This window comes from Diospyros lotus, chromosome 9 (assembly GCF_014633365.1).
Source record: "Diospyros lotus cultivar Yz01 chromosome 9, ASM1463336v1, whole genome shotgun sequence".
Classification (NCBI taxonomy): domain Eukaryota; kingdom Viridiplantae; phylum Streptophyta; class Magnoliopsida; order Ericales; family Ebenaceae; genus Diospyros; species Diospyros lotus.
The window spans coordinates 34,156,634-34,300,812 of NC_068346.1; the positions used below are offsets into that span (position 1 = coordinate 34,156,634).

General features: G+C 35.5%; 6 protein-coding genes across 7 annotated transcripts; 2 read left to right on the forward strand and 4 right to left on the reverse strand.

The window, feature by feature from the left end:
• Window positions 1–21,608: 21,608 nt before the first annotated feature.
• LOC127809433 (glycerol-3-phosphate acyltransferase 7-like) lies at window positions 21,609–23,581 on the reverse strand. Its single transcript, XM_052348211.1, has 2 exons — window positions 22,819–23,581; window positions 21,609–22,717 (listed from the first exon to the last, which is right to left on the reverse strand). The coding sequence occupies exons 1-2, from the start codon at window positions 23,380–23,382 to the stop codon at window positions 21,794–21,796; spliced, it is 1,488 nt and encodes a 495-aa protein (XP_052204171.1). The 5' UTR covers window positions 23,383–23,581; the 3' UTR covers window positions 21,609–21,793.
• Window positions 23,582–36,101: 12,520 nt separating this feature from the next.
• Window positions 36,102–46,886, forward strand: LOC127810296 (uncharacterized). Its single transcript, XM_052349684.1, has 2 exons — window positions 36,102–36,363; window positions 45,843–46,886. Exons 1-2 carry the CDS (start codon window positions 36,294–36,296, stop codon window positions 46,607–46,609), a joined length of 837 nt encoding a protein of 278 aa, XP_052205644.1. The 5' UTR covers window positions 36,102–36,293; the 3' UTR covers window positions 46,610–46,886.
• A 7,336-nt stretch (window positions 46,887–54,222) lies between these two features.
• On the forward strand, window positions 54,223–55,685 carry LOC127809745 (nicotianamine synthase-like). Its single transcript, XM_052348775.1, has one exon. The coding sequence runs from the start codon at window positions 54,424–54,426 to the stop codon at window positions 55,387–55,389; it is 966 nt and encodes a 321-aa protein (XP_052204735.1). The 5' UTR covers window positions 54,223–54,423; the 3' UTR covers window positions 55,390–55,685.
• A 2,060-nt stretch (window positions 55,686–57,745) lies between these two features.
• On the reverse strand, window positions 57,746–75,549 carry LOC127809746 (homeobox protein knotted-1-like 1). The gene is made up of 5 exons (XM_052348776.1): window positions 74,787–75,549; window positions 74,572–74,682; window positions 74,322–74,484; window positions 60,102–60,352; window positions 57,746–58,239 (listed from the first exon to the last, which is right to left on the reverse strand). The coding sequence occupies exons 1-5, from the start codon at window positions 75,021–75,023 to the stop codon at window positions 58,042–58,044; spliced, it is 960 nt and encodes a 319-aa protein (XP_052204736.1). The 5' UTR covers window positions 75,024–75,549; the 3' UTR covers window positions 57,746–58,041.
• A 2,319-nt stretch (window positions 75,550–77,868) lies between these two features.
• Window positions 77,869–85,847, reverse strand: LOC127810101 (ATP-dependent Clp protease proteolytic subunit 5, chloroplastic-like). Its single transcript, XM_052349355.1, has 9 exons — window positions 85,615–85,847; window positions 85,384–85,503; window positions 84,443–84,560; window positions 84,241–84,333; window positions 80,965–81,010; window positions 80,767–80,839; window positions 78,954–78,988; window positions 78,757–78,845; window positions 77,869–78,361 (listed from the first exon to the last, which is right to left on the reverse strand). Exons 1-9 carry the CDS (start codon window positions 85,749–85,751, stop codon window positions 78,155–78,157), a joined length of 918 nt encoding a protein of 305 aa, XP_052205315.1. The 5' UTR covers window positions 85,752–85,847; the 3' UTR covers window positions 77,869–78,154.
• An 820-nt stretch (window positions 85,848–86,667) lies between these two features.
• Window positions 86,668–109,136, reverse strand: LOC127809958 (protein SEMI-ROLLED LEAF 2). Of its 2 annotated transcripts, none has more exons than XM_052349158.1 (20): window positions 108,897–109,136; window positions 108,194–108,332; window positions 107,111–107,185; window positions 106,905–107,020; window positions 106,100–106,220; window positions 104,938–105,066; window positions 104,691–104,738; window positions 99,668–99,873; window positions 99,358–99,554; window positions 91,264–91,547; window positions 91,018–91,167; window positions 89,890–90,276; window positions 89,546–89,695; window positions 89,369–89,447; window positions 89,149–89,273; window positions 88,502–88,693; window positions 88,228–88,359; window positions 87,805–87,942; window positions 87,337–87,540; window positions 86,668–87,001 (listed from the first exon to the last, which is right to left on the reverse strand). In XM_052349158.1, exons 2-20 carry the CDS (start codon window positions 108,326–108,328, stop codon window positions 86,885–86,887), a joined length of 2,985 nt encoding a protein of 994 aa, XP_052205118.1. In that variant the 5' UTR covers window positions 108,329–108,332; window positions 108,897–109,136; the 3' UTR covers window positions 86,668–86,884. The 2 variants fall into 2 exon arrangements, with proteins under 2 accessions (XP_052205118.1, XP_052205119.1); XM_052349159.1 differs by having other exon boundaries at window positions 89,893–90,276; window positions 108,897–109,133.
• Window positions 109,137–144,179: the final 35,043 nt, after the last annotated feature.

Genomic DNA, 144,179 nt, shown 5'->3' on the forward strand with positions numbered 1-144,179 from the left:
TAATACATTGAATCTACAAAAAAGAAAACAATCAAAGAGTGTGCGGAAGTCTTCGCGTAAATACTCCAATACTTAAATCAGACACTAAAAATAATAAAGGCTGTATTAAAATCAATATCAGAAACGTATATTTTAAGGAATGAATGTTTGCATATTTATAGAGGGATATTGAGTAATTTTAATTAATTTGATATTAAGATTTTTTATAGATAATGCTTATCTTTATTTTTTTCTATTCTTTGTTAGAATTAGAATTTTTTATGAATGATTAGTTATTTTTTCTTGAAACTAGTGGTGAACCCGTGTATCACACGGGAGAGTTTAATTTAAAAATTAAAAAAAAAACTTGTTATTTTAAATAATTTTAATAGAATTAATAATTATAATTTTTTAAATTTTTAATCATTTATCAAAATTTAAGTTTAATTAATTATTCACTATTTAATATGGTAATGGATAACACTTTTAATTCAATGTACTGACATTTAATATGTTAAAGAATAATTAACACATTAAGTAGGTCACTTGACAAAATACTTATAAATTTTTTTATTTATTATATTATATTTATTTATTTATAAATAAATATTATAAAATCTATAATATATATACTTAAAGACGTTCGTTATTTTCTATTTATTATATTATAATTATAAATATAAATTAAAACTCTTAAATATGAGTAAGAATAAATTTTTTCAATAATAACAAAATTTTAAAAATATGAATTTTGATTTCTTCCATAGTCTTAAAAATGTGATACCTTAAATATTAATTAGCATTGAAAAACTCTAGCATTTTTTATGAATTTTCAAGACTATAATATAATTATTAAGGTAATTAATAATTAATTAATCACTACCTTTGATTTAATGCAAGTTTTTGAGGAAAAAAATTCACCATTGATTGACACTTGGTAAAATACTTTGTTTGACTATCATATTTTAATATTATATAAATATATATAGAATAAGGATATAAAGATAATATTTTAAATAACTGGACAATTTGCTATGACTTAATTAATAGTTTAAGTTGTATATTAATATTTTTCATAAAACCCATGCAAATTTAATTCAAATTTTAGAGGCCAAAAAAATAGTTTGGTAGATTTTTGGAGGAAACAAAATGTGCAAACTATTTTACTTTAATATAATATATTATATATTATTATATTATACAAAGATAAGATTTTATTTAATGGATAATTTTTTGTGACTTAGTTAATACTAGTGGATCACCCATGCGATGCATGGATATCGTAAAAAAAAAAAATCGTTAAATCGAAAATTGTATAATTTAGTAGTTACAATAAATAAAAATCACAATAAAGAAGTAAAAAATAAACAAAATAATCGTGTTACAATCATGAGAATACAACAAAAGAATTACAAATTTTGAAAGATTTCCTTATATACATTCAAGGGTAGATGAACAATAAAAAGCACATAACTCTACCCCAAAACCATGTAAAAAATAAACCTAAATTAACATGTAATACAATAAGTAATGTGTAAAAAAATAAAAAAATTACACGATAACAGAAAAAAAAAAAAAAAAGAATAAACGATAATCAACCTCTTCATTCTAAAATATGCATTCAAGGGTAGACTTTTTTTTTTAAAAATTTCACGTGTATTTGTCTAATATGTGCGTACCACACGAACTCTCAAGGCCTAATTTTTCCTAGTTGCATTCATATCACTCACTTGACAGAATAGTGGTGCTATGTTACATCAAAAGACCAAACTGGATAAAAAAATACGGTTAAAATTTACTAAATAAAAGTAAAGAAAAAGAGAAAATTTAAGAAGAAGAATTGAGAAAGAAGAAGAGATGAAATGGAAGTGTTGAACGGGAATGAAGAGGAAGAACAGAGAGATATTTGTTTTCTTTTATTAATTTTTCTTCCTTCAAATTCTCTAATTTCTCTCAATTTATCAAATCACATATCACCATTAAGTTTTCTTTTTTTTCCCACACAATCCGAATCTTACTTAACATAATTTTCAAAACACAAATTTAATTTGTATTTAATTTCCTCAAGTCCAACATATAGCACATCTTCGGAGTAGACCAATGGGAAAAAGGAGAATTAAATAAATGACAATAATCAATTAAGTTGAAAAATAAAATTATGACATTTAAAATTATAAAAAATAAATTTAAATTAATTAAATTGTATGTAAAATAAAGATAATTTAAATAATCAATTAATTATATAAATAATAATAATCAAATTTTCAAAATTAATTATCCATACATGACTTTATATATTTCTCCGAATAATTAATTACCACATTTAAGATAGGTCAAATTTTTAAAGAAGTAAAAAAAAAGTTAAAAAATAAAATTAACATTTAAGTTATATTTAAAAATATAAAAAATAAATTTAAATTAATTAAACTATATATAAAATAAAGATAATTTAAATAATCAATTAATTATATAAATGGTAATAATCAAATTTTCAAAATTGATTATTCATGATTTTACATGTTTCCCTTGACAATCAATTACCACATTTAAGACAGGTCAAATTCTAAAAAAGAAATAAAAAATAAAGTTAAAAAGTAAAATTATAATATTTAAAAAAATAAAATATTAATTTAAATTAATTAAACTATATATAAAATAAGAATAATTTAAATAATTAATTAATTATATAAATGATAATAATCAAAATTTCAAATTTGATTATCCATATATGACTTTACATATTTCTCAAGACAATCAATTATCACATTTAAGACAAATCAAATTTTTAAGAAAGTAACAAAAAAATAAAGTTAAAAAATAAAATTATAATATTTAAGTTATATATAAAATTATAACATTTAAAATTATAAGAAAATAAATTTAAATTAATTAAACTATATAAAATAAAGATAATTTAAATAATTAATTAATTATATAAATGATAATATTCAAATTTTCAAAATTAATTATACATACATGACTTTACATATTTCTCCTGTCAATCAATTACCACATTTAAGACATGTCACATTTTTAAGAAAACAACAAATAAAAATAAAGTTAAAAAATAAAATTATAACATTTAAGTTATATATAAAAGTATAACATTTAAAAATATAAAAACTTTTAAAATAATTAAACTATATATAAAATAAGAATAATTTAAATAATCAATTAATTATATAAATAAAAATAATCAAATTTTCAAAATTGATTATCCATATATGACTTTACATATTTTTCTTGACAATCAATTACCACATTTAAGACAGATCAAATTTTTAAGAAAGCAACAAAAAAAATAAAGTTAAAAAATAAAATTATAATATTTAAGTTATATATAAAATTATAATATTTAAAATTACAAGAAAATAAATTTAAATTAATTAAACTATATAAAATAAAGATAATTTAAATAATTAATTAATTATATAAATGATAATAATCAAATTTTCAAAATTAATTATACATACATGACTTTACATATTTCTCCTACCAATCAATTACCACATTTAAGACTCACATTTTTAAGAAAACAACAAATAAAAATAAAGTTAAAAAATAAAATTATAACATTTAAGTTATATATAAAATTATAAAAAAATAAATTTAAAATAATTAAACTATATATAAAATAAAGATAATTTAAATAATCAATTAATTATATAAATAATAATAATCAAAATTCTAAAATTAATTATCCATACATGACTTTACATATTCCCTCTAACAATCAATTATCATATTTAATATATGTCACATTTTTAAGAAAGCAATAAAAAAAATAAAGTTAAAAAATAAAATTATAACATTTAAAATTATAAAAAAATAAATTTAAATTAATTAAAACTATATATAAAATAAAAAATTTACTTGGCAGTCGGTATTCGACGGTATTACCAGATATCTCAAGATTTCTCCCGATTTAAAAAGTCCCATTTTTTGTAATTTATTTCAATTAAAATTTTATGTTAATATTTAAAAATTAATAATATGGATTAGATTTTGTCTCTTCATATACCAACATGTTTACACATTCTCCAAATACTATTCAACCATAAAAAAACCATTTACGTGTTTCAAGAACTACATGTTTTTCACAAATTTAGACTTAATTAATAACTTATAAAAATTTCATTTCGGGTAAAAAAAAAATTTAAAAATATAATAAAATATCAAAATAGTAATTGAAAATGGGCGGGAAAAATTTTGACGGCTGTTTTGTTATAATATATATATATAGATATAGATTTTAAGTGTCTATTCATATTTCTCATAAATAGTATTTGTTTTTGATTCATTGACGGATTAATTGATGAGAAGATATAACATAAAATATTTATTTTTGATTAATTAATAGTATTGAAAAATTCATGCAAGTTTAATACAAATTTTAAATGTAAAAAATAGTTTGGCAGATTTTTGGAGAAAAGAAATATTTGCATACTATTCTACTATATATTATATATAATATTTATATTATATTATATAAAGATAAAATTTTATATAAATGAACAATTTTCTGTTACTTAATTAATAGTTTAAGTGTTTATTCATATTTCTCATAAATAGTATTTATTTTTAATTGATTGACGAATTAATTAAATATTTAATATTCACATAATAATGTATTGGAAAACCCATGATTAGCATTAAAAAAACTCGTGTATTTAAAATTTATTATTAATTTTACAATAATTAGTACATATTATTTCAAAATAATTGAAAGATTTAAATTATTAATGTAAATTATAAGATGTAAATTATTAATGCAATAAGTACTAAATGCAAATCATTAATACAAGTTTTGGAGGAAAATTTTATTACTACTTATTATTTTAAAGCAAATGAAATATTTAAATTATTAATGCAAATTACAAAATGTCTATTATTAATGCAATAAGTATTAATTGCAAATTATTAATGCAAGTTTTGGGAGGAAATTTCTTTTCTTAAGATTATCCTACTTTTATATATATAAAGATAAAGATATTAGGAAGAATTTTTGAATATCGGAGTTATCAAATTTACGTGTTTGTGTGGGACCTCCCGCGCAAGAAAAATATACGCCTTTTAGTCCAAAAAATTATTTTAAGATTTTAAACTTTTAATGAGCTTTTGCCTATGATATAACAATTGTAGTTATATGGTATTGTGTGTAAAGTGTATCTATATATATATTATAACAAAACAGTGGCCAAATCATTTTCCTACCCATTTTCAGTTTCTATTTTGATATTTTATTATGTTTTGTTTATTTTTTTTCTTACCCGAAATAGAATTTTTGTAAATCATTAATTAAGCATAGATTTGTGAAAAATATGTAGTTCTTGGAATCTGTAGATAATGTTTTTTAGCTAAAAAATACTTGAAGAGTGTGTAAGCATGGTATATGAAAAGACAAGATATAATCTATATTATTAATTCTTAAATATTAATATAAAATTTTAATTAAAATAAATTATAGAAAAATAAAACTTTTTTAAATCGAGAGAAATTTTGAGATATCAAGTATTATCATCGAATACTGACTACCAAGTAAATTTTTTTTAAAATAAATTTAATTTTTTATTTTATTTTTCATAATTTATCTCTTATTCTCTCTCAATAAAGCCACCACTACTTACTCTAAAACCCTTAATTAGTTTCAATCTTATATATGTTTATGTTATTACTTAATTTTAAAAAATAATTAGTTGGTAGGTAATGTTAAATTAGTTATTTAGGTAAATTTTAATTATTTTAAATAAGTTATTTAAGTTATTTTGACAAAATTAATATTTTTTATAGGCTATTTATATTTGTCATATTTCTTTTAAAATATTTATTATGTTTTATATTTTTATTATTCAAAGCAGAAATATGTGAAGTCATGGATTATTAATTTTGAAATTTTGATTATTATCATTTATATAATTAATTGATTATTTAAATTATTTTTATTTTTTATATATAGTTTAATTAATTTATTTTTTTATAATTTTAAATTTTATAATTTTATATATAACTTAAATATTATAATTTTATTTTTTAACTTTATTTTTTTATTACTTTCTTAAAAATTTGACATGTCTTGAATGTGGTAATTGATTGTCAAGAGGAATATGTAAAGTATGTATGGATAATCAATTTTAAAAATTTATTATTGTCATTTATACAATTAATTAATTATTTAAATTATTTTTATTTTATATATAGTTTAATTAACTTAAATTTATTTTTTAAAATTTTAAATGTTATAATTTTATTTTTTTAACTTTATTTTTTTATTACTTTCTTACAAATTTGACCGTCTTAAATGTGGTAATTGATTGACAGGAGAAATTTGTGAAGTCATGTATGGATAATCAATTTCAAAAATTTGATTATTATAATTTATATAATTAATTAATTATTTAAATTATCCTTATTTTATATATAGTTTAATTAATTTGAATTTATTTTATTATAATTTTAAATGTTATAGTTTTATATAATTTTATAGTTTAATTAATTTAATTTAATTTTTTTAAATTTTAAATGTTATAATTTTATATATAACTTAATTGATTATTATCATTTATTTAATTAGTTTAATCGTGCTTTTGGTTTTCAATCAATTAATTTTAATCGTATTTCTAGTTTGTTGTGAACAGGTTTTGTGTAAAAACTTAATTTTTTGAAAATCGTCCTAACATTAAGTTTTTCAGTTAATAATTATTTTTTAACTTTATTTTTTTTGTTACTTTCAAAAAATTTTGACCTATCTTAAATGTGGTAATTAATTGTGAGGGAGAAGATGTGAAATCATGTATAGATAATCAATTTTGAAAATTTGATTATTATAATTTATATAATTAATTAATTATTTAAATTACTTTTACTTTATATATATCATTTAATTAATTTAAATTTATTTTTTTAAATAAGTTGTTTAAGTTATTTTGACAAAATTAATATTTTGTATAGGCTATTTATATTTATCATATGTTCTCATATTTTTTTAAAAAAAATTATTATGTTTTATATTTTTATTATCGGCAGGAGAAATATGTGAAGTCATATATGGATAATTAATTTTAAAAATTTAATTATTATCATTTATATAATTAATTGATTATTTAAATTATCTTTATTTTTATTTATATAATTGAATTAATTTAAATTTATTTTGTCTATAATTTTAAATGTTATAATTTTATATATAGCTTAAATATTAAAATTTTATTTTTTAACTTTTTTTTTTTTACTTTCTTAAAAATTTGACCTGTCTTGAATGCGATAATTGATTGCCAGCATGTATAGATAATCAATATGTAAAGTCATGTCAATGTGAACAGATTTTGTCTAACAACTTAATTTTTTAGAAGTCGTCCTAACATTAAGTTTTTCAATTAATAGTTATTTTTTAACCTTTTTTTTATTGCTTTCTAAAATTTTTGACTTATTTTGAATGTGGTAATTAATTGTTAGGAAGAAAATGTGAAATCATGTATAGATAATTAATTTTGAAAATTTGATTATTATAATTTATATAATTAATTGATTATTTAAATTATCTTTATTATATATATAATTTAATTAATTTATTTTTTTTTATAATTTTATATATAACTTAAATGTTATAATTTTATTTTTTAACTTTTTTTTGTTGATTTTTTAAAATTTGACATGTTTTGAATGTGATAATCAATTTTGAAAATTTGATTATTATCATTTATGTAATTAATTAATTATTTAAATTATCTTTATTTTTTATATAGCTTAATTAATTTAAATTAAATGTTATAATTTTATTTTTTAACATTATTTTTTTTATTACTTTCTTAAAATTTTGACCTATCTTGAATGTGATAATTGATTGACATGAGAAATATGTGAAGTCGTATATGGATAATCAACTTTGAAAATTTGATTATTATCATTTATATAATTAATTGATTATTTAAATTATTTTTATTTTTTATATAGCTTAATTAATTTAAATTTATTTTTTATAATTTTAAATATTATAATTTTATATATAACTTAAATGTTATAATTTTATTTTTTAACTTTATTTGCAAACGTAGTGAAGTTTTTAGTGTGATGAAGTTGGTAATTAATCATAATTTGATCTCTAAGTGCACGTGTATGCTAGAAGCAAGTCAAGTTAGTATATTGTTTAAGATTTGCAATGTGTTAAGAATGACTATGTGCTAAAACATGTTCTAACGTGTTATGCCCATCTTTCTCAACAGCAAGAGTCTGATTTTTATTGAAATATTAAAAATACCAAAATTGAGGAGAAAAATGCACTTCATCAATTTTCATAATTTAATGTTTATATTTGTAAAATAAGTTTGGAGGTTCCTAATATGTATGATGTAAGTACTAATTAATGATATTATATTCTAGATTTCTTCATCTAATGATGAGGTTACTACGTCGTTAAAGTCGGATTGTGAGTTATAGATACATTGAAAAACTATGAAAGGTGTTTTACCAAAAAGGCTCTCATTGGCAATTTGTTGACTAATGCAACAAAGAAGATTCAATCGATGATCAAGAAGGAGAATAACTGAAAAAAGTTTATTTGATTGGTTTCGGATTACAATCTTTTTTTTGTATTATAACCTATTCCTATAAAACTTTTGAGATTGTTTTGTTAATTGCTACTAAATTTTATTTATTGACTTTTGTTATAATTTCTTATGCAAGGTAAACTTGGTTTGCTGATTTTTTATTTCTAAATATTTTGGTTGTTGCTGGATTTATATCTAGGCAATTTGTTTGATCTACATATTTTTTGTTTTCTTTTATTATTTAGTTTTTTTCTTCTTTTTTTTTTTTACTGATTCACACTTATGTATTTGCTCATTTTTTATGTTCTTTCACTTCTATTTATTTGTATATTTTTTTTAGTCCACTAATTTATAGTGGGTGTCTAATATTCCTAAGTACATTCTTACCTGCATTTTTTTTTCACTGCACAAATTATTCTTTTCAATGTATTGCTCAAGAATTTATCATAATTTAGTTATAGTTTAATAACATGCATACTATTGAAATAATAATGAACAAAAAACATCTTCAATCAAATAATTAATAAAATGGATCGAGAAATCATCATTTATACTGAGTAATCAACTACCTTATTATTGAGAATTCAGAATAAGACACGCCACATTTTTAGTGTTTCATGCATCAAAGTGAAAATATTGTGTTAGAAATGGTAGACGTTAATCTCACTCTAACGAGTTACGAATACTATAGACGTTGGATACAATCTTTTGTTAAATACACACATATGTGTTAGTAGAAAGACCATAATAAAAGTATAAAAAAGTCAAAAAATAAAAAAAGGTTAGACAAAAAAGGGCATGCATATTCCAGAATAATTGAATAACTAATTTTGTTGTATGTTTGTTCATTTCTCACGATTATAACATGATTATTTTGTTTATTTTCTACTTCTTTATTATGATTTTTATTTATTATAACTACTGAATTATGTAACTTCTGCTTTAACGATTATATTTTTTCTTGCAATATTCGTGCATCGCACGGGTGATGCACTAGTTGTTATAATAACATAACAATCCATATTGTTGTATATTGCTACATAACATATTGTTGTATAAATATAGCAATAAAGATGGTTGTAATATTGTTAAGTAAAGTTATGCAGTGTTGGTTCCTGAACCGTCCCGGCCTAATCTCAACCTATTTTTCATGGCCCAATCTCGGTTTGTTCCTGACTCTACACCAGCTTGCAATAATATCATTAATTACAGCCCCCATATTGGGTATCCGCACGCTTGCCCAAATCTCATCCTCATTTATAGCAGATCTCATTCACATTAACGGCGGATCTCATCCACATTAATAAGAGTCTCGTCCACACTATGCTACCACATGAGAACCTCTACCGTCGCCAAATACTCGGTCCCTTCACCTGCAAATGCAAAACACATGCATGTAGAAGACTTCCTTCTACATGAAGCCGCTCTTTTCAAAGTCAAGATATATTTTTCTCCCTAATTCACTAATATTTTGCCACTTCCTACTTCTTTATTTACTCGAGCGTCGGAGTGCTTGTAGATACCAATCACCCTCGTCGGACTGATCGTCGGGACCCATCTCTCACAGTTGCAGGCTCGCCTCTAACCGTCTTTTTTGTCAGAAAGGAACAGTTCCAAAATTGAGATTAGACTGAAAATTGATATTTTAAAGTTTTTAAACCGAAAGCAAACCGAAGACCAAAATTTGGATACTCTAATTTTCAATTGAGAAAAGTTACTTTTATGTTTAGATATATAAACAAAGCCATGGGTTGTTGGGGGATTCGTATCAGACACCCATTTATTGACCAAACAAACAACACTCCAACCCAACCGGTCTCCTTCCAGCATCAGCATCAGCATCAGCATGGTGGCATCCACATAATGTGTTTTGGGGTAATCTTTCTTTTGAATTATTGAAGTCACGCTCACATTGTACTATCGTACTATATATAACACTCTTCAAATTGAGTCATTTTTTTATATATTTTTTTAAGGGTAAATTAATTAGGAGAGACATATAGGTCGCTAAATTCTAATTAATTTGTTATATTACTAATGAGATTAGGCTCTCATGATGCGAGGTGGGTTTTTTAAAACAATTTATAACAATTATTCAACAATATTGTAAAAGATCAAGTGATGCTGCTCCTTTTAAGAGCCTTTATTTTGGTTAAGTTTAGAGGCCTTTAGTTGGGTCTCATTGGATCTTGTTTTAGGCTAGCTAGGATGGATGGGTTTCGTTGAGCCCTACACTATTGTTGGGTCTTAATGGAGCCCACCAGGCACCACCTCCTAAATCTGTCTCTCTCTCTCCCTCTCCTCTAGGATTTGGGTTTGAACGAAGAACCCAAATTTTAGGAACAAAAAAGGTTTAGAAAGCCTTTTCCTTGATTCCCCGTTACCAAATCGATTTAGGTTTTTCAACACAAAAGAAAAGATTCAACTTTTGGGTTCAAATAATCTAAATTATTTCTTCGAAGATTTTTTGAACCCAACCACTCCTCTTTGCCTCTTTTTCTTTTTTAAGATTTGTTAACTTAATCGGCCTACGAAGTCCAGTCGAAGGAGATGTAAGAGACGTTAGAAGGAAGGGGGATGCAGTCAAAGAAAGAGATAGAGTTGTGGAGATATTGAAAAACTGCTATGTCAATCTGCATGAACATCACTAACTAGTTAGGTGTTTAAATAAATTATTTTACACAGTTTAGTGATGCATTTAGAATCACAAAAAATTCAGAGATGTAAATATGCTTTTGGTATATGTTTAGAATACATTTGAAATCACAAAAAATTTAGAGTTTGATAGGAAAGAAAACGCAAAAGTTAAGGGCATAAAATCAGTGATACCATCCTCATCATTTTAGATTTGATTATAGTCGCCTCCACTATTGCACAAGATTTGTTTGTCGATCCAGATGTGTTAGCAAATCTATACATGTTTGTTGATCCATATCTATCTATATATGTTTGTTGATCCATATCTATTTGTCGTCCATCCTTGTTTATTGTCACTGTGACTCCAATTCTTAGCATTTCATGGAAACTTCAGTTTGTCTGCGCTAGATTTGACCACTGCTTTTCATAGACATCCATTTAGAAAAAAAAAAAAAAACTATTAAATAGATGTTTCGATAGTTAACCAAAGTAAATTCGATCTTTTGAATAAGTTGCTACTATTGAACTAAAATTATTTTTAGTAGAGCATGTCAATGGTCTCTACTAATATTATTTTTATTGGAGATCAAAGTTAGTCTTTACTAATATAAATTTTAGTACAGGTCAGAACTAATTTTCACTAATATTATTCTTATTAGAGATTAGGACTGGGCTCCACTAATATGAGTTTTAGTGCAGGTCTCAAATGACATTCACTTATATCGTTTTTAGTACAGACTATTTAGGGTCTCGACAAATATGAATTTTAGTGAAGACTACACTTGGCCTCTATTAATGTAATTGTTTTATTTGAGGCTTGAGTTGATTGTCAATTAGGTGATTCTAGTAATATTTATTTTAGCTAGGACTATCTTTGAACTCTACTAATATTATATCTTTAATGATAAGGAAAATCTTGAGCACCACTAATTGAATTTATGATAATTTCTATAGTGACACTCTATCCAATACAGCTGACTCCCCTTAAAACAATTAGTGGGAGTGCTTGCCACCTTTAGTAGGGGTTGCGACCTCTACTAAAAGTATTCCATCTCGTAGTGATTAAAAATTTTGATACTATAGGGATTATCGAGAACTCCTTAAAACCTTTGAGTGTTAACCTTTAAGGGATTTGAGGTGTTAGTGTACTTACTAAAATGTAACATGTAAAAAGTAAAAAATTATGTATATTTTTTTTATTTATGTGTACATATAAATTTCACAAATATTATTATTATATGATATCTTAATTTTATATGTTAGATAAAATTATACCCAATTAAAGTAATTTGAATCTAATTATCAAAATTAAAAGAATTAAATAAAATAAATAATTTACAAAAAAATAAATTATTTTTGTAATTAACCCTTAATAATATTATTAAAGAAGTCTTTGCGAGATCTTATCGAAGTAGCTTTAAGTTTGATAATAATTAATGATGGGGTATAAGACCAAGACAAATGAAAATTAATAAATAATAATAACAAAGTAAAAATATAATCACATCCAACAACCCTATGGATTTCGAAAGTCCACAGTGAAGAACAATGAAGTCAAAACATTTTTGAGTGGTCTAACTTAGTCTTTGTCACAATTTTAGAGTTATTTGGTAAAAAAATTCAAATCTCGTTAACCACAAGTGAAAATCATTTTTTGACAAGATTTTTTTTTTTTTTTGAGGGGGGGGGGGTGGGGAAGGGGGCACAGCTCCCAAAATGCGTGGTAGTGTATTGTGAATTTATACGTCACATATGATTGATGCAATTCTCTACCTATCACGTTTGTAATGGGGTTTATTCAATTATTGTGTGTCTTTTATGACCATTACGAGATTCTGACTACGACATAATAGAGCTTTTCTTAGCTCATGTAGATGAGATGGATTATATTGAGTTATAGAAATTAATCGAATTGAAAGTTTGGATACATCATCATGTTAAAATAAAAATAAATAATGGACAATTAAGTTGCAGCAAAACGATCTAGAGCTCATGGAAGATGGGAACTGTTAAAGCTTGAATAATAAACTAGGCTGGAAACAAAATAGGGATATGGATAGAATATATTGAAAACAAACAATCTATACCAATACGTGGTTTAATATGTAGAAGGGTGTCGTTATGTTGCCTGTGTTACCCAACACAGGCTTGCAGGGGTGTGGGTGTGTGGGTCCCACTCACTCCCCATGGGGCCTATGCCCCCTTTAATTTGTTCGCATCAGTCAAATTTTATATTATTTGATGTGGGTAACAAAAAATTCTTTTAGGTAAAAGAGACAAGGTTGGAGCTTTAGATTCTTCAATTCCAAGTCAACAAAACATTGTAATTTTTGGAAATATTAATTTGACGTTGAGTGACACATGGTATAACACGTTTATATTGATATATTATATATTTATGTTAATTAAACATACAATATAATGCATCAATACAAGAGTATTATATCAAGTCACTCATGAATCCCTAAATAACATTTATGTTATCTATTAGTGTTCAAGATTTTACAATTTTCATTCCATATTTTTTTTCCTCATATGTCTTTTCTTTTTTAATTTCACAATTCAACTTCCACTCGACTTCGTTGTCCCCATTACTCTTGTTGTGCTAATTAACCACAATTGTCGTTTGAAATTTTGATACTCATAGAACCCAACCTATTGTTCTTTTTTTTTTTTTAATTAATGTTGAGATAAATATAACAACAAACTAATATTATGTTATGTTTGTGGACTAATTTGTAATAATTTACTTTGCATTATGTATATAAGGTTTATGGACGCATATACTTTTTAGAATAATATTCAATTTTCTTATTTCTTTGAATTAGTTTTATGTAAATATTGTTAGTAGTGAACTTTCAGCTAATTTTACAATTAGGGTTATTAATCGGCCCTAGATTGGATTGAATCAATTGAATTCAAAATTAGTAAAAATTTTGCACCGAAGATTGGACTGTTCATTCTGCTACAAACAATATATTGTATTTACAACAATGTAGTATTTTTTATTATTGTTATCGTCCTTAAACCATTTGAATCTGTAAAAAAGAAAACAATCAAAGAGTGTGGGGAGATTTCCGCGTAAACACTCTAATACTTAAATCAAACACTGAAAATAATGAAGGCTATATTAAAATCAGTATCAGAGACGTACATTTTCAAGAATAAATGTCTGCTTATTTATAGAGGAATATTGAGTAATTTTAATTAATTTGAAATTAAGATTTTTATAGATAATGCTTATCTTTATTTTTTTCTAATCTTTGTTAGAATTAGATTTCCTTATGAATAATTAGTTATTTTTTCTTGAAATATTAGAAGAAATTTTTGAATATCGAAGTTATCTAATTTATGTATTTGTGTGGGACTCCCAAAATATACGCCTTTTAGTACAACAAATTATTTTAAGATTTTAACTATGATATAACAATTGTAGTTATATGGTATTGTGTGTAAAGTGTATTGTTATAATAACACAACAATCCCTATCGTTGTATATTGCTACATAACATATTATTGTATAAATATAGCAATAAATACAATTGCAATATTGTTGAGTAAAGTTATGCGATGTTGGTTCCTGGATCGTCTCGGTCCAATCTCGGCCCATCTCTCATGGTTTAATCTTGGCCCATCTTTCATGGCCCAATCTCGGCCTGCTCCTGGCTCTACACTAGCCTGCAACAGCATCATTACAACCCCCATACTAGGTATCCGTGAGCTCGCTCAAATCACATTCTCATTAATGACGGATCTCATTCACATCAATGAGAGTCTCGTCCACACTATGCTACCACATGAAAACTTTCATTGGTGCCAAATACTCGGTCCATTCACCTACAAATGCAAAACACATGCATGTAGAAGACCTCTTTCTACATGAACCCGCTCTCTTTAGAGCCAAGATATGTTTTTCTCCCTGACTCACTAATATTCTGTTATTTCATATTTCTTTACTCACTCAAGCGTCGGAGTGCTTATAAATATCAACCACTCTCGTCGGATTAATCACTGGGATCCATCTCTCGCCGTTGCAAACTCGCCTTTAACCGTCCATTTTGTCAGAAAGAAATAGTTCCAAAATTGAGATTAGACTTGAAAATTGATATTTTAAAGTTTTTAAACCGAAAGCAAACCGAAGACCAAAATTTGGATACTATTTATTTTGAGAAAAGTTACTTTTATATATAAACAAAGCCATGGGTTGTTGGGGGGATTCGTATCAGACACCCATTTATTGACCAAACAAACAACACTCCAACCCAACCGGTCCCCTTCCAGCATCAGCATCAGCATGGTGGCATCCACATAATGTGTTTTGGGGTAATCTTTCTTTTGAATTATTGAAGTCAAGCTCACATGGTACTATCGTACTATCTAAAACACTCTCTTCAAATTGAGTCATTTTTTTAAATATTTTCTTTAAGGGTAAATTAATTAGGAGAGACATATAGGCCGCTAAATTCTAATTAATTTGTTATATTACTAATGAGATTAGGCTCTAATGATGCGAGGTGGGTTTTTTAAAACAATTTATAATAATTATTCAACAATATTGTAAAGGATCAAGTGATGCTGCTCCTTTTAAGAGCCTTTATTTTCGTTAAGTTTAGAGGCCTTTAGTTGGGTCTCATTGGATCTTGTTTTGGGCTAGCTAGGATGGATGGGTTTCGTTGAGCCCTACACTATTGTTGGGTCTCAATGGAGCCCACCAGCCACCAGCTCCTACATCTGTCTCTCTCTCCCTCTCTTCTAGGATTTGGGTTTGAATTTAGGAACAAAAAGGGTTTAGAAAGCCTTTTCCTTGATTCCCGGTTACCAAATCGATTTAGGTTTTTCAACACAAAAGATTCAAGGTTCAAATAATTCAACTTTTGACCCATATCTATCTATATATGTTTGTTGATCCATATCTATTTGTGGTCCATCTTTGTTTATTGGCACTGTGACTCCAATTCTTAGCATTGGATAGAACTGTGACTCCAATTCTTAGATTTGACCACTGCTTTTCTCATACATCCATTTAGAAAAAAAAAAAAAACTTTTAAATAGATGTTTCGATAGTTCACGAAAGTAAATTCTTTTGAATAAGTTGTCATTATTGAACTAAAATTATTTTTAGCAAAGCATGCCAATGGTCTCCATTTAATATCATTTTTTTTTACTGGAGATCAAAATTAATCTCTACTAATATGAGTTTTAGTAGATGTCAGAACTGGTATCCATTAATATTATTTTTATTAGAGATTGATATTGTTTTCTACTAATATGAGTTTTAGTGGAGGTCTCAAATAACATCCATTTATATCGTTTTTAGTAGAGGCTATTCAGGATCTCAACGAATATGAGTTTTAGTGAAGGCTACACTTGGCCTCCATTAATATAATTATTTTTATTAGAGACCTAAGTTGACTGTCAGTAAGGTGAATTTTAATAAAGACCTTAATAGGGTTCCACTAATATTGTTTTTAGTAGGGGCTATTTAAACTCTACTAATATTATATCTTTAGTGATAAGGATAATTTTGCCTGCCACTAATTAAATTTATGACAAGTTCTATAGTGACACTCTGTCCAGCACATACTAACTTTCATTAAAACAATTAGTGTGAGTGTTTGTCACCTTTAATGGGGTTGCGACGTTCACTAAAAGTCTCCAATCTCATAGTGATTGAAATTTTTGATACTATAGGGATTGTCAAAAACTCCTTAAAACCTTTGAGTTTTAACCTTTAAGAGATTTGAGGTGTTAGTGTAATTACTAAAATTCTATAGTATCTTTGGAAAATTAATTTTTGAAAAAAAAAATGTTCAAAATGGGATTGTTCAAAATTTTAAAATATCAATGTGATTATTCAAAATTTGTAATATTTGAGTGGTTTGAAAACATAATTCTTATTACAAATAATTTTTAGAATTAGAATTATTTTCTAAGTATATAATTCTCAAATATCTTTAAAATTATCGAAAGGATAGGCAAAACAATCCAGTCCAAATAACATGGATCAAAATCCATGGGAGGGCGTTATTCCAAATAGTTTCACATGCCCACAATGGGGTTCAAAATGACCTGCAAAAAGGTAATTAGATTCTCTAACAGAGCCTAATGCTACATTAAGTAATGATAAAAATTGTTTTTATTCGTCACCTTTAAAACATTACTTAAGTGGTAAAACTCTCAAAATTTTTTAAGAATGATGGAGGATAATCTCTTAGTGAAGATAAAAATACTCTATTTAGTGGGGACTAATCGCATATCCGTTTGACAGGGTATAAATTTACGACTGCATCTAATTTACTCGAATGCCGAGTTAAGGGGAAAGATTGGTCTCCTCTAAGCCTAGGCAGGCGAAGTCCAAAGACTTGGGTCATTCAAAAGAAAATTATTGTTAGTCAATGAAAAGGGACAGGAATGAAAGAAATGAGTGTTACGGGTAAGAGAAAAATGGCCATGGATGTTCAAATCACTCCTTGAAGCTGTAATTCCAGTGTATAGCAGTCATACCCTGATTAGAGTGAGAGGACCACCTCGAGTGGAGGTTTATCCCAAGATCCCAGGACCAAGATACTAGATCTAGGCCAATGCTACCCAAGAACAAAGCAATAGACAATATGGGAAACGTGGCGTGAGCAAGAAAAAGCATAAAAAAGGCGGAGCCTCTGCAACCTGATGAACAGGCAAGAAAAAATGGTTGCTGGGCCGGGACGGTTATGGTTTTTGGAGAACAGGGCGGGCGTGTGATACTGCGGCTGCGGGGAGATGCGCGAGGGCGTCTGTTGGGGTTGCAGATCTCGATTCATTTGGGCATGTGGACGTCGTGAGGAAGGATGTAAGGCACCGGAAAATATGGAAAAGGATCAGACGTTGTTGACGGGGGAGATGGGGTGCGGTGCTTGAAGATGGAGGATGAAGACGACCATGGCTGCGAGACTACGACCATGACCATGGAAGGACATCCGACGCTGGGCAAAGCCTTGGCGAGGATGGGACGCAAGCTGCAGGTGACCAACGGACGGCAGGGTGGTTGTGTTTTGCTTTGCTAGTAGCTTTGGGCTGCCATGGTATAATTGCTATTTGCTAGTGACATTTTACTCAAAAACAAATTGATGTTTAAATTAAAAAAACCCTAATTAATTAATTAGAAAGAATCAAAATATAATCAAACCTTAAAAAAAAAAGAAAAAGAAAAGAAAAGTTGCAAGCTCCACCTTTGTACAAGACAAGGCGATAATTAACAATATCTTAATTATTTGTATGAATTTAGAATCGAAAATAAAATGTGATTAAATTATTAAACACATAAAAGTTTTATGTGAAAAACCTAATAAATTGAGAAAAATCATGGGTAATAAGAATAAAACATCACTATAATGATATTGATATAATAATTTCAGTGTATTGAACACCTATTTAATTATAAAATTAACACTTATCAACAGACGTATACAAAAGAGAATTTAAATAAATTCATAGTCTAATCAGAAGATGAATCACAAAGAAGATAAATCTTCAATTGTAAGTATATTTCAATTATAGTCAAATTTGAATTTTAGACTACAATTATCACAAATTCAACATTGACACGAAATTCAAATATGAAATTATTCATAATTATTCTCTCTTCCAACAAAATCATGAAAAACTAATCTCCTTACCATGGTCAATGACATTCTAAACTTCCACCATTGTTGTTGATTGTCCCTGCCCAAATCCAGCCAAGACTACCCATATCTATCTTGATATATTCGACTATTCAAATAAGATTTAACGAGATCTCATCCATTCAAGACCAAATCTGACTTGCCAAATATGTCCAACCCAAATCCAACATATCTATATCTATTTCTCCTATACTTGATATTCGGGTTTGATTTTTGTTGGGCTTTTTTTTTTATCTTTTAATATGACATTTTATTTGAGATATTATTGATCATGGTGATATTATTATGAAAAAAATCAACACTCACAATAATTCTACATATATGTTAAACAAGCCACTGTCTATTACAAAGTTTGAGCATTGTGTGGACTTGATTGGTATTCATGAGAGAGATTAGATCTAGAAGAGAGAATAATTATGAATAATTTTATATTTGAATTTCATGTCAAGATGGAGTTTGGTATAATTGTTACTCGAAATTCAAATTTGAATATGATTGAGACACATCTACAATTGAAAATTTATCTTTTTCATAACTCCTCTTTTAATTAGACTATGAATTTATATAAATGAAAATGTTATATTGTTCGCATCGGGTAAATTGAGAAGGAGACGTGGGCCCCTTGGGGGGTGGGACCCATACACACCGCTTGCAAGCCCGCGTCAGACAACATAACACTCCTTGTTTATATAAATCATTTTTTGTATAAATTTATAGATAAATATTATGTCTATAAATATGTATCCAATATACTAGAATTATTATACAAATATCATTTCTCTTTACCCATAGTTTCTTTAAATTTGGAATTTTCAAATAAAATTATTGTATTCTTTTGTGTGTTTGATGGTTTGATCATAGTTTATTTTTCGTAGCAAGAGGCGAACAAGTGGCCGACAGTAGCAAGAAACCCTAGGTGAAGAAGAAGATGAAGGGTTGCAAATCTGACAATTGAGATTGAAAAATGTTTCACTACAAAAAAAAAAAAAAAAACACATTTTAGGGACGAATTTAGCGAAGAAATATTTCGTCACTAAATAATTTTTAATAATTTTTATTAATTTTTTTAATTTAGCTACGAAATATTTTGTCGCTAAATAATTAAAATTAAAATGATTTACAGACGGAATATTCCCATAAAATTATTTAGCGACAGAATATTCTGTCTCTAAATAATTAAAAAATTAAATTAAAATAAAAATTATTTAGCTACGAAATATTCTCATCACTAAAAAATTAAAATTATTTAGTGACGGAATATTACGTAGCTAAATAATTAAAAAAATTAAATAAAATTAAATTTATTTAGCGACGGGAATATTTCGTAGCTAAATAATTTAAAAAAAATTAAAATTATTTAGCTATGGAATATCTTCGTCTCTAAATAATTTTAAAAAATTAATTTAAATTAAAATTATTTAGCTATAGAATATTGCATTGTTAAATAATTAAATTAAATTAAATTTATTTAAGTTAAATAATTTTAAAATTTTAATTTTATAATTAAAATTAAAAGTTTAAATTTAGTGACGGGCTCCTGCCTGTCGCTAAATCCTCCCGCCACTAAACAACAACGGGCAGACCTGTCACTAACACCCCACGGACCTCCCTTTTCTCGGTTGTGCCCTCTTTTTAAATTTTCTCGTCTCATCCCCCTCCAAGTCTCTAAATTCCCCCTATAAATCCCCACTTCTCTTTTCCCTGTCTTCTCCCATCTGCACTACTAACTTCAGTTTAAAAATTCTATTTAATTTTTTTTGTAGAGTCTTTATTTAAAAAATACAAGCATCACCAAAATTTATAAGGTATTTTTTTTCTCTGTGTATTATATTCTTAGTATATTGTTATTTTAACTTTTAAATACTTCTTTGAATATTTTTTTAGATGAAAAATATCCATGTTATTCGTATTTATTACACGTATATTATTATTTATTTTACATTTATATAGTTGCATATTATGTATATATTATTGTGTATTGTGTTTATATTATTAATTATTTAAACAAGATAAAAAAAATTAGAAATAAAAAATTATTATGTCAATTTTTTTCAATAAAATATTAATTATACATAAAAAAATAAAATGAATATACAATTTATTTGTAAAAATTGTTAATTATCATAAATTTTATTTATATAATTTTTATTTTTAATATATATTAATTATTTAAGTTCAAAAATTTTATTTTTTATTTTTTAATTTATTTATTAAAAAATATTATTCATTACTATATTAAAAATAAATAATATATTTATTTTATTTATATATTTTTTAAATAATTTATTTTTAAATTTTTAATTTTTTATTTTTTATTTAGCGACGGGGTTATACCCATCATTGATTAGTGATGGGAGACCTCGTCGCAGATCAACGACAAGAGGCGACGGGGTCTCCCGTCGCTGATTCTGTCACTAAATACTCTCATCACTAAAATTCGTGACTAAATTTTAGCGACGCCAATTTTAGTAACGGATTTTTTCCGTCACTAAATTTTTTAGCAATGGATTTTTTTGTTTTAGTGATGGATTCTCCCGCCACTAAATTATCAATTTTTTGTAGTGTTTGATGGTTTGATCCAATGACTGTTATACCAATTTGTATGAATTTAGGATCGAAACAAAACCATTATCAAACTATTAAACACACAAAAGAACACAAAGTTTTACGTGAAGAGCTTAAGTTGGAAAAAATTCATGGCAAAAAGAACAAAATATCATTATGATGATATTGAGACAATAATTCTAATGTATTTGGTACATATTTATAAATCTAACACTCATCTATAAATGTATATAAAAAAAGATTTATATAAATCCATAGTTTGATCGGAAGAAAAGTCACAAAAAAAATAAATCTTCAATTGTAGATATGTTCTCCAATTTGTAGTAAAATTTAAATTCCGAATCACAATTATGACATTATTCTTGAACAAACATGAAGCATAATGATAAAATACCAATAACTAGCTGCTTATATTAGTGAACTAATGAATGGCTTGAAGGCGCCTGCCAAATTCTTAATCTGATCATAGCTCGAAGAACAAGCCACAATTCCATCGTTCCCGGCAAGAATCCGGTACTTGTCCTTCCTGGTAAAGTTGGTGCACTCAAACCCTAGAGTTGCGGCCAAGATCCTCTGAACATAGTTGGCAACATCATGTGGACTTTTCCCAGAAGAACACGTAGCTTCATGAGGCAATTGGTTAAGGAAAGTAACCTCGTAGATCGGCCTAGGGTTCATCAAGAAGAAGATGGGGTCCAAGCATTTCCAGCCTCTGGCTGTGGTTGCATGGAAGAAGCCAACCCTATAGTTCATGGCCACTGGCACGATTCTATCTGTGAGCTCGGCGAAAAGGGCACTGAATCTCAAGAGGAATGGCTCTCTACAAGTTGTTCCTTCAGGGCAAACCACGAGATCTCCACTTGTCAATTGTCTTTTGATCATCTCAGAATCGACTTGCCGGATTCTTGTCAATCGAATGGTGGGAATCGGCGATAGGATCTCAGAGAGTCGGGAGATAGAGTATGTCACTGCCGGGACTCGGCGTTGGAGGACAAAGGAAAGGACAACTGGGTCCATTAGGGTTCGATGGGTGCAAACGAAGAGGACACCGGAGTTAGAGGAGGAGGCGGCGGAAGGGGGCTTTCCTTTGACAATGATCTTGCCGCCCAACAAGCCGCTGATGTAAGGGATAGCCCACACGGGGAGGATTAGGCCGACGGCGATTCGGATTACCGCGAGGGTGATGCCGAGCGGGAGCCATAGGAGGATCAGTAGAGCTGTTGATGGGGTGGGGCGCTTGACGAGGCGACCGTCGTGGAAGATCACCGGCAGCGGTCGGAGGAGTTGGTTGTTGCTCTTTTGGCCGTTGACGAATGGACCGTGGCATTGTTTCTGTGTTGTTTAAAGACCTTGTTAGTTATTTAATTAAACTTTGGGCATGCAAACACCCATCAGAGTTCAGAAGAAATACCATCTTTCTAATAATTAATTACCTTACAAAGGGACAAAAATGAATCAGACCGAGTCTTCCTTCCAAGCCCCATGCTGGGTTGATCATCATCTCCAAACAACGCAGCTACCCGATCCGAAACCGAACCAACATCATCATTACCCCTAATGGAACCGGTAGCAAACCCGAACCGGTTCACAACAAGCTCATTCCCAACAACATCATCGGCTCTCAGATGCTCCTTCACAAACCTCTCCACCATGATCCTGGGCATCTTGGTCACCACAACGCGCTTCTCGTAGCAACTGAACGCCCCCCAGGCCTCCATGTCAACCCCATCCATGTAGAACTTGGGCAGCACCGCCCTCGCCACCGATTCAATCTCCGACTCTCGAACCCCGGCGGTGGCAACAAACACGGTTAGTTTTAGCCCCGCATTCTCCAGCCCGAATAGCTCGAGAAGCTGAATGAATGGCCAGAGCATGAGCAACAAGGCGAACCGCAGTAAGCCCGACGCTTCGAAAGCCACTAACATGAAGTAGGGGAAGGGGTTTGGTTCGCTTAGAAGAGTCCCTTCCAGCTCCGACACCACAGACTGCTCCTCCATTAGGGTGGTTTTTCTTTGTTAATTTGCTTAATTCTTTGCGGCCACCGAATGGCTAAGGAATGGGAAATGGGTTAGCTAGCGACGATATATATATATAAAATTAGGTTGGAAGATGAAGGTAGATTGACTGTTGTCTAATGTGGGAATAAGGCAGTTCATCAGCCTGCAACTACCTATAGCTACATAGCTCTTTGCTATATATGCTAGCTAGCTCGTGACATATTTATACACAGGAAATTTCGTATATATAACATTTTTCCTATATATATTTGTACTGTCACATCTCTCTCTCTCTCTCTCAAGTTTTTCTCTGTACGTACGCCAACTTTAATTAGCTTGCATGGATTGATTACTTGAGCGCAAGAATGTTGTCAAGTTGAACTACTAGCTAGTCTCAATTATTTTAGGGGGTCCATTTTGTGCGGCTAAACGCAAGTCCACCGCCACCATGTTTAGGTTACTTAACTCATGAGAGTTACTCAGACGTACGTGTGTGTGTATTTATATATATATACACATATATATTTGGGTTAAGTAATGTTAATATGTCAACTCATCACATAAACACTATTCTATATATCCATATAATGCAGAGAATATGTATGATTAATATTTAAGGGTAATATAATTTTTATGTTTAATGTTTTATTAATTAATTTTAAACTAGTATATATAGGGTGAATTGACATTCATTTGATGAACCTAATTTATTTTATTGGGGTAGTCAATTGATTTTACGGTTTACCAAAACACAAAATACCAAACTAAATCATTTTGGGTGATTTTTAAAATTGTCAAACGATAATAGATCAATAATTTTGTAAAATTACAATTTAGTTTGATCCATTTAAGTGGTTTAATTTTTTCTTGCCTGCCATCTCAACATTTTTAATTTAGGTGGGAGTCTCTTAGTCTAACTTTCCATTTCACATTAGCATTTAATATATAGTTTTTATTAACGAAAAAAAAATGATAGTTTAAAATTGAAATAAAATTATAGCTAAATATTATTATTGACTATTGTTATTGTCAAAAATACAACAATTGAGATTTGTGATATGGGAATATTGGAGTCACGATAGAGTGAGGTGAACAGCTGACAAGTATCTGCTTGTGAAAATATGCGTTGGGGTAGTTTCGATAGTGAATTAATTCATTCTAGAGTAGCCTCATGTGCATTCGGTGCATAACTGCGCTCACAAGAATAACTTAGAAGGCACGAGGGAATTCCTCACCCACGTATGCCTTTTGATGCTTAAGTGGTGTAGGCCTTACGGCGAGTTGTCAAAGCAGGTTATTGGCCTCTTAAGGGCTTGCCTAGGTGATATTTCGAGTTGTTGAGAGATGTTTCCCAATGCAGTATATTATTCTTGAAGAAATGAGTCTGTGAAAAAAGAAGTCTCCTTTAAGAGAAAAGGGTCGGCAACACCAAGACTTTCTGGAAGGTCACTCATCCTAGAATTACTTTCACCCAAGCATGCTTAACTTTAGAATTCTGGTGGGATCTAATACATTAGTATTAGTATGATCGCTTAACTTCCATAAAGAAATAAATCTCCCTAAAAAAATTGCATGAAGAGTCTCCCTAAAGAATTTTTTTGAAGAAATATCTTAAAGAAAAATCTTCCCAAAAGGATTCTTCCCTAAAGAAATGTCTTTCCGAAAGGATCATTCCCTAAAAGATTTTCCTAAAGAAATGTCTTCTCGAGAAGATTCTTCCCTGAAAAAAATGTCTTTTTGAAAAGATTCTTCCCTAAAGAATTCCCCTAAAAAAATGTCTTCCCAAAAAGATTCTTCTCTAAAATTTTTTTCTAAAGAAATGTCTTCATGAAATGATTATTCCTTGAAGAAATGTCTTCCCAAAAAGAAATTCTAACCTCGGAATTCCCTCCCCGCTAAAAAAAGTCCTCCACTGTTCATTCTACTGCTCGTTTATAGGAAAATGTGCCAAATTTTTTTCTTACACCATTTTATCTTCAAAATCATAAATATTTACATTATAAGTATTATTAATTATTTCCTTACTATTTATTCATGATTTATTTTTGAAAAAAATATTCACTTAAAATTACTCATTAAAATATGTTCACTTAGATTTATTAATTAAAAATACCTCCAAGTGAACGTTAGAGAAATCTATGAGGCAACAATTATAAGACAATATTATCAATTCTTTCTTTACCTTAAATGTTATTTAAATATGATGAATAATAAATCAAATCATACCTAATTTGTGTGTTTATACATATATATTATTTAACATAATAAGGTAAATTACATTTATACCCCTTAATCGTTTATGGAGACGCTTGTGTCTTTCTATCTATTTATTTATTTATTTATTTTTCTTAAACACCTCACCCAAGAAAGGACTTTATCACTCACCTTTTCATCCCTTAAAACTTGATAGATAATGGAACTCCAAGAGGAGACAACACTAAGATTTAAGAAAGTCCGAACATAAAAGACCTTTTAGTCATCGACAACACTTCCAAGGGCAAGACCACAAGGTGGTAGGCAGGCATTACAGAAATCTTCCCAAAATGAGAAGAAAGGTGGCAGTGCTCCCACGCTAATAGAGAGGCCAATTCAGCAACACATAATTTGGCACATTAATGGGCAAAAGCAACAAAGGCTCAAGCTGATTTACCCCAGGGACGTCTTCCCCATCAATTGAAGAAATATGCTTGTTAGATCTATCCACTCGTAGCAGTTCAAACCAGTCCAATATTTCTGGTAGGATATGGCTCCATCAATGGTTGTATCCCTTGTGATCCTCATTATGTGGCCTCTCTTGAAGGGGCTCTTTGTGGTGATGTTTATTTAGTGAAAAAAAGAAAAAGAAAAGGTGTTCGAACAAAAAATACTGTAGAGAGATCCGGAGACAATTTTAACTCATTTATATTGATCTATTATATATGATAAGATGAACTCTCTAAAATGTGTTAAAATTGTAAAAATTAATATCAACATCATATCATATTATTAGACAGCACTTCTCTATCTAGGGTTTACCCTAACTAGAGGGTTTGAAAATTTGTCTTGTTGGGTTGGTTTCTCCTAGTCCCCCCCTTACCCTCACATCACTCTCCTTTATCGTCTCTCTTCTTCATATTAATTATAGACTATGAATCGAACCTTTATATGGCTTCATCAAGTACTAACACCCTCTCCATTATTGTCATTGGCCTCCCTTAGCCATCTCCCTTCATCCATTCCTCTTCGAAAATAAAATATTTACACTAAAATTGTTTTAAATGTCATTTTATTTCCATAGAATAAAACAAGGTCGAAGAAAATGAAACATTAATTGACCCGAACCTCAAAACCTAACTTTGACATGACATCAATATATATTGATTGACATGAACCAAATATAATTGACATGTACTCCAAGTCATTGCATCAATTATGAATCACCCAATTATGCATTGTTTATGACTCAATGCATATGCACCGACTCTGTATGGGCCACTGCATGGGCAACTGCCAGCTGAACATATCTTTTGTTCAAAATCTTCTAGTCAATTGGTAGGTTAGTGAGTCCTATTTTTACTATTCGTATTTGGTTCGTACGTGTTCCAAGCTAATGTTAATTATATATCTCTTTACGAGTTTGTTTATCATTATAAACAAACAAACAAATCAGAAGCAGTTTACATACTAATTTCAAGGAATAGAAATAAAGAAATTATGTATGGAAGACTATGTTTCTTGGCAAAATCAAACACGATTAGTCAAGGATTATCCATGAAGCAATCAACAGATGATCAGATGAGCAAACAAGGACAGCAAACCAACAAGCACAGAGAAGTACTCAAACTAATTAACCCCATTAGAATTGTTTCTTTTCCTTTATAAAAGGCCAAGACTCCATTTAGTGTTTAGGGCTGGCATTGGCATTGTTGCTTTACATATAAGATTATTTAGGTGGTTATCGATGCATATATATAAGTCTTATATATGTAAGTTTTAAAAGTAAAAAGGGCTAATAATATTGTCATTAATTAATGGCTTAATAAGTATCCTTGTTTTTGTCTAGATAGTAATGAATTATCAAACTAAATCTGAGTGCAAAACCCAACCTCTCATAAGAAAAGAGTTATCAAACTAACACTATATTCATATATATATAATGCAATAAACACCATATTAATACTTATATTTAAATAATTAATTACTCACTTATTCTTTCTATATATATATATATATACTGCATGAATTTATTTTATATTAATAAATTTTACAAATTTTATTGAATTTATTTAAACTTTACAATTTCCTTTGAACAGAAAAAAAGTAAAGGAAAAGAAAGTACACTCAATAAATGAATTTATTTGGAAGTATAATATTTCAAAAATTCTATTCATTATATGTTCCTTCTAGTAATGAAAAATAAGAAAATAAAATAAAACTCATAAATGACTTTTTTTACATTAATAAATTTTACAAATCTATTGAAATCATTTAAATGTTAAAATTTCTTTTTAATGAATAAAATAAAAAAATGAAAAATACCCATTAAATGGATTTACTTACAACGAAATAACACTCATTAAATAAATTTATTCATATTAATAAATTTTACAAATCCTATTGAATTTCTTTAAACTTTTCAATTTCCTTTCACTAACAAAAATAAAAGTACAATCATTAAATAAATTTATTTGAGTTAATTTTTTACAAATTTCGTTGAATTTATTTAAACTTTACAATTTTCTTTCAATGTAAAACAATAAAAAATGAAAAGACAATCAATAATTGAATTTATTTAGAAGCATAAAAGACAAATTCTATAGTTTAAATCAATATTTTTTAAAATTTATTTAATAAATCACTTTAAATACATGAAACTGATCGAGTAGATGGGTTAGTCCAACTGAAAAGAAAGAAAAAAATGAGCTTAAAATATTTTCTCGAGAAATCCTACGAGATTCTCCATTGATTCTTTCTCAACCAACGAAAAACACACAAATAGTTAGAACCCTATAACACATTAAAAAAACACACAAATAGTTAGAACCCTATAACACATTAAAAAAACACACAAATAGTTAAAAACCCTATAACACACCTAATTTGAACAATTTTTCACAAGGGTGGGATCCATCATTCCACACATCCACTAATCAAATAATTGTCCAGACGATTTCTCTTTAAAAGGAAATAAGACACAATAAGGAGCAAGATGGAGGGTTGCTTCTCAAGCACGGAAGCTATGCAAGGGCGGTCATCCTAAGGTGGAGGGTTGTCCCTTCTCCTAATGGCATAAAGGGCTTCGCCAAATCTTTCAGTTGCTCATCTAAATATTAAAGTATCACTTTAAATATCAAAATTAAATTTTTAAAGAGTAATCTGATAATAATAAAAAAAAAGAAAAATATGCTTTGTTGATAGCTTGGTAAACTCATTATAAGATGCTTGTCGGATAAAATCTCTTCCACTAAAGATTTCAACACAATATTAATTAATTGCCGACAGCCACACAATTATTATATGTATATAATACATCCCATCCTAATTAATTAATTATATGATCTTCTCATTCATGTCTTCTTTTCTCTATCTTTAGGTGAAATTATTTCGTGCCTCTGTCAACATTACATTTTGGTAAGTCAATCAATGATTTGTTACCATGTGCTGATAATAAGAGTAAATTTGTGAACACATCTACGATATCACCATCAACTAACATGTCACAATGAATCATTGAGTTTTTTAATCCTAATTTTATAACTAAAGATATTGTGACATTTTATATTTAAAAATGGTAGCACTCAGTTTTGGAAAATTTAAAAAAATCAAAGAAGGTGTTTCATTCCTTATTCACAATATAAAGTTGAAAAATTAAAAAATTAAACTTTTTTTTTTTAATGAGAGATTTCAAGGTATTATTTGGGGGAATAGTTGGGTAGTTTCATTACAAATGTCGACATTTGTGTGACTCGACTGTACCTTATAATGCTTAGAGATGTAAATAATTGACAATTGCATGAAATATTCGTGCTCCCTCTAAATATTTTTGGATGACTAAATAGATGTCTTCATTACAAATATCGACATTCGTGTTAAAAGTCTCAAAATGTTAAGAAAGGTAAGACATTTAAACATTGGAAATCCAAATATCAAAATGAAGTCTCTAAAAAATACTCTTTTGCATATATTCTATTTATGTTAAGAGAAATGTATATATATTGGTAGAATTATTCTCTTTTAGTTTTCATGGTAAGATTGGAGGTATGCCTTAGCATAAAACTATAGACGTTTCGAGGTTTCGATTAATGAAATTCTTACCTACAAAAAATTATTTAATAGAAAATTAGACCTGAAAAACAAAAAATATTTTCTCTAAATGAAGATCCTAAGTTGTTTGTTTTTTAATTAGAAATTTAATCATTCAATAAAAAAATTAGAGTTAGAAAATTAAAAAATATTTTTCATAAGCAAGTCCTAAGATTTGTTGCTAACGTGGTACCTATGAGGTACAAAATAATTTCTCCTTCTTTTAATTGGTACATGATAAACAAATATAAATATTTTTTTCTATAAATACAAATTTTATTAAATAAAATCTCAAACTGTCTATAGATTTTTGTTAGGGCATACCTCGGTCTTCACACCCCGAAAAAAAAAATGAAAAATGAATCTAAACTACCATTATATATTTACATTTTTCATAACATAGAGAATATATATACGAATGTCAGAAAAAACCTTCAATCAGGTTTACCTTTTGAAATCATTAATTCATTCTCTTCCCTAAATAGAGAATATAAATGTTTACATATGGGAGATGGGAAAGTGTGGAGCTACAACCACCACATGATAACAAATCATTAACTTTGGGACACCAAGATTTCTTACTTGAGGTGGTACTAGGAGACAAAAATAATTTTCTTAAGTAGTGTTTGTTAATCAAGATATAAGACACAAAAGATCATATATAGAAAATATTTTAGATGTTTGTCTTATTTAGTGACCATTGAAAAAGAAATCACTTGACTTCTTATCTTGATTTTTTCAAATATGCTTATCTCTTTTCTTCTCTCAATATAAGCATATCTTAATCCTTACAGATAAAAATAATAATAATAAAAACGCTTGTGTCTTCTAGTGCATTTCAAAAAATTTAACAAATAGTTTGATAAAAATTTTAAAATGCTTCTCAACCTTATTTTGACCATTCCATATCTTGGTCCAGAAAATATCCAAATCTTATTTAATATCCACTTATCTTACTCATTTTAACAAACGCTATCTTAGTTTTATCTTTTGGATACATGAAAAATAATTATAATGTCTACATTTGTCTACATTAAGTAGCGTGAAAGATTCAAATCGAATATTTTCATAATTATTATAAAATATTAATCACCACATGAACCATTCTTTAAGAACTAATTTCGGCTACTCTAATATAATAATATATATATATATGTGTGATCAGGTCACGCTATATATGTTAATTCTTCTTCATCAATATGGGGTCTACAAAAAAGATAGATAGATATAATAGTGGAGGCTGGTTGGTAGAAACTTGCAAGAAGAATGAAAGTAGGTTGGATTTGCATGGCACCCGGCCGGCTGTGGTTGCTCAACCTCTTTAGTTTCCTTTTTGTCAACCCTTTGAATCAAAACATCTTTCTTTAATTTATTACTGCCCCTATGCTTCTTCTTTTTCATATATATGTAGACAAGTTTGGTCACCGATGTGATGGAATGAAAGTAGGTTGTGTGTGCGCTTGGCGTCGAAAAAAATAGGCATGAGCAAAGTCGAAATAATTAAATTGAATTGACTAAAATTATCGATTCGAATCGATTCAGTTCAAGTTAAAGGTCAATTTAGTTGAATTTTTAAATTTGATAATTTCAACTATTTCAGTTCGATTTTTGTATTGAAAAAAAAAATAGAAATAACTGAATCGACTGAAATATCATTTTTACTTAACTAATAAATATTTTTAATCAAGTAATATTTTTGAACTGAAATGTGTTCATAAAGATTAATCGAGTAATTTTTTTTTATTCAAATAACACTTATTCTTAAAATTACATTTGTATATTTGACAAAATTGACCTTACTAGTTTTTGAAAATTGAAATCTATCATCGAATTAATTACATTTTATCTTTTTATTAGAAGGGTATAATTGTTATTTATTATTTAATATTTTTTATGTCACATCTATTTCCGTTAATATCATAAATACGAAAATATTTTATATTATTCTCTATCTTGTTTTCTTGTAAATGTTTTCAGAAGTAGGCCAGACATCGAATCAAAAAAGAGATTGATTCACAGTTTAAGGGTTGGACCAGAATTGAATTGGGGTTGGAGTTTTTTTATTTTTTATTAAATAAATAAATTCATAAAAATACATATTTAATGATAATATGTTATATATCATATAGTTACTTACCTAAGAGGTGAGCAGTGAGTTGGAGATGAACACAGAAGAAGAAGAAGAAGAAGAAGAAGAAGAACGCCCCAACAACTCAAAGCCTTAGAGGTAATTAATTTCTTGGGCCTTACTTTTAAGCCCAATTTCTAAGACCATTACCATCTGCAATCTGAGCCCAACCATAACCCATTTCCTCGCAATTGAGCCCATAACCTCCAGGCCCCAAAATTCCACAAATTTAAGGCCTACAAGCAGCCTATGGCAGAGCCATACAAGATGAAATTTAAAGGACTGCTATTTTTTTTTCTTTTTTATTTTTATTAAATAATTAAATCTCTTATTAAAAAATTAAAAAAAAAAACTCTTTTAATTTTACAACGTTACACTACAAGTTGTATTTAAGAAAGTGGATCGATCCGGGGATCTCTTGCCTTTGAGAGATTCTCCCAAGTCTAAAAATATATCAACTAACCTTCGAGATCTTATCTAGAGATCCGTAACAGATAATCTGGAAAGACTCAGGAGCCCTTCTATCTAATAATCTTAATCTCTATAAATAAACAAGGAATAATTTCTCCAATCAATGTATGTTCAGGACTCCACTTAGATTATATTTCTATTACTTCTATATACTTTTTTGAAGACTAAATTAAGTATCGAAATGTCCGAACAGAAGACACTCCGCTCCATTGTTGTTAAAATCCCGATTTTATGCGTACGATTTTACGATTTTACGATTCGAAGACCCCCCAAACGATTCAAATCCCATGTAAAATCCAATTTGGGATAAAATCCTATAAAATCTCGATTTTACATGTACGATTTTACGCTTCAGAGATCACCAAATGATTTTACGATTCAAAGACCTCCATTGATTTAAGTTGTAATTTAGATGATGCTTCCAACGTCTCAATGTCACATAGCATCTAACATTGGAACTTATGCAATGAATTGTTATATTTTGCCTCTAAATTGGAACTTGATTTAACATTGATTGCATAAGTTCCAATGTCACATAGCATCTAACATTAATTGCATAAGTTCCAATTTACTTGATTTAAATTATAATTTTTACTTGATTTAACATTGATTGCATAAGTAAATCAAGACAAACAAGTAATTAATTAATGGACCACCCAACTCCAAATCGGGATATTACTCGATTTAATCAATATTAAATCAAGAAAAAATTGCAATCTAAATCTAATGGAAGACGTTGGAAGCATCCTCTAAAGAATTTTAAGCTATATTTTACCTTTAAATTACCTATATTTTGCCTTTAAATTGCCTATACCAACCTGCTAGTTTTTTAGCTATATTTTGGAAATATCATCTTTTGAATTATAATAAGAAATAATTAGGTTATTAAATGATATTAATTCATTTTCTACAAAATTATGTTATTATAAACATATATTTACAAAAATTAAAGGGTATTTTTAATTATCTCTAAAATCTTACGATTTTACGATACGATTTTATGGACCCTTTGTCGATCCCACTTAAAATCCCGATTTTAACAACCTTGCTCCGCGCCCTTAACTGTTTTCGATTTGGCAAGTTTGCTAAAAACTAGAACCTTGAGACAGATACTCTCTCACATCTACAAACTTATTGTTATATCTAGCCAACGACACTATGAATTAATAAAACATCATTTTTTATATTTTTAAATTTTAAAAAATTAATTTTATGACTTTTTGAAGCACAAAATGTTAAAATATTTTTTTATAATAAAATTAAAAATTAAAAAAAATATTTTCTAAAATTGAATAAATTTTCAATCCATTTTTATTCTTTGAAAACCTTCCCTAGCATTAGGGGGCTATCTTTGGGACCTATTATGGACTAAATTAACACCACTTTACAGCACATTATGGCAATCAACCCCTAAACCAATCACCTCAAGTCCTAAAATCATCCCCTTTTTTTTATACTCAGGACACTGTCGAAACTGAATACAAATCACGTAAAAAAGAAGAGATAAATTCAATATTTTATACTTCTTGTTATGGGTGTTATACCTTTTTTATATCACCTTTTAAGACATTTCTTATCCCACATTTTGGGGCTAATTATACCTTAAACTAGCCCCTAAATTATAGCCCACATTTCCCTCATATATGAACCAGCTTGGCTTTATGATGAATCTTTGGGTGTCATATTTGAATCCTTTATATATTCACCTTGTAGTGGATAAGCCAAAACCCAAACTTCCTTGTAACTTATTAAATACTCTTCCTATTCTTTTGTTTTTGTTTTTCTTCTTCCACTTTCATCCAAAAACCATTCTATTATGTCTGCTACCAAGAATATGCATATATCCTCCAATGTATTCTAAAAAATTTAAATGAGGGAGAAATAAATATATATAAAAAATGTTAGATAAAAAGTCATTTGTCTTTTTTTTCAAAAGTCGCCAGATAAGTTTAACAAACACATTAAAAATGATAAAAATTTGGAATATTTTTTATATCTTATCTTTTTCGGTCTATATTTTGGTTAACAAACACTACCCTAGTGTATTGTGCCAAGGGTTTTAGTTGTTAATTTTGTCATTCCATGATTTATTTGGCAATTCGTTGATTAGGGTTTTTCTTATTATTACCTTTATTCTACTTGTTTATTACCTTTACGAACTTGTTCGGTCATGAATAATACGAGTAATACATGTATAGCTGCCAATATACAATAATAAATTTATTCGACTAAAAAACGTCGTCATTAAGCCGCCTAAGTTTACAAAGAAGAAAATTGTCAAAGGGCGCAAGACGATCCCTGCGCAAACATTTTGATACTTAATGATAAAAGCCCAAGAGTAGTATTTATACTAGTATTAGAAATGTATTTCTTCTAGAATGAGTGTCTGCCTATTTATAGATAAATATGAAGTGATCCAAAATATACCAAAATTATGATTCTTGTAGATAACAATTATCTTTATTAATCATAATCTGATTAGAATTAAGATTGTTGCAGATAATATCTATCTTTTATAGATAATGCTTATCTTATCATTTTACAAATAGAATTTCTTGTGAATAATTGTTTATCTTCTTTCTAGAAGGATTTCTATAAATCAGAATTATCAAGTTCACATATTATGTGGAGTCCTCTCTTATTTGAAAAAATACTATGACGGTGCATCGAATCATTTCTCGTGCACTTTGAGCAAAAAAAATGAGCAAATAGCTAATAGCCAACCCTAAATCATTCAAAAGTAAATTATAGAATATCATGTCTCTGAGCTAATGCTTGAAAATTTTGCCACGTAAGGAACAAGAACAAGAAATGGCATAATTTGTATCCTTATCACATATTCTTATTCCAAATACAACAATAGCATATATATATATATTGGTTTTACATAAGCACATTACATGTATATATACACATATATCTACTTCTTAATATTTTTCTTCCATTAATCTTAATCTCAAATTAAGGACGTAAGAGAATTTATGGACATGACTTGATAAAATTAAAAAATGCGCACCCACTTTGGTCTATCCCTTTATTCGATTAATTTTACTTTTAGTCTTTTCAATTAAAAACTTGAACTGCTATAGCGATGTTAATTTATTTGATTTTTTTAAATTATTTAAGATAAGATGAATTAAATGACAACAAGGTGGAGATGGCGGTGGGAGAGTCTTATTCCCAAAACTCGAGTTCTATATCTTTACAAGACACTAAAATCGAACCCAACCCGCTCCCAACAAGGACTAAGCAAGGATGGGGATTCTTATTCTTATAAAAAAAAAAAAAAGTCAAACCCAAATTAGCAACAATAATAATCATTCATAGTGATGACCATTAAAAAATTATCTACTTTTCTCTTTTTACTCTTATCTTATTCCTCCTCCTTGTCCCTTTTTCTCTCGTTTCCTTAATTGTAACCCGTCATTATCTTAATAAATTTTTATTTTTTTTCTCTTTTTGTATAGTGTGTTCAAGTTTAACAAAATTTAGACGATTTGAGATCAAATTCAGTGATTGACAACAATAATAGTCATTGATTGGTGACGATTTACTATCATTGGTTTTTTTTTTTAACTTTTTTAAAAATTAGAGAAAAGATAAGAGTGAGAAAAATAAAATGTAAGAGAAAAGTACGGGCGAGTATTATTAATTATATTTTTAATTAAAATTAAATATTAATTATATATTTTTAAATTTGCATTATTCACATCCTTAATTATTATTATTGTATTATGACTATGATTTTTTAATAATTTCTTACGATCTCTTCCATTTTGATTTTTGACTAGGAACATTCTACTAGAAGGCAATTAATGGCTTATACCACATCGAGGTACAACTCCGATATGGCGAAACAGTAGTACGCACACCCTGGCAATAGCCTCGGCGGCTCGGCCTCCCCCTCCCAATTTCTTTCATTTCTCTGTATCTCTCTTTGACTTCGAAAAGTAGATGATTCGACGTTCGTTGATCTGATCTCAGAAGCATAAATTACAGAGCAGGGTTAGGGTTAGGGTTTACAGATTCGATGGATGTCCAGAAGAAACGAGTTCAACTTCTGATCTTTGCCATTGGCGTCGCCGCTCTCAGTATCGCAGGTATTATACATTTTATATTCAAACCTTTGCATAATTGTTAGTTGTGCATTTACTGTTGTGTGTTTCGATTGGTGGTGTTCTGTATTTAAAAGCTTCTCAAATGAACTTGCGTGGAATGGGGGAGGCTAATTGTACGGGCGATGAAACGATCGAATGTATACTGTTTCAGTGCTGCTATATTTGGTATTCTTCTTGGGTTGATTTTACGGAGATTTTACAGGATTAGGGTCTAGAATTTTGAATCCACTTATGCTATGTTAATTGATTCCCGAGAATGTAGAACCCGCATACAGTCCGTGATGTTAATCTAATACCTAAGGTCCTCGGTTATGCACTTGATACTACGTTATTTGGGAAGATATCTCTGTTTATTGGGTTTACTATTAATCTGTCACTTGGCTATTTGGTTTATTAAGGTTAACTTCCCGGTACTTTGTGTAATTTTATAACGTTAAGCATGTTTGTTTGACTTCCTATTCTTTTTTATTTCTCTGGGTATTTTAGCAATTTAGTTTTTTCCTTGGTTTCTATATTCAGTTATGAGTTTTCCTATGTTACAGACATGTCGCGATGGTGTTGTACTGCTTGGTACTGAGGGTGGTCAGTTGAATGTTTCCCTTTGTATTTGGAATAGTTTCATCAACTCATAGTGAGATTGTCCGAGACTTAGTGGGCTGTAAACAGTGAATTGCGAACTTATCTGCAAGAATGAGTTGCCCAGTATTATTTGTAAAATTGGTGTAGAGAAGGTGTGTGGCCATTTCTGTTAGGATATTTTGACTGTTGGCACAGGAAGATGGGTTTCAGGTGCAAGTAGAGGTTTTGGATCAGCTTTTGCATCCATGCAGTAAAGAATTTCTAAATTGGTCAATAAGGAATCAATTTGTTTCTTTAATCGTTATAGGGGTGCGAGGCATGGTGACTTTCTATCCTCATTTTTTTACATTGTCACAGAAGAATTTTATATTTCAGAGAGTTGGTAGTGAGGGTTTAGTTAGAAGCTTTGTGGTTAGTGACAGGAATGATCCAAACTCCTGAATATAGGTGCTTTATTTGCAGGCAATGTTGTTGTAGCCGATTCTGCATAGTGGGATTAAGGCTTGATATGTGGTATTTCCAGATAATATGATTCTATAATCCTTGTGAGAGAGAGTGTTTCCCTTGCAATGGGAAAAATGGAACAAACGATGCTCTTGAGTTCCCCAGCAAACATGCACTTGTAGCACCTAGTGACAATGTGACATGAATTTGTCTCCTATTGTCAGATCACCGATCTGATTGAGGGAATTTTAGGCAGAAGGAGAGAATTGAGGAATGAGAAGAAGACGAGAGAGAGAGAGAGATTAAGAGGGAAATTGAAAGAATCAGCAATTCAAATTTTCATTAGATGTCTTTCCAATGAGCCAGAACTCTGTTTTTAAAGAGTTCCTCAGCTAAAAATAATAGGCGCCAATTTCTATTACAGCAGTGCACATGCGTGCGCCTAACTACCACCCTTTCTCCTATCTTACCCTTACAGTCTCTTCTTTATTACAATCTGGTAGCCTTGGTACATGACAATTATTCCCCCTTCAAGTGTTTTCTTGTCCTCAAGAAATAGGTAACAGGTTGGCTGAGTTGGGAAATTGCTTGAGAAGGTCTGGAAGATACTCCCAAGTATTGTTATCCGGATGAAGTGTCGATCATTGCACTAACACTTGGGTTAAGGGCAGTCCTTCTCGGTAGATGATCCGCTTATCCAAGATAGCTATCGAGGCAACTGCAGGTGCTTCATCTTCTGTCATAGAGGGCAAATCTTGACTTGTTACATTATTCCCAGTCGATTTCTTAAGCAATGAGACATGGAATACTGGGTGTATATGAGTTTCTTTCGGTAGTTGTAGTTTGTAGGCAACCTTCCCTATTATGGAAACGATGGGATAGGACCCATAAAACTTCAGGCTTAGCTTAGAGATTGGTTGTTTTGACAGTGACTTGAGGTAAGCAGGGCTGAGTTTCAAATACACTTGGTCTCCTTGTTCAAACTCCCTATTAGTTCTTCTCCTATTGGCCAATTGTTTCATTCTATTCTGAGCTTTGGCAAGCTCGGTTTTGAGAGCTTGCAGGTTGTGCTAGCGGTGGTGTAAGTAATCATCCACTATTGCCACTGTAATGGGGCCTTTGACTGCCGGTAGTAGATTAGGCTTGTATCTGTTAAAGATTGTTTAGAGTTAGTAATAGGTTAAATAAGCAATTTTGTATGCGGTTTACAGTAGTTGATAGGCAGGTGGCTTTCTTGTAATAATTAGTTATTAATGGAGGGCAAAACCGGTAATATCATAACTGACCCTAGGAAATATCACCCTATTCCCTATAAATAAGGCAGGGGGGCTGAGGGATAGAGAACCGTGTGTTCTCTTCTATTTTTGTGAGAGCCTAGAGAGTGAGAAAGCTGTGAATTAAAATAGGCTTATTCATTCTTGGAAGGCTTGTATCATGAGAGAGAGAAGAGGGAAGTTTTGTACTATTTTCATCAAATAAAGAAGGCTGCTCGGTGGTGGTTTCAAGGCTAGATGTAGTGCTAATTCAATTGGCATGAACTAGGATAAAATTCTATCTTCTCATGTGGTTTGAAAGTTTCTTTTTTGTTCTGTTCTTGTTTAAATTCTGTTCTTTATTATTTGTTTGTGTTGTGGTGTGCTGGCCGGTAAGTTGAGAGTGATTGAGAGTGTGTTGGGTGGTATTTGGTTGGTTTCTTGTGAGGATTAAAGGTTGCAAGTGCTCCCAATTTATAACAGTATCCATACAATGCTTCAAAAGGAGTCATGTTAATGGAGCTATGGTAGCTGGAGTTATACCACCATTGGCCCAATGCCAGCCATTTGTGCCATTCCTTGGGTCGTAGGAAAGAGAAGCATCTCAGATATGTTTCGAGGCATTGGTTGACTCTTTAAGATTGGCCATCCGTCTTCGGATGGTAGGCCGTTTACATATGAAGGTTGGACCCTAGAAATTTCATCAATGTTTGCCAAAAAAGACTGTTAAACACCTTATCTCTGTCAGAAATAATAGTTTGGGGCACTCCATGTAAATTAACCACTCTATCCACAAAAACTCTTAACTAGTTCTTGGGTAGAGAATGGATGGGAGAGGCCTAAGAAATGATTGAACTTCGTGAGTCGATCCACCACTACCAAAATACAGTTCTTACCTTTCAATCTTGGTAAATTTTCCACAAAGTCCATGGTAATGTTAGCCCATGCCTGAGTGGGTACTCCAAGGGGCTATAGGAGTCCAGGTCGTGCAATTGTTTCATGTTTACACCGTTTGCATACATCACAATTAAGGGCAAATTCCATGACAAATTTCTTCAAGTTAGGCCAGTAGAATACCTGTTTCACATTCCTGTAAGTGTTTTGAATGCCCAAATGCCCCCCCAATAGGTGATTCATGCAATGTTTGGAGAATTCTCTTCCTTAGTGGGTCACATTCCCCAATCACCAATCGACCTTGATATCTTAGTAACCCGTTACTCATAGGATATCCTGGTTTGCTTCTTTCTTCTATGCTTAGTTGCTCCACTAGTTGCTATATCCAGTCCCCCATTTCGTAACTAGCAGCTACTTCCTGATACTAGTCTGAAACCATTATCATTATGGCTGCAGTTGATCCTTCTTCAAAACAGTGTGAGAGGGCATCAACTGCCATGTTTTCCTTTCCCTTTCTGAATTGTATCACATAATTGAGGCCCATCAGCTTGGCTATGCCCTTTTTTTGGAGGTGTGTATGCAACTGTTGCTGAAGGAGGAATTTAAGGCTTTCACGATCCGTTTTAATAATAAATTGTCTTCCTTCTAAGTAAGGCCGCCACTTCTCCACTGCCATAAGCACAGCGTGAAATTCCTTGTCATAGATGCTGAGGCCTTGGTGTCTTGGGGATAATGCTTGACCTAGAAACGCGAGTGGCTTGCCATCTTGAACTAAAACTGCTCCCACCCCTAAGTTGCTAGCATTTTTTTTCCAGAATAAACGGCTTGTTAAAATCAGGAAGTCCTAGAATAGTTACCTCACTGACGGCTCTCTTTAGCTGCTTAAAAGCTCTGTCAGCGTTATCGTCCCACTTAAACCCATCTTTCTTCAACAATTCTGTGAGAGGCTTGCTTATGACTCCATAATTCTACACAAAATGTTTGTAGTATCCTGTTAAACCCAAGAAGCCTCTCAAGGCTTTGACACTAGTGGGTTCCAGCTAAGCAATCATTGCATCTATTTTCTTTGGGTCTGTACTCACTCCAGTAGCTGAAATAATATGCTCCAAATACTATATTTGTTGTTGGGCAAAGGCACATTTGGATCCTTTGATGTATAATTGATTGAATTGAAGGACTTGAAATGCAACCCTAAGGTGGTCCAGGTATTTAGAAAATTTTGGGCTATAGATTAGGATGCCATCAAAGAATACCAACACAAATTTTCTGAGATAAGACTCAAATATGTGGTTCATTAAAGCTTGAAATGTGGCTGGGGCGTTGGTTAAGCTGAAAGGCATGACTGTAAATTCATAGTGGCCGTGGTGGGTTTGGAAGGCTGTTTTGTGGATGTCGTTTGGGTCCATCCGGATCTGATGGTAACCGGATCTTAGATCAAGTTTGGAGAAGACCGTGGCATATCTAAGTTCATCTAATAAATCTTCAATAATGGGGATGGAAAATTTGTCTTTGATAGTGATGGTATTAAGCTGTCGGTAATCAATGCAAAAGCGCTATGTGCCGTCTTTCTTTTTAACTAGAAGGATGGGGGATGCAAAAGGGCTCTTCTTGGGTCTAATGATAGAATTGGCTAGCATTTCTTTCACCATTTTCTCAATTTCATATTTGAGCTTTGGTGGATATCGGTAAGATCTAATATTAATAGGTGTTGAGTTGGGTTGGAGGTTTATAGAATGGTCAAAGGGTCGAGTAGGAGGTAGTTCCTTAGGTTCTACAAATAAGTCTTGGAATTCAATCAACAATAAATCTAGTGATTCCAATTCATGTACCTGCCATGGTGATGGATTCTTATTGCTGTTGGACATCCTGCATTGTCCTCCCAGCCTCTTGTGGTTCTCTTCTTCGCCGTGGGTCTCGATTGAGAATAATTGGGCTACTTGGGCTATTTTATACTTAAAACAACTTTTGTAGTTTCTTACCCTTGATCATCTTGCAAATTCCATTCTCCACATTTCCCTGCAATGTCACTCTCTGGCTATCCTTCTCCAACGTTACCTCCATTTTGTTGAAATCAAAACTGATCGGGCTCACGCCTTTCATCCAATCAACCCCCAAAACTATGTGGCACCCTCCAAGTTTAAGCAATCTCAAATCAGCCTTAAAGGCTTTGCCCTGCATCATCCAACAAACCCCAAGCAAGTTGATCTGCTTAGGACCTTACTTCCATTAGCAATTGTTACCGAAAGTGGTTGAGTATTGGAGAGTTCACATTTCAACTTCCTCGCAATTCCCTCATCAATAAAATTGTGAGTACTCCCACTATCAATCAACACCATGAGAGTACTATCTTGAGGCTTCCCCTCCACCTTAATGATCTTGTTGCCTGTCATCCCTTTAATTGCATGCAGCGAAATAGCCCCGTTATCTTCCTCTTCTAATCCCTCGGCTACAACCTTCATCATCATCGTCCACATCCCCTCCTTCCAATAAGAGGAGTTGCCTCTTGCACTGATGTTCCGGAGTGTATTTATCTCCACATCAGTAGCATAGCCCTATAGGCCTCTGGTGTTCCCACTGTTTAACTCCTTGTTGTCCTGGGGAAGAGCTTGCTGGAAACTTAGATCTCACCTCCAATCTAATCATTTCCTTCCCCTGCACCTTCCCTCCTGGGTAATTTACTCCGTAGACATTCCCTCTTCCTTGAGTTCTCTGTTTTCTCATCAAGGCCTCAACTGTTAATTCCTGCAACAATGCATCCTCCGCAGCCTCTTGTACTAACCGAGGTCACATCGTCTTCACCATAGATCTAATATCATCATTCAAACCGCTGATGAAACTAGATACAAAATATTCCTCCGTCATGTACGGATTTCGACTGAGCATGAATGACTTCAGCTCCTCAAATCAGAGCTGGTATTCCTGCACTGTACCTCTCTGCTTCAGCTTATTAAATTCTTCTACTATATCCACCGTTCTTCTTTCGCCAAACATTTCGTGTAATCCTCTTGCAAATTCTTCCCAATTGTGATCACCTCTCACACTAGACCATCCTTGGAACCAAATATCTCCCACATTGTTTAAGAAAGCAGTAGCCAGTGTGACTCGCTGGTCGTCAGCTACTCAGTAGATGTTAAACAATTTCTCACACCTTCTAATCCACCATCATGGCTTCAATTCATTGAAAATCGGCAATTCCAACTTTGGCACTAGGAAATGCGTATGTCCGAAATTGGCTGGAGCTTTTGGTCTCCTTTCTACTCCAATTTCTCCTGCACCGATCAGATCGCCCCCCAATTCCGACGACTCGACCACTCTCTGGCTCACTCCAATACCCGATAGTATTGGATCCAAGTGTTCCCGAGGACCACTTTGTACCTAAGCCTGGTTCAAGAACATCAGCATGAATTGCTGCATTTGTTCTCAAACCATATTACTCTATTCTCACATTTTTGTTCGAATCTGGTTGCGCATGTCTCCTTGCAACCGATCCGCCACCACCTCCAGTCTCTTATCCGCAATGGTTCCAATTGTATCCTCCATGGACCCCATCCGTTGTTGCACCTCCATCACCATCGCTGACACTTGCTGTAGTTACAGTTCCATCTGCTTCATGCGAGTATTGTCGGCCATCGTAATGGTATTGGGCGTAGGCTAGGAAGGAGCTCTGATACCACTTTGTCATATCACTGATCTGATTGAGAGAATTTTAGGCGGAAGGAGAGAATTGAGGAATGAGAAGAAAACGAGAGAGGGAAATTGAAAGAATCAGCAATTCGAATTTTCATTAGATGTCTTTCCAATGAGCCGAAACTCTGTTTTTAAAGAGTTCCTCAGCTAAAAATAATAGGTGCCAATTTCTGTTACAGCAGTGGAGGGAAATTGAAAGAATCAGCAATTCGAATTTTTCATTAGATGTCTTTCCAATGAGCCGGAACTCTGTTTTTAAAAAGTTCCTAAGCTAAAAATAATAGGCGCCAATTTCTGTTACAGCAGTGAACATGCGTGCGCCTAACTACCGCTCTTTTTCCTATCTTACCCTTACAATCTCTTCTTTATTACAATCTGGTAGCCTAGGTACATGACACCTATTAACCAAATTTCCCATACTATGAGATTCTGTTTGGCACTTTTTTTCTTTACTTTTTCTGCTTAAAAGTTAAACATGTTTGGACATTAAGCCCCCCCCCACCCCCCCAAAAAAAAAGAAAGAAAAAAAGGCAAGTGTTTTAGACCCAATAAGCATAAAAGTTAAACAACTGAAAAAATATTTCCTTTGCCTTTATTCCCACTATAATGGAAGAGATTATTCTAAAAAGTATTTCTGTCAAATGACTAATAAAAGGAGTTTCTTTAGACATTACCAAACACTTCATCACAGCTCTACTCTAAATAATTTTTTCTCTACTACTTTAGATAAGCACGTTTAGGTTGCTGTCAAATGGAGTTTGAATCTGAGTTGTTCATATAAGGACAGCCACTTTAGAAGTAGAGCATTAGGAACCCATGCTCCTGTGGAAGGGAAAGAAGGATAAGCATGCCTTATCAAAGCTTCAACATAGTAATTCACATCAAAGCTTCCTCCTTGTAATCCCATCTACTAGAATACGTTCACACTTCACACTCCACTTTATCGACCATAGAATATAGTAAGGTCACAAGATCGACTTGCATGTCCACTTCCTAAACTGCCATTCCGCCCCATTCCATTACCCACCACATAACTAAACTGAACCTTAAAATCTTGCCGGGACAATTTTATAAGTGATGTGCTAAGTTCTATGCATTATGCTTTTAGGAAGATTATAAGATTTGTTGTTTTGGATTGTCAGAATGTTTTCATAGGTGGATGATGAATTCTGGATGTGGTCCTAGCTGCCAATGAGTGTGGACTTTAGGTTGCAAAGTGCCAATCTTTTGTAGAATGTATATTGAGAAGGCTATATAAATTGAATTGTTTTATATTTCGTTCTAGAGAGGATGGGCTTTGGTTGGTTGTGCAAAGATTGGGTTAGGTATTGCATTTTCACCTTTGAGGTTCTATGTTGTTAATGGTGTACCTAAGGATTTCTTTAATAGCACAATAGGATTTCTTAATGTTGTACCTAAGGATTTTGTCAAATGAAATTTTGACAATTTTTTTATGCAAACAATCTTTTTACTTTAGCTTTTCGTATAAAAGTTTTTATACAAAAAAATTTATGCAAGCAAAATTTTGCCAAAGCAAATTTTATACAAGAAACTTATTTTGTTATAACTTTGCCTTACAGTGGAAATACAGTACAAAACCTAATATGTCCATTTCTGTCCAAACCCATTCTCCTCAAAGGTTAAATAAGAAAATCCCAATTTACGTTGTCGTAATTGAACTATGCTAAATTGCTAATAAGTAATAACATATGAATCAAGAATCCAAAATCTTTTATGTGTGTGCACACAAATGCGACATTAAAAGAAGTGGAGTTATAGAATTTGACTTCTAGACTCGATTTAAAATCTACCTACCTCCAAACTAAAGCATTTTTTTGAATCATACACGACCCTGTTCAGGGCTTTCCTCAAACGTGAGTCAACACTGTATCCAACAACTAGTAATCACTACCCAACATGCTAATATGATTGTAAGTTTTGATGTCCTCCACTTCCCTTCCTAGGGATGGAAGATAAATGAATATTCGAACTCTTTCCTAGATCCCTTGTCTTGAAGAAAGCAGCTAACATGGCTGTACTTCCATTGCTAGGTTTTTGAATTATTTAATCATGAATAATAGTCTGCTATTTAGCTGTTTAAGAACTTTCTTGGACTTAAATGCTAGATACTGCAGAAAGGAGGGACGTGCTGAATGACAATTTGATTTATCAATCTTGCTGTGTGAAGAGTATTCCTTACTACTCACTGCCACTTTTCTTTGCAATTTGTATCAACAATATTAATATTTTTCATCATATGGGCCTGTTGAGAGCCATTGACTAGGAAGGAAGTTAAAATGTGAAGTACCTTTGGTCCTTTGAAAATTTAGCAATGTCTTGTTATTTGTTTTCGTATTGGAAGCTTGCTGGTCAAAAGAAGAACAAGAAAGATGATTCAGAAGTCAAAAGAACAGGAAAGATGATTTAGTTACAGTTTTTCTAGGTTCAATCGTATTCTCACCAATATTAGATGATTTAGTCAGAGTTCATTTTCTTAACAAGAAAGGGAAATTAAACACAAAATATTGAAAACAAAACCCTGAAAATTTAAAATAAGAAACTGGTAACTCTGTCAAATGGGCCCTTACATTTTGCTATTTATAGCTGATAAATGTAGGCAGCTGGCTGGTGAAGAGGCTGCATCCAAGAGTGGGCAGTTTACTGTCTTAAATTGTTTTGATGGGGGTTCTGGGACCATGGCATGCGTCGTAAAGGAGGGTGTGAAGCTCTACTTCTACAATATCAGATCTGCTCATGTTGAGAGAATGAGGAATAAAGCAATTGAGAAAGCACTAGTTGATGCTTTGTCACAAGGCCTGGCAGCTGAAGATGCAGCAAAACAAGTCCAGAAAGAAGGACAAAAAGCAGCAAAACTAGCGACCCGACAAGCCAAGCGCATCATAGGCCCTATAATATCTTCAGGGTGGGATTTTTTTGAAGCACTTTATCTTGGGGGCACAATGACTGAAGGGTTCCTTAGGGGCACCGGAACCTTGTTTGGGACGTACGTCGTTGGTTACCTTGGAGAGGAAAGGTTTGGGAGGTTTGGTTATTTGTTGGGAAGTGAATTGGGCAGTTGGGTTGGAGGAAGGATTGGACTAATGGTGTATGATGTTGTTAATGGAGTACAATATTTGCTTCAATTTGTTCAACCGGGTGAAGCTACAGTTTATGAAACTTCCACTTCTGAAAGCTCTGAAGGAGAGGAAAGTAAAGTTTATGAGACTCCTTTTGAGCGTGCTGAAGAATCTTCTTCATATGATTCCAATGTTTATGAGACTCCAACCTACACAAACTTTGAGGTTTCTGAAGACTCCAGTAGCTACGAATCTCCTTTCTATGAGAGCTCTGAATCCCACGAAGATCTCTGATTGAGTGGACAAAGTAGGTGGACTTAATTATATGATTATTGAACTTGTGCTAGTGATTAGTCACTATCCGATTACTTCTAGTCCAATATTTGTATAGAAATTTATGCATAAATGTTGTATTTTTCTGCTTAGGCTTTCAATATGAAATTCTGCTGTCATATTTCTGGAGGGCACTCTCCTTTTGGATGCACACTTGTGGAGGAGAGAACTTCGTGAAAAAAGGTCGTGTATGCTAATTTTCCAGAATAAGATAAAATTGAAATGTTCAACAAGCTCTCTTTTGATGAAAGAACACTTACTGGGCACTGTAGAAGTGTTCATGCTGGTTAAATTGCCTACTTTCTAGATAAGTCAGTTTCGAAACAGCCATCTTGATACTGCACCTGGTTAGAGCATGGAACAGGTGCTCCTATGATCACTTTATTTTCTCATGACATGCTTCCTGTGATTTGGGGTAAATCACACAAAGATCATTAAACTTTGGTATATTTTTCATTTTGATTACTAAACTTTAATTCTTTGTAATGTGATCATGAAAGTTTAAAAAAATTTATAATGTGGTCGCATATAAGATTTTCAAGTCACCCTATAACCGGAGTGGGGGACGTGGCGGTGATGTGACAAACAATAAAAATATTCTTTGACATGTGGCATGTTTTGATTTGTTGTCATTGCATAATAACTTTTATTGTTTGCCACATAAGCGTCACATCACCCACTTCGGCTCTAGAATGACCTGAAAATCTTATATTTGATCATATTGTAAAATTTTTTAAACTTTTATGATCACATTACAAAGAATTAAAGTTTAGTGATCAAAATAAAAAACACACCAAAATTGGAATTAAAGTTTAGTGATCAAAATAAAAAACACACCAAAATTTAGTGATCTTTAGGGTGATTTACCCTAGTGATTTGATTATTGTTTGGCTTTCAACTACATAATGCTTCACGCACTTGCTCTTTCACTTGCATAAGAATAATAGATTTTGGAGTAAATGCATTACTCTGGGACTAACCCTCTTCTTTTAGCATAATGGTCGTACCTTCATCACTTCTTAAACGGCATTCCAAGCCATGAAGGAGAGAAGATATCTATTTTTGTCAATGAAATTATTAGGAAGACTTGAGACTTCTACTGTATTATGTTCAGGATAATGGATTAATCAGCCCACTTATGGCTGATGAGCCTCATCATGTCGACATTACATATATATATATATGTGTGTGTGTGTGTGTGTGTGTCATAATCTAATCTTATATATATTTAAATTGTGAATGCATGATAAGTGGTAAAACTTAGATTTAAGTTTTAAATGTGTAAAGCACCAACTGCTAGAGGGAAGAGAAGGGTGGTTTTAGTAAGGTCTTGAGGTGACAAGATCTTGATAGGATTAGTATAGTGATAAATGGCCATGGAACCTTTAAAGAGTGATGAGAACAACCCTCCCCCAAGTTGCAAATCTGCTGCTATTTGCATAAAATTCCCAACAAGATGTGACGCGTGGCGGTAGCGTTGTCGCCATGTGTTCGTGGCTATTGGCCGCAGCTAGCAAATTTGACTTCATTGAGAGCCGAGGAACATGCAATTGGGGCGCAATAATAAAGGTGTCTAAACTAAATCGATGGCTTTGGTAAGACCCATTGATCCCCTTCCATTGTGTGCTTGCAATTAAGAGAAAAAAGAAAGAAAACATTCTGATAATGGAATCAATACGAAAGGAATAGATAGGAATTCAATGGTGAGAAGTCTGAGCACAATCAAATGATGTGGACTTTGGGAAAGATGCTTCTACCTTAGCTTAGCTTGTTACATTTTTCTAATCAAATAGGTTTCACATCCTTTTGACACATAAATGAAATGACATAAATTTATATACAAAATTTAAGAACAACCATGTAATTTAATTTTATTGGGTTCACCAATCCGCATAAAAATCTAACAAAATCTTTTTGTAAAATAGTGTTCCTAAGTGTGACTCGATCCCAAAATATTCAAAAAGATATCTTATCGTTTGTTGAGAAAAGAAAAAATAAAAATAATCTCGGTGTCTATAGATATCATAGATTTTTTTTTGTTTGTTTATAAATTTCCTCTCTTTTGTGTCTAGAATTGTTAAAGCTCTTCAAGTAAATGACACAAAAATGGAGTATAATTTATAGGTTATAATTGAAGAACATATTGTGGGGGGGGGGGGGGGGGGGGGGGGTGGAGATCAAATCTGGCCTTTTGATTGTCGAAACATTACTGTACTGTACTGGTCAAATCCAAAACCCCACCAAGAGAAAAGGACTTGCAAGAAAGTTTGTCCAATCTCATCGACGATTCGTCGCATTGTTTAGCCCAACTTTTGGTAGTAAAATAAGTCCAATTGATGGGTTGTTTCAAAAGAACAAAAAGAAAAAGGAAAGGCCATCAAATAATACCGGAAATGTTATTTAAATCCTTGATTGTGATATTTTTTTTTATAATAATATTTATTTATTGATATAATATATTTCGTTTTATATTAATGTAAATATATCATACATTAATATATAATAATAATAAGATTTGTAACTAAACAAACTGTGCATTGGAATGTGTGGGATCATGAAAGGTCCACATCGCAAAGGATGGACTCTCCATTAATGTGGAAACCATTGAATAATAAAGACTGGTTTTTGTTGGTAATCCAGTGGAAGAAGTAGAAAAATGAAGAATCATATATGATGGTGCTTTTAAGCATCCTCACTTGCAAATGGGGTAGATAGGCCATAATTAGGATGATCGCACTACATAACTTTTTAAATTCAAATTATTTAAAATAAAATATATCTATTAATAATTAAGTATTACCCTTAACACAATAATTAAGAAAAATAGGGTTAAGGTTACTCAAAGAAAAGAGGTTTACCTTTTAGAAGAATTCCTCTCATGCATGTGTCCCTAATTATGATTGTTGATGGGATGTCTAAGGCCGCTCACATTCAACTAGTTGAGGTGCGGTTGTTGATGAAGAATAGATTTTGTTTGTTAATGAAAAAATTGATATGGATATTTCTTCGCTTGGGAAATTGGCCTTCCCTATTGACGAGGGAGATGTGGATGAAATAGAGATAGATGTAGATGATAAGGGTAAGAGAGATTGTGTAGAGAACTACGATAAGACAGATAGTTTTAGCTTGGGATATGTGCTTGTGAAATCCAAGTCCTCGCTAAAGAATAAGAAGAGGAAGAAAAAGAATATTTTAGAGAGAGCAAAGAAGGGTAGCGGTTCAGTTATTACTGATCTAGCTTGAAGATTTTTTTGTTTAAATCTATATTAATTTTGTGTTATTTTGTATCTTTTATTGTGATTTGCTTTTGTTTCTTTTGTGGTTGCTCAAGGAATGTCTAGTGTAAATTATAGATGTTTTGCTATTTTTCTTATTAATATTTTTTTTACTTTTAGAAAAAAACACACATACACACAATTATTAATATTACCCGTATTATAATTGTCATAGTTGAGCCATATATTGAGCATAGCTATGGTTGATTTGATTGTTTGTAGGAAAGTGGATGCATGTACAACCATCAAGCACCGTAAATTATTTAGAGCCTTTGTCTTCGAAATTAAGGTTGGGTAAAGCAGTTAAAAAATAAACTAAAGTTGCAAAGCATTCATTCAGTGAATGGTAGATCCACTAGCATAAAGAGATCTTAATGGTGCATGAACTCTTTTTTGCACCACTGAAACTGAAGTAGAAAACGAAGAAAATGATAAAATATTAGATATGTAACCCATCTAAGGACAGTTTGAATCAGAAGAGAGAGAGAGAGAGGAGAGAGATTTCATGGCAGGGAAATGTCAACATAAAGGCTTCAGGGGTGGCCATTCAAGCCTGTGTGAGGGTACCTCTTTCAGTCACATAAAAAAGAAGTTAAATATATAAAGGGAAAGGAAAACCAATTAGGGTGGTTAAACACAAAGTGGAATCCATAAGAAAGTCCAAATCCACACTGTGCATGGGGGGGCCTTTCTATCATCAGCATATTATCATCTTTCATCCCCACCTCCCCTTCCACTCACCCCCCATGTCTCATTGCTGTAGATAGTATTTTGTTGCCTTCTATTCACAGTTCACACACACTTTGCTTCATTGTCACAAATGAATTGGTAATTAATGTAATGTTGCCATTCATTGCACTGCATGCTCCATTAAACTAATATATGTATGGAGTTAGTTACCCATGTCTCAAAGTTTAACTTGGCATATATTTTAAACATTTTGGGAATAGTTGTGTTTTGCAGTTCAATTTAATACACAAAACATGCAATTGGATCATTGGTTCTTTCTTTCTTTTTATGGTCTTGAGATACAATTACCTTGACTAATTATGGAGAAGTTGCCAAGTATAAAGTACATTGTGCAAGGGATAGAAATTGAATTTGAGACTTAACCATTTCAAGATTTCTATATAGTCTTTAATTTGCATTGAAAAGAAGACATCCTTTCCTTTTCAAATAATTGGACAAAGATGTTGATGACAAGAGACAAAAACTTCCTTTCCTTTTCACTCCTACAGTACTACCTAGCCCATGTGTTTGGGTGGGCATATCATATCATATCATCAATGTCTTCTATATCATCTCCAGATTGGAAAAAGTTCTGGGTGGGGTTTATACTGAATTTTCAAATTTTTATTGGGGTGTAGTAAATTTCTAGTGTTTTTAATAAATTTAACATTTATTTAGCCTAATTACAAGCTTACTCACCTCACACAAAATTTGAAGATTAAGTATAAGATCAGCTATTCTTTTCAAAATTAATAAATAAAGGCATCTTAATCAAATATATCGAGTTGGGTTGCACTAACTTTGTCGATAAGTCCATGCCTAATCTAACTTGATTCTTTTTCTTGCAGATTCTCACATCATTAATTAGTTAGTATTTATGACATCGCTTATAGATTTAATTATAAAAAGACACATCATCATACAAAATATTAGTATTCGAGGGGGGATTGAAGTATTCTACTTCTTGGAAATTTGAAAGGATTGAAGCTATGAGTGAAAATCAAGTTACAATGCTTTGGAAGTTTGGAAGGATTGAAGCTATGGGTGAAAATCAAGTTACAATGCTTGAAGGTGCAAGATTGATTGCCCACAGTAGAGATAATAATGTTAGGAGAAAGTAGTAATTGGCAGTGTCAGTGGCAGCTTGATCTCCCTGAAAAGAGGATGGACAAATGGTACCAAAAAGTTTAGGGTTTAATAGTAACATTTAATATTTATTTAAACCAATTAAATATTATCTCCCAAATACCACAGGGACAATCCATTGATCTAAAGATGAAAATTAATGAAAATAATTAATGCTTCCTTCAAGAAGAATCATAATTAATTAATGAGACAGTATCAGAATCATAGTATTTTGTAAAAAATAATAATTTCTTTTTATATAATCCCCCTAAACTAATCAAAACTGATTAGCTTGACCAGCAAAAAGTAAACTCTAATTAAGCTATTTGACCAAGCTGCTTCACACACACATACGTATATGTATACTAGGGCTCATACATATATATATATATATATATATATTAAATTGGCAAAAGCTGGTGTGAAAACAAATGATGCTATAATGCTGATGAAGAATGTTGTGGGATTGAGGAGAGTGTGAAAAGCATAAGAAGCATGAAGTTGTCTCCCATATAATTTTGTTTTTTATTTTCATTTTATTTTTTAAAACATAGTCATACACCAAACAAGGCACTAAATTAACAAGTATAGCTAAAACCTCCTCCCCCCGGGCAGCATTAATCCTGTTCACACTTGACAATTTTTTTTTAATTATATATAAAAGGGTAGATCAAGGATCAAAAGATTCTTAATCATTGTTATTAAAATCTAGATTTTACTCGTATAATTTTACGATTTTATGTTTCGAAAACCCTCAAACGATTCAAATTCCAGGTAAAATCTTATTTGAGATAAAATCCTATAAAATCCTGATTTTATGTGTATAATTTTACAATTTTACACTTCAGAGACCCCAAACGATTTTACGCTTCAAGTATAAATTACAATTTAAATTTAATGGAGAATATTGGAATCATTCTCTAAAGAATTTTAAGTTATATTTTGTCTCTAAATTGCCTATACCAACATGTTAGTTTTGAATTATATTTTGGAAGCATTATCTTTTGAGTTATAATAAGAAATAATCAGGTTATTAAATGATATTAATTTATTTTTTATAAAATTATATTATTATAAACATATATTTATAAAAATTAAAGGGTATTTTTAATTATCTCAAAAATCTTATGATTTTAGAATCTGATTTTATGAACTCTTTTTCGATCTCGCTTAAAATTCCGATTTTAACTACCTTATTCTTAATTAAACATGATCTTGCTCTAACCTACATCTCATTTATCTGAGTTAAGTATTATGGTTAGCGATAACTTTTAAAATTTACAAAGGACACATGATTGTGAGACATACGAAGAACCCTATTAATAAGATATCATTTGTCAGCTCACTCTCTAAACCTAATAGATAATAACAAAAACTAACACAAACTTCAATAAAAAACAACATTAAAATTAAGAGTCTTGAAGACAAAACCTCCCCCTAACACCAACATTTCAGATGATATGAATGCGTATTGCATGTTGTAATATGTTCTTAATTTTAAGGATGCCATGTCACTTACTATATGTTTATAGAATATTTTATATTCAATGACATGCAATTTAATTGAGACTGTGTTCTTTAAGCATGCACTAGTTTGACTTAAAAATACTGTAACCAAATAAGGGTTAAGTGTTTGCATAGTTTACATGCCATTTTAGTATAAATATGTCTTTGTTTTAGTAGCTAACTGTTCAATTGTTCGTCTACTTTAATGATAAATGTCTTGGAAGATAGATAATGATTTGTTTGATGTTACAATAATTAACTTGCTGTCAACACTCGAGGAATTTAGAGAAGATTACATCCTTAGATCTATCATCAATGTGACATCTTATCAACTATTACATATATATTGCACCTTTTTTAAGGGATAAATATGAAAACTCTATAATTAAAGAATTAAAAAGATGAATTAGGGGATAGGAGATGTTTATGCCACCCAATTTCACAAATTTAGTGGGTGTCTATTTTTAATTGATTTAATAAATATTAAATATTAAAATTTAATTAAGTTTGAGACTTTCCGATGTTGGGACAGTAAACAGTAGACATGCCTCGGCCTTGGGATTCCGGCTTCATTTCACCTCCCAAGAAAATGTCATAGAGATTGAGGGTCCACCAAATTAATTCTAAGTTTGATATTATAAAAATAGGAAAAGTAATAAATGTTGTATTGTTTGTATATATACTTATTAATTTGATTGCTTTCTTCCTTTCGAGTTACACTCAAAAGAGTTGGATGAGCCTGCAATGCCAAATCCCATATTCAGCCATCAGTAGTTACCAAACCAACCTTGCTTTGCTATATATGTGTTACGAATGAAGAACCAATTGATCCCTAGCTAGCCAGCTAGAGTGAGCAATTAATTAATTAATCAATGCAGCAAGCTTCATCCCTCTCCTCCCAATGTTACTTGTGGACCCCACACAAGTGCCCATAAATAAGGAGGAGAGCCTTGTGGGTGTGGAGCAACAGACTCTATGCATGTTGTTAATGTGTGTGAGAAGTCTATCATATATGGGGCAGTACTAGCTAGCTAATTCTTCAACACTTTCTCCAATTCTCCATCTTTTAACTTGAATTTAACCTCATAGATAGATAGCTAGCTAGCTAAGCTAGTTGTGTGGATCGACAGAGACATCATCATGGTGTGCCAACGAGAGGAGGAGAAGGAGGAGCTGATGTTGGTGGAAAAGGTGTGCGAAATCTACGAGAAAATCTGCAGCCTTGAGAGCCTGAAACCCTCGAAAGATGTCAACTCCCTCTTCACGCAGCTGGTCTTCACCTGCATGCCCCCGAGCTCCATTGACGTCTCCAAGCTCCCCAAGAGTGTCCAGGAGATGCGCTCCAACCTCATCTCCCTCTGTGGCAAGGCCGAGGCCCTTCTCGAAACCCACTTCTCCACCATCCTCGCCTCCTTCGACAACCCGCTGCACCACCTCTCCATCTTCCCCTACTTCTCCAACTACATCAAGCTCAGCCTCCTCGAGTTCTCCATCCTCGCCCAGCACTGCTACTCCGGCCAGCTCCCCGCCCGCGCCGCCTTCGTGGGCTCCGGGCCCCTGCCGCTAACCTCCATTATCCTCGCCACCAACCACCTCACCTCCACCACTTTCCACAACTACGACATCGACCCTCTGGCCAACTCCATGGCCGAGCGCCTCGTCTCTTCCGACCCTGATCTCTCCAAACGCATGTTTTTCCACACGAGAGACATAATGGATGTGGCCTGCGAGCTTCAGGAGTATGAGGTGGTGTTCTTAGCGGCTTTGGTGGGGATGGACAAGGAGGAGAAGAAAAGGGTGATAGCTCACTTGGGGAAGTTCATGGCGCCGGGGGCCACCTTGATGCTGAGAAGCGCGCATGGGGCTCGCGGGTTTCTGTACCCGGTGGTGGATCCGAGTGATCTTTTGGGGTTTGAGGTTCTTTCCGTCTTCCATCCCACTGATGAGGTGATCAATTCGGTGGTGATAGCCAGGAAGTTGATTACCATTCCTCTGCAACTGGGGCTGCCCTGCAAGTGTTCGGATGAGAAGATCCAAGGCTTCTGTCCACTGAACCATCGACTCAACATGATTGAGGAATTGGCTGTGGAGGAACATCACTCTTGAAACTGAAACATCGAATCTCTCTCATTTTCTGCTCTCTCTCTCTCTCTCTTGTCTTTTTCTTTCCCATTTTCCTAGCTATCAAACAGCTGGTGATGCAGCACTCTTCCGGAAATTGGATCCATTAATGATTGGTTTGACCGATGATATATACTTCTATCCTGAAGTGTTTTAACTGTTTCTTTTTTCCCCTTTTTCGCAGTGTATTTCCCTTTCTTGTCTTTTATGTGGTAATTTTGAGCTGAAATAAGTGAGACCCTTTATAAGGAATAAAATTACCATTCAACTTGTGATCCAAATTTTCCTATGTATTAGTTAGCTGAATGAATTAATTAATTTATGGACATGCAGCTATACATGGGCGCATATATATGGTACATTTCTTGCATTGGTTACCCTTGTTGCTAACTTTGGTAGGCCTCTCTTTCAACCCTCAAATATCTGGCCTTATTAAACTTCAAATCTTGCATATTGATTTAATTAGATCCTCAGATCTTATCTCAAAGTTGAAATTTGTTATCTTCACTTCATCAATCCATGGAAGAAATGATGGCAATTCAAGTACTTTATAATAATTTTATTTACTTAAATATGCGAGAATATATTATAAGCTCAATTTTATATCTATAAAACTTTAAGATAAATTCAGTTTGGATGTTAGTTCTATATTGTGGAATTTTTTTATTGCGTTCAGCTTATTTTACTAGTTTGGATTGTTGGTTTTGCTATTTCCCTTGGATTTTTTGGTTTACAGTCACAAGGCTGCTTTGTTCCAATGTTTATACTAATATATATATAAAAAAAAAGCTTAAATTATTTTATCCCCCAATCTTCATATACAATAATTTATTAGGATTTCAATATACCCATTTCAGTAAATGGAGAAATCAATTAGCTTAAAAAACCCACTATTAATGTAGCCTCGACAGGTTTTGATGCACAAACAATTGATTTAGCTGATAATATGCCCTTAATTTGTCATCTTCTCCTTTACAACTGTTCAATATTTTGGTTGACCTTAACGAGGTCAATCGTCTTGTGGCCTCCGTGGTCTTGTTTTGAGTTTAACCAAGTCAATATAAGTTTACTATTCACATTTTTTTTTTTTTTCTGCTTTCTTAAGTGTACGTGTTACTTATTTAGCTGATATCATACCCTATCATCTACTTTCGACTCATCTCATGTTTTGTTTGTATATGAAACAATAAGCACTTATGTAACCCTCGGGGCATAGCCAAGTGGCAAAAGAACAGACTAAAAACTTGTCTAAGAGCTCTCAGTGTGGATTCGATTTTTGAGAAAAACAAAATATTTCCTTCTGAGGGAGAATCTTGGGAGTGACTTTAGTGGTGCTAAGACCTACTACCCTCGTCACTTGAACACATCCCTCAATTTACCTCCTTAATATAATTCTAAGGACATGGTGATTGAAGATACCAATAATAGGGCGTAATCCAAATAAGCACTTGTGTATACACGGACACATCATTCTAGTAACCTTGTCTATAAATTAACTGCCCTCTTGGGCACTTGTGCAAGCTCACTTGGCTACTAGTGGAAATGGAGACTCATGTGTTTGGTTTGGGCTTGTTAAATGTCTATTTGGTATAGAAATAGGTGATGGGCTGATGATCCTCAAGTTTAGCATGTATTCTATTCCCAGGCCGAATTTAGTGTCAAACTAGTCTGTCTATTTTGTCTATAACTATGATGCCTTGGGCTAAGCTGGCCTTCTTTAATAGCCCTGTATGTGTTATTGATTAATTAGATGATGCACATGCCTTGTATGAACTCATATCCTATTTATGTTGTTATGCGTGTAACGTATATTGCAAGAGAAAAGTTCAGAACTGACTTAAAGATGGGCGCTTTGCTTCTTGTGCTCTACTTGTTTTTGTCATGCAGTGAGTGGTTGTTAGGGCATTCCAGTAGGACGAGCCTCAGGTGCATTGGCTCCCTAAGTTATTAGTCATTTATGTCAAACAGACTGAATATGGGGAGTCGATAAAAGGATCCGTTAGGAAGCCGCAATGTTTACATACTACTACAAGACCGTTTTAACAACTGCTAGCCACCTCTGATGGGAATAATGCGTATAACAAAAGCTTTATGGATATGAAAGTTTCAAACTGACTCTGAAGACCACTCCGAAGCCAAAACCCTAAAACCCTGAAGCCTAGAAAATCTCTCCCGTGTCACTGAAGCCTGGGATTAGAATTTTTTTGATGTTTGACGAGTTTAAGGGAGATGTGAGATCAATAACCAAGGGAAGATGAACTGCATGAAATCATTGTACATCACATCATATGATACCCTAATCAAATCTCTTTGAATCTTCGTTGGTTACCAAAACCAAAAGTAAACAACGAAACCAGTAGCAGTTATCATTAGAGGAAACTCTTCCCAGCTTACCTGGAAAAGATTATCCCTACCAATTACAGATACTGCAAATATAATCTTTATCCAGCCCTACCTAGCATGAAAAGTATAATCATACAGAGGCTGAAAGCAAAAAAAAAAAGGAAACAACTGGACTAGTAAACAATCCCTTAATATATATGTGTGTGAGTGTGCGGGTGTGTGAATATTGTACTCTTGTAGAACTGCCCTATTAATGACAAAGAGAAAGGAACAGAGAGAAACCTACTTGTCTATTCACATATCAATACTTCCAGATCCTCCTGCGCTATCGAAGAGCAGAGGTCCTCCCATGCTGCCGCTAACACCTTCCATGAGAGCAAATCTCATGTCTTCAGATGGTTTCCAATGCCTCTTTCTCTGGTTTATGAACCAGTTGTTGATCTGCTTTTGGTCTAATCCAGTAATTTCAGACAGTCTCATTTTCTCCTCTTCCTGTACCATCATTTATTCTGTCTTTTAGAGAACCATGAAAAAGTTCCCAGGAACAAGAGAGAGAGAATTGTACTTTCATCTACTGCAGAATTTGAAATCAAACAAATTGAGGCCGAAAGCTTTCATAGTACACTAGAAATTGAGCCAACTTGACAAGTTCCATAAAACAGAGTACAAAAATTTGCCATCCTGATTGAGGTAATAGGTGTAGAAACCAAACTAATTAAAGATTTCATAAATGGACTTGCTATATATTATATATCTTGTAGCTTCCACCAACCAACTACAATGAAATATGTCAGAGAATTATCAAATGGTCTTTTAGTATATATATCATCGTCATTAGGGGTGTGGGTTGGGTTGGTTTGGGTTTGACACTAATCCAGAACTGAACCAATCTCCATCGGGTCCATAAAATTGGACGACCTAGAATCGAACCAACCCAAACCAATAGAAGTCGAGTTGATTCGGTTTAGTCTTCGTTCCAATTACACATAATAATCGATTGATCTCAACTTTTTTATATAAACTTTAAAAAAATATATATCAATGCTCAACAAACAACTTACACCTAAGCACACTTCAAAATGATAGCAATTTGCTTTAAACAGTGACAAGTAACTCACAGCAAACAACTAAGGGCTCATTTGAGTGCAATTTCGTTTTCAATTTTTGTTTAAGTTTTTAAAATTTTGTAAAGAAAAAAGACTTTGTTTATAAAATTTTGAAAACAAAATCAAAAAACTAAAAACGGAAGTGCAGTCAAACGAGCCCTAATAAATTCACAAATTATGCCAAATAACATTGAATACTTATGTATTTAAATTATATATTTTTAATTTGTTTTTATATATTTGGTCCTCATTCCAATTATACATAATAATCGATTGATCTCAACTTTTTTATATAAACTTCGAAAAAAAAATATCAATGCTCAACAAAAAATTTGCACCTAAGCACAATTCAAAACAATAGCAATTTGCTTTAAACAGTGACAAGTAACTCACAGCAAATAACTAAGGGCTCATTTGAGTGTAATTTCGTTTTCAATTTTTTGTTTTAGTTTTTAAAATTTTGTAAAGAAAAAGGACTTTGTTTATAAAATTTTGAAAACAAAATAAAAAAACTAAAAACGGAAGTGCAGTCAAACGAGCCCTAATAAATTCACAAATTATGCCAAATAACATTGAATACTTATGTATTCATATTATATATTTTTTAATTTATTTTTATATATTGATCGATCCTAGTTGGGTCCATAGACCTTAAGATCTAGACCCAAAACTGAGCAGATCTCCATTGTGTCCAATTTTTTGGACCAAAGACCAAACCAAGTATTAAAGATACCAAACAAATCACATTGGTTTGATTCGGTTCTTGGGTCTACCTGGACCCATGGACACCCCTAACCATCATTATCATGAGCTTTAATCCCACTAAGTGCAATTGCCTAGTCTTTAGCAAATTTATAAACAGATCAAGTTTTTACCCCACTATGTTGGCTACAAGTATTTAAGATATTCATATTTGAGAAAATTTAAAGTGCACTAAATTGTCTCATAAATCAGTTTTATTTCAACTTTTAATACGATTTTTGAAGTTGGAACAATTGCAACCCAGAAACCTACTTGTTGAGGAGCTAAAATTAGTTATTGATTTTAACAAGAACAATTGAAAGGCTGGAAGTTAAAAAACCAGAGGTCCTCCTGAAATCCACAATTTGGGAAGTTAAGATCTAGCTAGGTGTATATCTTTCCAAGTGGACTAGGTGGTTTTCAAATTTGAGATCTAAGCAGCCCTTAGTTCAAATAAAATATGACACGAAAAACAAATACAATGAAGTAAGGTAATGTATGAATTACTGTAGGATATGGCCATCTGTAGTGTGTGTTCCACCAGTCCAGCATGGCAATCCTTGCATCCCTTGGTAACTTTCCTTTCTTTCTTTTCTTCAAAAATTCTTTTCTCAGGTTGCTAAGATAGCCACTATACTTGCGCAATAGCATTTCTTTCAGCTCTCGGTCACCTGCACGGGAACCAGAAGATTCTTGACTTTCAGCTGCTTCCACCTCACCGCTGCTCAAATCATCCTCTGAAGTACCAGCCACTTCATCTGAAAACATAAAAGGTATAACCAAAAAAATTACAAGTACATGAAATTTGCTGCTTTTATGTACAAGGTACAAAATGCAGACTAGATCAAGCATGCATTTAGAACCAAATCAAGGAAAAGCAAGCAAAGTATGTGTTGTTTCACATGGTTGAGCAAGTCATCCATACAATTCTTTTAAGGCCAAAATCTCTTCAAAGTGATCGTATGGACCAGGATGCAGCTTTCAAGTGTATGACTCCTAATACCTTAGCTAGAAAGCATGATTATTGCTTCTTGTGCTCTTTAGAAAGAAACAGAAAATCACTGAAAGAAAGTGACATCTAGATGGTTACTGTTGACTGAATTCAATGACAGAGTCTCTTATCTTTCCCTTGTCAGACTAGCAGTTGGATTGAGATTTTCTTTGTTAAAAGGTTAATACAAAGCTTTGTTCTCTTTCACTAAAAATGCAAAGCCAATAAACAAAATCTAAAGAATTAAAAATTGGATAAGTAAAGGACTTCAATTAACAAAAAAATGCGTTTCGGAAATTCAAGATGTTTAGGAAACTTGGTTAAGAAATTACATGCAGAAAGAAAAGGCATTTATTGTCACAAGCCTTTTCATGGCGTATTGCATTGCTGCTCAAAGGAAAAAGAAAAGGACGCAAGAGTAACAGACAGGATGTAGATGGCAAAGAAAGACTGCCACAAAATTCCTACAATTACCCAAAAGACAACTTCTTTGTTAGCATCAATCTTGTATATAATAATATTTTGCAATCATCTTTTAGATGTGGATAAATAAAGCAACTGTAGGCTCCACCAAAACAATCCATTTATTTGGATACAGGAGTGATTGCATATTATTCGGCCAGAGCACCATTTGAATCCTCTGATGCATGGAAACTTTAAGAAACACCAAAAGAACGTTTTCAGACCATTTTCATAATCTTGGAAATGCTTCAGGGCCATTTTGTAATTTTTGGAAAAATATTGGAACTGTGTTTCTTGTCCCGGCAACCACATTAGATACAGAAGCAATTTCATCTCTAATCGAAAACTTTTAAAATTTTAGCCCTAATCCTGCTTTTCCTTCTTCATTTTGCGAAAAGCCAAAAACTTTTAGCCCTAAGCCCCTAACCTTACCTTTGCCACTGCTATTGTCCTTCCATATTCTCGATCTCGTCATGGTTCAACCATTTCATTATTCCATCCCTCTTCGACTAGTGACCTCAACTCCGCCCATCTTCTCATCTTTGACCGGCGATCAGCGACCGTAGGAACCACCATCTGTGACTGTGAGTATATAATCTTACCCTGCCTTTGGACTCGTATTTTGTTTGTACATAATCAATAGAGGCCTCCCCGACATATGTTGTAACATCTTCAATAGCATCTTGTTGGAACAAAGGGCGAAATACAATCTATTCCACCATTTAAGTGGGTCTCGCTTCTCCTTGTTCCTATTCCTAACTCTTTCCCAGGTAGACTATGAATGTATGTATATATATTCTGTGAATGTATGTATATAGTTGTGACTGTGAAATTCAGTGTGAATATATGTATATATAAAGATGTGCGAGTATATTTATGAATGCATGTGTTGAGTTGTATATAGAGATGATTGCTATATTTGTATATTACACCTAGGGTTAGCTTTATGTCAGCGCCCAAGAACCATGTCCGTTTAGTATTTGTATATATAGGTGTACTGTCTATTAGTTTAAGATACTAAAATTTTCTCCAACTAGGGTTTTCTCTCTCTCACTCTATTAGTTTAAGGCCCATGCCTATGAGTAATTTGAAGGGTGTTTCTCTGTTATTGCATTCTTGGGATCTATTTTTCTTTTTTTATGAATGTATGTATGTCTATAAATAATTTGATTGAATAACTACATTTTTTACAATTTTCTATATTAAAAATTATATTTTCCAAAAGACCCTTATATTTTTTTTATTTATGCATTTCCCCCCGCATTTCTATTTCCTACTTTTTTGGAAAATATTGTTTCCCCATTTTCATTTCATAAAGTATCTATTTTTCATTTCTGTTTCCGTGCAACCTAGAATCTCTCAAAGAAAAATATGCATCACAGAGCACTATATTATTTGGTGTCGCCCACTACTGATTTGTTTAAGAATTGCATATGAGGCTGCACACACAAAACTAACTGTCTCAACACTCCAAGGATGGCATAACCAACGTTACACATTTTCTTTTTGTTCATTAAAAGGTGAAATAGACAAACAAACAAAAAAAAAATCAAGAGAATGAACTAACAGGAGGAACATCGGAGGCTGCTAAATCCGCTTGAAGGACACTCAATTTGCCAAGTCTGCAACTAATGAGCAAAAGTGAGACTCTATAGTGGATAAGATTGCTGCATATGGCTAAGTCATTGATCTGATAATCCATAGACAACTGGAATATACGATCTCTGTTGATGACTGTTTTGACTACACGCTTGGCATCTAAAATTCAACTCTCACAATCGTGCTCTCGACCAACAGGCCTGCCTGTCTCAAATCTTCTGTTTCAGCAGGCATCACTGGACTCGGCAAGGCCTAAGAAAGTCCTAAGCGCTAGGACTTCACCCAATATATCTTTCAATCCTGAATCATAATAACTTCATTTATTCTAATGAAAGGACAGTGGATTCCACTAGTAAGCCAATCAACATGCACGCATTTTATAGAACCTCACGGGCATAGATACAGTATAACATCAAGCGTGTCCTGATGGAGAACCAATAAACATATTGTTGTTACACAGTTACAACAATAAATTTGTAAAAGGGGAAATTGCCGATGCATGACCCACGTGTGGCTAATCCGAGCGATGGATGACTCTTGTGTGGCGTATCTGAGCGATGGATGACTCCTTCGGGCGATGGGTGACGTGTGAATTGTCCAAACGAGGAATAATTATCGGGAGATATGGGTGAGTCTCCTACGGTGGAGCGACAGCAATGGATGAGTCTCCCGAGGGTAGCAGCAGCGATGGATAAGTCTCCCGGGGGTCACAACAGTCATGGATGAGTCTCTTGGCTAGGTTGAGAGCGATGAATGACCTATTCAAGAAAGAAGATCGGTTAGGGGCGCGAGTGAGGGTCCCCGCACAGACCCTCCGATGCTTAAGTCAGACCCTCATAGAAGTAAAATGCTTAAAGGCAAAAATGTAAATACGAGAGTGAGGGATTGCATCCCCAATAAGAGGAAAAGACCCCCTATTTATAGCTATGGGAGGGGCATCCATGTGTCGAGTGACTTGATTTTCTTGGCGGGTATCTTGGAGAAGGTTTTGACCGAGTCTTGCGGAGTTATCGGTGTGAGGGTACATGGCCGAATGCACATGCAAAGTGTACGCGGGTGCGCGCGCAGAGGCATGCATTAGGCACCCTCGAGGGACCTACATCGGGGGTGTGAAGGACCCCCGAGAGACATCTCTCCAGGGGGGGCTTAGCCACCCTGCCACACGGTAGCGTGGCTTTTCTTTGGCCACGCTGCTTTGTGGCAGCGTGGGAGCAAAGAAGGGGGGAAGCGTCCCCCCTCACTCTTTCCCTTGGCCCACATTGCCGTGTGGGGAAGGGGGGGAAACGGCCACTGTGGCCGCTTCCATGCGGCCTGGGGACCGCCTCCTGGGTTGCCACGTGGTAGCTCCTGGGACTACCATGTGGGCTTTTTTCATTTTTGACTATTATTTTAACAAGTATAACAATTGCTCCCTACTCTTTCTGTCGAGTTTCCCGGGAGAAAGAGTATTCTGCCTGTAGCATTGCCCTATTTTTAAGAGGTTATTTTTCCTCCTTTATTTTGTAGCAATCTTCTCCTTCATGTCTTTCGTAGCTATCTTTGGCATTCTACTCCCTGTGTGCCTTTATAAAATGAGGCCTGAGCTTCTCATTTGGACAATGTTTCAACAAGTCTTCAGCGTTATTTGTAGCTCTGGCATTTTCTTATTTTGACTTCTTATAAGCGCCAATGGCCTCGAGAAGATGAATTAGCATATTAGGAAATTTTCTCCGAATCCAAGGGTGTTCATGATGATTGGCGTTCCATTTCCTAGTTTGTCGGATTTCTTGCAAAATGATAAATACATCTCTTCTTGCAGGACAACAGCTATTGCGCCATTCGGACGCCAAGCGAGGCAGCGTAAGTCCTTTGCGAGGCCACTGATATTATGCTTCCTTAACGTATGGCTAATCACGAGACAACAATCTTATGCCTTCCCATTGTTAGGCTACATGCGGGTCAATGAGATGTGTGTGCCGCCTCATTGTCGGGCTGTGAGCGGGGCAATAGACCTATTTTTGTTATAATGTTGCAGCTCCCTAGTTTTGCGTGTGCATGCATGCTGGCATAATGTCTACGTTTGCAATATGTTTTGTTCTCGCAGTTCGGTGTAACTGCCTACGTTTGCAATTAAATGGCATCAATATTTTATTTTTGCGGTTCAGCATAAAGCATACGTCTGCGATTAGAAAGAATATACGTCTTTTGTTATCGCGGCTCAATGTAGTGCCTACATCCGCAATTAGTTTTGGTTTTCACCTTGTGGTCAGGCTGTTAGCGAGACAACGGGTCTTTCTGTGTTTACCTCATTATCAGGCTAGTAGTAGGGCAATGGGCCTTAGGCCACCAAGTGAAGCGGTGTAGATTGCTCGCGGGGCAACAGATATTATGGCTCCTTTCTGTCGGGCTTTTTGCGGGACAACAATTTTATTTTCACCCCATTGTCAGGCTATGTGCGAGATGATGTCTTATTTTTCTCCTATTGTCAAACTACGTGCAGGACAATGGGCTTGTTATCTCCCTCATTGCCGGGCTATGAGCAGAGCAACAGGCTTTTAGCTTTCACTTCGTTACCAGGCAATGTGCGGGGCAATAAACTTTTAGCCTTCATCTCTTTGTCGGGCTACACGCGGGGCAATGGGTCTTTTGTTCGAGAAAGAACCCTTGATGGAATCTGGTGGATAATAGTGGACGCTATAATGATAATTTATTTGCAGAAGTGAGTACAAGCATTTTGATGTGGTTCAGCCAAATGTGCCTACATCCACAATATCATTTTGGACTCACTTTATTACAAAGCAAATAATCAAATAAAGGAAATAATACAACTTAATCTTGCGTAGTTTGCTTGGCAATCAATAAAGTCTATTCACTTTGTTTCCCTTTTATAGATGCAACATAGCACGTGCGGACCTTCCATTGATCCCCTCGGACTTGTCCCACTCCTTGGGGTGTGGGAAATTTTATCAATAGATAGCAGGAAGAGACTACGGCTCTCATGTCGTTGAGCAGGGGACGACCAAAAATTAGATATTATGCGGTTGACGAGGCTTTAACCACCATAAAGTAGTCTTGGCGTGTTGTGCTCTGAGGATCAGAGCCCAATGTGACCGGCAACTGAATTGAACCAGCCACTAGGACAGGCTCCCCGGTGAAACTATATAAAGGGTGTTGAAGTTTGCCTCGAGTTTTGTCCTAGAAGATAGCAGAACCGGAAAGGAGTAGTCTCGGCTGAAGAAATTAGGCAACTATGCATTAAGTGTAATTAGTACATTTTGTTGGGGTTAATATGTAATTTCCCTAAGTTAGTTAGTTGCCTAAGTGTGTCCGCCTCCTCTATAAATAAAAGGGCAAGGCGCCTGCTGAGAGAGATTCATTTCTGTGAGTGCTCTAGTCATTTGTATTATGAGTGCAAGGCATTGTTCAAGAAAGGAAGACTATCTGCAAGTCTTGGGTTTATTTTCTTGGGGAAACAGTGTGGTATTGTACTCGAGTTTGTGGGATATGAGGGCTGTGATGTACTGATCTTCTTTCTAGAAATAAAGTCTGCTAGGAGGGCTCTTTGAAGGCTAGACGTAGGTTTCCTCAAAGGAAACCAAAACAGGATAAATCTTTGCGTTGTGTGGTTTGCTTTCTGTTTCTTATTCTTATGTTTTTTGTTTTCAATTCCTATAATTGCTGGGTGGATTTGAGAGTGTTGAGAGAGGCATACATCTTCCAATGGTCATTCCGCATAGTCCTAGGATAACAAAGGAGATGAGATATTTTTCAATCGATCTTGTGAAATGTGCATTTGCTCGAAGCAATTCCAATAAATGAGGTTAACTGAGCTACCACCGTCTATCAAAATTCTCTCAATTGGGTGCTTTTCAATGACAGCTGAGATTACCATCAGGTCATCATGTGGAATGATTACATCTCCTCTGTCGGCAGGTGTGAACATAATGGGCTCTTCATTTTCTCTAACCTCCATTACTGAATTGACTTGGTAAGCCAAACGGGCATAAGCCTTTCGGGAAGAGGAGCTATCACCAGCCAAGGTTTTACCACCTGAAATGATGTATAACCTGATGTATTGGTTCATTATCCAAAGGGGGATTCCATCTGTAGTCGCTTCCTCTCTCTTGTTGTCTTCAATTATGTATTTCTTGTGTTTCCAGTCTCTCTTCCCTCCTTCGTGGCTCCCTGTTATTTTCCTCTTCTTCTCATACATATCTCTGTAAGTGTCCTTCCCGGATAAGCATCTCAATTTGATTTTTTAATTCCCGACATTGATCGATGGAATGGCCACGAGTCCTATGGTATCGACAATACTCATCCTGATTCTTCCCTATAGGTTGATCCACCTTTTTTGGAAGTCTGATTAGGCCTGATCCTTTTATGGCTGTCAATATGGTAGACCAAGGTTGGGTAAGCTGAGACCGAGGTTGGGTAAGTTGAGTATAGTGATTGAACTGGGGCCTGACATCATCCAGTCTTCGGGTCCTCTCTTGTTGCCGATTAAGGTCTTCTTCAATATCTCGCTCTTTTCTTTTTTGCTAGTCTTCATCCATTGCCACAGTCCTCATTAATTCTGTATGGTGTATATATTTATTGGCCCTGACGAACAAATCTACCAAGGATTTTGACAGGTCTAGAGATAGGGATTCTTGGAGAGAAGTCAGTCGTGCCCCTTGAAACATGGTAGACACTGCCATTTCAATTGGTAGATCACAAATCTCAACTGTGGCATTCCGAAATCTATCCACGTAGTGGCGTAGGATTTCTTTAATCCCCTGTCGAATGCTAAGAAAATATGTTGCATCCTTCTTCCTCTAACTGTTGATAATGAATGCCTTAATAAACTCTGTTTTTAACTGCCCGAATGAAGAAATAGACGCTTCAGGTAAATCGTTAAACCAGGCCCGAGCGTGCCTAGTTAAAGTTAATGGAAAGGCCAACAAATTATCTCATCGTCCCATCCATGAAGCATCATTAAAGACTTATAATTTTGCATGTGATCATAAGGGTCGTCCTTGTCTAAATAAGGGTTTATTTGAGGCATCTTAAACTTTCTTGGCAAGGGCAAGGGTTTTTCCATTACTTCTGTCACAAATTATAATTTTCCACGGGATTGTTCCTCGAAAATGAGTAATAACTTATTCTGTTGCAGCACCCGTGCAATCATTTTTTTCATGTCGGCTGTTTCTCAAGCACTAAATGCAATAGGGTTGTCATCAGGCTCATCATTCTGCTTGGTTACAGGTTTAGAGGAATTCCGACCCCCTTCTATGGGAGCGCTGGCCACCGTTTCAGAATATCTTCCCCTTTGAGGGCTTTTCTTTCTGTCTTTCGATGATCAGTTCCTCCTTGATTTCCTCAATGGGGAGAAGTTTGGGCAGGAGCCCCTCGGGTAGGAGACCTTGGTTGGTTGTTTCGAAAAGGGGCAAATTGTGCATGAGAGTCGGGAGTAGCCTCTCGGTAAGAGCCATTTCCTGGAACCTCTTGACGTGCTCCATTGGACGGAACTATTTTTGGTATAAACTTTCTCAAGGTAGCCGCCATCGAGGCTCGAGGAACCAAACCTTGCAATATCCCAGCCATTTCACAAAGGGCTTGCATCCCTTCAACGTGCTGTTGTCGCAACATTTCGTACTCAGCCATATGAACCATGGGTGGGGCTGATACACTTGACCCAATGTGATGAGGAAAATAAGACCCCGGAAGGGCATGTGAGTTGAGAAATGGTGGAGCTTGAAACTAAATGTCCAATGGATGTGAATGCCCTAGAAAGGGCAACGTTTGAATGATGACCCTTACATGGGACTGATGGGTGAGGGGGAGCTGGCCCTCACGAGCGGACTGATGGGTGAGGGGGAGCTGGCCCTCACGAGCGGACTGATGGGTGAGGGGGAGCTAACCCTCACGAGTGGACAGATAGGTGAGGGGGAGCTAGCCCTCACGAGCAGACCGATGGGTGAGGGGTGGCTGGCCCTCACGAGCGGACCGATGGGTGAGGGGTGGCTGGCCCTCACAGGAAGTTTGATGTTGGGTCTTCCACACGAGGGAGAGTCTCTTGTTGAGGTGATTGTGCACCATGAGAGAGAGTCTGTCGACCGCTTCAAGTTTGTGCCATGGTGAATGAGGGTTTCTTGGCCTTTTGTTCGACTTCCCACAGACAGCGCCAATTATTGTTACACAGTTACAACAATAAATTTGTAAAAGGGGAAACTGTCTGCCGATGGATGACCCACATGTGGCTAATCCGAGCGATGGATGACTCACTTGGGAGATGGATGACTCCTTCGAGTGATGGGTGACGTATGGATTGTCCAAAAGAAGAGTAATTATCGGGAGAGATGGGTGAGTCTCCCCGGGTGGAGCGACAGCAATGGATGAGTCTCCCCAGGTGGAGCGACAGCAATGGATGAGGCTCCTGAGGGTCACAACAGCGATGGATAAGTCCCTTGGCTAGGTTGAGAGTGATGGATGACCTATTCAAGAAAGAAGATCGGCTAGGGGCGCAGGTGAGAGTCCCCGCACAGACCCTTCAATGCTTAAATCAGACCCTCGTAGAAGTAAAAGACTTGAAGACAAAAATGTAAGTACAAGAGTGAGAGGATTGCATCCCCAATGAGAGAAAAAGACCGCCTATTTTTGGCGATGGGAGGGGCATCTATGTGTCGAGTGACCCGATTTTCTTGGCAGGTATCTCGAAGGCGATTTTGACCGAGTCTTGCGGAGTTATCGGCGCGAGGGTGCATGGTCAAATGCACATGCAAGTGTACGCGGGTGCACGCATTAGGCACCCCCAAGGGACCACCCTCGGGGGTGTGAAGGACCCCCAAGAGAGGTCTCTCAGGGGTGTGAGAATACCCCCGACTCACACCTCGGAGAGACTTCTTGAGAGAGGGGGGGGCCTTAGCCACGCTGCCACGCAGCAGCGTGGGAGCAAGGGAGGGGGGAAGCGTCCCCCCTCACTCTTTCCCTTGGCCCACGCTGCCACGTGGCAGCATGGGGAAAGGGGGGAAGCGGCCACTGTGGCCGCTTCCATGCGGCCTGGGGGCCGCCTCCAGGCTCATGCAGCCAGGTGGCAACCTGCTAGGCTGCCACGTGGCAACTCCTGGGACTGCCACGTGGGCTTTTTTTCTTTTTTGACTATTATTTTAACAGGCATAACACATACCATCTATTTTAAAGCATCTGATCTCCCTTGTGCACCGGTGAGAACTTAGAGGAGGAGTATATTCTTTATATGCATTCCTTAGGTACTTTTTTTGTTTCACTCAACTGGAAGATAAGATCACTCCTGACACCCAAATTTTCCCAGGAACACATATAAATTCTACCAGGAGGCAAGAACAAAGGAGTTTTGTCAGAAAAAATCTGGATGCTCTTTTTAGATGTCGGTATATTATATATACTGCATGAGATGATTAACATTTGAGGAACATACAATGCTAGGAATGTAGAGATGTCAACCAGGCCGGACTACCCTCATGCCAGGCCCAGGGATTGTGGGCATGTGTCTAACTAATTTTAATTTTTTCAAAAAAAATTAAAAATTATATAATCAAAATATAATTCACTTAACAAATTCTTTAATTTCATTTCAAATTTAAAATAAGTTTAAGATTTAAATTGAAAAATAGCAACAAAAATCTTTATAGATTAGTCACTACACTAGGAGACAAGTAAAAAGTTTAAATGTTTAATTCACTTAACAAAAATTTATGTAATTTCAAATCCCATAATTATATATATAACTAAATACAAAATCGATATAAATATTTAAATTTTAAATGCGCAAGCTCTTAATATGCACTTTTTCAGCACAATCTAAATTACATCATATTCATACTTACACATGCATGACTTAAAATGTAATACGTAACATTTGAAATTTTGAAATGGATATAAATGTTTAAATATAAGAATTAGAGTTCAATTTCAAATTTAAAGGTAAAAGTATTTTGAAAATAAAAATATATAATAGTTTAAAAAAGGGCCAGCTTGTCTGGGCCCAGCCTAGGCAGGCCTGTGGGCCATGCCAGGCCTCCCCCAGCAAACAGGCTGGCCCTAGCCCGTCCCACAGTGATGGGCCCAACATAGACTGGCCCATTTGACATCCCTAGGAATGAGAGGAGTTTCATCTTGAAAAGACTTCACTAATATTTTAGATGATGATAGAGTTCACTACGAGAGATGAAATCATTGCTTCTGGAGAAAATTGAATCTTGAATTTTTATTTGCAAACAAAGTCAGCATCTAGTTTTAGGATGGTTTTTAAAATAGGCAGGGATTGACTTTCTCCCTGTTGACAAAGATGAAATGTGTGAATTGTTATCCTCAATTATACCTTTAAACATCAATTGAGTATAAGTTTATACAGGGTATCTACTGCACTTAAGATAAAAAAGAAACATATAAATCTTATTGCTGACACAGTCATACAAAAGAACCCACACCACAACGAAGTCCTTTTAAATTTTTGTGGTTAACAAGTCCAAGACATCTCTCCTATGGGGCTTGAGGATAGAAAAGAGTGACTGCATGTTTTGTCTAAGTTATGGCAGCCTTTTCATATTACAAGCATATAAAATTCCCCCATGGAATCATCAACTGCACCTTAACCTGACCAAGGTCAAAGACATGGCATTCATAATGTCAATTGACTTCTAAAAGTCACATTGAGAATACAAATCCATGCAAAAGAATAATGTGGCAAAGTTTTACGCTAGATGATGCCCTTGTTGAAGCAACCTTTCTAGTAATGATGAGATGAAGATCCAGTATCATCTTCATATGGTAAAGTTTCATAAGATGGCAGTGAATGAAGATAATGATATTGTCTTGTCCCATCATATAGTTGATGTTACGAAATCAATCTGTACAACATGAAAACATGACAAAACATTCCCCCATGGCACTTAAGTCAATAGTCTCTTATATATATTGCATCTATTAACAAATGGGGTAACCTACCAAACTCCCACCTACTTAGAAAGTAATTAACATTATTTTTAGAGATAAACATTATATGAGCAATCAAATCACCTTAAGCACCTGTCGTATGCATTAATTATTGTCAAAAAATTGAAGACAAGAACTGGCCAACACCCAAGTATTGAAGATGATTAACTATAAGCATCAACACTATTAGCATGAGGAAAAAGTTTTCCGAAGAAACACAAGTCAGAAATGAAAGCACATAAAACCTACTATCCAGTTCATATTTCACACTCATTACAGTCCTTTCAAAATGCATCCTTCTCACCACATCCATTTCGGGTATTCCATAAAATCAACTTTGATGAACAATAACCATAGAAGTTCTTTTCAGCAATTGTCAACTGAGAAGAGTTTTTACTTTACGTTGACTGTAGTTCAATTTATTATGGAATACAAAATAAAAAACTTAGAGATTCATATATATATATATATATATATTTACTTGATAACACAGTGAAAAAACAGATGGAAAGAAAGCAACAGAAAGAACTGCTAGATTTCCAGGAGGAGTTGATGAACAAAGCCAACTCTGATTTCCAGAATGCATTTTTCGTACATTTATCCCCAGTTTTAATCCATTGTTGACTCTGGCTATTTCCATTTGCAGTGGAATGGGAAATAAAAACCTTAGCTTTTTTGGGTTGAGTTAAAATGACCTTTCTTGTTATTTCAGTTATCTTCTAAATATTAATGAATTATTTTCCAAAGGGAGTTGAGAAAGACGGTCTTTCATGCATCCAAAATAGTTTGAATAAAAAAAAAATATAGGTGTCAATTGGTAGCAACAAATAAATATCAAGAAATGTTTTGATAAAAGAGAATAGTCTGATATTCAACTAAAATACAACATAACACCAAAGAATAGTCTGTTATTTATTGATAAAAGATAATAAATAAATATTAGAACATGACACCAATGATCTACAATATAACATAACCAATCTTACAGGATTTTTGATAGACTCAGAACACAAAAAGAGAAAGAAAACATGGAAAACATGGTGCACTATGGATTGGCCCGTATAAATCATAAGATATAAATATTAGACTGATTTTTACTAGCAGTCTGATATTCACAAACAAATCTTTTGACAATGCATTTTCGACTTATTTATGAGATGATCCTGTGTTGAACTAAAACTTTGCCAATACATTTTCTAGGCGCATCCTACCTAAGTTATTGATGCATTTGATACTGAACATTTTGTTTTGTCAACTAATCAGTAAAAGAAGTAGTTGGGTTGCCAAATTTAGTGCTTCAGGGCAAAAATATATTATATCCTGAAATGTTTGATCTGAAACATGGGGGCTATCTTGATATTGGTTTAATGTAACAAAAATTGACAATCTGAAAATTTTAAGTATCTCCAGTTTTGGATGTTCTAATTTTATTTCTGCAAAAAGATAAATTATATATGATGCTTGTCATGACTCAATCCCATATTGATAGTTTGGAGTGGTCTTAGCTAATATTATTTGGTCCCGTCCCATAAACCCAAAATTAACACTCATGTAGCACTTTTTGGTGAAGACCAATGATATTACAAGCCAACTCACAATCACTATCAAGTGGGTACAGACCAGGAAAACGTTTGAAATTAACTAGAGTTTTTTTTTATGCTAAATAACTTGTGTTAAAATGAGATATAACAATTCTAGTTTGCTAAAGTTAACGGTTTTAAGCTTCTAGGATGCGTGAGGTCAAAAATACCCATGATTCCACAATGAACACAATGGGCGAAGCAAATTTTGAAACTCTAGAAAATTTGAAACGTCTGACAGCAGATTACCAGAGTGCTAGGCCTACAGTTTTAGGCTAAAATTATAGTAAGAAGCTTTATCATCTGAAATGTGAAAGCAAAAACCATCACCACCTAATTCCATGCAATATTAAATTAGGTGCCTATAGTTACACCTTTAACAGTAAGAGGCTAACATAAGTATGGTATTACCAGATCAAGATGGAAGATATATATCTTGGTATAATCACGTGACTTCGAAAGCTAGATTGCAATGATGCTCGGGGTTCCAAATTTCAAGTTCCAAGGATGTCTAACTGACACATCTAAAGAATACCCAGCCAAAATAAAGGGGGTTTAGAGCCATAAATAAGGGAAGGGTTATTCTGGCCAGATGTTCGTGTTGAGTTCCAAGGAATCCAGACCACATCAGTGCAATCAGGCATTTTACTTTTACACACATACAGTAGTTTATATTTTATAAGATACACATACGGGATTAGAAATTGCATGAAGTAACCTAAAAACACGTGTATAAGAGAAGTTCGAAGACATAAAAACCAGTCCGGGTGAAAAAGGCAGACGCAGGAAGATGAAATAATGACTGGAAAAAGAATGGAAAAGACAACACAGAGATACTGAATGACCCATCTGCGGATTCCAGACTACGGAGAAGGAACAGCACGAAGCGTGCGCACAGTTCACCATGCTGAATTTAGGGGTTCCCACTGTTTCAACTGTCAAACTCACCGACTACTATGTTTATCTAGCGGCCCCCCCCCCCACCCCCCCCCCAAAAAAAAAAAAAATTCCCCGATTACTCGTCCGTTCCATTAGCCTTATCTGTGCCAACGGTGACACAATAGCGCAGGCACAACTGAACGCATTAGGGATTGTAACTTCAGTATCAGAAGCGCATAGGCTAAGCATGAAAAGGATAAAATGCGATGGAGTGCAACTTCTTACCAGACTGACAGGTCCCGGAGGTTAACGACGTCGTCACCACCGTTGGCGTCTCCTTGCAAAGGTCGCTGAGCTGTGACTCCATGTTGCTCAAGAAAGTCGTCGCTTCATCAAACGGTCTTGATAGTTCCTCTTTGTACCTGTGTAGAACCTCACAATACGATTCCTTCAAGCAATTAAAAAAGGAACATCAACATCCAAACAAATATAAACACATGAAAATACGAGTGTGCATATAGCTAGCTAGGGTTACCATAAACTCATCGAGCTCGGGATCCGCTCCAATGACACTGCCACTGGTTACCGGTTGGTGCTCTTTGCTGGTTTCTTCTAAAAGCGAAGCCATCTCCGCCGGTGCTCCGACCTGTGACGATACAAGTCATAGTGATGAAAAGAAGTCCATACGCGTGCATACATATATATATATATATATATGCAAGCGCCACGAATAAAGACATATATAGTAACCTTTCGACATTGAATATACGCAGAAACCAGGTTAGGATAGAGAGGATGGTTGGCGATCTGAGCTTTGACGAGATCGGACATTTCCGATCCGTGAACCTCCATCTCCGTTGCATCGAATCGGAGCACGCTGCCGTCCGGTCCGTGAAGCCCGCCCATAGTCGCCGGAAAACTTCCGACTCCAGCATGAACTCCATCAGAGCACGAAATTGAAGACTGAATCCCGTACAGTTCATCCATAACCGCTCCAACTCACCAAAAACCACAAAAATAAAGTAAATACACTCCAACTGAACTTCACTCGCAGAGCTTCGAAGCACCAAGCCACGATGACCCTCGCGCTTCTTCACATACTTGAATTGGCCGGAATCAGAAATTAAAAGACAAAATATACTGCCGTAAGAAGCAACCGCTCTGATTAGGCTTCAGAGACAGCCTCCACTAATGCAGGAAACAACTTCAGCTTCAACAATCCCTATGTATGTTTGGAGAGCGAGCGAGGAAGTACGGAAACTTGAAGATTCAATGAACAGAGAGAGAGAGAGAGAGAGAAAGGCGAAGTGAAGTCAGTTGAAGGATCTTGCGACTGGAAGAGATCTGTAGCGAGAGAGAAGAAGGAGCGGCGAGATAGAACGGCTGAGACAATTCTATACAACCTGAGATGAAGTTGAAAGAGACCACAGCTTAGACGAGAAAGTAGAAAAAGCGAGTTTAGATGTGAGAGAGAGAGAGAGAGAGATGATTGGCTTCTGGTTTCTAAACCGCACGGTCTCACACGCTCTGAAACAGTAACAGCCTCTTGAGTCGGTCTTCTTCACTCATTGAATCCCGTGTCTTGCATTGTATATGCAAGTCCGATCCGGATATTTATTAAAAATCATTTTTCTCCATTTAAAATATTAATTTTTATTTATTATTTTTTTGCAATGTGTCGCTGGTCCCACCTAATTAGAATTATCATATTTTTATTAAAATTAATACCATTTTATTTTTGTTAACTAGATTATTGCATTACATGCTGATCAACCACGCAAATAATAATATATTATCATATTAAGAATTATGATAATTATGATCTAAAATTTAAATATATTTATAATTAAAAATTTATTTTCTTCGTATCTTATAGAATATAAATTTATATAAATTACTTTTTATATATATTTATAGATGAATAATAAATTTATAAATAAATATTAAATATTTTTTAATTATTATAATAATATCATCCATATTTTATTTTTTCTACTCTTAATTTATTTCAATTTAGGTTCTTTTGAGGCAAAACTTTTGAGGTTATCTATGTGTTTGATGAAACCCTAAACCTAAAGTAGAAAGAAACACAAGTACAAGTGGTACCTTACAAGTGCACTATTCCAAATATTGAATTCTCAATTCTATTAAAAGATTGAAGAATTTTATTCTAACTTTTAAGGTAAGAAAAAGATAATTATTAGTTTTGGAAATTGGGATTTAAACGGAAGATAATAAGTTGAGTTTGTTAAGTTACTAATTAGTGATTAGATCATTGATTAAGTTAAATTTTTAGTTAATATAAAAACTAAAAATAACTCAATCTGTGAACTGTTTATAAGGAACGAAAAGAGATTGCAGGGCAGTGATGGTGACAGGACGAGGGAGGCGCCATGTGTTTGGGGAGCTAATTGGCGGAAGAGCGTGGGTTTGGATATGGCAGCAGAAGCAGAAGCAGAGACTATGAATGAATGAATGAATTATGTGAGTAAGTACCACTCTTTACCTCTGTTTGCTGAACTCTCTCTGTGCTTTTTACCTTTCACCAGAATATAAAGCAGAGCCCCCACCCCCTTCCCTTTCATGCAGGGCAACCCTTAAACCGGGGAAGTCCCTCAACCCTTATTATTTTTATGCGTCCATCCAAACACACCCTCATTAATATATGCCTTATTTCAGAAGCAAGCAGCATAATTTAAGATTATTGTTTTTTGACCACTAGCTTGAGATCCTAATTGAACTAGGCAGCCAGGGGGGCAGCGGAATATTTTATGGTCCCACCTTGACTGAGCTTTTCGTTTGTTTTCTTCTAATGCTTGCTGAGTACAATGATGCCATTGGGGGGGCACTGGCAGCGAGTTTAAGGGTTGTCAAAGGGAAATAATTATGAGGCTAAGTGGAGCCTCTTTCTTTCATTTAGGCATAAGGGTCTTGTCAAACTGAACTAATTAATCCATTCTGTGTGGAAACATGGCAATAGTCAGGCTGGCTGGCTGGCTGGCTGAGTGAGTGAGTGAACATGCATGACACTTCCATTTTTTCCAAGTAACAAGAGCTAGTGTCAGTACCGTACACTGCTTGTCTTCGCAAGTGTTAAAGATGTGAAAAAACATAGCTACGACCCCGGCAGGCTTTGAAAATAGTGATTTTATAGAATAAGATAGAAAAGCAAAGCCATGAAACACAAGTTGGGTACTGATACTAGGAGCAGAGAGTTTGGGTCCCCGGGAAAACAAAAGGAGAGCAAGCGAAAGGACCCAACAGAGAAGATGTGACACAGCCTTGCCAAATAAAAAAATGCCACTGAAACTGTTGGCAAATAGTGATGGAATCCTAAAAGAAAGAGACGGGGGCACGCAGATAGAGAGATTGCTTGCTTTGGAAAATACATAATTTTTGGGTTTGGGGGGTGGGCGAGTGGCACATGGCAGTGGAGGGAGCATTACTTGAAAGAGAAAGGGGCATGGAGTTGGAGTTGAAAGGGCTGGGGAAGTGGGACTATTCGGGGGAATGGACCAGACATTCACCGCATTTCATGGATCCCAATTCCCCCCTCTTTGATTTGGGTCGTATTGAAGGAGTTCCCATAAAATTGGACAATTCCATTCCACTGCACACCATGTAAACAAACAAGGTAACTAATTAATCGATATTTACTACTTAAATAGACTGTCTTCACACTCACAAAACATTTACTTGGAGAAAGAGTATTATTATTATTATTATTAACACTTCGTGAAAATGTATTTATAATTTTGAGAGTGTTAAGATACTATATTTGAATAGTATCAACTATGGTGTATTTATTAATAATTCTTTACAAGGCCCCAAAAACGCAATAATCCCAAGTATTAAGCATTAATCAATCGTGCACATTACGTAAAAAAAAATTGGCCCATTTTGAAGCCAGTTTGGCCAGGAAATGCGTATGAGTGAGCCCAGTAAGGACCCATTTGGAATGAGAGAATGGATACATTAGAATTACTAAACAGATAATCCATGCATGGGAAAAATAGGGCAGAAAAAGATACAGCTGATAAGCGAAAACCCTCCTGCCATTGTTGTTACACGACAATATGCTTTAATTTGGTGCAAATGGCAGCAGCCAGCGGTTGTTGTCATTGTTGGTTGGCTGTAGCTGCCAGCGGTTGAAGGGCTTTCAAGGGGTTCATGATAATTCCATCTATGAGCCCGTATTCTTTCGCCTCTTTGGCACTCATGAAGAAATCCCGGTCAGTGTCCTCGTTGATCTTCTCAAGGCTTTGGCCCGTGTGGTAGGCCAGGTACCCGTTCAGGTTCGCCTTGTGATGCAGCATCTCATTAGCCTATAAGGAGGGGAGAAAGAACAAATTATGGTTACAGGAAAGAAAGAAAATCTAATAGCAATCCCTATATAAAAGCATATTTGCATAATGTGCCATGGTATGAACTTTGCTACTCTAATGAGAAGCTACCAAAAGAAGGAATGAGGAAACCCAGTCAAGAAAAACTAATGACAAATAATTTTACAAATAGAAAATAAGATTAGCATAAAAAAAGGACACCATATTTAACAAAATAAATGATTCAATATAAAGCATAGCTGCAAGACATAATATGCTCAATTTCTAATGCGTCAGATACCTAAAATTAGATTTCAGTCTACCAAGGAGTTTTCAAACCTTCAGTCGTGCCAAGAAAAAATAAGCATTCACGGGGCAAGGTTTAACAAGGAAGATACCTGGATGTCTATATCGGTTTGCCCACCTTGAGCACCACCAAGAGGTTGATGGATCATTATTCTTGAATTTGGCAAGCTGTACCTTTTCCCTACAATTTTTTGGAATTTTAAATTAATTAAACAGAGATATGTAGTTCAATCAGGTGAATTTGAAAAACCTGGGCTACTTTAAGTAAAACTTTAACTCATGGTTGTACCTTTTGTGCCGGCACTAAGGAGAAAAGCCCCCATGCTGTTAAGAAAAGTAACCACAGTAATATGATCAGCCCACTGTCACTGGAGATATATACTATGATTGAAGATCATGAGAGACGATGAAAAGGCACACTTGTGGACTAATTTAGTCATAGCTAGCACGTAAGAAATTACAGGTGGCACAGAACAGCCACATCCACAGGCCAACTCAATTATTTCTGCAGGCAATTTTATTTCTAGAGATGGTTAATATTTGAGGATGTGGGGGGCAGAATTGGAGTAGCAAACATGTGGGCCCCATATCTTTTTTTTTTTTTTTGGAAAGGGGGGGGGGGGGGGGGGGGGTGGTTGTATTTGGAATCTGATGGGCTCTCTGATGTCAACATTCAGTTAGTGAAAGTATTCACTTTATTAGATGTAAGAACAAAACAGGATGTTGTCTTTTCTTTACCTGCAATTTTCAATACCACTTTACCAAGATAGAGAAGACTGCATAGGAAGACCAAATTTCTACTCTCATGTTTTGCAGGGGATTAATTCCACTATGTGGTGCCAGCTACATAAACTCTAGATTTCCACTCATCTCTATCCATGGTCATATCTTCTATATGGCCGTTATACTCTATTTCAAGTCTAAGTGTTCCCTACCAAATTTTCTTTGGTCCTTTTCTCCCTCTTTTGCTTCATATTTCTTCCATTTCGTCCACTCATCTCACAAGTGCTGCCTCCTCAAGATAACTTCAAGTTAACATAGTTCATTGTCTAACATAATTTTAAATTTCTTGCTCTTTTTTTCCTTATCTTTTGTTTATTTAGAGTTTCTCCCTCCAATTGTTTTGCCTGTGTGTATTCAAATGGATGATGGGCTACAAAAGCTGTTGCTCTCACCTTCCCATGACTTGCAAACCACTATGAAGGTGGAATTTAGTTTTTACCCATTTCGTTAGCTAGTGCCAAACAGAACTCAACTAATGCATTAGTTAAGTCATTCAACCTAGATGGTTTGGGACAAATTTAGATTGTTAAGTATGAGACAGGAGCATCGAGCAGCCAATTTCTCATTCCAATCCCATTGCTAAAACCATTATAAGTTGGAATAGCATTCCAACATAACATCCAATTCATGTAGTTGGTTGGAATGAGCATAGCATTCCCTCAAGGAATGGAAAGAGAGGAGAGAGAAAGAAGGGAGAGGACAAGAATAGGCCTGTAGATGGACTGGATCTGGTCCAAATCCCTGAGATCCAGTCCATTACAATCTAGATATCATGATCTGGGTCAAGAATTTTGGCCCAGATTATATATAAGATCAGAATCTTAAGTATGATCATATATTATGGTGAACTTTCAATAAGGTCAGGATGAAATGAAGATGAAGCATATGTAAGAGTACCAACTCAATGTCTATCTCGATAAAATCATAAATAATAGAAGTTCAATTTCCTCCAAGGCAAACCAAAATAGTAGTGCATACAAGGTGGTTATCCACTAATACAAGCCAGTGCCGAAGCAGAAGGATTCCATATAATATAAATTCTTATCCGCTTGAATTCACCCCACCTAGTGGGATTAAGGCTTGATATGTTGTTGTATCAACTTGAATTATACTAGTAAAGATTCTTCATTGAGAGAGGAATATTACAAGAAATGCTAATGAATAATGGGTTATAACAATGGAGGAGTTTATGTGTGAGCACTGATAGATAAAAGAAACAAAAACAACATTTAAAGATATAGAAACAAAAATTGACAAAAAAATTGATTCATTTACATAGATAAAACAATATTACAAAACTGGTGACAACAATATTTTACCTGGCTGCCAGTCCAACACATACAGTGGAGACATCGGGTCTAATGTGTCTCATAGTATCAAAAATTGCCATACCTGAGGAGAGACATTGTTGCATGTAAAACTAATCCACACAATTAAATCACTGAACTGCATAAAATTCCAATGAAAATAGGAACAGCCAGATGTACATTCCTTATGGAACATAATTAAAATATTACCTGCAGTAACTGATCCTCCTGGAGAGTTAACATACATCACAATATCCTATTCAGAGGATGAGTAAGTTATGAAATATTTTTTAAAAAATGCCAGATATCTTGCACAAAAATAAAGTAAAATAAATAATTAGGCATTCAGCAATAGTGGATGTCAGAGGGGTGCTCAGACCCACAAACAATCCCCTTCCTGCAAGCTCACCAAATTCCACTAAGCCTATAAGTTTATCAATCATTTGACATAGTAATCCCCCTTTCCAAAAAAAAAAGAATCTCAATTTTTACTTGCACCAAAAATTGCCTAATTTCTTACATTTTTAGTTTACTAAAGCTTTATAATTTGTACATCTCCATCTTAGATCTTCCTTTTCCATTATGGTCCATATATGTTTATACTGATACTTGTTGGAGTCACATTAGATCACTTTTTCCCTTTACATTCTTAATATTCTTAAATTTCTATTAAAACTGGGTTTTTTTTGCTTGCATATATTTCTATTAAAACTTATTCAGCTGATTACTATTATTGCTAAAATATAACTACAACAATGTGCCAAGCCTTTATCCCACTATGTGAGGTAGGCTAATTGCTAAAATATAACTGGCTTTACTAAATAAAAAAAATACCAAAAAGAAACAGTGAGATGCATACTTAATGAAAAGACTACTTTCTTGATTACTGCCTAAAGTGCATATAAGACACATTAAACTTAACAACCAAACGGCCAAATTTTTAGTCCATGTGATTTTAGCATATATTGTGAATATTTAGTTAACCATTACTGAACCTCATATACTACGTAGAATTATGTTGAACCATTCAGAAACTAATATTTAAGGGGCCATTTGATTTTGTTATCATTTTAAGTATTCCCTTTTCAATTTCGTTTTTAAAATTTTGAAACAAACAACAGCATTTTGAATATGTTTCTGTTTCCAAAAAATTGAATACAATTTCCAATTTTTAGAAATAAGTGGAAACAACTAAAAAGGTGTTTTTGTGTTGTTTCAATTCACACCCTCTCCCCTGAGCCCAAATCTGTTTGGTTTCTCTTCCTTCCATTTAATATTTTTTTCCAAGAAAATAAAACCTCTCTCCCTCTCTTTCTAATTGTTCGAGCCAAAACCAGAAGGTTTGTTTGTGGTCTCTCAATGCTTCTTCTCCACCAATAGTCATATTGGTCAACTGTTGTGGATCTTCTTCTTTTCCATCCAACAAACACCTTGGGTTGCCAGTAGGAATGGCAATGGGGAGGGTTTGGATCAGAGAGTCGGAAACCCCTCCACCTTTCCCTATCACAGTTAGGTGTTTTGTTTAACCCCCATCCAAGACCCAATTGGTTAATGGTACCCGGTTCATATCTGTACTTGACAAGTTTCATACTAAGATATTGCTAAAAATTCAAAGTATAAATAAATTTCTAACAATTCTTTAGGCTTGAGTTCACCACAATCAATATTTACAAGAATTTAAAATAGTATTTTATCTGTTCAGAAAGTTGAATGAATGATGTTACAACCATGATATGGAATGTTTAGCAATAGTCAAACCTCAAATGGTGGAAAAAAAGTTATCATCATTGTCAAGCAACAGCAATGTATGAGTTCAGTCCAAGTGTTGAGACGAGGTGTACTGTAGTCATCTCATATAAGCAAGCCAAAATAAAAATACAACAAGGATGAGAATGAGAGCAGAGGCATTAAGATTTGTCTTTTCAGGTTATGTTATTCCCTATTTTTGAATTATAAATATAAATTATTAAAAATGATTAAATTAAACATAGCTTGGTTGGGGACCTTGTCCTCACCACCTCAACCTGTCCCCAATGGGGATTTTAAAATTGCTGTCCAAACACACCCCATTGGAATTTTTTGTACCAAAACCTGCCCTGTATGAGACGGCTTTTGTGGACACCCATGAAAAAAGAAGAATGATAAGCAACCATGGGGTGGTTGGTAGCCAAGTAGAAGAAGAAAAAAGAATGGTTGGCCACCTAGTGGATTGCCAATAGGGGAAAAGAGGAAAAGAAAAGGAAGAAGAGAAAGAAGCAGTGTCGATTTGCCCACACTAGAAAAGAAGAAATAGAAGAAGACAGAAGAATAAGAATAGGACGATAATGAAGAGAAAAGTTAATATTTTTAGACCACAGCTATGTTTGTGATTATGAAATGAATTATTAAATTTATTTAATCACCAGATAAAATATATAATTTTTTTATCAAATGGCATGTTTAATTTTTATTTCCAAAATTTTGAAAAAAGTTTATCAAACACAACATTTAGTTTTTATTTTCCACTAGAAAATGAAAACTTAACACAAAAATAAAAGAAAACACAAATTGAACAGGAAAAAGTTAAACGAACACATAAAAATTCACAAAAAATTCAAACAGAGACATTGAGACAGTAATTATGAATGTAGGTTGTAGTAATAATAATTATGAATCTCTATTTTTATGGAACTAATATAAATACCTATTACAAGAAACTATTCACCTCCGTTCTTCCTCTTTTCTTAACAAACATTATATGTAATAGCTTTCTATCATCCTATGATTAACATGAACTATAGTCCAAACTTGAGTTTCTCAAACAAAAAAAGTATCCATATTTTTATTTTGCATAACACTTTAACATAGTTATTTTGTGAATAGGTTTGGATCAAAGAGTCCTAAGGACAAGCACAGTGGAAATTTTGCTTCAATTTTAAGAGTCCTCATCTGTGGCTTTATGCACATACTGTTTGTTGCTAACTTGATTCATAATTGGCCCAGAAGGTTCAATAGATCCATGCCATGAGATGATGAATTGACAGCATCCAGTGACCCACATTTAGAACTTTCAATCCATAAGGAAACTATAAAGTAGCATTTCTGCAATCTGATAAGCAGACCCCACATAGTGAGATAAAGATTTAGCATGTTGTTGTCTACAATTTGATAAAGAACAAAGAGATAAAGTTGTAATGGGGTTTGCTAGAATTCAAATCAACGAGATGAGTTTTAGAAATTCAATAAGTTATAATGGTGCACAGACCTTCAAGCTCATGTAAATGAACAGAATAAGGCAAACAACCAAACAAAAGCTTTAGCCGTTTTTCCATCACAAGTAGGCATATTTGCATGTCTCACTAGAATTGGAAGAAAACCAGATACTGATCAATTACATACTAATGAAAATTCCAATTATGCTTTAAAACTTTTATTTTCCATGTTCTGAAATTTTCACTCTCATCCTATGCAACAAATATCATATAATGAGGAATTCAGTCAATAAACCTTTTGAGGATCAACAGCATCGAGATAAAGAAGCTGGGCAACAATAATATTTGCCATATCATCATCAACAGCTCCACCGCAACGTATAATCCTCTAAAGTCAACAATAAATCCAATTTCAGAACTTTGCAGTATGATATATAAGTTATCCTGCAATTTCAGACTAAGTTACCACAGCTATAGAACTAAAGTACAATTCTTACATGCTGGAAGAGCTGGCTGACCACACTTTGGAAACGCTCTTGTACCATCGGTGGTGGCCCCTGAGCTCCTTGTGCATTGAAAGGAAAATAAGATGAAGAAACAACTGCCAAATCATCCCTGTAAAAGTAAGTACAAATGTGTAAAAATAAATAAAAAAGAAAATCATGTAATTGTGTAGAACAAAAGAGGAACATCATAAACTTAATATATAGTTAGAACATAGCCATGACTCCATGGCAGTAATCTAGAGCTGAAGAAAATGACCTGAGACAAAGACTATGGTTTTCAAGATTCGCATGATAACTTTAACAAGTGAAAATGTTTTCAAATTTCAAACTTTAATTGTTTATCTAGAAACCCAATCTCTAACAATCATCAACCAAGCTCAAGCTTCAAGTTTCTTAATATTTGATACTAGATATGCAGCCAAGTTCGAGCAGAGTTTACAGAAGTAGTGAATTTCAAAATGTGTTCAACTAGAACTTTAGCAGCTTCTCTATTTACAGCCTTGTTCTACGGCAAATACAACTATTTTGCCAGTTTGACCTTTCCATTTACCATCCACGTTTGTCAACAAAACAGAAAATGACCTGGAAAAAACTGGCTCTATGTCTTTTTTTTTTTTTCCCCCTTCTTTTTTGCTGTCGATGAGAACCCACAGTGGGTTAAAAATTGGCTCTTATGTTCTTCGATTTTACACACATGGAATGGCTCACACCTCTCTTCCCCATATATTTGAGTATCAAAATGTAATTTATTTGATTTTTCCATCATTTAAGCAGCAGTGTCAGAATCCAAAACAACAAGAATCATCCGACCAAATTCATTTGAGTCCTCTTCCAGTTTATCAGCAAAAAACCAGAGGATGCGTTCTATCAAGCAAAAACCCAATCAAGAGAGGAACTTCACTCAAAAATAAACCTCCGAATCAAAACCCTACCTTATAGACCAAATCCCTTGGCGCAAACTCCTTTCAGATGCCCAATCGCTGCCCGAGTAAACAGCCCTCGCCCGACAATTTGGCCAATTCCTTTCCCTTCCATGTGACCCTGACAATTTCCTGTAAATCCAACACAATCCGACACAGCAAATACAATAAAGAACTTACATCATACATATATGTATATATATATATATATAGAGAGAGAGAGAGAGAGGGAGTGGTGAGGACCTGAAGGGAAGTGTTTTGGTGGAAAGAGAAAGAAACTGAGGTTGAGAAAGCAAGGAGTTGTCCAGGGAGAAGATCGGCGAGTTGAATCTGGAGCGCGAGAAAGTTGTCGTAGCGACGCAAGAGTTCGCCATTGCCATTGTTGCGTCTTCTGCAAATAATGGTGTCAAAAAGAGAGGCGCGGGGACTCTCGACGTGCCCGTGCGTACGGCGCACGGCAGCGCAGCCTAGAGTCCGATAGGATAGGTTAACATGCGCTGCCGAGTTCGTATTTATGTTGACTCGGCAGATGGATGGGCTGCCGAGTTGAGAGTCCTAGGATAAATTAATTCTAGACCCATGGATTTTAGGTTAATTTTAAATAAATCCTTTATAATTTATTTTAATATATTTGATAGTTTCATAGTTTACTTGCTTTGATAAATACAGAGGCACTTCTTATTTCTAAGGTACTCTATCCCTACTTTGGTGTACTGCAGATGATTTGTCACATAATTTAAAATATTATGAGGCCATAATTTTAATTTTATTTTTATGCAATCATGTCTATTTATCCGAGAGATTAAATCTTGAAATTTGATTTGCGTCTAATATATTCATTATTAAAAAAAATATGCAAATAAATCTTAAGCTTAAAAAAAAATGAAATAATTTGTGTATTTATGACCTTTTGAGTTTTTCACATTATTAAAAAAAAATACATTCCACTCTTTATTTTTACGTTATGCTCTTTTATAATATATTATTTTATTACTCGACCCTCATTTATTGTTAGACCAACCCTTTCAAATACCAATATCCAAAATATAATATAGGCTTTAGTCATCATTAATTTTATTTTTTATATGTTGAGTTATATTTGTAATTCTCTTTTTTAAAAAGAAAAAGAGATACTCACAAAACATAAATTCTTTGCTAAATTACACAGAAACATAAAACAGATTTAATACAAAACAAAAATAAAAAACATTTTTAAAAATAAATAAAAACACGTAAATAAAAAATATAAAAACATTTTGTTTTTTCAAGTAAAATGGCAAGAAAGAAGAAACTACCTAATAGCAATATAGATAGATAGATAGATAGATATAGAGAGAGAGATCCAAACAATGCAAGTGATGATAGAACAGGCAATGGAAAGCCAGAAATGTGAATTGAGTGGACTCATAAGCTGGGCTGCTGCTGCTAAAACATCCTAAACAGCTGATAGACTGACTATACATACATTCAGATACACAAACAGACGGCATACAGCCCCTTCCTCTTCCTCTTCTTAATACCTAGCCGCTCTGAGGAAGTTGTCGAAAGGGCTGGCAGGAGGCAGCCGTAGAGCCAACCACGGGTCCATCGCCACCATTGATCCCGGCACAGTTCCATCTCCATTATTCACCTGCACAACATTCACATCCACAAGCAAATGAATCCGGAATGAAGCAAAGATTTGAAGCGTTTATGACCAGATTCTGGTTTAGGGGTAAGATTATCGCGCATGTGAGAATGAGACTAATCGAAACATAATTCTACTACGAACAGCACTAGTTTTAACTATTGCATTAAGTTCCCATGCAGCATTCAAGTATCAGAATTACTTGCATACATAGATTTTTTTTATATGCATATGTTAGTTTAGCTTATATCATTTTCTTTTGTTTCCTTTCCACGAATCACGTTAGCAGAAAGGTCAAGATCAACTACGCATAAATGAAAAATATCGAGACATCTGACCTTGATTGTTTCAGAGCGCACATCTTGGGAAAGCAAAGGCAGTTTTTTGCATGTATTGGTGTACTGACTTCCATCGGTCAACCAACTTGAGAGCTTCTTTCTTGTACAAGTGCCAAGAGCATCACAGTGACTGGCCATGGCGCTGTACGAAAGGGGTGTTGATGAAACAGATGCCCCAGCCACCTGACCAGCTACCTCGAGCGCCTGAAAACACGACTAAATTCTTAGCATGAACCAGAAGCTTAAAGGTTATAACCAATATGTTTGAACTTTGAACCAATCCAAGAAATTTCAAGTCATCGCACATTCCTCGTTTGATTCAGCTGTTGCTCTAATTCATTTCTTATGAGTCACAAGCTTCTAAACATTGAGAGGTGCGAGACTGGACGGTCTTGTTAATGAACATGCAATTCTCTTGTTTTGAATCATTTGTGCAAATGCATGCACAAATTAATAGACAAAGATTACCGATTCCATAAGCTGCCCAATGCTAATAATCTGAGATGTCAAAGGTGATTTTGGTGTCTTGGGGATGAACCGAGAGAGCTCAACAGCAGAAGATTCACTAGCCACATCATCCTCTCCAACTGAATTTGTCAGAAAATCCTGCAGTGCAAGCAACAATAATATAACAACCTTCTTTCTATTTGAATTACTATCAGGAATGATCTTCCAAATCTATGGGATGCTCAATCTGGCTTGGTGCAGCTAGTTCTGAAATTTATGAAATTACACTTTAATTGAACTAATGCAGTAAGTAATCAAACCCAGGACAAATTAATTTCATTCCATGGTTGAGAGTAAATATTTGGAACGATTAATGAATTAACCTTATCCAGCCCACTAACAGATACACGGCACATACTAGACATCAATCGTAAGAGAGCATACCCCATCACAAGAAAGAGATTCGTTGGAATGTCCAATGCGATCCAGATCCAGTACAGAATGAGGACCAAACATGAATGCATCATCAGGTGTGAACGGTTCCGAAAGCAGGTTAACTAGCTCATCTGCCTCCAGCTTAACAATTAGAAAAAGAAAGCACAGATGTAAGCCTGTACATAGCATTCATTGTAAAATGGTGCAGAGAGAGAGGAAGAGAGGTGTGGGAAGGAGGTCATAAGAGAAATGCTCAAGCTGAGTAAAAGGTCCAAAACCACACCTCGGTAATGCTGGATAAACTATTTGCTAAACTATCCAAAACAATCTTGTCACTTTTATAGATTGTGTTCTGCAAATCACAAAGTAAAGATGCAGCTGCTTGATTATCAGTGACAGATCCATATGCCCTGACATCTGCCTGAGGTTTGATACATAGTTGGTAATCATCATTGATGCTTACATGGGGATCAACCTGAATTTAAATGAGAAAACTTTCCAAAATTAGTAAAGATTAAGTTGTAGATTCAAAAATTAGTAAACATTCAAAATTTTCCAAAATTTTTAAAAATGGAAACAAACACTCAAATGACATTTTATCTTCATATTCAAAGTAATGAAATAAAAAAATCAAAGGGCTGACAAAACCGGCCGTTAGAATGTGGATAGAAAATTACCAAAAAAGGCAAGTCCAAATATGTTGCATTAAAATAACTTAAGGGCATGTTCACTCAGGAAAATAAATAAATGATACTAACATACTAATATTGCATTTGATGGATATCATGGAAGAATATATATCTTATTTACAAATTCTATAATCCAATCCATCAAATATATATCTTGTTCTGCCTTCAAATTTGTGACAAACTAGGTTGAGATAAAGATAACTAGAACAAGATCCATGGTAACTGAAAAGTGAAAACTCACATCACATTCAACTATGGGCTTGACTGAATCAATTATATCAGGAATTTGATAGATCTTTGCTGCAAATGCCAACATTGCTGTTGATAATATAAGAATTAATCTCTGGTATGCTGGAGGCCACATAACTGCATAGACATAGAAGATATAAACATGTCAGTTGTATTGAGTTCAAATTTGGTCAATGTCTGAAACATTGGTGCAGAGACGGTGTATCCCATACCATTGCTAGGGTCCAATGCCATACTCCTTAGTGATAGAGGCAGCTGAAAGATGCGGACCACCAGGTTGTTATCGGAATTCTGCAACAACCCAAGTTTGAGAGACTACTTAAGATATAATCAACACAAAAAAACTAAACAAGTACATGCAAATCAGTAACATGAACCAGAATTCTTACCTTAAGGCGTAAAGAAATAAGCATTAAGCAGTAAGAATGAGCAATAGCTTCAATATTTGAAGGAAGATTATCAAGAAGATTAGCCTGTATCCAAAAGGCTGACAACAACTGGGCTACTTGATCCTCGCTAAATTTCATGACAGATGGTTCCTGGGGCAAGTATATAGTTTTGTATTCAGAATAGTAAAAACTATAGATTTACAGTTCATTCTGCAAATGAAAAGTGAAAAGAAAGCAAATGACATAAAAGGGTATGCAGATATGTGATTCTAAATAAAATTGACAAACACAAAATGATAATGACAATAAATAAAGCAATTTAAAACATCAATTGAAGTGCCTACAACCCCAGTCAAACTGGTTGATCCAGCTGTCTTGTCAATAATAGAACTTATTTTGAGAAAATTAGGGGAATTCTTGAGAGCTCGAGCCTGCTTCCATTCTTCAGCATCTTCCCTTTCTTTAATGTCATCTTGAACACTAATCCCGTGATTTTCTGTTCTAGTTCCACTCCTTTCTTTCTGGAGCCTTTTAAGTAGAGCTGTAACTGAAGCAAAGGCAGACGATGTACTGGAGTGCCATCTCCTTGGAAAGTTAGAAACATCACGCCGTGGATAATTAGAACTTGGAATGAGAATAGCAGAGAATAATTGATGTGCTCCAGCACGTACTTCAATGTCGGGATGCAACATCAACTTTAAAAGTTGAATAAGAAGTGCCTCTGGAAACACCTGCAGGAAAATGTTAAAACAAATATTACTCTACAACAATAACAATCACGAACCTTATCCTATTAGCTTGGGCTAAACAAATATTACTCGATCTTGTATAAGGACATGCTTTGACAAAGATAATTGTAACAAGTTAACAACACCACATATATTTACTTATTATTTAAAATTGAGAATTCCCTGCATCCCAAGGCTTGGGCAACTTTGGTTAAGGATTCAGGTTCCGTGCTGCCCTCGCCCAAGGTAAAGTGTGAAAATAACTATGAAATGTAAAATGAAATAATATAGTTCATTAATATAAAATCCATCAAAAACCAATTGTGCACAAAAGTATATGTTTTCAAGGTTTTTAAGTCTCATTTCTAGAAATAGCATAAAGAGAAACCAAATTACAAAAAGAAAAAAAATGTATTTGTTTCATGATTCAATGGCAGATATTTGAGGGATTTAATTGGGAGGTCGCCCAATAACTATGACTGATTAAAAAAGAGGTAATGCTAACTACCATGCCATGAAAAATATTTTCCACTGTCCATCTAATATCTTAGATAAAATCAATAATCATTCACTTGAACAGAAAATACAATACACTATCATATTAAATCAATAATCTGATTGAATGGATAATAAATTTTCCCTTTAAAGGGCACTAGACAATTGCTTACCAAGAAGAAAAAGAATGAGAAAGACATGTACATGCACAAAGCCCCCATATAAAGGAGAAAATTAAATTCATCTCACCTGCTGTGAAAGTGGAGAGACATATGTTGATGAAACAACATGAGCAAGAATGATCAGTGATACAATTGTTGCCCTGACAACATCTATAATAGATGGTAGCTTCTCCAGCGTTATTGCCATCATATCAAATAGTGGCCGTGCATCAGCTATCTAAGACAGTGGAAAATAGATAATTAGAAGCCTGGAAGGGCATAAAAATGTAAAGAAACTAGAAAGGAAAGATTTTTGTAGTTTTAACAGATTTACCCCTTTGACGGTCTCGAATAAGCAATCTTCAATATCATTTTGGAGTGATATATTCAAGTTTAACTCTTGTTCTCCAACTGATAAAACAGATGCTTGAAGACTTTTCCTCAGATGCCTGCATAGGTCACTAATGAATCCAATATCTGAGAGTACAGCTTCGGATCTAATTTGCTGGGCCAAATAAGTAGCAGTTTGGATGATGTTAGATTTAACTTGAGGATCTTGAGAAACATTTTTGTGGTCCAAATGATGAATCACAGAAGTCAAAATAAACTGCCGGATCCCTGAAATCAGCACAAAATAAGATTAGCAGATCAATACAATTCAAGATTCAGTGTAACAATAGCAGCTGGCCTTGTGCTTTTGCATTAGTGGGTGGGCAATTGCAGATCATCACAATGCACATTGCAAAAGCAGAAACTGGAGAATGAAATTTATGATCAATAAAAAAACCCGCATGTCTTGTTCGCTTATCATTTGCTACTATCGCAAAAAGAATTCTATACACCTTCAAAAAAAAATGGCAATTTCACACAATATCAATCTACAGCTAAAACATTGCAATGTTAAAATACATATTATGCATGGACAAAATTTAATTAGAGTTCATGAGTAAACCCCATGTTGGAGAGTCCTAGGATTCTAAGGAGTCTTTCTGTGGGAAAGAATATGAAACAAAAGAGGAGACTACTGAAGATATGGGCCTCGGTTATAGGCTGCTGCGTCAAGATAGAGAAGAACTGAAGGGATAAACTTCCTAAAAATCAGGAGAAATTGTAGGAATAGGATTTTGTACATTATCTTGTAAATAACTTCAAATAATGTTGTATCCTATCTGCTAGGTGTTAGGAAGAGATAGCATTATCAGCTAGAATTTAGGAGAAAATATAAAACCACTGTATATATTATTCCTTTCTCAGACATTCAAGTTAAGGAGTTTGATTTCCACAAACTCAATTGTTAGTTTCAGGTTCCATTCCATAGGAACCGATTCTGTTCATGGTATCAAAGCCAAGCTTTGTCTAACCTAAAGATCCAAGGCAGATGGATCCTCAAGGCCATGGGAATGCAGCTCCAACAGACGCAGAGACTTCCATCAGTTCGGCTCTTCAACAACCGGCAGTTCCGACTGCTATAGTGTCTAACAACATCCTGTCATTAGATAGCCATACCTTGCAGATCACCCAACATAGGTTGAACGGTAGAAACTTTAGAGAATAGTTTCAATCCGTAACCTTGGTGATCAAAGGCAAATGGAAATATGGCTACCTAACTGGTGCAATTCCAACTCCACCAGAAAATTCAGGAGATTATCAAAGATGGGAGGTAGAGAACTCAATCTTGATGGCTTGGATTATCAATTCAATGGAGCCTAATATAGGCCGACCCTATCTATTCTACAAGACAGCAAAAGAAGTTTGGGTGGGAGGCTGTTCAGGAGATTTATTCTGACCTAGAAAATACAGCTCAACGCTTTGAAATTAGAGCTGCAATTCGGACTACCAAGCAAGGCAGTTTTGGAGTAACAGAATACTACAACTTAATGGAGCTATGGCAAGAGAGGGATCTATTTTATGATCCTAGCTGGAAGTGTGCAGAGGACAGCCAAAAGTATAGCAAGATGTTGGAAAAGGAGAGGATTTTTGAATTCCTCCAAGGACTCAATCCAGATTTGGATGAGGTGAGAGGAAGACTTTTAGGTACCAAGCCCTTACCATCTCTCCGAGAGTCATGCTATCAACACCAACTGAACATAATTCAGGATCGGCTCTCACTGCTACAAAAAGGGAAGACAACCCAAGGGAGAAGCAATGGTGCGAACATTGCAACCGACCCCATCACACAAAGAGTACCTGCTGGAAGTTGCATGGGAAACCCCCAAACTGGAAGCCTAGACCTAAAAAGGAGAAAGAAAGATCTGCATATGCAGCAACAAGTGTTCCCACAAGTGAGAAAGGACCAAGTATGGGCTTAACTAATGATCAAATTAAGTTCCTACAAAAACTGTTGCAAAGCTCTCATATTGCAAAAGAATCAGAGGATGCAGCACCAAGTTATTCAGCTTCTATGGCACAAAAAGGTAATCAGCTTTTTTCCTTGCTTGCTACGAGAATGAATAAAAATTATTGGGTGGTAGATATCGGGGCATCCGATCATATGACCGGATCTACTACAACACTTAATAATTTTCAGATGGGAGACAAGGATCTAAATGTACTGATGGCTGATGGAACACAATCACTGGTAAAAGGAAAGGGGAGTGTTTATGTCGCTGGTTTATTACTCAAATCAGTGTTATATGTGCCAAACCTAAGTTATAGTTTGTTATCAATAAGCAAACTAACAAAGGACTTGGATTGTATTGTGACCTTCTTTTCTTCCCATTGTGTTTTTCATGATCGATTATCGGGGAAGATGATTGGCAGTGCTAAGGAGAATGACGGACTCTATTGGCTTTCCGATAACAAGAAATCCCTTAGTCAAGTACCACATAGGTTTTCTCTTACTGTTAGTTTGGATTCTGAAATTTTGTTATGGCATAGACATCTTGGTCATCCTAGCTTTCCATGCTTGAAACACTTGTAGCTAACTTATTTATGAATAAAGAAAAGTTGCTACTTAAGTGTGATCATTGTATTCTTGCCAAGCAAACCCATAGTACTCATCAACCTTGCTCATATATTCCTTCTAAACCTTTTCATTTGATTCATGGCGATATATCCCAGCTAGAGTACCTAACCTAAATGGTGCAAGATGGTTTATAACCTTCATTGACGACCACACAAGGATGTGTTGGGAATACCTAATGAAAGAAAAATCCAAGGCATGTGCAATTTTTCAGAATTTCCATAAACTCATTTTAAATGTCTTTCAATCCTCTATTTGTATCCTTAGGACTGACAATGGCCGAGAATACTTCTCTTATCCATTCACCCAATATTTTACAACCAATGGAATCTTCCATCAAAGTATTTATCCCTACACTCCTCAACAAAATGGGATAGTTAAAAGAAAAAATTGATACCTACTTGAGGTGGTTAGATCCCTTATGTTCACTAGTTCTATTCCTAACAGATATTGGGGGGAGGCAGTCCTAACAACCTCTTATCTAATCAATAGGCTGCCTTCCAAAGTCCTAAAGTACCAAACCCCTTTGCACAACCTAACATCCATCTTTCCCAATGTTCGGATTCTAAACACTCTTACTCCCAAAGTATTTGGATGTGTGGTATATGTTTATCAAACGAGTCCAAATCGGAATAAACTTGAACCAAGGGCATCAAAGTGTATATTCATTGGATACTCTCCTACCCAAAAAGGGTATAAATGCTTTTGCCCTACATCACAAAAATTCTTTATCTCTTGTGATGTAACTTTTGTGGAGAATGAGTCCTATTACTCAAATACTCCATCACAAATGGAAGACAATCATTGGGATCCTACCGTGCCTATGCCCATTCCATTACCAATCCCTCATTCTATCCCTAATGATAATTATATTCAAAAGGCTGCAGTTGATCATTCTTAGCCAGCACCTGTTGAGCCTAATTATCCAAATTTATCATCCTCTAAAGAACCCCAAATCCCAGCTAAACCTATGGCAACTAACTTAGGGGGGGAGACTTGGGCCCCGAAAAGCAAATGAAAGTTTACTCAAGGAGAGGTAAACATCCAGCTCCTCAACTCAGCCAATTGTTAGAACTGAGGGAAAGTCCAGCAAATGAAGAAGAAAACAATCCAGTTGACAGTGATTTGAATATTTCTATTGCTATTAGGAAAGGGGTAAGACCATGTGTGAAGCATCCAAAATCAAATTACTTGACATATTCCAAGTTATCTCCTCAATTCAAGGCTTTCACCACTGCTTTAGATGAAACAGCTATACCCTGAAATATTCAAGAAGCATTGATTGATCCCAAGTGGAAGGAGGCGGTAATGGAGGAAATGAGGGCACTAAAAGACAATAACACATGGGAACTGGTCGATATCCTGGAAAACAAGAAGATTATAAGATGCAAATGGATATTCACAGTCAAATACAAATCAGATGGGAGTGTGGACAGATATAAGACAAGGTTGGTTGCCCAAGATTTCACTCAAACCTATGGGATAGATTATGAAAAGACATTTGCACCGGTTGCAAAACTAAATTCCATAAGAGTACTGCTATCTATTGCTGTAAATATGGACGGGGAATTGTTCCAATTTGACATCAAAAATGTGTTCTTAAAAGGGAAGTTAGAAGAAGAGGTATATATGAGGGTTTCTTCCACCTAGATTTGAGAAAGGCAATGTTCGAAAATTCGGCCTAGGTGTTGGGTGGCCACTGGCCGTGACAATTTAGGGCTGGTCGGCACCCCTAGGCGCCAACCCAACTAATCAGACCACGGCAGCCGCCTAGGTCGTGCGTGTCATGGGTCGACCTTATTTCCCCCTTCCCTTTCTCTAATTCCCCTTTCCCTTCCTCTCTCTGGTCATTCATCGCGGGTCCTCTCTCTCTCTCTCTCGCCTTTGATCTCCTCTTGGTCGTTCGCTGCCACCATCAATCTCTTCTCTTGGTCCTGCTCTCTCGTCGCCGCCGACCTCACCTGTTGGTCGTTCTCTCTCGTCGCTGCCAATCTCATCTGTTGGCTGTCATCTCTCGTCACCGATCTTGTCTTCCTCTAGTTTGTATCCATCTTCCTCCGCCTCCGGTTATTTAAAAAAAAACATTGAAGAAGCTGCAACAGCAAGCTTGCATTGCTGCTTGCTGCAGCAAGTAGCACCAACTTGCTACTTGTTGCAACAGGGAGAATATATTAAGAAAAAAATAAAAAAATATTAAATTTTTTAGGCACTGCCTAGTCCCCGCCTAGGCGGCCTAGGCGCTAGATGCCAGTTTGCTGCCCGACTAGCGCCTAGCGCCTTTTAGAACACTGGAGAAAGGAGAGGGAAATGGAAAAGTGTGCAAACTACATAAATCTCTCTATGGATTAAAACAGTCTCCAAGGGCATGGTTCAAGAAATTCAGCTCTACTCTCACTAAGTTTGGATATAAACAAGGTGAGGCTAATCATACCCTCTTTATTAAACATGCTACTAATGGAAAGAAATGTGTTTTGATTATGTCATAGTTGTTAAAGGCGCGCCTAGGCACAAGGCGCCAAATCGGCGCCTCGCCTGGGCCGAGGTGAGGCGATTTCAGCAAGGCCCTCGCTTTGTATGGGGTGAGGCGCTGAGACAAGAGGCGCGCCTCATGAAACTTAGGTTTTAATGAAAACCTGGGCAGCCCAATTCCTCCCTTCTTCTTGATTTCAACATGTATACGTTACAACATATTTACAATTCTTTAGTTTAAGTAAATGTCCACATTTTCTTTTATTTATATTTTACCTTCCATTTACTTTAATACATAAATGTAAATAAGAAAATACCCCCATTTGAATTCAATAAAAATATCTAAAAAATCAAAATTCATGACAATAAGAAAATAGAATTTTGGTTTTAGTACAAACTCGGGATTTAGCAATTTTACCACCCTCAAAATACATACCTACTATTTCTTGAAAAATTCATTAAAAATCATTTTAACAACAATGAATATTAGCTATCAAAATACTGGGAGATAGTTTTTCAAAATGAAAACATTTTCTTATATATTTCCTTATAATGCGCTAATCTTTCAGACTTAGAAAAATAGCATTTTCCAAAATAAAAACATTTTCTTGATTGTGGACTTGCAATGTTTATATGTTTGTTTAAAACTTTGCATGTTGATTGGTACTTGTTTGAGTTTGAACTTTGATAATGTTTCTAGTTTAGAATTTACATGATGAATGAATCAACTTTGATGATGTTAATTTAGAATTTGAAGACAATGAATCATTAATGATATGCATGTGTTATTATTAATAATTTGATAGTTTTTTATGATTTTACTAAATTTTGAGTTTTTTTTCTAAAAGGTGCACCTTGCTTCGCAAAGGCGCGCCTCACACCTCAGGCTCCAGGACCCTTTGCGCCTTGTGCCTTTCAAAACTATGGATTGTGTATGTAGACGATATAATTATTACAGGAAATTATACTCTTGAGATTGCAACCCTAAAACAAAAGTTGAAGGATGAATTTGAAATCAAAGAATTCGGAACAATGAAGTACTTCCTTGGAATGAAAGTGGCAAGGAGCAAAATGATCTTTTAAAGAAAACAGGAATGTTGGGTTGTAAACCTAGATATACTCCCCTAGAAAGAAATTGTAAATATGTGAAAAAAGATGATGATTTATTGGTAGATAAAGAGAGGTATCAAAAGCTAGTTGGGAAGTTGATTTATCTCTCTCTAACCCAACCAAATATAGCCTATGCAGTTAGCATTGTGAGCCAATTTATACATGCTCCTACTCAACAACGTATGGCAGTAGTATACCACATTTTCAGATATTTAAAATAAACTCCTGATAAGGGACTATTATTTCAAAAGAGTGATGAAAGAGGGGCTACAGGGTTCTCCGATGCAAACTGGGTTGGATCAATTATGGATAGTCGATCAACATCTGGGTTTTGTACTAAATTATGGGGAAATCTAGTCACATGGAGAAGCAAAAAAACAATCAGTGGTAGCAAGCAGTGCAAAAGTAGAATTCAAGGCAATAGCCCAAGGTATATGCGAGCTTATTTGGTTGGTAAGGCTAATGAAAGACCTACAAATGCCTCTTAACTCAACCAACAAGGCTATACAGTGATAGTAAATCAGCCATATGCATTGTTAATAACCCGATGCAGCATGATAGAATGAAGCAAGTCAGAATTGACCGGAATTTCATCCAAAGGGAAATCGAGGAAGGAGGTATAAAGCTGGTTTATATTCCTACAGCAGACAGACCAGGTGACAGATGTACTAACAAAAGCCATGTCAAAACCTGGTTTTGAGACTCTAATTAGCAAGCTAGGAATGAGAGATATCTATTCATTAACTTGAGGGGGGCTGTTGGAGAGTCCTAGGATTCTAAGGAGTCTTTCCATGGGAAAGAGTATGAAACAAAAGAGGAGACTACTGAAGCTATAGGACTCAATTATGGGTTGTTGCGTCAAGATAGAGAAGAAGAACCGAAGGGATAAACTTCCTAAAAATCAGAAGAAATTGTAGGAATAGGATTTTGTACATTATCTTGTAAATAACTTCAAATAATGTTGTATCCTATCTACTAGGTGTTAGGAAGAGATAGCATTATCAGCTAGAATTTAGGAGAAGATAATATAGAACCACGGTATATATTATTCCTTTCTCGGAAATTCAAGAAGTTTGATTTCCACACACTCAATTGTTAGTTTCAGATTCCATTCCATAGGAACCAATTCTGTTCACCCCAAGACTCATCATTGCATCTAGATTAGGACATTTTCATATCTATATTAAGCAACAAGATCCACATATTCTTTACAAAATAATTGCAAAGCCAATATGCAGTCCAAATTGATGAGCCACCTACCAGCAATCAGTAAAAAGGCCATTTATCACATGCACAATGTCAAATAAAATATTTAACTGACTTTTCAATAAACTCAATATATTACCAAATCTAAAATTATCAAACCTTTCATTGGTTATTGGTTCCCACAATAAAGTTTCATGCACTTGAGAACTTAATTCACTTGTACAAGATAAAATTTGGCCTGCATAAGCATTAAATTTACTATGCATTCAAACTCAATTCATGGTTCCAAAAAAATACACAAGTTCCCAGTAACAGTATCTAGGCACCTAACTATTTATATGAACTTACATAATTAATAACAACTAAATTATGTGCACATGGTTGGCAAAAAAAATTTACATGCAGAAAAACTAGAAAAACAGCACTGAGAGGAAAATCATCTGTCTCTGACTAATAGTTACAAATACAACCTTCTTGATAGAAGGGATAATAAACAAATATATTTCTGAAATGCAACAACAGTGTAGTTGTCAATTGAAATACAATCAATTCCACAGAAATGCACTCTTATTGGGAGAAAAATTAAAAAAAAAAAGGGAAAATGGGGCCATTTTTACAATGTGGTGATATAATGTAAGTCCAGAGTAAGAAAAAGAAAAGAAGCAGGATACACAAAGTTACCTGAACCTTCGACAAAGTAGCATATATCAGATAAAATGATTACTGCCAATCCATGACGAGGAACCCAGCACTGCCTGGTATCAAAGTACAGAAACATTGGATCCAGTACACGCCGCATAGTTATAGTTTCTTTGGCCAATTCAACCATTCTTTGGATACATATTTGCGCCCACACTTTTGGTGTCTCAATCTCATCACTGCAGTGGTAAGATTGAAATAACAAGATAATAATTAATAACAAGAAATAAAGACATAATCTGTTTGTGTACCTCTACTTGCACATCTTTCATAATGTTTCATAATTTTCAACCTGGTCAAAAGGGAAGGATCTTTCTTTTCTGGTCGAAGTCTGACAATTGTGCAGCTAGAGACTTCTGTACCAACACCAGCACCAGCACCAATTCTTCCTTCACATCTAACCACTTCATCCACCCAATTATGATTTGCCCCCCCTCTTTCATCATCATCTTCATTTTGTCTCTCTGACTCATAGTTATCTAAAGTGACATGCACAATCTGCAGTATGGAGATACATAAATACATATTAATTTTTATTCACTATAACATATCATTCAAGAATAGGAATCTTCAAATAGAAATGATGCTTCCCTAAAAATAAACAACAAACAGATGAGACATTTATATGTATAATACATAAACAAAGGCCATCAAGTAATGAAGCACCAAAACTACTGTGAAATGCAACTAAAGCCCAATGGTATTGGAAATGGGACTGACATGAAAGTTTTTTAACTTCTAAAATATTTTTCAACTATAACATCATAAGAAGATGGTGTTGAAACTTCATTTCATCATTATTCCGTTAGGGGATGTTATCCACTGCCCGTCCCAAGCCCAAATTAAGGAGGAGGGTTGCATTAGGCAGCCGACAGCCAGTATAAAACTTAGTCGGATCCAAATATGATAGACAAACTATTTGTTGGGGTGTAACTGTAACGACCCGTTCCGGGTATCAATGAAGTGAATGAACTCGAACTAATTAATTTATTTGGATAATAATCTTAGAGAATTAACTATGATATTACATGTGGTTGTTAAAGGCAGTGGAAATACTGAAAAGTCAAAGGGGTGACTTGAGTGGTAATGGGACTCGCAAGTATACGAGGTATGTGTGTGAATAATTTATGGAAATTTTATTATGGTTTAAATTATATTTGGTTTGATTTTGTATCATATAAGGGTAGAAATGAGAATTTAATAAATGTGGGGGGGATGCTTGTCATATTGATTAAGGAAGAGGGCTAATTAAGGGAATGTGGAGTATATATATATGTATATATGTGAGAGAAGGGCTTTGTTTTGCCCTAAGTGAAGAAGAGAAATTGGAGAAGGAAGAGAGAGCCGAACGGGAGAGAGGGAGAGAAGAGCCAAGGATCAAGTAAATTGGAAGGAAGATCATCTCAAGCAAGTCTTGCAAGGAGGAGGATTTCTAAAGGCAAGTTCTAAACTCCTTTTTCTTCCCTTTGATTCCTTTAGCTTTGGTATTTTTCAAGAAAAGCTTGATTTGGAAAGCTATGTAAAAATTGTTGTAAATCTCTCAAACCCTTTGTTTGATTTTGTTGGTTTCATTTGGGTCTTGAAATAGAGGTTGTAGCACCTTTGGGATGAGGGATTATGGTGGAATTGAAGTTTATTGGAGTATTGGAAGGTTTGAAAGGGGTTTGAAGAGTGTTGGGGGTGTTTTGTTCGTCATTTTTTGGTTCTGGAGGTTCAACATTCGACTCTGGGGTGTTAGGAGTCGACTTTGCATGAAGGGTACTCGGCTAGATCGACTCTGGGCATGTGATAGTCGACTTTGCCTCGAGAGTCAACTCCCGGGTATCGAAAGTCGACTCCCGTGGTAGACTGCACTGCGCACTCTATACTATTTCGACCATAACTTTTTGTGTAGATATTCGATTGACGAACCGTTTGAAGTTTCATAAACTAGACTCAATAAGCATCGATTTGGTATATAATTTGTGGGTATTTGGACAAAAATTGGATGAGTTGAAGCCCGATGAACTAGAAGCTAGAAATTAAAATCTTCAATTCCAATTCAATAATGCTTTGGTGTTTGAGGCATAACTATTTGTGGTATTGTCCAACTTGAAATCCATTTTTTGTACAAAAAACTAGGCTTATTAAGCTTTGTTTTAGAATGTATCTTGGATCATTTGAATATGTTTTGAGGCCGTAGCAACCCAGCCAATCTTGGCATGGAATATGGAGTTCTTCCATTTGAGAAATTTGCTTTACCCCAATGTTCGGGAGATATATAGTTTATTTGGGGCATCATTGGAGTATGATGAGATTCACTGATAGGCAAGATTATAATGCTTTTGGATGTAATTCTTTATGAGAATAGAAAAGGTTCCCTGAGCATTGCTGATGCATTTTGTATTTGCTAGCTAAGTAGGGCTATTTCTCCCTACATTTCTTTGTGGAATGATGCTAAACCTTATCGGGGTAGGTTCCAGATGGTTTTTATTTGGGGTGGTGTTATATTTTGATTTATTTATTATTACACATTGCATGGTGATGCATTGGGACATTGGGCTATGGGTTTGCATACATCTGGAATCATGTTTTGTGTTCGGCGTGAGCATTGGCATGACATGGTTGGCTTGTGAGTACCGACCTATGTATTGTAGGTGAGCATGGACACATGGAGCACGTGTATGTGTGAGTTCTTATGTGGGCGTAGCATGGCCTAATGTTTGGCTTATGGGGGCCTTGACATCATGTTTATGCTGCATAAGCCGTGCATTTCTTTATTTGTTGCATTGCATGTTGAGGATATGGGACTCTGGGGAATGATCTGGTGTATACCTCGGGAGTCATTGGATGTGAAAGTTGTTTGGGCCCGGTGGGGAATGATCTGGTGTATACCTCGAGAGTCTATAGTAACCTATATTGGGTTACAACGGATTTGTATGCGGGACTCGAGGGGCAATGTGTGTCTTGTCTTATGTGGACCCCAAGGACTATGTGTGTACATTGATGCATTTACGTTATGATTTGGCATCGTGGTGCATGATATGGTTTGATATGCGATACATATCATGGGTGGGTATATTTATGGGCGAGTCAGCTATTAGCCCTGTTATCCTTTTTATATATACACTTGCTGAGTCTTGTGACTCACTCTTGCTTTACATCATTCCAGGTAAGCGTGGAAAAGCAGTTGAGGGTAGGACCAAGCTTAGTTCTCCCAATGTTAGATGTTGTGTACAGAGGCACCCTAACCGGAAGATTCTTGGACGTTTTGTCTTGTTTTGAGTCCAGGAAGGATATTGTCTTGCTATGCTAGACATGGTGTTTTTGTGTGTGCGGGCATGTGAGCCTTAATGTTATCATCAAAGAATGTATACTATAAGATTTTTTCTTCCGTTGTGTATATTAATGAAAATCACATTTGAGATGTTTTGTTGAAGTTTGCATCTGTATCCTTTCCGTGAGGGCTTCCTCTTGAAACTCCTGTGTTTATGGGACTTTCAGGAGCAGGTCCTTACAGTAACCCACATAGAAATCTAGAATTCATGTAGCCGACCCCACATGGTGGGATAAAAGCTGGATATGTTGTTGTTGTTGTAAGATCATAAGAACAATAAGAAGCCTTATCAATCAAGTCAACAAATTGATGTTTCAATGTGTTTTTCTTTTTGTTTGTTTTTTTTTTTTTTTTTTGTGGTCTTTTAAAATCTTTGAGATGCATGGAGATCTAGAACTCATGCAGCTGACCCACCTGATTAAGGCTTGGTGATTGTTGTTGTTTTCAAAATCCTTAATTTAAAGAGTAATGAACATTTATCTATTCATTAACAGAAAAGAAAATCCAAAAGAAAATGGAGATTTCTTTTACTTAGCCAGCCCCAAAACTAAATTTTATTTATTTTCGACAATGATATATGATGGTTCCAGCAAAATAAGACCATGGTATGTGCCTATACCTCAGAATAACAAGAAACATCAGCACATCCAACATCTGCTTCGAAAAATATAGAAACACATAAAGTACATTTGCACTTGGTTCAAAAATATAGAACCATACTAACCCCTAATAGTAATCTACCTCATCAGAAACAAACAAAGATTGTCATCTTAGGTTCATCTACTTCAATTTTATCGCTCAGAAGTTACAATAACAATCTTTGGAAGTATGAAAAACCGAATCCACAATTATTAGGCCATAAAAACCAGAAACAGAACTGGTAGAAAGAACATTTATAAAACTTCCAACAATATTAGGCTCATGTAAAGTTTAGCTTTAAACGGGAACATTCTTTATTTAATTAACCAAATATACCCCTAAAATATATTTGCATTTTCTGGTCAATATTCTTACTACAATGCAAAGCGTCTCCATGTATTAACCTAACATAGGCTAAAAGGTACCCTATAGTACCATAAATATGTATAAATGTATACATAAATAAGTTCATCTGGTAGCCAGAAAGTTAAAAAAAAACTCATGAAATGCACCAGAAAGAAAAGGGAAAGAAAAAAAAGGAAAAAGACCACTTAAACATAATAAAGACTGAATCTTCCCTAAACCTCAGTCAAACTGTAACAAGAAGAAATGCTGAAACAACTCCAGAGTTTCAAATAGCCTCTTATACTTGGAAGTCCAGGGTAGGCAACAATAAGAAAAATTTTCAAAAGATAGAATCAGTTACTTTGAGAGTTAACACAATTGGACATGGGTTACAGCCAAGTGTAATGACCATACTCATAACTGAAGATTGTAGTGTCAACAGAAAAATAAAAGGCAAAGAAGACATTAAAGTGCACATAGCTCTCCATCATCTTACTTAAAATGTCTATGATGACAATGTAGTTTTATGTAGGGCCTGTTAGAATAGAATAGCTTTTGTTTTCACCTTTTGGGGGTGGGGGGGGTGTTTGTTATGCTTTTTTCTTTTAAAAAATATGAACAAAAATTTTTAGTGAAGTTTACACAAATGCAAAAAAATAGAGAAAGAAAGAAAAACTAGGAATGAACAATGAAAATTTGGTGCTTCCTATCTTAAAATTCTGAAAGGATTGATTCAAATCATGTAATAGGTGAATGAGCCCGTAGTAAGAGAAGTTTTAGATTTTAAGAGATGATATCATTTCTAATCTTTCTTTGCCCAATATAGCAATATCACTATAACATACCATAAACTTGTTGAACAGAAAGTAAAATAGAGATTCTGTTGACTTGTATGGGAAGCTTAAAAGCTTTTCACTAGTCTTAAAATCTCTAAAATAACAAACATAATTATATAACAGTAGATAGCTTTAAGCAAAGCCCAAAAAAGGAAGGTAAAAAGGGGGAAAGGACAAACCTCCTCAAAACCAACAAAGATGTGAGAGAACTCTGCCATGAACCAGACCTGCAAGATGAGAAAGCCGCCCGCTAAATAGAATTACATTTGGGGACCTTTACTTCCCTTTAGAAAAAACAGGCAATAATAGAATGCTGAAGCAAAAATGCATAGTAAATAAAAATTGCCAAAATATAGTACAAAAATTCTTTAAAACAATAGATCTCAAATTTGAATCACAAAGGAGAAACCAAACAATCAGTTTTACCATGGCTGAAAGGCATTGCAAGCTTGATGCTCTCAAACAGCGCTTTTCATCCTCTTCTCCAGACTGGCGAGCTAGTTTACATACTTTGTGAACCAGATTTTCAATATTATATGTATAAGTTCCATCTACCTATTCAAGTGTCAGGCAGAAACAGAAAGCTTTAGCATAAATTACTAATCTGTATCACTTAAAGATATGGGTAAAAGCATGAGCAAATATTATCATCTTCCAGATTTAAGAACATAAAACTACTTAGTCAATGAGTTTAATTTTGTACCTTCGATCTAAATATTTTCATCTTCCCTTCTGCTTCATGTAATTGCCAGAACAAATAAAAAAAAAAGTGGCCTAAAACAGAAGGCAAGTATTTTAACATTTTTAGCATCAAGAACTCCATCAGTGCTCCTTTTGTCCCAGCTTATAGTTATCTTTCCACTTCCATTTTTTGATTCCTAATGTGAAAATTTTAGTACTTTTAAATAGCACTCTGGTTAAGCTTCTCAAACCCATATTTGAAGTGAATTTGACTTCCAAAACACCTAAAAAATATAGGGTATTGTGTAAATTTATCATCCAAATATGATTTCCTGAAGTTCGAGTATATTGAACTGAAACACACAAACAGATAAATGAGACGGGTGAGACGAGGAAAGGAACATGGTTTAGAATGGATACATGTTATTGTTCTCTTACTATGTGACATGAGATATTTCCAACAATAATGCTCAAGAATTGTAATACGAAACAAGCCGGCACTCATTAGTAAGGTTGAGTCCACTGAAGAACACTGAAACATCCATCAAAGTGAAACCACCAAATTTGGATATAACTTCCTACTCTCCAACCCATGGGCCTATATTGAGTGCTTATTAATGTAGACAAAATAGCATGATTTATTTCCAAACGACGTAGTTCCTGGCGAACATTTAATTGGATTCAAGTTTCTTGTTACAAAAGCAAGATCACTCCCCCTGCATGTCAGCTACTCTTCGTTCATAGGTTTTGCAAGAAACGGCATCTTGGTGCCATAAGTATTGATGTTGTACCATAAGTATAATATCAACATTGTATGCAAAACCCCATGCCATATCAGCAGACTATCTATTAAGATACCATTGTTAGTACATTGCATTCAAGTACTTGAACAGATGATGCATTTCACCTGACTGTAAATAAACCTAGTTAAGGCCCGGCAGCCAATTATCTGCACTGCATTTTGCTGTGGCTTGGGATTATCCAACAGTTCATTAACAACATTCAGTATACTGATTGCAAAATATGCCCTGCAAAACAAAAGAGAAATAGCATTACTACCCCGGTAAAAGTTCAAAAATTTCCACTGCACTTAAGCCACTTTCAGTCCGGAAAAGGAATAAAAATATATATATAAAAAGGCTTCGCCCCGAAGAATGAAGGAGTCTAAAATATATTTTAGCACCATGCTCTCCTATTTGGCATCATGTATCCAAATCTAGTATGAAAACTAAATGGAAGAGACCAGCGAAGCCTTTTACTTTCCAAGGTATCATAAATGTACTTATCGAAAATGGAAAAAATAGATCACAAATCAGAAATGCAGAATAAAACCTTTAGTAGAAAATTACTGTTTACTCAGTGAGGAAAAAGAACACTTTACAAGACTAAGTATTTTTGAGTTCTATACAGGACTAACATGAACATCAAAACATAGGATATGACAATTTGGAAACAAATAAGAATGCAAATAAAGAATCAATAAAAACTAAATAAATAAATAAACATTATTTAATATATTTTATATGTAAATATTAGTTTATATTTTGTTTCATATTATTATTGAAAACTTGCCACTAATCTAATATGAAAAACCCTTCTCTCTACAATAAAAATATGAAAAAAATAAACATCCTTCAACAAACTTGTTTCTGAAAACATTATTAATCTTGACTGGAGAAATCCCCTAAAGAAATAAGGACAAGATAACTTGCATTTGCTCTTTACACATGCAAAGCAACTTGCTGTAAGCTTCCACGATTATATTAATGAACTTGATGTGCTCAGAGCGCAATTCTTTGCAGCACCTTTCTTCCAGAAACTTTACAATCTATATAGAACAAACAAATCAGCAGTTTCACGTTAATAAAATGGTCAAATACAATACAGTTTTCCATATGGAGGGATAACACATCACTACCTTTGGGATCCTGAAAGGGTTTTTCGCAGCATATTCACATAACTTCACAATCTTCCGCTCATTTGGGGGGGCATCCTGTATAACAATGAACTTAAAACATCGTCATCCTGGTCATAAATGGAAATTTCCATTTGTTCATTATCCTATATATATGAAGTTTAGTACACAGTAGACAGGAAAAATGCCCCCAAATAATATTTGAACTTAAGTGATAAATGAGAATCCCGTACAAGCAAACAGTCAATGTAAGCATGACAATAACCCATGCTAACTACCCAATAACATTCTCACCCTTAGCCATCTTACAATCTAAAGGAAACAATCCAACCAAAATTCTCCCCTCATGATGCCTCTCCATGGGCAGACTCTCATACAACCAATTCACCAATCTCCCTTCATACACCCATATTCCACAGCCATCACTCTCCTCATTCTGCTTCCACAAAGATTTCCCCAACAGGATCTTACTACACAACGACAATCCCAAATCCATAATGCCCCATTCCTCCCATCTCAAAAGGAAAATAAATCTTCTCCACCCCCACCCCCCGGAAAACATAATATTGCTAATCCATGACACAATAATATGCCATTCACACCAAGTTTTCAGTGAGTGACTTTGTCGGTCATAAACATTGAAACAGATGAGAATGCATGGTCATCAACCAAAGGCCTAAATTTAGATCCAGGAAACTGATTAGGAGCAAGACTTTTAAAAAATTCACCCACTGTCATTCGTAGGCAATGCAAATGTTCCAGTCATTTACTTGAATTCTGGAGTCGAGTTCCTCAACAAGCTTGAGCATGTCACCAATGCCCCTTACTCCTTTGAGACATCGTTATCAAGCTTTCACACGTTTAAAACTCATCAACAGGTTTAAAACTCATCAACAGGTTAACTACCTAAGCTAGCAAAAACTAACTTGCTAAGTCGAAGCACTTGTTTAATGATTTCGAAGGAACATTTGCTCGGGAGCATGGAGAGACTTGATAAAATATAACACAGGCGACTGGATAACATTGGAGACACTTCCTGCCAAAAAACCCACAAATTTCAAAGAAAATGCAAACGTGGAAACTTACAGGTGATCTCGGGAAGATGTCAGCCAGCAGGTTCTTGTAACGCTTGACTGGTTGTCGAGATCTTGACCTCAGAGCAGGGCAGCATATGCATATATTCCCACATGCTGGGAAAATCTTCCGGGAAATAACACCCATTTGCCTATAATAGGCCAAAAATGAAGTGAAAAAAGGAACACTAACTAAAATGTTTCCTCAAAATCATTACCACAGCACAAAGCAATAGTCTTAAATATACCCAAAATTGCACAAATATGAACCAAGCAGAGTTATGCACATCAGTGTGTGTAAACATATAAGAGAAAAGAAATTTTAAAAATGTACCTTCGCTAAAGTCTATAGAGTCCCGGAACGAGGGATGGAAAGATAAAAGACGAAGAAATAATACATAGGCTTTCCAACAAACAAAATACCTTGCCCACCCCAAAACCCCCGCAAAAAGAGACCAAAAATCTCAATCACCAACCACATGAACCCAGCTAGGAAAGGAAAAATGAAACTATCACATGCCCAAGATTGCACCAAAATTTGAGAAAGAAACACCCAAAGCCTACAACAAAGGATAGGCCAAGAAAAACACCAAACCAGAAGATTAAAACCTATATACGAGCAAAAAATCAAGAAAAAACAGGAAAACGAACATATGAAACAAACCCAGAACGCCCATTTCGGCCAAAAACATAAAAGAGAATAAATAAACACGTACCCTTCCCTGCAGAGGCAGATCTGGGGCTTACGCAGATGCGCCTTCCAAGGGCAGCAATTGAAGGCTCGAAAGAGTGTCAAAGAAAACAGCTGTTCAGAGAGAAGAGGGAACTTCAACGAACATATGACATTGGTGGGAGAGGGGGAGGAGGAGATCACGTGATGGGGTCAGTTTTTAGTGTAAAAAGGGACCTGCTTTTATGGGTTTCTGTCAGAACTTGGAAGACTAAAACTAACACCTCCCCACCCCCTCTCCCTCTCTTGTTTACGGGTTTTTGTCTTTTTGCTTTCCACGGAGAACACAAAATCAACACTCTGCTTTCGCTTTCTCTTTGCTCTTTTTCTTTCTTCCACATTCTCTCAAGAATTCAATTTGAATGCTGGAACAGTGTGATGATTTATTTCAGATCCATCGTGCAAGGCGTTATTTTTATGCATCTTATTGAATTCGTAAACGATTATAAAAAAAACACACAATTTATGGAAAATCAGGTCGGATGATTCCTTACATTTTTCTGGGAAATTTATGAAAACACACACAAATATTAGTCAAATGGCTACATATTTGAAACAACAGCCATGTCCTCTGAATTATACTTTTTACGCCACTTCATTAAATGGTATTAAATGAGCCTGCCAACAAAATTTTCGTCTCGCCATACCAAGTGGGCCTCTCTCCTATTCGTACACAAAAGCATCCAAAGTAAACCTTTTTTCCAAGGAAACTACGTAATTGTGCACATGCATAATTAGATTTTTTATTTTGAATCATGTTAGATTTATATTCATTTTATACATTTTAAGCTATATAAAGAGGTATTATGACTAAGATACCTCTTGTCTCTATGCGCCTCATGAGGGACATTTTGTCTTTGATACACCTTTATGTAACCCAAAATGTACACCAATGTGTACCAATAGCATTATTCTTTTATTATGTACTTTTAGCCTATATAAAATATAGAATAATGTTATTGATACACCTTTGTGTACATCTTGGGCTACACAAAGGTGTACCAGTGACAAAAAGATCCCTCATAGGCGCGTGAGACGCAGGGTGTTTTGGTCATAATACCCATTTATGTAGCCTAAAATATACAAAAATGATGTACATCTAGCATGATTCTAAAATATAATAATAATATATTTATTATATCTTATTTTTAAACATAAAATACCTTCTATAAGTTGGTAAAATGATTGTTTAATAAGTAGGATTATAATTTTTATATCAGACTAACTAGTTAGAATTTGTTATTAGTGGATCTCTTTTTCTTTTACTTTGACTCAACAATGAATAACGCATTGTTAAACTAAAAAATAAGGGACTTAAAAATAGATGAAACCCCAACTGTTCGAGTGTAGTTGCGTTGGGGCAACGTTCATCTTTTGCAAAATCGAGCCTTGGAACTCGGTCAAGGATAGCCACAGATGCAGCTTCGAAAAGAATGTCTCGTACATATAAACAAATCTAACGTCCAGAGTCAGGCTATAAACACGCTATTCCTTTATGCATGATCGGCAGATAAATCTTCCTTCCCCATCCTCAGTTCCGGAGAGAGAGCATGTCCTCCTCGTTGCTTCCACATATGCAACACTAATGTACCTTGACACAATCTTGATAACTTCCTCGCTTACCCAGTTGTATGAACAAGCGGGGTTTGAAGTTAATACAGCCATATCGAGCGAGACCAACAAACTATCCACCCGATCGAAAAACCTAATCTCTAAAATCCGTACATGAGGAGAGGCAAGACAGGCGAATAGTTCAAAGATTAATGCAAGAAATATGCACACACAGAGGGAACGCATATTTATAGGCATCATGCAAGGCATCCAATGGACGAACACAGACTAAAGTGACCGGTACAATCCCACCACGTACCCCGTAATTAATGCCCTGACAAACCTACCCCACCTAGGTAGTGGGTTGCTTCACGCCTACAGACGGCGTCTCACATTCTTGGACAAGCACCTCGACTTTTGGAAGCTACATGCAGTCAAATAGGAATATCAGAGCAACCATTCGAATTCAAAATTCAAGTTACACCGAGCATCTGTACTAAAAGGGCCAAGAGTCCTACCAACTTAACCCTACTCCACAGACACCGGACCTTGGGCATAACAAGTTCGTAAAGGCCAGTAAAAGGCATCAGAATCACAAAGGCCAAACAAGACCAATACGAAGAAAAAGACAACAACAATAGAGCATTGCAAAAGAAGAAAAAAAATAGTTTATTACGAAATTAGAAGCATAAAGTTACAGGACTTATGCGCCACAACGAAAAGCCTACGCTATCATACAGGCTATCACAAAGCAAAAGGACAAAACACATAATCAAGACTTAATAAAGGTCTTAGACAAAGACGTCAAAATAGGATCGACAACCTCAGTATCCTCGAACACTTCATCCTTGGCACGACCTATCTGCCCCTTAAATATCGAGCCTTTCGGTTCGGCCCTCTTCCATTGGGTCCACGAGATGGTTGTCCTTGATTTCTTTAAAAGACCCAAAGGCCGAGAGATCCAACTCAGGAAAAACAGCTCGGACATGGGACAGAGCCGTTTCATACCCCTCATTTCTAATCTTGACCACCTCGACCTTCACATTTGCCACATCAGATCAAGCAACTATAACCTCGTCTTTCGCCTTCATCTTATTCTCTATCACCTCAGCTCTGGCTACAACAACATCTGCCCTAAGCCTTACCAACTTTGCATTAGGAGCATTGAGCTGGCTCTGAATGATGTCAATTGTAAGACACTACTTAAAGCTAAGTGACTCGACTTCGTCGGCCCGCTTCTTTGCCTTGGTAGTGGCTGTCTCCACGGCCATCTTTATCTCCTTCTGCGCCAATTCCCGAGCCCGATTGAGCTTCTCCTCATAATCCCCCTTCATCTTGGTAAGTCAACTCACAGCGTCCACCTCAAGCAACCGACAATCAGCAACAAGTTGGAGTATCTGACGCTCGACCTGGTGGAATACAATGGGTTGCCAAGGCTCAACAGCCTCTTTCGCTCTGACGGGGAATATAAGTAGGTGTCAATGAAGTGGTTGCTCTAGAAGTCAGGATCATGGAACAAGACCAAATAAGCTCCGTGGCTAGTAGGGCCCGAGCTACCAGAAGGTCTAGCCTTCCCATCAGAATCCCTTTGCCACTTCTTATCCCGAGCCAACTCCTCGGAGATGGTAGGCTCCCCAGGGCAAGGAATCAAAGCTTGGGTAACAACAACCGTGGGTAGGGGCTATACGATAGAAGGAGCCAACTTTGGCAGGCCTAGGGCCTTCCCGGTTACCTTATCAGCCAACATAAAGCCCGACGCAGTTTCATTCTCCCCCTTGTAGAGTGCCTCCAACTCTTTCCTAAGTTTTTTCTTAGGAAACGTCAGTGTCATTTTTCCTACAAAAGGGAATACAAAGGCATGAGGGCGAGCAAAGCGACAAACTGCCCACAAACTTGGCAAAATCCCCACAACACGCTGACACAAACCCACAATAATGAAAGGATTCTAGATTCAAGGAGTTACTTGGTCAAAAGTCGTGAGCAAATGGAAAGCACAAACATGAAGCATTGTCTTTATAATGGTCATTGAGCATAACATTGAGCATAACGCCCCAAAGACGAAAGAAAAACACCAAAGCTCGTGAGATTGCAAGAATTCAAAGACTGAAAGAAACAAAAAACAAAAACCCTACACAAAATGGGACCTTTATAATGGTTATTAAGCGGCATATCCAACGGTCTAGAATCATCCATCGCTCATCTATCGCTATGAAATTGCCACCTATCACATGTTCAAGACCACAAAGGGGGCTGTCACCTCCCGAGCATGACGCTTCAAACCTCGAAGCCACAAGCGCCACATACCAGAGCATAAAGAGAACCGCCTCATTGTAGGAACCAAGCTAACTTCAGGTACCCATGAGACTTGCATCCATCTAGGCGCAATCGCATGTCAACTTAGCCATCTACCCCCGTTGGGTTCTAACGCCAGCTCAATCGCCAAACTTGGTTAAAATAACAAATTCGCCCAGACTCCCCTTCTCTAGCTCGAATACTCGTTTCTCAATCATTTGACCTGGGATGCTGTGGAACGTACCAGCCCAATTTTGACCCTTAGCCCACAGCCTTATCTCAACTCCCAACCCGCAGCTCGATCCTGGCCTTACGCCAGCTTGCAATAGCATCATTACAGCTGCACGATGGTTACTCCCGCGCCTACTCAAGATCTCATCCTCATTAATGGTAGATCACATCCACATTAATGGCAGTCTCATCGGCACCATGCTACCATCAGGAAGCTTTAACATTGGATATCTAGTCCTATCAACCTGTAAACGCACAACACATGCATGTAAGAAGGTCTCTCTCTCATTTCATATAAACTAACTCTCCTCAGAGTCAAGGTATGTTCTTCTCTAGTCTATTGATACTCTATCCATTTACTCTCTTACTTATTGGAGCGTTAGAGTGCTTGCAGGAATTGCCCTCGACAGACCGACCACTGGAGTCCTTTCCTTACCGTTACGAGCTCACACCCGACCATTCCTTTGAGCCACAAGAAACATAAACGATTATAAAAAAAAAAAAAAAAAAAAAAACACATGCACACGCAAATTTATGGAAAACCAGGTCGGATGATTCCTTACATTTTTCTGGGAAATTTATGAAAACACACACTAATATTACTCAAATGGCTTCATATTTGAAACAACATCCATGTCCTCTGAATTATACTTTTTACACCACTTCATTAAATGGTTTTAAATGAGCCTGCCAACAAAATTCTCGTCTCGGCCATACCAACTGGACCTCTCTCCTATTTGTACACAAAAGCATCCAAAGTATGACATTTTTTTCAAGGAAACTATGTAACTGTGTACATGTATAATCGGGTCTTTTTATTTTGTGCTTTTAACCCATATAAAATATAATAATAATATATTTATTATATCTTATTTTTAAACATAAAATATCTTACAGTAAGTTGGTAAAACGATTACTTCATAAGTATGGTTATAAATTTTATATCAGACTAACTAGTTAGAATTTATAGTATGCGAATCTCTTTTCCTTTCACTTTGACTCGATAATGGATAATGGATAATGGATAATGTATTGTCAAACTAAAAATTAAGAGACTAAGAAACAGCCGGAGTTCCAGCTAGTTCCCATACGAGAAGAAAATATGAAGAGAGGAACAACATGTAAAAGTATTTTCGTTATGTTAAAAGTTTTAACTTATGTTGCACGAGAATGAAAACAAGAAACGTTTTCGATACGAAATGATAATGCTGAAACGAACATTTTTCTAAAAAAATAAGCATAAATAAAGTCCAAAACGGGAATAAAAAACGTTTTGAAAACGGAAAAATGGCTCATTCGATAAATTTTTGTGCAACATATGTTTTAGCATATATAAAATAACGATAGAAAAAATTATGTAGCTAGAGTTATAAAATTATTAAAAGTTTTTGTCATTTTTGGAAATTACAAATGTCTCTATTCCTCACGTGTGTTGAGTATAATTTACCATAAAATTCACAAAATATTACAAATGTCTCTATTCCTTACGTGTGTTCAGGGGCGGAGCCAGCATAGGCCCAGTGCAGGCCATGGCCCTCACTGGGCCTTGGCCCGCCATTAATTTGGCCTGCACTGAGGCTGCCCAAAGTCTGCAAACTCTCCTATGCCCCACCTTCATTTTCTCTTTCGCTCAAGTGCTGGCCCTCAGCCGCTGCCCACCCCCCTGCGCCCTGCCCTTTGCTCTTGCCTCTGTCTGGCTCGGTGGCTCAGTCGCTCACTGGCGCCTCCTCGGTCTCGTTCTCACCCCCTTGATTGTCTCTTCGCTCGCCCTCGCCAGCTTTCCCTCAGACCTTGGTCTCTCGCAGTCTCGCTCACGCTTTCGCTTGCTGCTGCCTTTCTGAGCTCTCTCGCATCCTCGCTTTGTTGCTCGCCAGCTCGCCCCTCCTCCAGGTTCCGGCCCTTCGTCGCTCGCTATCGCCTACCTGACTGCCTTTTCGCATCATCGATGACGATTCCGAATAGGTTGGGTTTGGGTTGGTGTCGAACGAATCTGGGGGAGCAGAAGAGTCCGAAGGCGGTGGATAAGAGGTAGAAAAGGAAGAGAATGGCGAGGAGGAAGACATCGACGATGAGGCGTTTGTCGCGGTGGTAGGTGGAGGACGAGGGTTTGGGCAGGAGATAATGGTGGAGTGAACGAGGGTGGGGCGGAACCCTAGATTGGAGGTTGGATAGGTCCATGATTATAGTAATTATTACATGTTATATTAAATTTAATTATCATTTGTTATATTAAATTTGAAGTAGTTATGGAGAGATTTTTAAAATTAAAATCTTTGTTAGATTTTAATAGGAAAAAATTAAATAAATTATATTAATTTTTAATATATTTATATTATTATTATTATTTTAATAAATTTCACCGCACTGAAAATATTTTCTGGCTCCGCCCCTGCATGTGTTGAGTATAATTTACCTTAAAATTCACAATATGCTACATGTAAAACATCAACATAAAAGTTTACACTTTTATAAATATTGGTATTATGTTAATTATTGGGCAAAGCTAACCATTCAAAGCATATTAAGTTTTTTTTTAAACTAGGCGTTATTCTGCTCAACGTGCGAGTTTTCTTATAAATAAATAATAGTGATATTTGGGGTATATTTTTTATAAATATTGTTAGTATTAATTTTTAATTTTATTTGAAATAAATTTTTGCTTGGAATATATTATAAATTTTGTTAGCTTTGTAGATTAGTGTGAAATATTTTCTGTTGTTTTATTCTTGTTATTTGATATTTTTTTAAATTTCAATATCGTAGTTGGATGATCTGTTGGGCATTTTTTTTTTTTTGTAAAATTTGAATTGGGTTTATGAAAGTAAATAGTATACTTTCAATTAAAAAGAGGGTTTAATAGACATAAAATGAATCTAGTACAATTATAGTTATATGTGTTTTTTTTATTTACAATTAATTTTTAATATAGTACCATTGTTGTTTTAGTTATGCACTATTCAATATTTTCATAGTAAGTGGATATATATAATTAAGGTGTGACTATTGACACACATTTTGTTGATAAAAGTTGAAGTTTAAAGGTTTATTATGTTTAGATTGTGAGAAATTGAAAATATCATAAACTATATTTGAATAGTAATAAATTAAAAATATCATAAATAATAAGAAATACCATATATTTTTGTTACTCACTAGGAGGCACTTGGGCATGTAGCAAAAATAGAGATAAAATACAAAGCCTAACACTCTAGGTAATTTACTAACTAAATTGAAAATTTTGGTTTTAGGTAGGAATTCTAAAAGAAATGTGGATTATATTAATATATAACATGCGAGTGTAATCGTCACATGTTTATATATTTGAACCCATACAAATAATACAATTGATATAATGTCTGGTCTATTTGCAAACCGTCACCGCTAAAGCATCACTACTGCCATTATATCCAACATCCCAACCATATATAAGTTTTTAAAAGTTTAAGTAATAATAGACTAACAAAAGTGTTAGATAATAGTTTGTAATGGAATAGTATATAGTTCAATATATTTATTAAAAATACTTAATAAAATTTGCAATTAAACTAAATTTGTAGTCACATGTTATTAAATTACAAAATATTTATCATATAAAAGGTATAATATTCTATCTTATATGATATTTAATCCGAATAGATTAATTTTCTCTTTTCGTATTTATTTTGTTATTCATCTTCGTCTTTATCATCTTGGTCCAGGTCTACTTTATCATTCATTTTTGGTTTTGAAATTTTCAAGTGATGTTGGAAATCTTGTAATTTTTTTTAATTAAAAATTTTGTAAATAACTTTTTTTAGTAAGAAAATAGAGTTTAATAAATAAATAAAATAATTACCTCAAACTCTTCAAATTCCTAAAAGTACAAATCATTTATTTTTTTTGACCTGCAACCAATGATTTGTGATGTATATTTTTAAAATAAAGGAATCCTATCATAAGTTTTTTTTTTTTTTTTTATAAAATCTCGAGAAAAGCATATTGATATATTTTTTGCTCGTTGAAAATTATAGTTTGATTTTAGTTTTTCATCTAATTTGTAAATTTTGAAGATGGTATAGTTTTTCAATTCTTCCTTTAAATTATAATGAATTACCTTTATTTTGAATGCAAATATTTTTCTTGATATTTTGAAAATAAATAATAATTATTAATTTTTATATTTAAAGTGAATTTTAATTTATTAAAGTTTTGTAAATTTAAATAATTTAATGAAAGTTAGGAGAAACTTGTGGAAATGGAACAAAGGGTTGTCGAGTTGCAAGGGGCATTCGAATATATATATATATATATCTATATGCATTATATAATTTAAAAAGATATCATATATGAAGGCATTATTGTATTGTATAGGTGGGACGTGCACATTTCCGTGCGTCTTCTCGCTTGGCATGAACTATTTTTTTTTTTTTTTATTCACGTGCTATCACAAATGTCCTGTGTTATTTAGTCTCATAATTCTAGTAAGAAATATAAATTAGGGAACCCAATAGTCAGTTTTTATCCCTATCATCTCTCTGTTGATGTGAGGGCGGTCTGAAATTTTTTCAATTTTCAGGATAATTCGATAATTCCTGATTGCTGAGTTTTTTCCCTTAACCAAAACTCGAACACGAAACTTAAGGACTCAAAAAATAACACCTCAGCGATTTTTTTTTTTTTTTCCAATTGATCTATGCCCTCAGGGCAACATGAACTATTTTTATACCATATGAGATGATGTACTTATGAATCAGAAGTGGTTGAGAAATTTGCCTTGGGGTTGTTCAATGGTCAGGGAGTGGTAGATGGTCTGGGTTATCAGGTTCGAATCTATTTTCTGTGTAGTCACTATGGATCAAACTTAGATTTACCTCTCTTACCGAATGATCAAGTGAATGATGGGAAGGGAGGGACAAGAAATGGTTGAGAAATAATAATATATAAGATAATAGCTATTATAAAAAAGTGATAATAATATATATATATATTATTAGGAAATGGAAGAAAAATCTGGAAGCTTGGATTGAGTGGAAAAGGCAAAGAACAAAAAGGGTTATTAAATTATTAAGGGACAAGTTGATAGATTGGATTGAGTGGAAGATTGTATTGGATGTGGCATCGGCAGAGGTTATTTTGTGACAGGGATAGATTCATAGGCCATTGACAAAAAAGGTAACGGTGGAATTTGGAGACAACACCAAATAGGTGGAGATGGTATCCGCAGAGGTTATTTTGTGAAAGGGACAGATTGATAAGCCATTGATAAGGAAGGAAAAGGCATGGACAGACAAATGGTGGGATTTGGAGAGAACATCAAATACATCAATTTGAGTGCAATTTTGTTCACCCCCTTTAACGGGGTGAACATAATTCCAATATTTAAGATTAAAACTAAGAAAGAGGGGGACATTGATTTATTATTTGATTGTCCCCCTATGTTAATTTTAACCCTCAAAATACTGGAATTATGTTTCAATGCGTTAAAGATATGAACAAAATTACACTCCATAAATTTGGTGTCCAAAAATTGGGTGTAAAACATGTTGGATACTAAATTGGCATTAGATTTGATGTAAAACGTTGGAAATGTTCTAAGCTTCTAATTTGACATTAAAATATTAATATATATATATATATAACATAAAAAATTGATATAAGAGGAGATAGAGGGGAGCAAGTTGCCAATTTCATGTATAATATATATAATATTATATATTGATGAAAGGGAGATTAGAAATTTGGGAAAATAGATTTGAGAGGATAACGCTGTTGACATATATGTTATGATATTAATAGATGTATATTTATTTATGGGTTTTTTTAGAAATGGGAAGATTTGAGAAGCTGGGAGAAGGGGCGGACAAGGGGGGTCTTCATACTCTTACCTTTAATTTGACTCTCATCCCCTTGCTTGCTGATTAATCTGGGAATATATACATAAACATATAAATATATATCATTATTTCCCTAGGGTATAATAATAATATATACATAATTTTAAGAAGAAGCCAAGGAAGAAAATCAGAAAGAGGTGGAAAGCTTCCAGCACATGGGCTGGGCTGGGCTGGGCTGGGCGTACAGGAGGGAGGGAGGGAGGGAGGAAAGATTGAGTTGGAGCAGTCTTGGCCGTTCCCTCGTTCCTTCTTCTTCCTTGCGCTCGCTCGGGTGAGTTTTCTTGCTACGAGTTTCTGTTTTTGCTCCTTCCTTTTGGTTGCAAGTTGATTAGCCTTTGGTGAATTAGCCTTTGGTGGGATTAGTTTCCAACTTTAGTGACTATCTGTGTAAGCTGTAAGATACCCCACGGCCAGCTTTCCAGCCTCCATAGCTTTATTTTTCAGCAAGCATTAAAGGACAAATTTGTCTACGCTTTCTTTCCTAAGTTGCAGGTTCCTATCCTTTCTTCTTAAATTTGTAAGTTTTTATTTTCCTTTTCTTTTTATTTAGCAAGTTCTTTTCGCCTTGTGAGTGAACCGTTCTAGTCCAAATCAAACCTGGCCCAGTTCAGAAGGTCCAAGGATAGCTTGGCCTACGGCTCAATCTCAACCCGATTTTGGCTCTATGCCAATCTACAGCAACCATCATTACCACTGTATGCTGGATACTTCCATGCTTGCTCCGAATCTCATCCTCATTAATGACAAATCTCATTCTCATTAATAGTAGATCTCATCCACATTTAATCAAGATCCCGTCGGCACCATGCCATCGTTAGGGAACCCCATTGATGCCAGATATCCAGTCCCATTACCCTGCAACGCTCAATGCAAGCATGCATGTAGAATTACCTCTCATCCTTCTATATAAACCAGCTCTATTAAGAGTCAATGTATGTTATTTTCTAGCCTATCGATACTCAACCACTTTAATTTATTACTTACTTGAGCGTTGGAGTGCTTGCAAGTGTCAGTCACCCCTTGCTGTGCCGATCACTGGGGTCCATTCCCTGCTGTTACAAGCTCCCGTCTGACCATCCCTTTGGATAGGAAGAAACATCTAACGCCCATCGTGGGTCCCGATAAAACTTACTTGCCCCATAATCTCACCAAAGTCTTTCAAACCAACCTTACCACCTTCCTATGGTGCGAACTAGAAGCATCCTGAACCAAGAACCAAACGCCGACAACCACCATGGAGGTCTCATTTAGACTATCTGACAGCTTCAAAACCAAGTTGTTAAGTTAACTAAAAATCAGCAGCGTGGCCAACGCAATGAACGGGTTGACAACGATGCAAAGGGTAACCGCTACCAACACCACCAGGCCATCCATGCCCTTGTTCCCCCACCTTCTACATCCCTGTATTCTTTGGGCCACCCCTTCTCGGAGTTCATCATGGTTGTACCTTTGCTGAAAAGTTTCCGCCTCTCTAATGCCTTGGAGCCATATGATGGCATTACCGATCCTCAACAACACCTCACCATGTTCAATGTCGCGATACTACTTAACAGAGGCACAAACCCAATCATGTGCCAAGCCTTTCCCATCACATTAAAGAAGTCAATCGTGTTTTGGTTCACCTCTCTAGAGCCAAATTCTATCCATTACTTCTTTGAACTAGCCATCCGTTTCCTTAGTAATTTTTCTACCAATCAAGCCCACCACAAGACGTCAGCCAGCCTCATCAACTTGAAACAAGGAAAGCACGAGCCACTCTGAGCGTTCTTGAATAGATTCAATGAAACGGCCATTCAAATCAGGGATCTCGCCCTAGTGGTTTCCCTACATGCTATTATGGCTAGCTAAAATTAGGGTCCTTCGCTAACTCGCTAGCTCGGAAGCCCCTCGCCAATTTGGACGATCTCAGGAAGCGAGTTGCGAGTTACATAAACATGGAGGAGGTGTTAGCCACCCGGCACAATGATACCCGGCCACAAGCTTAGTCCCAGCCGATCCACCAATCGGGGCCTTCTACCGAGCATCAACGCCATCCTGAGAGAGACTTTGGCCGAAGATAGGAAAATAGAGACCGCAACAAGGGACGAATGGAGCTAGCTCAGATCCCTAAGCTATCTCAGTTACACTATGATACCTATACTCCCTTCACAACCAGGTGAGATCGAATTTTCCTAGAGGTTTACAACTCAAAGGTTATCCTTTTCCCAAACAATATGGAGCAACAACCTCATGTGACAAAATTGATACCAGCAAACGGTGTGATTATCACGCATGTTTAGACACACAATTGAAAAATGTGTCCCCTTGAAAGACTAGATCGAGCGCTTGGTCAGGGAGGGTCATCTTTGCCAATACACTTATAAGGAAAACCGAAGACGGTCCCTGCGGGCTAATCCAGATAGGCGAAGGAGCCATAGCCCCCAGAGGTGGCTGCGAGTGGATGAAAGGAAGAACACTGGACCACCCCGACTGAGCAGATAACGGGGGGCATTAACACAATTTCTGGAGGTTTCGTAGGCGAGGGAAATTCAAGCTTAGCAAGAAAGTGACACCTCCGAGCAGCGATGTCCGTAAGTAACATCGACAAGAAGTTAAAAAGAAAAGCCCAACATCTAGTGATCTCCTTCATCGACAAGGACCTTGAGGGGATTAATCAGAATCTTGACGACCCCATGGTAATCTTGGTAGTCACCACCAATTTTTTGGTGAAAAAGGTCCTCATTGACCAAGGGAGTTCGACTGCCTTATTGTACCTATCGACTTTGAAAATGATGGGAATCCCATAGGAGGGGTTAAAGCCATTCCACGAGAATTTGGTTGGTTTTTCAAGAGAACATGTATGAGTCAAATGGTGCATCAATCTGCTAACTACATTTAGGCCGTGATTCCATAAGGAGCAAAGGCCATGATTCCAGTAGAAGTCAGAGAGCCTAGCCCCTGAAGACAACATTCCCAAGAGGATGCCAACCAAGAAGAACGAAGAACGGACCTCGACCTACTACCTGAGGATCGGGAAAGGGCACACATTTAGAAACAAATAGCCAAACAGAGAGCAGCTCAGAAGTACAATGCAAGGGTCACACCCCAAAGTTTCAAGAAAGAGACTTGGTCCTAAGGAAGCTCGAACTAGTGCATCATCATCCCGGGAAAGGAAAGCTGAACACCAACTGGGTAGGCCTCCTACCGTGTCACCCACAACCTCGACAATGGGGCCTATCACTTGGCTGAGCTCATAAGCCAACCTCTGTCGAGGTCATGGAATGCAGCCAACCTGCGAAAATATTATAGCTAAGTGATTGCTTAGAGTATTTTTGTCATATCACTCAATTGATTAATTTTGTTCAGTTAATTAATCAATTCCATTTATTCGTTATTCATTATGTTCTCACACGGGCCCAAGCCTAAATTTCTTCTTGTGTTCTTCCAGCATTTGGTATCAGGCCTTCTCCTATGTGTTATATGATTACCCGTCATTAATAAAATTAGAAGTCATTCAGTCGGATCATCCTCCATCTCGAAGAGTTACATTTTATCTTGGAAGTTATTCATCTTGAGGACTATCTTTTATCTTAAGAGTTATTCAACTCGAATTATCTTTCATCACGGGAAACAGCACGACTGCTCCTAGCCTATCCCAATCTCTCTCCCTTTTAAGTCGTGCTCTAGGTATCAGACCGATGCGGTCAGTTTGCCCCCAAGCGCCTAGGTCTATCCCGGCAGTGGACCTCAGGTCCATTTCGACATCTTTCTTAAGCCGTGCTCTGGGTATCAAACCAATGTGATCAGTCCGCCCCAAGTGCCCGAGCCTACTGTCACGACCCAAAATCTGGTATGTCATGACCGGCACTAATCCCTAGGCCCAGCGGCCCCAAAATGGACTAATAAGCCTCTTCTCTAGCTCGATTTGAATAAAACAATATTACTGACAAGATATAGAATATGAATAAAATACCAATTCACCTTCTAACATAATATTTCAATATTTTATATATAGCAGCTATACAAAATAAGAATATCTATCACACTACTGTCAATAATACATACCCGATCCCGTATCTCGGGCCCTTGGCACAATTATGTGCCAACAAAAATAAAGATAAAACATCAGACTCTACAACACGTGTATGTCTCCACAGAACATCCTATAATACATCCGGAATCAAAATAGGGTATGATATCATACCAGAAGATTTGCTGGACCAATAATTAAAAGGAGAATTCCCTGAAAATATTTTTAATAAAATGAGGTGAGTCTTATGGACTCGCGAGTATAAGGTATGTCATACCCACTAAGGGAGTATACAATAAAAATGCTAAGATGATCATTATGAGTACAATAACATAATAACAGTGTAAACAGTGGAAATATGATCCATAAGTTTAAATAATTTGAAGTTTCAAAGGAAAACATAGTGTAGGAAAAATAGGTGCCTAAAGACAACCCCCATAAGTTGTTCTCTAACCACCTAAGTCCCCTATACTTTTGTATGAGATGCATGCATTGATTCTGAGGACACACTAGTAGAAATTGGCCTAACGCCTATATACACATGCACACAAGTATATATATCGGCACATACATCATCATCACACAATATCATCATAAAGGCCCACGTGATAGCAGTGCCGAAACATACTATCCGTGTCTCTCATGGCCTTGGCATGCCAAGCCTCACAGTACCATGATCTTTTCCTGCTGTGAGTCACCAAGGAATCTACTAGATAGTTCTCTAATAATAATGCAAATGATACCCTAATTTATGTACAAGTCATAATCATTTATCATTTCATGTGGTGCCTAAAATACACCATATCATTCAATATTTCACATTTTCAAAACAAGAAATCAGTTAGGGTATCTTTTTGTTTATGTCTCTCCTAGTAGGATGAAAATATTTCATGCAATTTAGGAACATTTAAAAGAGAATATTTTATATGATTCGCATATAGAAATCATTCACAAGTTATGCATAGAACAATTTATATACGTGCATAAAAATATGATAAACATAACATATCCTGTCTACTCGCTTGGGAAACGATGACTCAAGTCTGAGTCTGGGAAGAAGATCGAACAAAATCCCGAGAATCTGATCCTACAATAAATAGAATGGGGTGATCACATTTAGGTAATAAGAATAACAATGAAATGGAATTACCAAAAACCCTAACCATTACCTAACACCCTGAATTGATTATTTTATACCTTGGCCCGCGCAATATTCAAATCTGGCGTCATGAAATTCGTCGAGCTAAGCCATCGACTACGTCATCATGCCTCGCCTTGCATGCTACGCGTAAGTGTATAGTGGAATTACACACCCACTTATAGGCTGCAATATCATAATATATATATATATATATATTTACCCATAAACTAGTTTTCTTTTAATATAGATAATAATATATTTTTTATCTAAATTCCTCCTTTATCAAAAATACATACATATATATATATATTTATAACTAAATTGATAAATTTTCTTAAAAACTTAATAATTAATTAATAATTTAATAAATGGTTTAAAAGGAATAAATTGCAATATTCTAGCCTCAAAATAAAAGGAATCCATCAGAAATCAGGATTCGAAATAAACCCACGTCATCATCATAGGCTAGCCTAGAACGCACTCGGGGTCAGTCTTACTCGGTCTCGAGTCATCTAATAGGGCTTCGTCCTTAAGACTCCGATCAACAAAATGACTCGCCAATCATATCGCCAATTCTAAGAGACCTAAAGAGAATTCAAATTAGACCAACCTCGATATCCTGAGTAAGACCAACCTAACCAAGTCATCCTAGGTCCATGGACAAGCGACAAGGGAACAAGCCGAGTGGGCTAGCCCAAGGGCTGCCACAACTGGGTCAGTCATGCCCAACACATTGGGCCATCCTAAAACCCAATCGGGCCCCGCCATCCTAGGCTAAAACCTAACCCGACATGCGCAACCCCAAAAGCCCTCATTTCCTTTTTCCTTATATTTTATTTATTTTTATTTTTATTTTTATTTTATTTTCTTTTTCATTTCTTTTCTTTTTTCCTTGCCATCAAACTGCCGCCGCCGGCCAGCCAAAAACGGCCGACCAATATACCAATACGAAGCCCTCGCCACGAATAACAACATATATTAAAATGAAACCCATCGGACGGTCAGATCTTAATAGATCTGAAAATTAATTTTCGGCCAAAAATAGGGGCAAATCTGGCCGTTGCCGTTGGCCAGCCGCCGGCCATTTTTTCGATGATCAAAAACTACCCCAAGGTGCGCAACATTAAGGAGAGCAACATACCAAAAAATGAGAAAGATCGGATGGCTAGATCTTCGTAGATCTAGAGTCAAAGTCTCGGCTAAAATGGGACAAAATACTGCCAACGTCGTCGGCGATCCAAGACCGCCACCCAACCCTCTTAAGAAAACTGACCATCATATCCAAGAATCACAAAAATTCAACGGTTGGATCTTCGTAGATCTAACCTCAAACATTCGGCCAACAAGCTCCATCGCGCCTCAACCCACATTCCACGAAAACAACAAGAAAAACAGAAAAGATGAAGCCAAAGCACTTACCTCCTTGTAGATCGGGGGCACTTTAACAGTGAAAACGAAGTCAGATTGAAGATCAAACAGCCGGATCGCTTGGAATCGAAGAAAATCCGAGAGGGAGCAAGAGAGAATAAAAGAGAGAGAGAGAGAGATTTTTCTGATTTGGGGGGGGGCTGCCGAGCGCCTCCCCATTTTCTTTTTATATTTTCATTTTTTTAATTAATTATTATATATATAATTTAATTAATTAATTTAGTTTTTTTTTTGGATCTTTACATTCTCCCCCCCTTATAAAAATTTGTCCTCAAATTTCACAGAAACAAATAAGGATATTTCTCTTTCATGACATCTTCCATCTCCCAAGTAGCCTCACCCTCACTATGGTTGTTCCACTGGACTTTAACGGAAGCTATTTCTTTAGATCTAAGCTTTCTGACCTGCCTATCTAAGATCTTAACAGGTTGCTCTTCATATTGCAAGCTTGGTTAGATCATAGTGGGTGCTGTCGGGGCAAAACATGAGAGGGGTCTCCAATAACCTCGCGTAGCATCGACACATGAAATATGGGGTGCACTCTAACCATCGACGGTGGTAGTGCCAACTCATAAGCTACCTTCCCAATCCGCCTAAGGATGCGAAAGGGTCCAACATACCGAGGACTGAGCTTACCTCTCCTCCCAAACCTCACTACCCCCTTCATAGGCGATACTCTAAGGTATACCAAATCATCAACTGCAAACTCTAAGGGTCGACGCCTACGATCTGCATACGACTTCTGACGGCTCTGAGCTGTCAAAAGCCTATCACGAACTACCTGGACGATCTCCATGCTTTGGCCAACTAGATCTGGGCCAATAAGTCGTCTCTCACCAACCTCAAACCAACCTAAGGGTGACCTACATCGTCGACCATATAGTGCCTCGTAAGATGCCATTTGAATGCTGGATTGATAGCTATTGTTATATGCAAATTCGACATACGATAAATTCTTCTCCCAACTACCCTTGAAATCAAGGGCACACGCCCTAAGCATGTCCTCAAGTATCTGGATAGTCCTCTCTGACTGGCCATCCGTCTGGGGGTGAAACGCAGTACTCAATGCTAACTGCGTACCCAAAGCCTCATGAAATGAGCCCCAATACCGAGAGGTAAATATGGACCCTCTATCAGAAATAATAGAAATGGGTACTCTGTGATATCGTACAATCTCATGAATAAACTTCTGAGCTAACTGAGAAGCAGTAAATGACGTACGTACAGCAATAAAACGAGCTGTCTTCGTTAGGCGATCTACTACTACCCATACTGAATCATGTCCCGCAGGGGACCTCGGCAATCCTGTAACCATATCCATGGTAATATGTTCCCATTTCCATTCTGGAATTGGGATGCTCTCTAACAAACCTCCTGGCCTCTTATGCTCCGCCTTCACCTGCTGACAGACTTGGCAAGTTAGACACGTACGAGCAACATCTACCTTAAGGCGCGGCCACCAAAACAACTGTTTTAGGTCCTGGTACATCTTAGTAGTCCCTGGGTGAATGGAAAATCGAGAGTGATGAGCCTCCGTAAGGATCCTACTCCTCAACTCGTCCACCTCGGGGACACAAAGCCGAGCCCTGAATCTCAACCCTCCAGAAGGGTCAATAGAAAAATCCAATGCCTTACCTTCTCCGACATCTTTAATGATCTTGGCTAAACTAGGGTCCTTAACTTGAGCCACCTTAATCTCCTCCATCAAAGAAGACCTAAGCTAGATGTGCGCCAAAAATCCCCGAGATTCAGATATCTCTAAACGTGCACCACTCCGCTCTAAACTATGTAACTGCTCCACTAACGGTCTCCTCCAACTAGAAATATGAGCAAGGCTACCCATAAACTTCCTACTCAAGGCATCTGCTACTACGTTAGCCTTTCCTGGGTGGTACAAAATATGGATATCATAGTCCATAAGGAGTTCCATCCACCTACGCTGTCTCAAATTCAGGTCCCGCTGGTCAAAAATGTACTTGAGGCTCTTATGATCCGTGAACACCTTGTAGGTCTCGCCGTACAAGTAATGCCGTCATATCTTGAGAGCGAATACTACAACAGCCATCTCGAGGTCATGAGTAGGATAGTTCTGCTCATGTTTCTTCAACTGCCTAGAAGCATACGCAATAACACTCCCACGTTGCATCAACACACATCCTAATCCAACCCTCGACGCATCACAATACACGGCATAACCCCCACTCGCTGATGGTAGGGTTAACACTGGCGTTGTAGTCAAACGCCGCTTCAACTCATTGAAGCTTTGATCACATGAATCTGACCACTCAAACTTTACATTCTTTTGGGTGAGACGCGTCATCGGCACTGCAATCTTAGAAAAATCCTTCACAAAGCGACGGTAGTATTCTGCTAGACCTAGGAAACTACGTATCTCGGTAACTGTAGTGGGTCTAGGCCACTGAGCCACAACCTTTATCTTCTTTTGGTCCACTTGGATCCCTTGACTAGATACAACATGCCCCCAAAAGCCAACACTTTCTAGCCAAAACTCACACTTTGAAAATTTGGCATATAACTCATTCTCACGAAGGGCTTGCAAAACCGTCCTAAGATGGTGTTCATGCTCAACATCACTCCTCGAGTACACCAATATGTCGTCTATGAACACGATGACGAATCGATCCAAGAAATTTCGAAATACCCTGTTCATCAAGGCCATGAATGCTGCCGGGACATTCGTTAACCCGAATGACATCACCAAAAACTCGTAATGCCCATACCGAGTGCGAAAGGCAGTCTTGGGAATATCCTGATTCCTGATCCTCAATTGATGGTATCCTGATCTCAAATCAATCTTAGAAAATCGCCTCGCGCCTTGCAACTGATCAAATAGGTCATCAATGCGTGGCAACGGATATTGGTTACGAATAGTAACTTTGTTTAATTGACGATAGTCAATGCAAAGTCTCAAACTCCCATCATTTTTCTTCACAAATAGCACCGGCGCACCCCATGGCGACGTGCTAGGCCTAATAAAGCCTTTATCTAAGAGTTCTTGTAATTGATCCTTCAACTCCCTCAATTCCGCTGGGGCCATTCTATATGGGGGTATCGAAATAGGTTGAGCCTCCGGTACTAGGTCGATACAAAACTTAATCTCTCGATCAGGTGGTAATCCCGGAAGCTCCTCGGGAAAAACGTCTAGGAACTCACACATTACCGGGACTCCACTAACCTCCCCAACTGATCGGTCACACTCTCTCACGACTGCCAAGAACCCTTCACAACCTCTGCTCAACATACGTTGCGCCTTTATAGCTGATATCAACATGCTAGCCCCTCGAGTCCTATCTCCCTGGATATAAAACAAATCCTCATCAGAAATATCAAAGTAAACGCGTTTCTGACGACAGTCTAGGCTAGCGTGGCACGAAGCTAACCAGTCCATACCTAAAATGGCATCAAACTCCATAGAACCGAGTAAAAAAAGATCTGCTAGCATATCCCTACCCACGAGAGAAACAACACAAGCCCGATACTCTCGCACTACCTGTAGGGCATCACCCACATGAGTCCCTACTAACATGGGCTCGCCCAGAGGAGTGGCACTTACTCCCAGACAGGGAACAAACTGCTGCGATACAAACGAATGCGTCGCCCCGGGATCAAATAGCACGTGTGCACTGTGACCACAAATATGAACCGTACCTGTCACCACCTGATTGGATGCCTGGGCATCCTGAGTCGTCATATGATAGACCCTCGGCTGACTCTGTGGGCCATGTCCCCCTCGAGGCTGGGGAGCGCTGCTCTGAGCTTTAGATGTCGGCTGCTGGGCTGGAGCCTGTCGTCCTGGAGGGCCTCGCCCTAGCTGTGAATAGTCCCTCTGTATGTGACCTGGTTGTCCACACCTAAAGCATGTAATCGGGGGCTTCGCATACCTGCACACCCCTGAGTGTCTCTTCTTACATGTCGGACATAGGGGCCTCTCTTCCTGTCTCTGCTGCCACTGCCGCCGCTGTTGCTGTCTCTGGGAAGGGGGCGTAGGCAATGAAGGAAATGGTGGCGCTACTGCCAACGGCTGCAAACTCGTCGTGCCCTTCCCCTTCTTCCCAGAAGAGAAGGAAGTACCACTATCGCCTCTAGCCCTCTTCAAGTCTCTAGCTACCCTGTCCTCTGTTGCACGTGCCTCAAGGGCTAAGGCACTATCAAATGCCTTCTCATAAGTGCCAAAATGAGTGGCGTGCAAACTCCTAAACCACGGCTCGATCAATCGAGATATGTAGCGTGTAATCCTGTCCTGCTCCGTAGGAACCAAAGCAGGTGCAAACTATGAGAGCTCGATGAATAATGCATCATAACGCTCAATGCTCATATCTGGGGTCTGTCTTAGGGCCTCAAACTGCTGGGACCTCTGGAATCTCATAGTGCTAGAGACATATTTTGCCAAAAATAGTCTCTTAAACTCAGCCCATCCTAACGGGGCATCACCCTGCCGTCTCCTCAATACATCATACCACACGCTCGCTTCACCATGAAGACAAAAAGAGGTGAGCTCCACCATCCGGTAGCCATGTATGCGAGAACCTCTCTTCAGTTTGTCCAACTGATCCAAAAACTCTTCAGCCTTATCTCTCGCACCTCTGAACTGGGGCGGCTTCAGACCCATAAACTGCTCAAACTCATAATCTATCCCAACGGCCTCAGGGTCCACTGGAAGGTCAACTGGAGGCTGTCCCCTAGTCTCCCCCGCATCGCCAGTGCCGACGGCAACACCTGCAGCGCCACCGCTAACGGCGCCCCTGTCGCCACCAGCCACAGCACCGTCGCCAGTGCCGCCACTAGTGCCACCTCTAGTGCCGTCCTCAGTGCCATCTCCAGTACCGCCACCAACCCTAGTATCAGGGCTCACACCCCCTGGCGCCTCTGGCTGTCTCTGAGAATTAACTATATTTGTCAACAGCACCGTGATGTTTGCCAAGGAGTCAATAATCAGCTGGTCCCTATCTCTCGCCGGAGTATTACCATCAAAGTCAACTCCACTGCGACCCGAACCATGGCCCCGGCCACGTCATTCGCCACAACCTCGTCCACGGCCTCTGACCGTGTAACCGCTGGTAGGTAAGGGCTGAGGAGCCTGATCACCCCCTAAAGAATCTGTCTGCCTGGATGTTGTCCGAGAACAAGGAGGAATCGTCCCTATCATCGTACTGATAGGTCAATAAGAGTAGCAATAGAATCTGAAAGCAAAAGATTAAATGATACTAGACTCTAACACCCTTAGCAAAAGCTAGATCAATAATGTGCCATAGCTCACACCACGATCTAAAACCCAGCTAAGAATGGCTCTGTGGGACTCAAGGAGACAAGACCTTAGACAAGGCTAGAGAATCGAATAGAATCAAAAGACACAAGCCTAACTCAAGAGTAACCTAGTCTCTGATACCAATCTGTCACGACCCGAAATCTGGTATGTCATGAGCAGCATTAATCCCTAGGCCCAGCGGCCCCAAAATGGACTAGTAAGCCTCTTCTCTAGCTCGATTTGAATAAAACAATATTACTGACAAGATATAGAACATGAATAAAATACCAATTCACCTTCTAACATAATATTTCAATATTTCATATACAGCAGCTGTACAAAATAAGAATATCTATCACACTGCTGTCCATAATACATACCCAATCCCGTATCTCGGGCCCTTGGCACAATTATGTGCCAACAAAAATAAAGACAAAACATCAGACTCTACAACACGTGTATGTCTCCACAGAACATCCTATAATACATACGGAATCAAAATAGGGTATGATATCATACCAGAAGATTTGCTGGACCAATAATCAAAAGGAGAATTCCCTGAAAATATTTTTAATAAAACGAGGTGAGTCTTATGGACTCGCGAGTATAAGGTATGTCATGCCCACTAGGAGAGTATACAATAAAAATGCTAAGATGATCATTATCAGTACAATAACATAATAACAGTGTAAACAGTGGAAATATGATCCATAAGTTTAAATAATTTGAAGTTTCAAAGGAAAACATAGTGTAGGAAAAATAGGTGCCTAAAGACAACCCCCATAAGTTGTTCTCTAACCACCTAAGTCCCCTATACTTTTGTATGAGATGCATGCACTGATTCTGATGACACACTAATAGAAACTGGCCTAACGCCTATATACACATGCACACAAGTATATATATCGGCACATACATCATCATCACACAATATCATCATAAAGGCCCACGTGATAGCAGTGCCGAAACATACTATCCGTGTCTCTCATGGCCTTGGCATGCCAAGCCTCACAATACCATGATCTTTTCCTACTGTGAGTCACTAGAGAATCTACTAGATAGTCCTCTAATAATAATGCAAATGATACCCTAATTTATGTACAAGTCATAATCATTTATCATTTCATGTGGTGCCTAAAATACACCATATCATTCAATATTTCACATTTTCAAAACAAGAAATCAGTTAGGGTATCTTTCTGTTTATGTTTCTCCTAGTAGGATGAAAATATTTCATGCAATTTAGGAACATTTAAAAGAGAATATTTTATATGATTCGCATATAGAAATCATTCACAAGTTATGCATAGAACAATTTATATACGTGCATAAAAATATGATAAACATAACATATCCTGTCTACTCGCTTGGGAAACGATGACTCAAGTCTGAGTCTGGGAAGAAGATCGAACAAAATCCTGAGAATCTGATCCTACAATAAATAGAATGGGGTGATCACATTTAGGTAATAAGAATAACGATGAAATGGAATTACCAAAAACCCTAACCATTACCTAACACCCTGAATTGATTATTTTATACCTTAGCCCGCGCAATATTCAAATCTGGCGTCATGAAATTCGTCGAGCTAAGCCATCGACTACGTCATCATGCCTTGCCTTGCATGCTACGCGTAAGTGTATAGTGGAATTACACACCCACTTATAGGCTGCAATATCATAATATATATATATATATATTTACCCATAAACTAGTTTTCTTTTAATATAGATAATAATATATTTTTTATCTAAATTCCTCCTTTATCAAAAATACATACATATATATATATATTTATAACTAAATTGATAAATTTTCTTAAAAACTTAATAATTAATTAATAATTTAATAAATGGTTTAAAAGGAATAAATTGCAATATTCTAGCCTCAAAATAAAAGGAATCCATCAGAAATCAGGATTCGAAATAAACCCACGTCATCATCATAGGCTAGCCTAGAACGCACTCGGGGTCAGTCTTACTCGGTCTCGAGTCATCTAATAGGGCTTTGTCCTTAAGACTCCGATCAACAAAATGACTCGCCAATCATATCGCCAATTCTAAGAGACCTAAAGAGAATCCAAATTAGACCAACCTCGATATCCTGAGTAAGACCAACCTAACCAAGTCATCCTTGGTCCACGGACAAGCGACAAGGGAGAAAAAGCCGAGTGGGCTAGCCCAAGGGCTGCCACAACTGGGTCAGTCATGCCCAACACATTGGGCCATCCTAAAACCCAATCGGGCCCCGCCATCCTAGGCTAAAACCTAACCCGACATGCCCAACCCCAAAAGCCCTCATTTCATTTTTCCTTATATTTTATTTATTTTTATTTTTCTTTTCTTTTCTTTTCCTTCTTTTTCTTTTCTTTTCTTTTTTCCTTGCCATCAAACTGCCGCCGCTAGCGATCGCCGCCGGCAGGCCAAAAACGGCCGACCAATATACCAATACGAAGCCTTCGCCACGAATAACAACATATATTAAAATGAAACCCATCGACGGTCAGATCTTAATAGATCTAAAAATTAATTTTCGGCCGAAAATAGGAACAAATCTGGCCGTTGCCGTTCGCCGGCCGCTGGCCATTTTTTCGACAATCAGAAACTACCCTGAGGTGCGCAACACTAAGGAGAGCAACATACCCAAAAATGAGAAAGATCGGACGGCTAGATCTTCATAGATCTAGAGTCAAAGTCTCGGCTAAAATGGGACAAAATACTGCCAACGTCGCCGGCCACCGTGGCCGGCGATTTTCGGTGATCCAAGACCGCCACCCAACCCTCTTAAGAAAACCGACCATCATATCCAAGAATCACAAAAATCCAACGGTTGGATCTTCGTAGATCTAACCTCAAACATTCGGCCAACAATTCCCATCGCGCCTCAACCCACATTCCATGAAAACAATAAGAAAAACAGAAAAGATGAAGCCAAAGCACTTACCTCCTTGTAGATCGAGGGCACTTTAACGGTGAAAACGAAGTCGGATTGAAGATCAAACGGCCGGATCGCTTGGAAACGAAGAAAATCCGAGAGGGAGCAAGAGAGAATAAAAGAAAGAGAGAGAGAGAGAGAGAGAGAGAGAGATTTTTCTGATTTGGGGAGGGGGGGGCTGCCGAGCGCCTCCCCCTTTTCTTTTTATATTTTCATTTTTTAATTAATTATTATATATATAATTTAATTAATTAATTTAGTTTTTTTTTTTTTTTTGGATCTTTACACGTACCCCTGCGGGCAAACCTTAGGTCCATCCTGACGTCTCTCTTAAGCTGTGCTCCAGGTATTAGACCAACATGGTCAGTCTGCCCCAAGCGCCTGGGTCTACCCCGTCGGGAGAACCTCAGGTCCATCCTGACGTCTCTCTTAAACTGTGCTCTAGGAATCAAATGATATGGTTAGTCCGTTGCCAAACGCTCGAGTCTACCTTGGTGGGTGGACCTCGAGTTCATCCCGCTCTCTCTTTTGTCGTGTCGTCTACCATCCCCTGGATCAGACAGGGACGGGGGTCAAGTTAGCACAATCACCTTGGTCTCATCTAAACCATGTCTTATATCAAACAGGCAGGTCGAACCTCAAGTTACCTCAGTCTCACTCAAGTTATGCCTTATATCAAACAAGCATGTCGGATCTCGAGTTACCTCGGCCTTACTCAAGCTATGCCTTGTATCAAACAGGCATGTTGAACCTCGAGTTACCTCGGTCCCATTCAAGCTACACCTTGTATCAAACAGGCATTGCTAGACCTCGAGTTCCTTTGATCTTATTCAAAGCCATGTCTCGTATCAAACAAGCATGGTCAAACCTCGAATTACCTTAGTCTCATATAAAATAGGCATAGCCGGGCCTCAGGTTACCTCGGTCCCACACAAGCCATGCCTTGTATAAAACAAGCCCGACTACCTCCGTTCAGCCGGCACCTTAGGCTAATTGCCTGGGTCTATCCTAATGGGCAAACTTCCCTTGAATTACGAGTGGGCAAACTTTCCTCGAATTATGAGTTCAGATAAGTACTACAACAAAATAAAAAGCTGCAAGGTATTCGAAAAATCTTTCATTTCATTATAAAGTTTACATTTTTGATAGTTAACATATGATACTACGAAGACACAACCAAATAAAGCAACTTCCATAATGAAACTAACATTCTCTTCCATTAAATGTGCTCCCTCGATTCCCTTGGTAGCACTTCTCACAAAATCACACGGTAAAGCCATAGGCATCCAACTGGAAACCTACCATGTATCAATGTTGGGAATGTTATGGGGGCCCAAATCAACTAGAAGTCTTCTTGGGAATGCTCCAGTCGAAGGAGCTACCAGAAGAGTACATGGACAAGTAGTCCAACAGGCCAGAAGACAGGATGTGACAATCACTCCAAAAGTGATCTCGAAAAGGAGTGAGGTCACCCATTCTAGTATCACACTCGCCTAAAACCACCCATTCTAATATCGCTCTTGCTCAAACATGCTTAACTCTGGTTATAGACACCTTAACTGCCTTCGAAACACCGTCCACGAAATGTTGTCATTGGTTGGAAAGGCCTTGAGTCAAATCAACAGTCTCATACCTCAAACCCTTGGGCTTCCTAGAAAACAAAAAGTGACTAAGAGCGACTGTAAAGTGCGCAGGAACTAAATGAAATCCCACCTTTTTATAGGCATAATAAGGGACATCCAATGGCCCAGGATACGATGCTACAATGTGTCTAGACATTAATGCCCTATATCTAGCAAATGAAGAATCGCCATTGCAATTCGGTCATGTGCCTTGATAATTAATACCTTGACAGTGCACCCTAGGGAAACGACACATTATGCGTTGGAAAACGTTGCCTCATCTTCATGAACGGGCACCTCGAGCTCTGTGTCGCGCGGGCGTCCCAACCATAATATCAAAATGGCCACCCTTAGAGCCCTTTGAAGGGACCAAGCACTGAAAAGTCCAACTCAAGGTAAAAAGCCCGACCATGAGATAAGGCCATTTCAGTCCGCAACCAAGCACCTAGATCTATCCTGGCTGGCAGACCTTAGGTTTACCCCGATCTTATTCAGTTTTGATCAGTCTACACTAATGTGCACAGATCAATCCGAACGTAGGGCCCCCCTTCAAATAACCCGAGCCATCTACCCAAAAATGATCGACCCAAGCTAAGCACAATGCCTTAATTCTGGGATTACCCCCAGTATACCATGATAGTGTCAAGGCTATCAGAAAGACATGCCTTGACCCAACCTGAGGCATGCAAAAGACCAACCTAGTGCTTGCAAATAACCAAGTTACAATGTCACCACTGACGCTCGCCCTAGGTATGTCTCAACACCATCTCAATCAAAACACCTCGGCCTAAGGGATTATACCCCGACCTCACCCCAGCAACAGATAGTTGAAACACAAAATTCACCTGGCTACATATCGTTAAGCTTGAATGCTCGCTTTATAACCAACCGACTTGAGAAGCTGTGGACCGTACTGGCCCTATTAAGCCAAGCCTAGTAGAAGCCCAAGGCCCCTACCGGCCTCTTGGCCCAATCTCGACCACTTTTTACTTGCTAGCAGTGATCATTATCACCTTTGTACCTACTACACTCTCGCACCTGCTCTAAATCAATCCTTATTAATTGCAAGATCTCATCCACATTTAATGAAGGTCCCGTCGGCACCATGCCACCGTTAGGAAGCCTCGTCGGTGCTGGATATCGAGTCCCATCACCCTGCAACGCTTGATGCAAGCATACATGCATACAGGATGACCTATTCTCCTTATATATAAACCAGCTCTATCAAGAGCTAAGGTATGTTCTTTTTAGCTTACCAATACTCTGCCACTTTAATATCTTACTTAATTGAGCGTTAAAGTGCTTATAGGTGCCAGTCACCCCCCACCATGCCGATCACCAGAGTCCATTCCTTACCGTTGTAAGCCCACGTCTAACCATCCCTTTGGGCTGAAGGAACAACGAGTTTTCTACCCTTTCTTACCCCGATTTGATTCAAAGTTTTATTTCTGTGGGTGTTCTTTGTCCCTCTTTTATAAATCCATGGGGTTGGTTCTTTCGATGTGGATTTGAGTTAAATAGGGGATTTATTGGGATTTTTATTTTTAAACACTTATGGGGTTTGTATCACTCCTATTTCCTTGGGAATGATGCCAAACCAATTTGGGATTAGGTTCTTAGAGGATTGAAAGGGTTTGGTTGTGATTGTGGTTTCTCGTAAGTGTGACCCGTTGTAACAGGGTGCATGAGCTGTCGGCTGGTGAGGTAAAGTGTCGACCATTTGGTGATGCTAGAGTAAACTATCGACCGGCCCTAGAACGACTGTCGATCGATTGCTCTAAGTCACGAACTGTTGACCGATGCTTGGATACTATTGACCAATTATGCCATTATGTGACATATTGCATGGGATTGTAATGCATAGGATTGGGATTGCATCATTAGGATATACATAAGCTATGAATGCTTGGACACCTACATCTTAGAATGATTAGGTGCACAAGCATTGCATTGGATGTGTATTTTTACGTGGGGGAAGCATGGCATGATACCTGACTTATGGGGGCCAATGTATCACGTTAATGCTTACTACGTTATTGCATCTATTATTTGTAACATTGAATGTTTATATTATGATGTGGTATGGAGTTGACCCTCAGTAGCTATGAGTGGAGCTCGGCTTCGAGTAGCTACGACTCGAGAACTCCAGCATGTGGATTATGTTATGAAGGCCTCGAGCTCATGTGGTTTATGCTAGTCAATTCATGGCTGCGCAGTTTTGTATGTTGGGACTTGGGTGCCAGATTGTGCATTTCTTATGTGGGCCCCAATGACCGTTATGTGCATTGGTATATTTATGTTGAGTACTGGATATCTTGATGCATGGTATAGTGTGACATTTTAGTTTACTGCATGGCATTTCATGGGTTGTATTCAGTGCTAGAGATCTATCCCCAGCTTTGTCACTATTCTTCTATCATGCTTGCTGAGCTTTTTGGCTCACTTTGTTTTAACATCATTTCAGGTATGGAAACTGATGTTTGAGGATGGATCTTATGGCGTTGTTGTTCTCCAGGTAGCTATGTGTATGAGACTTTCCTGACCGAAAAGATCTTTGCGAGTGAGTTGTGGACAAGGGTTTAGATATTATGTTTTGTTATATTTATTTGATTGATGCTTTGTTATGTAAGGAAAAACCCCTTAAAGGTGTATTTATAATTAATTTTCTTTTGTTGTTGTAAAAAAATAAAAAAAGAAAATTTTGAGTCATTACATAATAAGTTTTGGATTTGTACCGACAAAGTTGAACTCTGTGGACCTAATCTGGTTAAAAATTTATTAGCAGAGGTGTCTAGTAATCTTTTTGCTTCTTTATTGAATAGCACAAAGTTGTATCTCAGTGTTGCCAATCACTCTAAGATGTATCTTGTACCTAAAATGTCACAATTAATTTATTTTATTATTAATTTTATTTTAAAATGTAGTTTAATGAAAAAATTAGTTTAATTTTCTTTTTCTTTTTACCTGATCAATGGATATTTGCATTCTTTATTGCACCCATTGCATATGTATGCACCATTATTAGGTATTAACTGCTTAGTATAAATATTGCATGAAATATAATACTGCTAAAAAAATGTTTGAACATTTGTTACTTTTGCTCGGACTATGAATGTATATTCCTTGTAATAAAGATAATAATAAAATTAGAATTATTTTAAATGGTGTTTTGAATCCTAACAATTAACTTGTCTAATTTATCTACTAATTTAAAATATTATATTCAATAATTTTTTTACCTGTTCTTCAATAGTTCATTCCATTATCAAAACTTTTGAAATTGTGTTTTTGTTAATGAACATTTGCTCCTTTAATAGAACTTTGAGGTTTTCCTTACTTTCAATAACTTGAATTTTAACTCTAATTATAGAAAACCTATGATTTAAATGTAATGTAACTTCTTGAGTTATCTAAGTAAGTCCATAAGGAAATGGAATTATAATGTGATAAAAGGTTGACCTATAATATACGTAAAATATATGAAATGAACCTTTTAGTCATTGCTTTGACCTACAACACTTCTAGATTGATATAAATTTTTGTTGTACCTGTCGAGGAGAATATGAGGTCTCTTGTTAATAGGAAAAAGTTAATAATATTCTTGTATAATAAATTTTAAAAGTATTTAAATGTAAGACATCAATTTTTAAAAAAATTAATAAGAAAGTATAATATTTTTTTATTTATAATATTATTTACCTTGAAATTTTTTAATTGTTGTAGAAAAGACAATGATGATGAAAGGACTTTGTTTATCATTGTAGAAACTGGAATCAAATGTTTGTACTAGTTTTTCCCCACAATGTCACTTTCATTGTAATTATCCTGATGCCACAAAATTTGTATGATATTAAATTAGTTATAGGCAAATATCTTTATAGGAAGAGAAATATAGTATAGCAATTTGTTTGTAATATTTTAAAACTTGATTTTCGTAAGGTTTGGAAAATGAAAATCTTATTTATTTGCAAATACGTGGAGTTCATTTTTTGCAATGTTTCTTACCATGCCAACATGGTCAATGTTACCAACTCACACCAAATGGCCAATGATATCTATAATTTGTGCATGAAATTAGAATTAGTAGTTGTTTTTAAATTATTGGTAATTATAGAATATTTTTTAATTTTTGATTAATTTCTAATACATGTTAGTGTTGTGTTGTCATTCATCCTTGCATACATGCTTTCTTGAGTCATGAATCGGAATATATGTCTTGGGATTTGAATGGCTTCCTCATGTAATTTTCTCACATATGTTATAACCATGAAATAAATTCTATTTTCATTAGGAAGTGGTTGTGGTTGATATTGTCATGTTGTTATTGTAAGACTTATTATTGTGGCTCACATAATATTATTAATAAATTAAATTAAAGTGGTTAGTGTGCTAAAATCTCATTGGTCAATTTAAGAATTGGGTGGTTTTTTAACTGCTTACTTTGATGGACAGTGGGTAGTTTTTAGGCCTAAGAAAACTATCTCTCTCTACTTATAAATGTGAATGTATTCCATCAATAATATATATTCAATAATAGAAAAGGTGAAGAGAGAGAACAGTTTTTTTGGTTTACTTTGTTTCTCTTCTTTTGCAGTCAATTTACTCATCATGGATCAAGGTATGTAATATTGATCAATAATGTGTATGTGAAAATTATAAGTTTTAAGATTCTGGTATTAGAGTTTCTGTAAATGCAGAAATTGCACAGAATAATTGAATGTTTACATATGGTATCAGAGCATGGTAAAGAAACTTATGATTTTCCAATTGTTGATTATCTCTTATGGTTTATTATAAAGATTTAAAGTAAAATTAATTTTCACTGTATGGATCAAGTCCGCTGTAAAACTTATTTCTAATGTATGTTGTCAGTTTACTGGAAAATTTGTTTTTGCTATATTGTTGAAATAAATTCAAGTTTTGTAATGAGTAAATGCACTGGTTTAATGTATTACTTTCTAACTTTCATGGCATGTATATGTATATGGATCAAATATGATCAAGACATGCCCATATTGTGAATATGTGGCTTATATGTTATCAGCAGTGTATTGATAGAATAAAATAATGATATATATATATATATTTTAAAATAGTGATGATTGTTGGCATAGAATATATGCATATCTTCATTGTATTCATGTGATATGTGATTATGCATTTTATGTGATAGTATATTTAATGATTTACATTAACTATGAGAATATTTAGATTAATATTATGATATGAAATGTGTTATATTATGTGATTTAAGTTCAATAATTACAGTTTATTAGTCACCAAAGTGGCCAAACTTTAAAGTTGTGAAACATTAAATCACATAAGTTGATTGTCAATTACTCATGATGAATGGATGCTAATAAATGAAGATGACATTATTGTAATCACGAGTAAATTGATTTTCGTAGATTATAAAATTGTTAAGGATTGCTCAAAGGTTGATCGCCTATTTTATTAATCTAAAACATAATCGTGGTCAATTAAAATACTTGATTAGATATATTTTGTATATCCAAAGATGACAAATATATCTAATTGGAGTATATTAATTACCAATTATGAGAAGCCTAAATTAACATCATCATGTTGATTATAGTTGTACATCGTTATATCGCCCAAATGAGAATTTTGATGTACATTTATTGTTATGTGATTTGAATCTGATTTTAAGATTAATTAAAACTCAAGGCATTAATGTTCGAGCATTTGTATTTTGCAATACCTATTCCTGTTTCTCTACATTCGCATGCATCATCTGTTCCACTGTTTAATGGGCTCAATTTCTCTGACTAGTGCAAACAAGTCCAGTTCAACTTAAGTGTTTTGGATTTGGACTTGGCACTTCAAGTTGAGAAACCTGCTGATCTCACTGATGCGAGCAGTGATGAAGAGAGGTCTTTTCATAAAGTTTGGGAAAGATCTAACAAATTAAGTCTGATGTTTATGCGAATGACTTTGGCTAAAAATATCAAGTCTACTTTTCCCAAAACTGAGAATGCTAAGGAATTAATGAAGTTTGTGGAAAAACGTTCCCAAACTGCTGATAAGTCACTTATTGGGACACTAATGAGTACTTTAAGCACCATGAAGTTTGATGGTTCTTGTACTATGCATGATCATGTCATTGAAATGACTAATATTGCAGCAAGACTTAAGACTCTGGGAATGACTGTGGATGAAAACTTCCTAGTACAGTTTATTATCAACTCCTTGCCTCCTGAGTATGGTCCATTCCATATGAACTATAATACATTAAAGGACAAATGGAATGTGAATGAACTACACAGCATGCTTGTGCAAGAGGAGATAAGGCTCAAGAATCAAGGAACTCATTCCGTTCATCTCGTGAGTAATCAAGGAACTGGAAAGAAATATAAAAAGAAATCTTGAAAGGGCACTAAAGAGGGACCACTAAAGATAAATGAGTCTTTTGCCCAAATCCACAAGAAAGAACGAAAGAAATATACATGCCATTTTTGTCGCAAGCTTGGGCATTATCAGAAAGACTGTCCAAAGCGTAAGGCATGGTTCGAAAGTAAAGGTAAGCATAATGATTTTGTATGTTTCGAATCTAATTTGACAGAAGTTCTTTATAATACTTGGTGGATTGATTCTGGTTGTACCACTCATGTTACCAATACAATGCAGGGATTCCTTACAACCCAAGCCATAAAGCCAAATGAAAAGTTTGTCTTCATGAGCAATCGAGTCAAAGCTCCTGTTGAAGCCATCAGAACTTATCGCTTGATTTTAGATATTGGATATTATCTTGATTTGTTTCAAACTCTTTATGTACCTTCTATTTCTCAAAATTTAGTTTCATTATCAAAACTTGATGTTGTTGGATACAAATTTACTATCGAGAATGGATGTTTCAATTTGCTTAAACATTATCATATTATTGGATCTGGTATTCTTTGTGATGGCTTATATAAGTTAAAGCTTGATAATCTTTTTGCTAAGACTCTCATAACTTGGCATCATAATGTTGGTACTAAACGTGGTTTAGTGAATGAACGTTCTGCTAACTTGTGGCATAAACATTTGGGTCATGTATCCAAAGAAAGAATACAAAGATTAGTAAAGAATGAAATCCTTCCTAATTTGGATTTTACTGATCTTGGAGTGTGTGTGGATTGTATTAAGGGAAAACAAACCAAACACGCTAAGAAATGAGCCACAAGGAGCACACAGTTTCTTGAGATTATACATACCGATATATGTGAGCCTTTTGATGTTCTATTTTTTGGTGGAGAAAAATTATTCATCACCTTTATTGATGATTTTTCACGTTATGGTTATGTCTATTTGTTGCATGAAAAGTCTCAAGCTGTAAATGCTTTAGAGATTTTTATTAAAGAAGTTGAAAGACAATTAGACAAAAAGGTGAAAGTCGTTAAATCTGACAAGGGTGGTGAATATTTTGGCAAGTATGATTAAACTGGACAACACCTTTATCCATTTGCTAAATTTCTTGAAAGACATAACATACGTGCTCAATACACTATGCCAGGCACACCAGAACAGAATGGTGTAGCTGAAAGGCGTAATCGTACTTTGATGGAAATGGTTAGGTGTATGTTATCTAATTCATCTTTACCCATCTCTTTGTGGATGTATGCTTTAAAGATTGCCATATATTTGCTAAATAGGGTTCCTAGTAAGGCAGCTTCAAAAATTCCTTTTGAACTATGGACCAAAAGGAAACCTAGCTTAAGGTATTTACATGTTTGGGGTTACCCGGCAGAAGTAAGAATTTATAATCCACATGAAAAGAAACTGGACTTAAGAACAACCAGTGGGTTTTTCATGGGTTATCCAGAAAAATCAAAAGGGTATAGATTTAACTGTCCTAGCCATAGTACGAGGATTGTTGAAACTGGAAATGCTAAGTTCATTGAAGATGGCAAAACCAGTGGGAGTGTGGAACCATGAAATGTGAAAATTCAAGAAAGAGTGCAAGTTACTTTGCCCTCAACTTCTACTAAAATTAGAGTGCAAGTTCCTTTGTCCTCAACTTCTTCTAATGTTGTTGTTCCTTCAATTGTTGCACGGCATGACAATTTACAAGAACAACAAATTAATGATCCACCACCTCCCAATGAAGAAGTTGTCAATGAACCTGAAACAAATGAACCACAAGCAATAACATTAAGAAGGTCGGAAAGACAACGCAGACCAGCTATTTTTTATGATTATGTGGTTTATTTACATGAGTCTGAGTTTGACTTGGGAATTGTTGACGATGATCTAGTTTCAGTTTCACAAGTTATTCAAAGCGTTAATTCTAATAAATGGGTGGATGCTATGAAAGAAGAGTTGAAATATATGGATCATAATGGAATCTGGTACCTTGTTGAATTACCTGAATCGTGTAAAAAAGTTGGGTGTAAGTGGGTCTTTAAGACCAAACGTGACTCTAATGGTAATATCAAACGATATAAAGCCAGATTTGTTGCCAAAGATTTCACTCAGAAGAAAGGCATGGATTACAAGGAGACCTTTTCACCAGTCTCTAAGAAAGATTCTTTCAGAGTTATCATAGCTTTGGTAGCTCATTATGACTTAGAGCTACATCAAATGGATGTGAAAACTGTCTTTCTGAATGAAAATTTAGATGAGGAAGTTTATATAGATCAACCTGAAGGGTTTCTAGTTGAAGGTAAAGAACATGTAACACCCCACCTATTCAGGGCGTGTTATATCTTAGGAAATTTGGATCTTATTTTTTTTTTCATTCTAAATTACATTATTCTCAAAATTCCCTTAGACATATCTAGTGCTTGACGAAATATTTTATACACTAGAGATAAATACAATCTCATAAAGCGGAAGCTGAAATCAAACCTGCTCATGGCATTACATACATAAATAACTAAACATAACACTTATTACAAAGTTGATACATAAGCTTTTAAAGAT

Bases quoted from the DNA above. Each gene is read 5' to 3' on its own strand.
- LOC127809433 (XM_052348211.1), bottom strand. From the start codon at position 23,382: ATGGAGGAGCAGTCTGTGGTGTCGGAGCTGGAAGGGACTCTTCTAAGC. The intron at 22,718-22,818 runs GTAATTAATTAT...TAAACAACACAG, and splicing joins CATTTTTGTCCCTTTGTAAG to AAACAATGCCACGGTCCATT.
- LOC127810296 (XM_052349684.1), top strand. From the start codon at position 36,294: ATGGATGTCCAGAAGAAACGAGTTCAACTTCTGATCTTTGCCATTGGC. The intron at 36,364-45,842 runs GTATTATACATT...TGCTATTTATAG, and splicing joins CGCCGCTCTCAGTATCGCAG to CTGATAAATGTAGGCAGCTG.
- LOC127809745 (XM_052348775.1), top strand. From the start codon at position 54,424: ATGGTGTGCCAACGAGAGGAGGAGAAGGAGGAGCTGATGTTGGTGGAA.
- LOC127809746 (XM_052348776.1), bottom strand. From the start codon at position 75,023: ATGGATGAACTGTACGGGATTCAGTCTTCAATTTCGTGCTCTGATGGA. The intron at 74,485-74,571 runs GTAACCCTAGCT...AATTGCTTGAAG, and splicing joins CCGAGCTCGATGAGTTTATG to GAATCGTATTGTGAGGTTCT. The intron at 58,240-60,101 runs GTAATTCATACA...ATGATGGTACAG, and splicing joins ACAGATGGCCATATCCTACA to GAAGAGGAGAAAATGAGACT.
- LOC127810101 (XM_052349355.1), bottom strand. From the start codon at position 85,751: ATGGCAATGGCGAACTCTTGCGTCGCTACGACAACTTTCTCGCGCTCC. The intron at 81,011-84,240 runs GTTTATTGACTG...TCCTCTGAATAG, and splicing joins ATGCTGTTGATCCTCAAAAG to GATATTGTGATGTATGTTAA. The intron at 80,840-80,964 runs GTAATATTTTAA...GTCTCTCCTCAG, and splicing joins AGGAGGATCAGTTACTGCAG to GTATGGCAATTTTTGATACT.
- LOC127809958 (XM_052349158.1), bottom strand. From the start codon at position 108,328: ATGGGTGTTATTTCCCGGAAGATTTTCCCAGCATGTGGGAATATATGC. The intron at 99,555-99,667 runs GTTGAAAATTAT...TTACCACTGCAG, and splicing joins GATCCTTCCCTTTTGACCAG to TGATGAGATTGAGACACCAA. The intron at 91,168-91,263 runs GTAAATCTGTTA...CCACTGTCTTAG, and splicing joins TATTCGAGACCGTCAAAGGG to ATAGCTGATGCACGGCCACT.